The sequence below is a fragment of the Antechinus flavipes genome, chromosome 2, assembly GCF_016432865.1.
Source record: "Antechinus flavipes isolate AdamAnt ecotype Samford, QLD, Australia chromosome 2, AdamAnt_v2, whole genome shotgun sequence".
NCBI lineage: Eukaryota > Metazoa > Chordata > Mammalia > Dasyuromorphia > Dasyuridae > Antechinus > Antechinus flavipes.
In genome coordinates this window covers 327,006,965-327,151,143 of record NC_067399.1, presented here as the reverse complement: position 1 = coordinate 327,151,143, position 144,179 = coordinate 327,006,965, and the positions used below count along the sequence as shown (strand labels likewise).

Sequence of the window (144,179 nt, the reverse complement as noted above, 5' to 3'; positions counted from 1 at the left end):
CCCTTGGCAGCTTCTATATGGATAGAGAGCAGACTCTAAACCCTGAGAAGACTAAAAACAGACTGTCTCTAGGTGAATCCCCAAAGGAGGAGATCATCTGTTCCTTAGCACAGATGAACCTCATAGAAGAAATTAAAAAGGCTCTCACAAGGAAGCTAGAAGAAAAATGGGAAAAGGAGAGGGAGGCTTGGCAAGAGAGGCTGGAGAAGTCATCCCACTCATTTAAAGACAGAGTGGATAAAGAAAAAAAATCCTTGAAAAATAGGATTAGTGAACTGAGAATAGAAAATAGCTCTCTAAAAAACAAAATTGGCGAAATGGAAAAAAAAATTCCATAGAACAAAAGAACTCAATTGGACAATTAGAAAAAGATATTTAAAAAGTGAGTGAAGAAAATACTTCATTGAAAATCAGAATTGAATGACTCGAGGAGACAAGAAGAATCAATCAAGCAAATCCAAAAAAATCAAACAATGGAAAAGAATGTGAAATATTTTCTGGGGAAAACAACAGACCTGGAAAATAGATCCAGGAGAGACAATCTGAGAATCATCGGACTCCCAGAAAAGTATGATGAAAAAAAGAGCCTGGACACTATTTTCCAGGAAATTATCAAAGAGAACTGCCTAGAAGTCATAGAAACAGAGGGTAAAATAGACAGTGAAAGAATTCATCGATCCCCTACAGAAAGGGATCCTAAAATCAAAACACCAAGAAATATAGTGGCCAAATACCAGAACCCTCAGATGAAGGAAAAACTATTGCAAGCAGCTAGAAAAACCCAATTCAAGTATCGAGGAGCCACAATAAGGATCACCCAGGATCTGGCAGCATCCACATTAAAGGATCGAAGGGCCTGGAATATGATATTCCTAAAGGCTAAAGAACTTGGTATGCAACCAAAAATAACTTACCCAGTTAGAATGAGCATCTGTTTCCAAGGAAGAAGATGGACATTCAACGAAGTAAGCGAATTTCACCTATTTTTGATGAAAAAGCCAGAACTTAACAAAAAGTTTAATCTACAAATATAGAACTCAAGAGAAATCTAAAAAGGTAAATATTAATCTTGGGAACTATATTTCTGCTATAAAGATGTATAAAGAATACATGTATACCTTGTTCTAGAAACTAGATGTGGAAAGGACATTGTACCAGAAAAAGGGTAAAGTGGGGGTATTACATCTCATGAAGAAGCAAAGGAAATCTATTATATCTGAGAGAAAGAATGGAGGGGGATGAATATAATGGGTATCTTACTGCCTTCAGAATTGGCTTTAAGAGAAAAATTTTAGACATATTCAATTTATGGTGAAACTTCTCCCCCCTCATTGAAAAGTGAGAAGGGAAAAGTGAAAAAGGAAGGAATAAGCTAAGCGGAAGGGAATATGGAAACTGGGAGGGAAAGGGGTAAGATAGGGAGAGGAACTCTAAGGCCGGGGGGGGGGGATACTAAAAAGGGAGGGCTGTGAGAAGCAAGTGGTGCTCACAAGCTTAATACTGGGAAGGGGGGTAGGGGGAAAAGAAGGGAAAAAAAGCATAAACAGGAGTTAACAAGATAGCAAGTAATACAGAATTGGTCATTTTAACCATATATGTGAATGGGGTAAATTCCCCCATAAAGAGGAAGCTGTTAGCAGAATGGATTAAAAGTCAGAATCCTACAATATGTTGTTTACAGGAAACACACCTGAAGCAGGGAGATACATGCAGTTAAAGGTAAAAGGTTGGAGCAAAATCTACTATGCTTCAGATGAAGTCAAAAAAGCAGGAGTAGCCATCCTGATCTCAGATCAAGCTAAAGCAAAAATTGATCTAATTAAAAGAGATAAAGAAGGAAACTATATCTTGCTAAAGGGTACTAAAAACAATGAAGCAATATCAGTATTAAACATATATGCACCAAGTGGTATAGCATCTAACTTCCTAAAGGAATAGACAGCAAAACTATAATAATGGGAGATCTCAACCTTGCACTCTCAGATTTATATAAATCAAACCACAAAATAAATAAGAAGTCAAAGAGGTAAATAGAATACTAGAAAAGTTAGATATGATAGATCTCTGAAGAAAATGTAATGGAGACAGAAAGGAGTACACTTTATTTTCAGCAGTTCATGGAACCTATACAAAAATTGATCATATATTAGACATAAAAACCTCAAACTCAAATGCAGTAAGACAGAAATAGTAAATGCATCCTTTTCAGACCACGATGCAATGAAAATTACATTCAACAAAAAGCCAGGGAAAGTAGACCAAAAAAATAATTGGAAACTAAATAATCTCATACTAAAGAATGATTGGGTGAAACAGCAAATCATAGACATAATTAATAACTTCACCCAAGAAAACGATAATAATGAGACATCATACCAAAATATATGGGATGCAGCCAAAGCGGTAATAAGGGGAAATTTCATATCTCTAGAGGCCTATTTGTATAAAATAGAGAAAGAGAAGGTCAATGAATTGGGCTTGCAACTAAAAATGCTAGAAAAGAAACAAATTAAAAAACCCCAGTCAAACACTAAACTTGAAATTCTAAAAATAAAAGGAAAGATCAATAAAATTGAAAGAAAAAAACTATTGAATTAATTAATAAAACTAAGAGTTGGTTCTATGAAAAAACCAACAAAATAGACAAACCCTTAGTAAATCTGATTAAAAAAAGGAAAGAGGAAAATCAAATTGTTAGTCTTAAAAATGAAAAGGGAGAACTCGCCACTAACGAAGAGGAAATTAGAACAATAATTAGGAGTTACTTTGCCCAACTTTATGCCAATAAATCAACAACTTAAATGAAATAGAATACCTCCAAAAATATAGCTTGTCCAAACGAACAGAGGAAGAAGTAAATATCCTAAACAGTCCCATTTCAGAAAAAGAAATAGAACAAACTATCAACCAACTCCCTAAGAAAAAAATCCCCAGGACCAGATGGATTTACATGTGAATTCTATCAAACATTTAAAGAACAATTAACTCCAATGCTAAATAAACTATTTGAAAAAATAGGGATTGAAGGAGTCCTACCAAACTCCTTTTATGATACAGACATGGTACTGATACCTAAACCAGGTAGGTTGAAAACAGAGAAAGAAAATTATAGACCAATCTCCCTAATGAATATTGATGCTAAAATCTTAAATAAAATATTAGCAAAAAGATTACAGAAAATCATCCCTGGGATAATACACTATGACCAAGTAGGATTTATACCAGGAATGCAGGGCTGGTTCAATATTAGGAAAACTATTAGCATAATTGACTATATCAATAACCAAACAAACAAAAACCATATGATCATCTCACTAGATGCAGAAAAAGCATTTGTTAAAATCCAACATCCATTCCTAATAAAAACACTTGAGAGCATAGGAATAAATGGACTTTTCCTTAAAATAGTCAGGACCAGATATTTAAAACCATCAATAAGCATCATATGCAATGGGGAAAAACTGGAACCTTTCCCAGTAAGATCTGGAGTGAAGCAAGGTTGTCCACTATCACCATTATTATTCAATATGTATTAGAAACACTAGCCTCTGCAATACGAGGGGAGAAAGAGATTAAAGGAATTAGAGTAGGCAATGAGGAAACTAAACTATCACTCTTTGCAGATGATATGATGGTATACCTAGAGAACCCCAGAGATTTTACTAAAAAGCTATTAGAAATAATTCATAATTTTAGCAAAGTATCAGGATACAAAATAAATCCCCATAAATCCTCAGCATTTTTATACATCACCAACAAAATCCAACAGCAAGAGATACAAAGAGAAATTCCATTCAGAATAACTGTTGATACCATAAAATATTTGGGAATCTATCTACCAAAGGAAACTCAGGAATTATATGAGCAAAATTACAAAAAAGTTTCCACACAAATAAAATCAGACTTAAATAATTGGAAAAATATTACGTGCTCTTGGGTAGGCCGAGCGAATATAATAAAGATGACAATACTCCCTAAACTAATCTATTTATTTAGTGCTATACCAATCAGACTTCCAAGAAAATATTTAATGATCTAGGAAAAATAACAACAAAATTCATATGGAACAATAAAAAGTCGAGAATCTCAAGGGAATTAATGAAAAAAAAATCAAATGAAGGTGGCCTAGCTGTACCTGATCTAAAATTATATTATAAAGCAGCAGTCACCAAAACCATTTGGTATTGGCTAAGAAATAGATTAGTGGATCAGTGGAAAAGGCTAGGTTCACAAGACAGAATAGTCAATTATAGCAATCTAGTGTTTGACAAACCCAAAGCCCCTAACTTCTGGGAAAAGAATTCATTATTTGATAAAAACTGCTGGGATAATTGGAAATTAGTATGGCAGAAATTAGGCATGGACCCATACTTAACACCATATACCAAGATAAGATCAAAATGGGTCTATGACCTAGGCATAAAGAACGAGATTATAAATAAATTAGAGGAACATAGAATAGTTTATCTCTCAGACTTGTGGAGGAGAAAGAAATTTGTGACCAAAGATGAACTAGAGACCATTACTGATCACAAAATAGAAAATTTCGATTACATCAAATTAAAAAGCCTTTGCACAAATAAAACTAATGCAAACAAGATTAGAAGGGAAGCAACAAACTGGGAAAACATTTTCACAGTTAAAGGTTCTGATAAAGGCCTCATTTCCAAAATATATAGAGAACTGACTCAAATTTATAAGAAATCAAGCCATTCTCCAATTGATAAATGGTCAAAGGATATGAACAGACAATTTTCAGAGGATGAAATTGAAACTATTACCACTCATATGAAAGAGTGTTCCAAATCATTATTGATCAGAGAAATGCAAATTAAGACAACTCTGAGATACCACTACACACCTGTCAGATTGGCTAAGATGACAGGAAAAAATAATGATGAATGTTGGAGGGGATGCGGGAAAACTGGGACACTATTGCATTGTTGGTGGAGTTGTGAATGAATCCAACCATTCTGGAGAGCAATCAGGAATTATGCCCAAAAAATTATCAAATTGTGCATACCCTTTGATCCAGCAGTGTTTCTATTGGGCTTATATCCCAAAGAAATACTAAAGAAGGGAAAGGGACCTGTATGTGCCAAAATGTTTGTAGCAGCCCTGTTTGTAGTGGCTAGAAACTGGAAAATGAATGGATGCCCATCAATTGGAGAATGGCTGGGTAAATTATGGTATATGAATGTTATGGAATATTATTGTTCTGTAAGAAATGACCAGCAGGATGAATATAGAGAGGACTGGCGAGACTTACATGAACTGATGCTAAGTGAAATGAGCAGAACCAGGAGATCATTATACATTTCGACAACGATATTGTATGAGGATGTATTCTGATGGAAGTGGATTTCTTTGACAAAGATACCTAACTAAGTTTCAATTGATAAATGATGGACAGAAGCAGCTACACCCAAAGAAAGAACACTAGCAAACGAATGTGAACTATTTGCATTTTTGTTTTTCTTCCTGGGTTATTTTTACCTTCTGAATCCAATTCTCCTTGTGCAACAAGAGAACTGTTCGATTCTGCAAACATATATTGTATCTAAGATATACTGCAACATATCCAACATATATAGGACTGCTTGCCATCTAGGGGAGGGAGTGGAGGGAGGGATGGGAAAAAGCGGAACAGAAGCGAGTGCAAGGAATAATGTTGTAAAAAATTACCCTGGCATGGATTCTGTCAATATAAAGTTATTATAAAATAAAATAAAATATTAAAAAAAAGATTTAAAAAAAAAGAAAGAAAAACTGAGACCAAAGAAGTTAAAGATTTGCCTGAAATCATATGGATGGTAAGTGGCAGAGTCATACAGCCCATTCTTGTATGAAGGCATTAGCCAACAAATTAATAGTTTTCAATATCCAAAAAAGCCTGTTTTTCATTATGTCTGACAAGTTACTGCTGATATGTGTATGTGGACACTATATATATATATTTTTTTTCATCCAAACTCATGATTCCATCAATGTATGTAACTTCTAGTATGGAAATTCCCTCCACTGAGGCACATAAGTATTTTGTCAGTGTTTCCAATTTTAATGATTTTCATGAACCTGAGATAGTCAATGGTTTGCCTAAGTTTACATAGTATGTGTCAGAGATAGAACTTGAACCATGTCTTTGATGTTTAGATTCAGTATGTTTTTTTTTTTAAATAGGGCAGGATTTTTTTTTTTTTTTGGTGCCAATAAATTTTTGTTCTTTAAAATAGCATATTTTAATTTTGATTTCTTGAGAACATAGAGCAATGCTGTATTACTCTGATTGCTTCTCTATAATATTCAAATAATTTTTTTCTAGTTTGTGGCAAGATTTAGTTTTTGTTATTATAATTCTGATATTCTGCATCAATTTTTTGGTGATTTAAGCTCAATTTTCTGTTGATGTTCTTTGTAGTCTATAGAGTTGATTTTTGTCATCTGCTTCCACTATTTTTGTCAATTTTTATGTATGATTTCTTTTAATATATCAAGTTCCTCCAAGTTCAAGGCCTATCCTCTCTCCATTTTCCAAATATGTATTTGTTCTCTGTCTCTGTCTTTCTTTCTCATATATACACACATACATACTCATACATAGGTACACACACATATATATGTAAAGTAAGTACAAAGAAACTTATAATCTGCATTCAAAGTTACTCAGAGACAGAGAAATATGTAATCTGTACATCAACAAAAGAGGGGGAAAAACAATAGATTTTTCACTTTAAAATTTTAAAAATGAGCAAATTGATACTCTAAAAACAAACACAAAGAAAAATATAAAACATAAGGAAAAGTAAAATTAGAACCTTTGGATGATGATAGAGTAAGAAGCTGTATAGGTTAATTTCTCTTTGGACCACAGAAAATAATATTAACAAAAGTCCTTCAATTTCAGAAAACTCATTGATGATGAAAAGATACAATTAAAAAACCCACCATTCAAGCAATAGGCTAAATTAAAAATAAATGAATTAAAAAACAACTCTTGCAGGGAAAAAATACAGAAATTCTAACTATAAAGAAAAAAAATTGAATCTGATTCCAAACTTGAAAAAATTGACAATTTGTTTCTCAAGCCCTCCAGTTGTTAATGCTATTTCCCCTTCTAAATTTTTTTTAAAAAAACATTATACATGTTTTATTTCCCCATTAGAATGTAATATCATTGAAGGAAAAATTGTTTTCCTTTTGTCTTTATATATCTAACACAGAGTATGACATCTGCTGAATCAATAATTGTTGAATTGAATAAGTTCTATTCTACTAAATTTTGGTGATACTTATGAGCTCAAAATTGCCATTTCCATTGTCTGTGATATCCTTTTTTTAAAGGTAAAACTGTTTTTTTTTTAAATAATAGCTTTTTATTTTCAAAATATAAGCAAAGATAATTTTCAACATCCATTCTTGCAAAACCTTTTGTTCTAAAATTTTCTCTTTCCTTTCTCCCTTCCCCTTCTCTAGATGGCAAGTAATCCAATATATGTTAAACGTGTGCAATTCTTCTATACAAATGTCCACATTTATCATTCTTCACAAAACAAACAACCAACAACAAAAAAAGGTGAAAATACTATGTTGTGATCCACATTCAGTCCTCACAGTTCTCTTTCTGGATGCAGATGGCTCTCTTCATCACAAGTCTATTGGAATTGACCTGAATCATCTCATTGTTGAAAAGAGCCATGTCCATCAGAATTGATCATGTGATATCCTTTTTACTCCCACTGCATTTGATAATACCACTATTTGCTTCAGGTAAGCCTTTGGTAAAAGTCACAACTCCAGCTTTTGCCTGTTACTTTTATTTTGTTATTATGTTGTCATTGGACTAATAAAGGACTCTGACTAAGCTGTCCACACATTCATAGTCATTCAGTCTGTTAATCAATAAGCATTTATTAAGTTCTTACTATGTGCCAGGCATTGTGCTTACCATTAGGGTTATAAAGCAAAAACAGTCCCTACCCTCTAGGAGAATACATTGTAAAGGGTTGTGAAAATCCAGTGGCTGCATTGAAAAATATGTATTGTAACAGCAGCAGCAGCAATACATGTCAAACTCATGCTTACAATTTCTTTAAAAAAACTTAATCTCTTTCTATGTAGCACTCTTAAGAAATATCTTAATTTAAGCCTGTTCCATTTACACCAAATTAAGAACATTGCATTTCTAGTAATTGTGGGAATTATTTTTTATCTTTTGCCTCCCACCATGACAAAATGTTGCCTATAGCAAATACTGGGTAATATACCATGGCAATGAAATATACAATAGCAAATTTGCTTTGCTTTATATTCCTTAAGATAATGAAAGAACAACTTCTCTTTTGCAGGGAGATTCTTTTGCATGTGAAAATACCACTTCTGCTTCTATAAAATTTGGATAATGTCAAGGAAAATGATCCACGTATCATTCAAGAAAAAATTTTTTTTCCAGATTTATACAAAAATAGGAACAGACTCTCTCTGAGGATGTCTAAAAGCTGTGTAGCTTTGAAGGTGTGGAACACAGGTCCCAGACATTCTCTGCAAAGTGAAGTAATGTATCCTGTTCTGGTACCCAGCCCATAAAAATACAGAAAAGGAAAAGAGGAAGGAGGGAAACAAGCATTATTAAACAAGCATTGTACTAGTACTTTACAATTGTCTCATTTAATCCTACAACAATCCTGTGAGATACATGCTATTATCATTCTCATTTGACAGTTCAAATCTGGCTCAGACATTTGCTAGCTGTGTGACCCTAGGCAAATCCCTTAACCCTGTTTACCTCAGTTTCCTCATCTGTAAAATGAACTGGAGAAGGAAATGGCAGACCACTCCAGTTTCTTTGCCAAGAAGACCCCAAATAGGATCATGAAGAATCAAAAATGTCTGAACAACAAAGGTTCCTACCTTAGATCATTCCAGTCAGGCACGTGTGCTTCTCCTTCCTCTTCACTGTATATACAAATATTCTCTGCTTGTTCCTGGGGCATCATCTGGAAATTTAACATATCTCAGATATCTTTTGCCCACTTCTGGCTATGTTCATTCTCCCAAGTACCTATTCACTTTGTAGTTTGGTTCTATGAGGGTATTACTAGTTCTTCCCTTAGAGTTAGAAGGGTAAACTCTGAGGGGTTGGAGCATGTCTTTCTAAGCTATATATGGACTATAGTCCATGAGCCTTTAGATAATTATCTATCAACAATTATCAGTTGATATCAGTCATCCAGACAATTACATTTTTAGAAATCAGTATTTACTAACGTAATAAATTAAGAGCAGTAATTATAAACATCCCTTCCAAACGGGCATACTTTCCTAAAGTACCTACAAAGTCTAAAAATTGGGATCAAACTTCAGAGTATTTGAGGGTGGTAATTCATAAGGGAGCAAAAGGGGGTAAGAGTTCTGAAAGTCCGTTTGCTGAAAGTCTTTTTTTTTTTTTTTCCTTTCATCAGACCCTTATGAAGTTTTCCCTATGGATAGTGTCACTTATTTCCTTGTAGGCCACCTCATTTCCTTGAAGTCACCTTCTTCAGAATGTGTAGTTTGTTCTTGGTTTTGGATTTAGACAATGCCAACAGCTGATGCTATTACCATTTTAGGGACAATTCTAGCTCACCAATAAGAAGTAGAAATCCATAAGGTTTCTCTATTCAAAGAGAAGTTCTACACTCCTCTCCAAGTAAGTGCCTCTCAGGGACCTAACTAGAACTGAAGTGTCCTCTAACCCACCAGACTCTTAACACTGGTTCTGAAGTTGTTTGCTTTTTTATAACCCCCAAGGTGTCATAGGGTGTAAATGAATTTATTGTCTTTGATTGATTGATTCAGTAGAGAAAATCTTACCTGATTAAAAAGTATCAGGGGCAGAATATTTTGTAGCTGCTTTAAGGGGAGTGGAGGTGTTGATTGATTGACTCAGTCAATAGTCAACTTATGTAGGACTTATGACTAGGTTGAGTTTCCCCCTGATTAGTTGCTGTCACAAAACCTGGTGACACAGGATTCCATACTATATGGTAGATCTTCTGGAAATATTTCCCTTCCAAAATTTTTACATCCAAGGGTTTTGATAAAAGTCTCATTTCTAAAATATATAGAAAACTGACTCACATTTACAAAAATATGACATTCTCCAACTGATAAATGGTCAAAGGATATGAACAGACAACTTTCAAATGAAGAAATTAAAACCATTTTTAGTCATATGAAAAAATGTTCTAAATAATGATTGATCAGAGAAATGCAAATTAAGACAACTCTTAGGTACCACTACATACCTCTCAGTTTGACTAAGATGACAGGAAAAGATAATGATGAAGATTAGAAGGGATGTGAGAAAACTGGGGCACTAATACATTGTTGATGGAGTTGTGGACTGATTCAACCATTCTGGAGAGCAATATGGAACTATGCCCAAAGGGTTATCAAACTATGCATACCAAGTGCCTCTACTGGGCCTGTATACTAAAGAGATCATAAAAAAGGAAAAGGAACCACATGTGCAGAAATATTTGTGGCAGTCCTTTTTGTAGTGGCAAGAAACTGGAAACTGAATGGATACCCATCAGTTAGAGAATGGTTGAATAAGTTATGGTATATGGATGTTATGGAGTATTATTATTCTGTAAGAAATGATCAACAGTTTGATTTCAAAAAGACCTGAAGAAACTTACATAAACTGATGCTAAGTGAAGTTAGTAGAAGCAAGAGACTATTGTACACAACAACACCAAGATTATACAATGATCAATTCTGATGGACAGGACTGTTCAACAGCAAGGTGATTCAGGATAGTTCCAATGGTCTTATGATAGAGGAAGCCATCTGCACCCAGAGAAAGGGCTGTGGGGACTATGTGGATCATAATATAATATTTTCACTTTTGTTGTTGTTGTTTCTTGCATTTCTTTTCTTTCTTATTTTTTCCCTTTTTGATCTGATTTTTCTTGCACAGCACAATAATTTAGGATATATATATATATAAAAGAATTGCACATGTTTAATATGTATTGGATTGCTTGTCATCTAGGGGAGGGCATAGGGAGAAGGGAGGGAGAAAAAAAATTGAAACACCAAGTTTTGCAAGAGCAAATGTTGACTATTGTTAGGATTCTTACAAGGTGCTAAGTAAGTAGAATTGATGAGATAATGATTCTCTAATTTACATGTATTTAGTACTTACTATAATTCCACAAGAGTCACACCTTTAAGAGAGCATATATATGGAGGAGCTCTCAGGGACAAAAAAACAAGCCCACTAGAAGGTCTCCAGAGGAAGAGACAGATTCATTCCATCTTCCACCTTTGTGCTGGCTGGAGACTGAAGCACAAACCTCTGGATTCAGAGGGAGCTAGAAACAGAAGCTCACTAGAAGCTCTTGGAGGAGGAGACATTCATTCCATCTTCTACCTTTGTGTTGGCTGGAGACATTCAGAGGGAGCTAGAGGCAGAAGCTGGCAGAGGCAAAGGACTATGGCAGGAGCTCTTGGAACCAAGGAGAGAGATAGGCCTTTAAGGAAAACTAGCCGACCCCCAAGTGAAGGAGACAAGACTTTAAAGGAGACAATAAAGGATTTGGACTTTAACTCCTGGCTGCATTTGGGGTGATTACACTGAACTGAAATGAAGGCTGCCTCCTGAAGCCCCCCAAAAAACCTGCTCCCAGAGAACATTATAATTTAGAGAAGAATATTACAGACTATAATATAAAAAGCTTAAAAAAAAAAAGAAATGCCTCCCCAGAACACAGGATATGATACTAGTCAGGAGGTAGAGAAAAAAAATTCTTCCCTACCCTAGCATAATGGTAGAGAAGTCCAAGCCTCAACTGCTATATGAAGCATGGATCTAACTAGTTGGGCTTGTAGTAGAGCTCCCTAATTGTTTCTTTTTTCTTTTTTCCTAACATCAGTGTTATGAACCTTAAAGGTTGTGGACACTGATAATAAGGCAGTCACAAGCAGTTGTAGTAGTAGCAGAATTGGTCTTGTGACAAGCGAAGCATCAAGAAAACACCAGCATTAGAAAGCAAAGCCACCAGAAGCAAGATATTATTTGATGTTTGACTATCTATAGTCAATGCTATAAATGCTAGTACAAATGGGAAATGTGAAACAGCTAGCTATGCTCCAGTGAGACTTAAGTATATAATACTAGTAGTGATATATTACTAAATTCTCTTCTAAACATTCAATAATTCTTTTTTTAAAAGAGAAATTATATTCATGAGTATCCATCTTTATTTCCTTATAGGTTGTTCCTTTGTTCTCTACTTTATTCTTTTTTTTCCCCCTTTCAGTTCCTCCCATCTCCTCCAAGCAGGCTGTAGTTAAGCAAGGATATCTTTATGTCTACATATATAGATATATAAATGCACACATATACACACACATAAACACACAATGCATACATACACTTTCCTTCCCATCTCCCTACACATACACACATATATATATATCTTTTCTTTCCCTGCTAAATCTTTGTTTTAATTCCGCTTCTTAACTTGCCTTGGTATTACTGAACTTTCCCCTACCTATGAATACCTCCCTTGTCTTCTTCCCCGACTCTTTGCTTCCCCATCCAACCATCCCTCCTTCCTTCAGTTTTTGTAGATTTTGGAGCATGTTATTCTTTTCATGGTATATATTTAGTGTTGTCTATTCAACCCATTTCTGATGTGACTAGGTTTTCAGAATTATGAGCCCTCCTTCCCCCTCTAATGTTTCTGTGTCTATTCTTCCTTTGCACCTCATTTGTATAACAATTATACTTTTACTGTATCTCTGCCCCAAGCTTTCATTTGATCCACCCTATTGTTGATATCAATTTTAAACATATGGTATACATTTCCATGTAAAAAGCATAAGTAATTTGTCCATGCTAATTTTTTGAAATTGAACTTTGGTATTAGTTCTTACAGGTTAAATTTTCTATTAAGTTAGGGTTTGCTTGACAGAAAGTCCTGAAACTCTGCATGTACATTGAAGGTCTATTTTTTTTTCTCATTCAATATTCTGGATAATTTTGCTGGAGATGATAACTTTTGTCTGCAGGCCAAGTTCTTTTGATTGTCAGTAGATATGATTCAAGGACCTATGTGATAAATTCTATACAACTCTAATTGTAACTCCAGTATATTTAAATTTCAATTTAATCCAGTGTATTGTTTTATTCTTGTTTCTTGCAAAATTTTCTCTTTGATTTGGGATTTTTAAAATTTGGCAGTAATATTCCCATGTGTTTTCTATAAAGGATCTCTTTGAGATGGTGATCAGTGGATTTCTTCTATTTCTACTTTTCCCTCATGTTCTATCATTGCAGAACAATTTTCTTGGATTATTTCTGGCCTTATTGTTTTTGGTCATAGCTTTTAGATAGTTCAATTATTCTTATATTTTTTCTTCTTGATTTGTTCTCCAGACCTATTGTTTTTCTTATGTTTCACATTCTGTACTATTTTTTTCATTCTTGATAATCTGTTTTGTTATTTCTTGGTCTCCCATAGCTTCATTGGCTTCACCTTGCCCAATTCTAATTTTCAAAGAGTTATTTTCATCTTTGAGATATTGTGTCTCCTTTTTTCATTAGTTAACTTTTATTTTCATAATTTGATTTTCTTGGATGGTTTTTATTTTTTAATTTTTCCTCAGTATTTCTCATTTGATTTTTAAATTCTTTTTTTGAGTTCTTTTATAAATTCTCTCAGGGCAGAGAACCATTTAACATTACTCTTTAGTGTAGTAGAAGCTTAAAAAAAAACTTCAGTGTCCTCCCCTGAAGATGAACTCCAGTCTTTCCTATTCCCATAATAAGTTTCTATAGTTAGGTTATTTCTTCTTTGTCAGTTCATTTTTAAAAAAATGAAAAGTTATTAGTGTAAACATCTCTAAATGTGAGGTGAAAAAATGGTGCTTCTAGCTTCACTTAGTCTTTCTGACCAGAAACCCCAAGAGCTCCCCTGCTCCTGCAAGTGCTGGCAATCAGTAGCATTCCTACTCCACTGCTTCTGCACTCATTAGGCATGCTTCTCTCACAGGACTCTGTCTCTGCAGCACAGCTGTGCCTGACATTCCAAATCAGCCGAGGTTCCCTTAGTCTTCCCATTCTCAGACCCCGATTCCCATATGCTGTTCAAGAGGTGACAGTTTCTGTGATTCCTGCTGAGACTCCAACCAAACCCAGTTAATCCCAGGAGTCTCCACTTGATGTTTCTGTGGAGCTAGACTGAAGGTGTTCACACTTCATATTAATTAATCTTTGGCCTGGGGTCTTTCTTCCAATCTTCTTGGATTGTGTAACAGGACCTCTATTCTTCCTCAAATCTTCATTTTCCACCAATCTATATTCTCCCTGAGGTACAAAATTTTCTGTTTGTGAGAGAAATCTGGAGAGCTTAAAATTTACCAACCTACTCTGCCACCTTCATCCATTCTATAATTCTGTTTTGGAAAAAAACTGTTTCAAACTTGATTCATCACTGTATATTGATTCTTTTTTTTTAAAAAAATTTAATCTCCTCACTAGAGAAAACCTGTGCAGTGGAACCTGTAAACAATTCTAAAATTAGCATAAATAGGAACTTTCTTAGGAAAGAGTAACCATGGTAGAATGAGGTGGAATGACAGATGGAATTTGGCTTCTCATTGTGAAAAGTCAAACAATCCTAGAAAAATAAACTTAATATACAAACATATGATAAGATATAGAGGTAGCCTAAACTTAACTTATGAATTCCAGCAGTGGCTGCCTCTCTATGCTAGATTTATATGTATGTTATGTCATACATATATCATATGTATGATGATAAATAATCATGAATCATAAATAACTCAAGAAGATAAAGTTAAAGAATAGGCTTGTAATTTCATTGGTATGGATAATTCCTACACCAATGAGATTCCCAATGCCACTTTATGTTAGCACTTTCTCTGAAACTTTTGGTCTTAGAAAACTAAGTGACATAGCCAATATATATCAGAATAATGATCCAAATCTTCCTGGTTTGAGACCTGCTCTCTAATCATTAAGATGTCTCCTTCAGCTTAAGAAATTGATAGTTATAGGATGTTAGTGTTGGAAAGGACCCAATAGACTATAAATGAAGGTAAAGACTATGTCATTGTGGGTCTTTATAGACTCAATGGGAGGCCATAGCAGTTGTCTTGACCTATGTCTAGCCATTGGACTTCAATGTCTCTGGAGGAGAAAGTGAAGCTTATGACTTTGCACAGCTTTGCCTCATTCAAATTCAAGTCAAGACATCACCTTCTTGAGTCTTTGGTCCTCTTCCAGAATGAAGAATGAACAATAACAATAATTTATAACTTCAGTGATTGGCACTATGTTTCACCAAGTAGTAGCTTAATAAATGTATATTGAATTGAATTCATTTGAATTAATTATTGCTTAGGTCAATTATCTTACTTCACAGATGAGAAAGCCGATAGGATTACCACCCAGTTTTCCTGAATGCCTTTAAAAAAATAAAATAAACAAAAAAACAAAAACAACACATCAATACATTTAAATATATGTTGCTTATTTTTTTAAAACATGACTTTCACTTTTCAACTTTGTGTTTGCTATTGGATAAAAGGGTAAATTTAACATTACTACTTCCAGTAGTAAGAATACAATTTAATAAATGTTTTGAAGTAGCTACAATTCCATTCTATAGTGATAGACTAAGGTTTCCTTCTGGTATGATTTAGAATACTAGGTGAACAACTACAGTTAAGCCTTAGACTAGAGGTGAACCCAGTCATTATTCTGAAACGGCAACTTTCTAAAAAGGAATGCAATAATATCTGGAGTTAGCAGTCACTGGTTTTGTGCACCCCATAGTGACTGCCAGTCATATTCTGGCTTTTGTCTATTCTTTGTGTAGAGCTTGGACTCAGCTTGAGTCCAAAGAAACAGCAGCCGAGGCTAGAGCCTATCTTTCTGTGTAGAACATAGCGTTTGATGTTTCTGGACATCTTTGGAACACACAACTCCTGCCTTGAATACCTGCTGCCTTACAAGCACTTCTCACATGAAAGTACAGGACTCTTAAACTGTACCTTCCACACACTATCCTACCATTTCTAACACGGAAAGGCTATGTTTTCGAACAGTTGGTTGTCTCGTTGATATTTGAAATGGAGTAAAAAAGCACTGTGGGGTTATAAGGAAAATGGTGATTTCTCTGAGGTGACAACTCGCTGTTTCAGAGTATAGACTCCCCTTGGTTTTCTGCCCTTGTGCTCTCTCTACTATATCTCAAGTTTCTTCTTATTAGTAGTGCAGCCTTTAGTCTAGGTTATTTCTATTTAGACTAGCTAGCTTTTCATGGGTTCACAACTTCTGATCAAAATAAATATTTCAACGACTTTGTTAGGAAGTTGCCAGCATGAATGCATTGGTTAAGCTTTTAACAATCTTCATGCTATGTCATTCACTATAGCCTGCCGGAAAATCTCTTTTATTTTATTTGTTTGTGAGAGTTGTCTAGCTCCCCTTTTCCATAAAGCCAGGAGGCGCATTTAGGCTGTGCACAAAGCTGTAATCCTATGGGCTTTGTTTTGGCCCAAAGACTTTTTGAGAAACTTTGATAATTCCCCAGTTTGCCATTTTTGAAGTTCATGAATAACATAAATATCCACACTTACGTTGTAATTTTTTCACTATTCAGTTTGAGAATTTTCTTAGACCTTTTAAAATATTATATTTTGTATCTCTAGGGAATAACTTAGTTTGATGAGTGTTTCAAGGATAATACATCATCATGAAATAAAGCAAAATTCTTTTACAAGGTCAAATGGTTTTGTCTATTATAATTTGAAATAGATTTGTTAAAAGCAAGAAATTGTGATAGCAAAGCATATACTGACCCATAAAATTTATATATTGATGCTGGCTGAGAAGCTGCTCTAGATTGCATCACTACTTTGTCATGTAATCTTGAGTAATTTGGATATGTTCCCACTTTGCATAAATTTCCAATTTACCATGTGGGAGCTCTGGGTATTTGCTTTCAGTTATATATGACTCATTGCTGAGGGATTCTCATTATTGTTGATGAACAATCTCCTAACGGGCTACTGAAAAGAAAGAGCTCAAAGAACCTTTTAAAAAGAAATCTTTTCCAACTGATTCTCTAGGTGGCAAGAGGTAACTCCAGTGAGGAATGGGAAAGGAAAGAATCTTTTTTTCTCATGTGGCACTGGTTCTGGGGACCATAGCTTTTTCATGAACCAGGGTTCAGAAGCCCATGTTTCTTTTATGTTTCCTTTCCTTCAGTAAGTAACTTTATGATCTTGTAAGTTCTATAACTTCATGAATTGGGCCAGGGGAGCTTTACCAGAGCAATTGTAGCAACTAAAGCAATCGGCTAGTAGGAAGTGATGTGACTGTGAGGGAAAGAAAAACCACCAGAAACCAGTTTTGGATGTTTGAATGAACAGTGCCTGGTAAAATGCAAAATGTCTAATTTGCAGCATTATACAACTATTTTACATTCTGATGAAGATTAAAATGTTAACCTCTCAATTAATTGTAACTATAGGTATAAGTTAATGTTGTTCTACTTATTCTATTAATATGTGCCTCAATCCTTTTAAGTTTAGCATTCCTTTTTCTTTTGAATATAAATAAACTACCTGCCCCCATCCCAAAATTTATATCGTACATTAGATAATTCTTCTACCCCTTTGGGGAGATCTAGAGGAGCCACAATTTCTAGTTAGCCTTGTCTTCAAAATTCTGAGTTGAGTACTTGTTAACCAATTAATGAGTGTTAGAATGTAGATTCTAATCTTCCTCATTTTGGTGCTCTAAATCCAAGGTTCACTGAATCCTTAGAATCTATGGATAGATTGGATCTAAGAGCTTAAATGGGAGGGGGGGATACACTCTCATTTTAATACATTGGTTTCTTCTGCAATTCCATAGATTATCTTTTATGCATTTAAAAAATTATTCTGAGAAGTCCATAGATTTCACCAAGTTGTCAAAAAGTTCAATGATACCAAAAGGTTAAGAACCCCCTCCTCTAATTAGAGAAAAACTCTATTAATAAGGAACCTTTCATAGGATAGGTAAGAACAGAAAGGAGAGGATACCTCAATTCCTATCCTCCCAGTAGTGATTCTTCTATATTAAGTTTGGAATAAAAATTTTAGTAGCATTAAATGAAAGGACTTGTTCTGACTTCTGAAAATTAACTGAGGCTGAAATTAGCAAACTAGAGAAATGGGTTGAAGTACTTATTTCTTGCATACATCCTTGAAGGTACCTTGGTCCAAGAAAATCCACCTCATATCACCCTAACTTTCTTACTCTTCCTACTTTTATTCTTGTCTTGTGTATTTCTCTCAACTTTCCACTTGGGGCTATAGGGTGAGAATTAAAAAGCAGAATTATAACAAAGCTGCCAAATCTTTAGTACAATCCTGTTCTAAGTTTCTAAGTTTCAGGAGTTGTAAAATATTCCTGGGCTGGGCATGATGTTTCACAACATTGATTCTAGGCAGAATTGTGAACTAGGTGAAGTTCATCTTTGATATTCAGAATTCTTCACCTTTAATCTCCTTCTTTTCACTCCTCTCTCCATACCTCCCTGCAGACTTTCTCATCTTCAAGAAGCTTAGTGTTCTCATTTGGTCAATAAATATTTATTAAACACTTATTATGTGCCAGACACTGTGGCACAAAAACCACTTTCTGACTTCAAGTAACACATAATCTAATAGAGATAACAAGCAAATGTGCACAAACAAGATATATATGAAACAATTTTTTAAAAGGAGGCATTAGAATTAAGAGGAGTTGGGAAAGACTTTCTGTAGATGGTATTTTATTTGGGACTTAAAGGAAGCCAGGAGGTAGAGTTGAGGAGGGAGAACATCTCTAGGCAGGGGACAGTCAGAGAAAATGCTCCTCTATGAGAAACAAACAAACAAAAACCTCTCTTTTCAAAATTTTTTTTGGAATATTCTAATAGTCAATTTTAAATAGTTCTAACAGCTTAATGTATTACCTCTCCCTGTTTGTTTTGCATTTAACAGATTGGAGCAGTAAGGGTTTTAATAGTATAATTTCAGGAAGTTGATTAGATGTTCTTTCCCTGATATAGAAAAAGCAATTAGTCACCTAGCTGACCTTAGATCTACTTCTAACCTCATCAAGACTCTATTTCTGATACCACCACTATTCTACTTATTCTAGCTGAGAGATCACAGGATTCTCGCCATAGCTTTTCTAGGTTCTGAGATGTATACTGATAATTAGGATCATAATAACATAGGAGAGGATTTGTATTTGTTTCACTTTGCTAATTAGTACAAAATATGAACAAAAATGTTTTGTTAATGATTTCACTATTGTGCTAATCAAATTACAATATTTAATAATGATTGATTAGATTATGATCATAAAGAAAGTTTAAGGATATACATATAAAATCCAATCATCAAAATTTGCTTTATGTTCTCATGAACAAAACATTTATTTGCTTGTATAAAATCCTTTTTGTTTTTTTGCTAATGGGTTTAATATCTCCTATAGTCTTTGTCTTACATGATCAACTGTGTAAAGAAAATACATAAAGGAAATTAAACATTCACTAAAATTATGAGATTATAAATCTTATTAAGTTTTCTAGACTTTTTAGATCAAAATAAAATTCATTGTTTCAATGTATTTCATTAACATTTTATCATTAAACTTTTAGTAAATAACTTGTAGAAATCATCTGATCCATTCCCCATCTCTCATTTTAAATAAAAGCTACATAGAACAAGATTTCATAATCTTTATCAATTACTTGTTTTGGTGAGCATAAAAATGTTATTGACAAATGGAGGTATCTATAATAATAATTAGTACTGACCATATAGTAGGCATTGTGCTATTATCTCATCAGATTCACATAACAGCCTTGGTAGATAGGTATTATTATTCCCATTTTATAGATGAGAAAACTGAAGTAGAAGTTAAGTGATTTGCCCAGGGTCACACATCTTATAAGTAGCTGAGATCAGCTTTCCATTCAGGTTTTCTGTAGTCTCAATCCATTATTCTATTCACTGTGACCCCTAGTCACTTGTAATTGCCAATTCTGATGGCAATAAGATACACACTATAATCATGCCCTTCCATTCTTTCTCTCAGATATACTAGGTTTCTTTTGCCTGTTCATGAGATGTAGTACCCCCACTTTACCCTTTTTCTGATACAATTTCCTTTCTACCTCTAGTTTCTAGAACAAGGTATATATGTATTCTTTATATATCTTTATAACAGAAATATAGTTCCCAAGATTTCTTTTTACTTTTTAGGTTTCTCTTGAGTTCTATATTTGTAGATTAAACTTTTTGTTAAGTTCTGGTTTTTTCATCAAAAATGGGTGAAATTCGCTTATTTCATTGAATGTCCATCTTCTTCCCTAGAAAACGATGCTCATTTTGGCTAGGTAAGATATTTTTGGTTACATACCAAGTTCTTTAGCCTTTTGGAATATCATATTCCAGGGCCTTCGATCCTTTAATGTGGACGCTGCTAGATCCTGGGTAATCCTTATTGTGGCTCCTCTATATTTGAATTGATTTTTTCTAGCCGCTTGCAGTATTTTTTCCTTTGTCTGATTGTTCTGGTATTTGGCCACTATATTTCTTGGTGTTTTGATTTTAGGATCCCTTTCAGTAAGTGATCGATGAATTCTTTCAATGTCTATTTAACCCTCTGTTTCTATGACTTCTGGGCAGTTCTCTATGATAATTTCCTGAAAAATAGTGTCCAGGCTCTTTTTTTCATCATATTTTTCAGGGAGTCCAATTATTCCCAGATTGTCTCTCCTAGATCTATTTTCCAGGTCTGTTGTTTTCCCAAGAAGGTAATTGACATTTTTTTCCCATTGTTTCTTTTTTCTTTCTTTCTTTCTTTTTTTTTTTTTTTTTGTTTTTGCTTGACTGATTCTTCTTATCTCCTCAAGTCATTCAATTCCATTTGTTCAATTCTGATTTTCAATGAAATATTTTCTTCACTCACTTTTTAAATATCATTTTCTAATCGTCCAATTGCATTTTGAAGTGTGTTGTTTTGTTTTATGGAATTTTTTCCATTTCTCCAATTTTATTTTTTAGAGAGCTATTTTCTTTCTCCAGTTCATTTGTAGTGTTCTCTTCTTTTTTATAATATATGATGGTTCTCTGTGAGCAGGTTTCTTGGGGAGGTTTTCTGGAGGCAGACCTTAGTTTCAGTTCCAAGTAATAATCACTGCAAATGCAGCCAGCTGATAAAATCCAAACATTTATTTTCTCCTTCCAAGTCTTTCTTTCCTTAGGCCTGGAAAGCTTTCTTAGAGGCCTCTCTCCCTCCTTGGTTCCAAGAGCTCTTGCAGCTTGTCTGCCAGCTTCAGCTTCTAGCTCAACTCCAACCCCTGGCAATCTTCCGAACTGACTGAATTCACTGACTCAGCTCCTTCTTATGCTCTCTCAAAGGTTGATTCCTCCAAGAGTGGGATTATGGGAGGTGTGAATTCACAAAGTTACAAAGTTAACTTTGTGTATCTCCCATATGAACACTTGTGAATCTTCCAAACTTGTGAACTAATGTGTGTGAGCTAATGTGTGAACTCTCAAAGGTGCAAATGCAAGCACACAAGCATTGCTTCTATCAATTCCATTGAGTTATCACCTTGTTTCAAGTTCTGGCTCATAACATTTCTCTGTAGGATCAGATCAATCATACTGAACCATGCTAAATTAGATAATTATTGTCTCTATCAATTCTAATGACAACACTTTGTAAGGATTCTAACATTCACTAATTCTATTTTTTCAAGGATTTGATTTTTTTTATCTACTCTGTCTTTAAATGAATGGGATGACTTATCCAGACTCTCTTGCCAAGCCTCCCTTTCCTTTTCTCATTTTTCTTTTAGCACTCTTGTGAGAGCCTTTTTAATTTCTTCTATGAAAGTCAACTGTGTGCTGAGGACCAGATGATATCCTCCTTTGGGGATTCCTCTAGAAACAGTCTCTTTTTAGGCTCCTCAGGGTTTAAAGTCAGCTCTCTATCCATATAGAAGCTAATAGTGATTAAGGTCCGTTTAAATTTTTTGCTCATTTTGTCAGGGAGGAATCAAAGAAGACAAACTAGCAAAAAAAAACAAAAAACAAATGGAATCTTTTTTTGGGGGGGGGGTAGAGGATGGGGGGGGGGCATGCTGGGTGGTGTTACCAAGCTTCCTCTACAGACTAGTGGAGGGAGAGGGGGACAGCATCGGGGCACTAGCGTGCAACACTGTGGGAGTGGGGGTGGCTAGGTCCCAAGAGATCCTAGCTGTTTGGGGTTGTATTCTTCACCCCCTGTGTTTTTAGCTTCTCTGCTGGTCTACTGGCTTGCTGCCAGGGTAAAGTATCCAATACTGTAGTAAAGCTCTCCCTACAGAGATGACTAAGATCACAACCTACCCCACTCCAGTCTGCTCAGTGAGCTGCCTGCCGTGTTCTCGCTGCTGCTGCCTACCATCAGCCTGCGCCCGATCTAAAACCATCCCCATCCTTGAGCAAAAACAGACCTTTCCTGGTGAATTTCAAGGATGTCTTCCCTTGGTAATTATTTGTGGGGTGTTTTTTTTTTTTTTTCAGTCAAGCATTAATTCCGAGACTTGCCATGAAATGAATTCTGAGAGAAAACATGGAGCTTACACAGATGTGTGCCTTCTCTCCACCACCTTGGCCGGAAGTTCCCTAGAAAAGATCTCTTTTATTTTATTTCTGTTGTGCTGGACATTCTTCACAATAGTGGCAAACCTTTTTTTTTTACCAGCATATATCTTTCTTTCTTTCTTTTTTAGTGGTACTTTATTTTTTTTTAATTTTTATTTAATAATTACTTTATATTGACAGAATCCATGCCAGGGTAATTTTTTTACAACATTATCCCTTGCACTCATTTCTGTTCCGATTTTTCCCCCTCCCTCCCTCCACCCCCTCCCCTAGATGGCAAGCAGTCCTATATATGTTGGATATGTTGCAGTATATCCTAGATACAATATGTGTTTGCAGAACCGAACAGTTCTCTTGTTGCATAGGGAGAATTGGATTCAGAAGGTATAAATAACTCAGGAAGAAAAACAAAAATGCAGATAGTTCACATTCGTTTCCCACTGTTCTTTCTTTGGGTGTAGCTGCTTCTGTCCGTCATTTATCAATTGAAACTCAGTTAGGTCTCTTTGTCAAAGAAACCCACTTCCATCAAAATATGTCCTCATACAATATTGTTGTTGAAGTGTATAATGATCTCCTGGTTCTGCTCATTTCACTTAGCATCAGTTCATGTAGGTCTCGCCAGTCCTTTCTGTATTCATCCTGTTGGTCATTTCTTACAGAACAATAATATTCCATAACATTCATATACCACAATTTACCCAGCCATTCTCCAATTGATGGGCATCCATTCATTTTCCAGTTTCTAGCCTCTACAAACAGGGCTGCTACAAACATTTTGGCACATACAGGTCCCTTTCCCTTCTTTAGTATTTCTTTGGGATATAAGCCCAATAGAAACACTGCTGGATCAAAGGGTATGCACAATTTGATAACTTTTGGGGCATAATTCCATATTGCTCTCCAGAATGGTTGGATTCGTTCACAACTCCACCAACAATGCATCAGTGTCCCCGTTTTCCCGCATCCCCTCCAACATTCATCATTATTTTTTCCTGTCATCTTAGCTAATCTGACAGGTGTGTAGTGGTATCTCAGAGTTGTCTTAATTTGCATTTCTCTGATCAATAATGATTTGGAACACTCTTTCATATGAGTGGTAATAGACCTTCCTCCTTTTCATCTTCTGAAAATTGTCTGTTCATATCCTTTGACCATTTATCAATTGGAGAATGGCTTGATTTCTTATAAATTTGAGTCAATTCTCTATATATTTTGGAAATGAGGCCTTTATCAGAACCTTTAACTGTGAAGATGTTTTCCCAGTTTGTTGTTTCCCTTCTAATTTTGTTTGCATTAGTTTTATTTGTACAAAGGCTTTTTAATTTGATGTAATCAAAATTTTCTATTTTGTGATCAGTAATGATCTCTAGTTCATCTTTGGTCACAAATTTCTTTCTCCTCCACAAGTCTGAGAGATAAACTATCCTATGTTCCTCTAATTTATTTATAATCTTGTTCTTTATGCCTAGGTCATGGATCCATTTTGATTTTATCTTGGTATATGGTGTTAAGTGTGGGTCCATGCCTAATTTCTGCCATACTAATTTCCAGTTATCCCAGCAGTTTTTATCAAATAATGAATTCTTATCCCAGAAGTTAGGGGCTTTGGGTTTGTCAAACACTAGATTGCTACAGTTGACTATTCTGTCTTGTGAACCTAACCTTTTCCACTGATCCACTAATCTATTTCTTAGCCAATACCAAATGGTCAGCATATATCTTTCTCTTTATGCTTTGAATGATATGAATAATCATTAGATTGCCCAAAAAAATCACTTTGTTTTTATATTTTTCAGGGAATATTATATGATCTTAACATAGGCATGAGAGATGATTAAAGGAGAATGCTTTGAGATAGCATTTTGCCCTATCAAATAAAATTTTATATTCAATAATTAATAAAGATAGTGATATTAAATATTTACCTCATTGCAAATGACATCTTGCTTAATGCATTATGTCTTAGAATTTTATAAAACCTTACATGAGTTTCACAATCAAATAAAAAGAATTGGCTTAAAATCCATGCTGGAAAAATCAAGTAGTGAATAAAAGGCATCATGTCAGAGACTAGATAAATCATATTCCTGTTATAGTATGCACTATTAAGACTACATGAGAAGTACTATATTGACTTCTGGACATCACATTTTGCAAAGGACAGTGATAAATTGGAGGGCATCCAGAGTTCCTTTGAATCTTGAATTCCTTTGGAAAGAGTGAATGTTGAAAACTATTTTTGTATGTATTTTGAAATTATAAAGCTATTATTTTTTAAAAAGAATTTACTAAAATTAGACCCTCTCCAAACCCCCCAAAACCTTGTGTGCCAATTTTTTCTCCCTGTCTTAACCCCGCCTTCCTCCCTTGTGTGTTAAATGTGCAATTCTTCTAAATGTTTCCACATTTATCATGTTGCACAAGAAATATCAGATCAAAAAGAAAAAGAAGTGAGAAAGAAAAAAAGCAAATAACAGCAGCAAAGGTAAACATACTATATTGTGATCCATATTCAGTCCCCATAGTCCTCTTTCTAGAGGCAGATGTCTCTCTCCATCACAAGTTTATTGGAATTGGCCCGAATCACCTCATTGTTGAAAAGAGATAAGTATATCACAGTTGATCATCACATTATCTTGTTGTTGCTGTGTACAATGTTCTTTTGGTTCTACTCACTTCACTTAACATCAGTAATGTATGTATATACATATATTATGTACATAATTGTATATACATATTTATGTACATAATGTAAATGTCTTTAGGCTTTCTGAAATCATCTTGTTCATGGTTTTTATATAACAATAATATTCCATAACATTCATATATTATAACTTATTCAACCATTCCCCTATTGATGGGCATCCACTACCAATTTCCAGTTCCTTGCTACTACATTCAAAGGGCTGCTACAAACATTTTTGTACATATAGATCCTTTTTCCTTTTTTATGATCTGTTTGGGATACAAACAATAAAGATACTGCTGAATCAAAGGGTATGCACGTCTGACAGTCCTTTGGGCATAGTTCCAAATTGCTTTCCAAAATGGTTTATATATGCTTTTCTAAAATCATTGAGCTCATCATTTCTCACAGCACATTAATTTTCCATCACAATAATATACCACAATTTGTTCAACTGTTTCCCAATTGATGGGCATCCCTGCAATATTCAGTTCTATGCCACCCCAAAAAGAGCTGCTATAAACATTTTAGAACATATGTATTCTTTTCCTTTCCCCTAAATATCTTCAGAAATAAACCAAGTAGTGGTTTTGCTGGGTCAGAGGGGATAAGGAGTTAAAAATTCTTTGAGTATAATTCTAGATTGCTCTTCAAAATGGTTGAATCAAATATGTAAATTTTGATTTGGTCATACTTCAACAACGATACTGTATGAGGATGTATTCTGACAGAAGTGGATTTCTTTGACAAAGAGAAGATCTAACTCAGTTTCAATTGATCAATGATGGACAGAAGCAGCTACACCCAAAGAAAGAACACGGGAAATGAGTGTAAACTGGTTGCATTTTTGTTTTTCTTCCTGGACTGTTTTTGACTTCTGAATCCAATTCTTCCTGTGCAAGAAGAGAACTGTTCAGTTCTGCACACATATATTGTATCTAGGATATACTGTGACATATTTAACATGTATAGGACTGCTTGCCATCTGGGGGAGAGGGTGGAGAGAGGGAGGGAAAAAGTTGGAATAGAAGTAAGTGCAAAGGATAATGTTGTAAAGAAAATTTTTTTCAAAATAAAAAAAAAATTAAAAGGTAAAAAAAAAAAAAAAAAACACCAAAATTTGATTTGATCTCAGAGGTTAGAACTGGGTAGAAATAGAAATGAGGAAAATTTAGGCTTGAGTAAGAAAAAAAAACCCTTTCTTAAATCCTTTCCATCAGTGCCACACTTGTTTGTGTTTTCCCTTGAATTTTTTCTTTTCTACTTTTTTCCAAAAAATGATTCATTGATGCATTCATTTCTTATAGTCCAATAAATCTCATTATATTCATGTGTCACTATTTGTTTAGCCATTCTCCAATAATCAAGGACATACTTTGTTTCTAATTCTTTGTTATCACACACAAAAAAAATGTTGCTACAATTATTTCAGTGTATATAGAGACTTTCTTATCAATTTCATCTTTGAGATATAAGCATAATCATAGAATCTCTGGGTCGTTTTAGTCTTTTTTTCATAATTCCAAATTGCTTTCCAAAATTGTTAGACTGTTGTACAGCTGAACAATGTACAAGTGTGCCTATTTTCCCACAGTTTTTCCAACATTAACTATTTTTTGTTACCTTTTGTAGGGTGTGCAGTATCAATCCCTTATAAAAAAAATTTTTCTATTTGACACTTTCAATTTTTTATTCAAGATGCATAATTTTTCTAATGCAAAAGCTTTTCAGTTTCATATAATCACTTAGCCATTTTATCTTTTATAATTGCCTTTATTCCTTGTTTGGTTAAGAATACATTGTGTGTGTGTGTGTGTGTGTGTGTGTGTGTGTGTGTGTGTGTGTGTGTGTATGTCAAAGACACATGATCTTCTTTTCTAATGTTCTGAGAGTATGATATTAATATCCTATATCCATTTTGATTATTTTATATAACAAAGTATAAATTGTTGGCCTAAGCCTAATTTCTGCAGATTCCTTTCCAGTTTTTCCAGAAGGATTTTTTCCCCAGTAGGTAATTTTTCTAAGTGATGCATATTTTGTGGTTTATTGAACAGTGAACTATTGAATTCCATTTTTCCTCTGATTCTTCCTTTTCTAAAATAGTAACTTAATTTCCATCACTATCAATTGATTTTAATGATTGTTGATTATATAGTTTGAGGTCTGGAAATGCTATTCCCTCTTCATTTTTACCTCTTTTTTTTTTAAAGTATTTCTCTTGATATTCCAGAATTTTTAGTTTGCCAAGTGAATTTTATTATTTTATCAAATATCATATCTCTTTTATAATTCACTTGATATGGCCTTAAAATTGTAAACTATAAAACCTTGATAACATTTTATTATAATGGCATAAGCAAGCCATAAGCACTTCAATTCCTTATAAGCTGTTCTTGATTTTTTAGAGAGCTTTTAGTAATTTAATCTAAAGTAGTATTTTGGTGAAATACCCAAGTATTTTATGCATTTTTAGTTTATTGAATTGGGATTTCCCTTTCCACTATTGCCTCTAAGATTTTGTTATTTTATAATCATGTTCTTGATTTTTATGTGTTTATTATTTTGTGACCTGAAAGTTTTCTGAAACTATTGGCTCAATTAATATATTATAAACCATATCATCAGTAAATAGAAATATTTTTAAACTCTTCTTTACAAATATTTTAGTCTTAGATAATTTTCTCTTTTCTTATTGCTATTGCTAGCATTTCTAGAATTGTATCAATTAATTGTGGGGGGAAAGGAGAGTGAGTTTTGTTGTTTTAGTCCTGTATTTTATTAGAAAGAGTTCTAGTGCATCTCTATTGCATATGATACTTAATTTTGGTTTTAAGATAGATACTTTTTATCATTATACAAATGTGCCTCTGTGCCTATATTTTATAGAGTTCTAGCAATAATGAGTGTTGTAAGGCTTCTTTAGAAATTGAGAGAATTATGTGGATAAGAATATTTTTGTTTCTTATATGCTTGTGTTAATTGTTTTGTAATGTTGAAACATCTTTTTATTCTTCACTTAAATCCAATCTGGTCAGGATGAATGGATGGTTTTCTATGAATTGCTTTAGTCAGTTTGACATTTATTTAAACTTTTTGAATCAATATTAATATTTGATTATAGTTCTTTTTACTTTACCCTTTCTTGGTTTAAGTATGAAAAATATGTTTATCTCATAGAATGATTCATATAGGGTACTTCCCCTCCCCTTCCATTTTTAAAGAAGAATTTGTTTATTATTAGTATTGATTGTTCTTTAAATGTTTGAAAGAATTTTCCTGTTAATCCATCAGAAACAATACTTTTTTTTTCTTTTTCAGTTAGTTCTATTTCTTTTTCAAAGTTTGGATAAAATTGGATTTGATCTTCTGTTAGTTTGTAATTTTATATATTTTAAGATATTCCTCTATTTCTTTTGTCATAAATTTTATTATCATAACTGTATATAGTAGATTTGATAATTTTTTTAGTTTTTTTTAAAATTCATTTTCTGTTTTATTTTGTTTTGCTTTTTTCTTTTAGTCAGGTTTATAAATATTTTTCAGTTTTGTTAACCAGCTTTTAGTTTTGTTGATTATTTATGAAATCTTTTTGGTTTTCAATTTATGTATTTTTTCCCTTTAGTTTTCAATGTTTATTCTTTTGTACTTATTTTAGATTTGATTATTTGTTGGTTGTCTAATTTTAAAAAATACGTATTCAATTAATTAATCCTATCCTTTTCTATTTTTTAGGGAATTGTTTTTTCCCCATAAGGATTACTTTATCTATATCTCAGAAATTTTAGTATACTATTTTGTCATCATTTTTTCACATAATTTGTGTTTCTATGATTTTAGATTCACCTATTATTTTGGTTTCATTCTTGTCTCCATTTGGGTTGGTTTCTTTTATTTTGTCTATAAACTGACTATTATTTTATTGCATTATGATTTGTTATGTTTACTGTTACTGTTTAATGCTTTTTAAATCATATCCAACTCTTTCTGACTCTATTTGGGGTTTTCTTGACAATGATATTGGAGTAGTTTGCTATTTCCTTCTCCAGATCATTTTACAGATAGGCAAATTGAGACTAACAGTATTAGGTGACTTATCCAGGGTCACACAAGTAATAAGAGTCTGAAGATTTGAATTCATGATAATAGGTCATTTTGATTGTAGGCCCAGCAGTGTGCCAGACTCACTTTGCCACCTAGCAATTATGCTTATGATTACTATTCTTTTTACATTTATTTATAATATCTCTGTGCCTTAATTCGCAGTCCATTTTTATAAAAGTTTCATGTAGTACTGAGAAATAGATATATTGTTTTGTTAATCTTATTTAGAAGATATCACAAGTATTTTAGCTCTAGTTTCTCTAGTTTTAAACAATTTTATATTTTCTCTTTTGTTTATATTTTTGCTAAATTTGAACAAATCCAAGAGAAAGCTACTGAAGTCGTCTACTATGGTTGTATTATTCTCTAGGCCTTAATTTAATCCAATTAATTTTTTCCTTTTAACTTCAGATGCTAAGCCATTTGGGGCATTTTTTAATATTGACAATATTTTTTAATGTTTCTTTTTGGCATAATGTAATTTACATCCTTATTTTTGCATTATGAATTTTTATTTTTGCTTTGTTTTTATTCATTTGATTGACATAAAACAAATTTTGTTCCAGCCCATTATTTTAATACTATATATATCTTTGACTTTTAGGTATTTTTCTTGTAAGAAATAGATTGTGGGGTTTTGTTTCCTAATTCAGTTTTGTTATTTTTTGTTTTACTAGATTATTTAATACATTTACATTTAACATTATGAGAGTTAGGCTTATGTTTTCCTTTATTTGCCTCTAATATTACTTTCCACCCAGGATGTAGATTTTTGTTTAACTTCCTCTTTAATGACAATATTTTTACTCCAGTTATTTTTGTTTAATTTATTTTAAGGCAATCCTTTTCCCACAGATTCCCTTTCCCTCACCTGTAATCTACTTCATCTCACTTTCCATATTTTTGGATTTTTATTTCACTTACTCACTTTTTTATTTCTTTCTTTTATGTAGTTACCTAATCCTTCCTTTCTTTTTCACTCAGGTAAGAAGTTAATTAAAATTCCCAATGTAGAAAAGGAAATATAATTATAAAAAGTTTAAAAAGTAGAAAAAACTTTTCTCTGATAGATTCAAAGGATAATTATGCCATACTTTTAAAGAATATCAGGGTCAATATGATACAAATATATTGAAGATAAATTTCTAAAAATAAGAAAGAAAGCACCTTATTAGATTCCTCTTCTGAGGCAAATGTAGCTCTAAAACCTTAATCAGAAAAAGAAGAACAGAAAAATATTGTTAATGAATACTAATTAAATAAAATGTGGTCAAAGACAGTAAAGTCTTTCATCCAGAGAAATCATTCATCATAACAAGTTGGATTTACAACAGGGAAGCAAAGATGATTTGATTCAACTTAAATAAACATACTCCAAACATTTCAAATTATATGGTAATCTTAGTAGATATTAACAAAAAAGGCTTTCAAAAGTACAACATTTATTTATATTAAAGGAAAAACTCACAAATTATAGGAAGAAGGGCAGTATTTAAATATTACTTAAAAAGAAGCCTATTTTAAACCAAAAGCAAACATAACATTTAAGGCTTATACATTAGACACTTTCTCCAAAAATACAAGACTAAAGCAAGAATACTTACTTTTTTCCCATGGAATTTAATAATCCAGCCATCAATAAAGTAGAAAACATAAATTACTTAAAAAAGAACTCCCCCTTACATAAAAATTCTGGGAAAACTAGAAAGCAATCTGGCTAAAATTGGCTTTAGATATATATTTTATACCATATTTCCAATTGATTTGATAAGTGATCTCAGTATTAAAAATCATACCATAAAATTTTTTTGAAGAATAGCAGATTATGTAGCTTTCACAGGTATGAGTTCCCAAAATGACTGTAGTATCCAAAAACTCAGGAAAATCAGAGAAAGTTTAGAGAGCACAGCTGTCCTTTCTCTGACTTTCAGCTTTGACTATCATGAAGGAGTAGGAATTTGGTTTCTGCTAGTGAGGAAAGAGTCCATACCAATAAGTTTTGGGTCTTAGGTTACACACCACACACTCCAATTTTTTTTTTTTAATTGTGGAGCAGGCAATCCACAAGATGAAGTAGAAGCATGGGTTAATCTGCTATAACATCATGTTATGGAGTAAGTAGGAGGAATAAGGAGGGGTGAGGTAGACATGGATATATTATAGAAATAATTTAAATCTCTGAAGATTGACTTTATTGTTATTTAGTGATTATTGGTCATATGCGATTCTTCATGATCCCATATGGGGTTTTTTTGGCAGAGATATTGGAATAGTTTTGCCATTTCCTTCTGGAGCTCATTTTATAGATAAGGAGACTGAGGTAAACTGAGTTAAATGATTGAGACCAGATTGAATTCAGGAAGATGTCTTCTTGACTCCAGGCCCTTCACTATCCACTGTGTTATTTAGCTGCCCCTAAAGATTGAATTAAGCTTCTGAATGACATAAATGGACATAAAGTGTGGCCACGTCAATTATAAATAATGACATTAAGTAATGATTCAGTTAGGGTAAAAATTAGAATGTATTTCTTAATTTTGACAATCCTCACTGATTTCCTTTATTGTTTCTAGTCATCCTTCTTTGCAATTTCAAAAGATGTCTCTTGAAGTAGCTTCTAGATATTACTTGTGTTTAAGAGACAATTTATTATCTTTCTTAGGATTTGAAAATTCAAGATTCAGAATGTTTCCACCCTTTTACTCTCTTTTCATCTCAGGATTCCAACTGTTTAAGTGGATAGTGCTTATTTGTTTTTGAGTTTAGCTAATTTAATCTTAGATAGCTTTTAAATACAGAATACTATAATATTTGCTGCCCTGAACATTTATTTTCACATAACTTTTTTCTGTGAATATCAGTGAACTTGTGCAGGAGAATGATAATTTTATTATTTCAAAATAATGAAATATTTTCTTTCATTTTTAACAGATAATATTGTTTAGTCACTCTAAGATACCAGGAAAAGCTGCAACACTGTTACTTAAAAGTTCTATTAACATTTTATTTTCTCCTTGCTAGAAACATGCCATATTTGCATTTTTGAGCCTGAATAGTTTTAATTCAGGTTTTATTCTATAAGCTCAAGAGGAACATTTACTTTGTTTTCACTGATTAGTTATACAATTATTCCTTTCAGATATTACATGAACCATGAACCATAATATTATATTTCTTGCTAATACATTTTGGCAAAGGTATTTATGTGAAAACGTAATACATAAATGTAATGAATTTCTCAAATGAGTACATTGTTAATATATTGCAATCATAGCTATTAAAATGCTAGTAAAATTCATTAAATTTTTCTTAATTAGCAATGTGACTTTTCTAAAAGAGCTAATGATTGAAAAAATACAGTTAGTAATTCCTATCCTATCAAATTGCTTTTTTAAGGAAATGTACTATTTGAGGAAGGGAAAAAGATTTCAATTTTGATCAATCTGTTAAAATGCTGACTAGTAGAGGATTAAGCATGAGTCTACTAGACTTTGTTTGTTTCTAGTCCTTCATAAAGTAAAAGGTGAATTTGGAATCAAAAGCATTTGAAGAGAAAATACTATCTGCAAGACTCACAAGTTAGGAGCTTAAAAACACAAAAGCACAATTGCTTTTATAAAATTTAATTCAACAACAATATTAAATTGTTTTTAATCTACATCATTTCAATTGTACTTTAAATCTATTAAATAAAAATGTTATTCAATAAAGTAAAAAGAGTTCATTTTCTATTTCTACTTCAATACAATATGTAACAAGTAGCTTTTCCTCCCGGACCTCTGCAGTAAAGGTAGAGGAAAGATCCACTTTTCCCCCAAACCAAAAGAAGAGTTTCTCTTTCTTCAGAAAGAGAATGACCCTAGTCTCTGGTTTGGCTTAACATAAAACATGAACTTGGAAATATTTGTTTGGATAGGGTGAAACTGAAGTAAAATGTTGAATGTCCATGCAGAAGTCCTACAAATTTATTCATATTATAAAGATTAAGTCTCAACTTCCTGGGAGATTAAAAGAGTTGTTATATCCCTGCCTTTGCTTATGTAAATTTTAATTTTTGTCAATATGAACTTTAATTGTACATTTAGGATTTCTTTTGTGTAACACAAATAAATAGTTATCCTATACTAAGTTTACATTATACTCTACTCTCTACATTGAGAAGAACCTGACAAACCTGATCTAAACTTTAAGCAATTTTCCATAAGGCCATAAAAAGACAGAATACTAGAAAAAACAGTCCTGTCCTAATTGACCCTGAATGAAAAGGGAAATCATATATTCCCCAACCCCACTAAACCCAACAACAACATATTTTGTATAATGTTAGAGATTCTACCAACTCCTTTATTTTTCTCTCCAAGGAAAATCTACATGCCATCCTTCTTCCATTTACCACCAACTTCCTTTATTTTTTTGTTTCATTTAAAATGAGAAGATTAATCTGAACATGATTTAGTTTTATTATCTGGCTAATTTGTCCATTAACTGTTGGATAAGAATCTCATATTTAAAATGTCAATAACTATGCATATTGATTATCTAATTCTTAGTATCCTTTCCCTATCACTTTGTCATAAACATTGAAGAATTGGAAAAGGGAGGTCTAGAGGAATGAAGGCTATTTTATTATTTTTGTTTGTTTTAAATTAGGTCATGAGTTTAAAAAGAAAGAAAGAAAGAAACGAGGAAGCTAGTAGTCAATTTCCTGAGAGTGAGCCTCTCTATGCTCGCCTAGTTCAGCATTTGGACAGCAGGCAGTCTGTTTTTGGAACAATATCTGAAACTTTTCCATTATATAGTATAAATTTCAGTTTTTGCACTTCACTGGCATTGTTTTGAAAAACCCAGGGACACCTCAATGCCATGATAAGGAATGGGAAGATTTTGTAAAAGATTCAGAATTTTAAAATCTGTGATGTACATTCCCAATAATGATGCGTGCTAAGAATAATAAAATATATTCTGTCCTATATTGAGTTCTGAGGCATTTAATAGGGTCTTTTAAACAGTTTAATTCTATCTATAATAAATTTATTCATTTTTATTTTGAACTTAATAAATATAAAATAAAATGAGTATTTCTATATACATGGTAGAAAAAGAGGAATGTATATGAAACTGCTGCTCTTTTATTATGTATAGATTGCTTTTCTTCTTAAATTCATAATAAATCCAAACTAACTTTCATACCTTTACTGTTTGTGCTTCTTTCTGGTCTCCTTTCTATTTACTTCTCTCATTTCTTTTGAAAGATGACTCAATAACTTTCTTTTCTTCCCCCCCCTCCCCCGCCACCATACTGTTTCTATCCCTTATCACTTCACATTCTGCCTCCAATAAAAAAAGAAAAAACTAGATCTGTGAAACAGATATACATAGCAAAACAAAACAAATGTTCCCATTGAATATAATGAAAAATCTCTTTCTTCTGTGCCAAGACGTGGATAGCATGAATCATCATCAGTCATAGAGATTATTCTTAAACTTGAATTTAAATTTAAATTAAACTTGAAATTGAATTTCTCCATCCAAATTTCAAAATAACTAGATTAGAATGCTTAAGATAGGTAATTTGTTAAGCTTTTACTATGTGCCAGGGCTGTAAATAAGAGAAACATTCCTTAACTTATAGGAGGTTACATTGTAAAGGGCAAAGACAACATATAAAGGGAAGCTGGAAGAGTCATTGATAGGGAAAGAAGAAAGAGGATTAAAAAAGCCTAAGTGGCTGGTGAAGAGTCACTGTGTGGTTGAAAAACTAATGGAATTTCTCTTATACTGGAAATTCCAGGAGGATATTGAAATAATCCAATAATTGTTGAAATTCTCAATATTGCTGAGTGTGTTGTAACTCTTCCCTCTTCTCCTTTGGGTTTTTGTTGGTAGGAGACTTCATCTCCAGAATCAAATAGAAAGTTCTCTGCATGGCATTCAAAGTTTCTTACAACCTCAAACATTCCTATATTTACTGTTTCTTATACTTTCTTCCCCCAACACATTCTATAATGTAGCTACACTTATAATTACACTGATATGCTAGTACATATAACACTATAAGTTGACTTCATGTCTGTCTCCCACAGTTCTTCTATAACTTTAGAATATTTTTTTACTCTTACCTTCTCCTTTGAGTTTCCCTGACTTCCTCCAAGTTTCATTTCAAAATCTACCTTTTTCAGGGAGCCTTTCCTAGTCCTCCAAACTACTAATATCTCCCTCTCAGAAATTATTTTCTATCTATTCTGTATATATCTTGATTTTAATTAGGTATTTATATATTGTCTTTCCCACTCAAATTGTGATTTTATTGAGGGTAGAGACTGTTATTTGTATCCCCAGCACTTAATACAATGCCTACCACAAAATAAGTGCTTATTAACTGATATCTGAGATCTGGAGAAGATGATTAGTAGAAGGAAGATAAGCTATGTTTTGTTTTTCTATAAGATATGATCATTGAGGGAATTTCTTGGATAATATAAATTCAAGAAAAAATGAAATACCTATTCAGTACTCCCATAGAGTAATGTTTTAAGTATCATTCTTCAGAGAGTGAGACTATTACATCATGCTTTAAATAAATTTTCATTGAATGTATATGTGTCTTTTGAGTTATTTTTGAAGGAAATAAATTGCTATTATATATAGATATAGTTTGTTTAAGGGATTAGTAAGGTAACATGAAGGTTTTTTTGAGATGGGTTATTTTTAGGTAGCAGAAAAGGAGCCTAAAGCCAAAGAAAAAAATTTTTTAAACTAGGAATAAAGAGTATGAGATCACATACATATCTGTTTTTTGTCTTTCTCGATACGACTTCATTATTATCTTTTAGAAAGATAAACCTAAGTGTATGAATGTATATGTAATGGAAGATAATCAGGGGAATGTCTCCCTTACTATCTTCTAAACTCTGGACCATATCTGGAAAGATGTGCTCTGGCTCAATGCTAAAGGACTTTGAATTTGGGATGATAGTTCCTCATGCATTAATACTTTTGAATGACAAAACAATTCTTTTATTCATCCATAATCAAGGTGGAGTGCATAGGCAGAACAACCAGAGACCTCTGATTGCATATGTTCCTTTGTTAGAAGCACTACTCCCTGCCCCATACATACACACCAAAAAGGATCATGGCACATGATTAAGACCAGAGGAAATGACAGGCCAGCAAATTAATCCCAATTACTTATAGCCTTTGATTCCTGAGATCTGGTATCAAGGAAACCTTAGGTGACCTCCTTGAAATCATGGAAACTTTGGGTGATTTTGCCAAGATCAGAGATTTTGGAAGACTTTCTCAGAAATAGAAATAATTTTTGGTAGACTGAGAAAAGCTTAGTTTATTTTGTAGTTACAGTGTTGTTTAAAGAAGTTTTCATCCAAGTTTTGGAGATAACAGGTAGGAAAGACAGAAAGAAGAGAAAAATATCCAAGGAGATGATTTTGAATCAACCTCAACTCTTCACTATACTCCCTAGAATCACGACAAGCAGATATAGCCAACCTCACTCTGAGAGAATGAGTATCGATTGCTTTCTTAAGTAATTCCATTGAAACAGTCAGTCTGCTCCTGGTAGCCCTGAGTCAAAATGAGAAACTTCCTGTGACTTGAAGGTCCTTTCAAAATAAACTGCATAGGATTTCAAAACTCTCCACAAGAAGAGGAAGAAATAACAGCAAAAAAGAAAAAAAAAGTACATTTAATTCATCTATCTAAAGAAAGGTAAAGATCAAGACTCCATATCTTATAGTAGAAAAAAAAAGAAAGCTCATAGCATATAGAAATCACTAGTCCCTTTGTTTGCTATTGCTTACTTTTATATTTGGAACATTGGACCATCTCTAGTTTATGGTCTTTCTAGTTAATAATAGTCTTTATTTAGTAGTGCAATCCTTGGCAGTAGTCATTCTCCTTGGAAAAAAAGCTAATGTAATACTCAGCAGCGGCTGGAAACGATCAATAGGTCATAAATAAACCTACCACCACACAGGAAAGACAATGAGATTATATATACTCCTACCACCTCCAATTACAGTAAGAGCAACAATTATAAGGCTGTACTCCTACAGCCACCCTATGGAGAAAATGAGAGAAAAATGTGCCATTAGCTTAATGAAGAGAGAGCAGCAGAGCGACATACACATTTTCTCACTATTAGTTCCCACAGTGTGCCACCAGCACACAAGGGAAGCAAGAGTTACAGAGTAACAATTAAACTTTCTGACAATTAGCCCCTACAATATAAATTCCTTGAATTCAAAGTGTTCAAAATCCAAAGATTTCAAAGAATCTCATTTATAGTTTCTTACCATTTGCCTATAAAATCCGAGGAAATTCTTTTCTTATGAAATATTGAGGGAGCCACAGTTAATTTTATTTCAATTTTATAGATAATTTATACAACATCTTTATAGGCATATAATGATTGCATGTATCATTTGAATGTCATGGTTAACAAGAGTGATGAAGTACTCTTATATTAAAGTTAAAAACAATTAAAAAATGGAAAAATCTATAGGGTGATATTCATATAACAGCTGAATTGGGGAAGATGTGAATTAATTTGAGTAATTTTGCAGAATTCAGCCTTATTGAAATCTCTGGTATAAAAAGAACATAAATATTAGAAAAATATAGGCAATAGCTGCAGATGTATAAATGACATCATCAATAAAAGACAAGTTAATTGTGAATAATGACAAGGAGGGTGGGATCAGGGAAGGGTGAAATCAATAAATCTAATGGGCAGATAATGAAACATATTTTCTTTTTCTTGGAAGACATGAGGAACTCTTGGAACAAACTGTTGCCAAAAATGGTCAATTTACTGTCAAGGAGGAATTTAGAAAGTTTATAAAATGTTATTCCTCTTCAACTCCAGTCACTACTGAAATCAGTGAAAACTTAAGAATTGAGGAAGGTGTTCCCTGAAGAGAGTAGGAACTCTTACATAATTCCCCCTTCAGCTGAACTTCTTATGTTTCAAAGAGCAAAGAAGTCAAAACTTCCCTCCCCATTTTACACCAGAATTGGAAGGATATGATTGAATTATAAAGGATGAAAAACGATTGATTGATTGTGAGCTAATTAGAAGTGTCAAACAGTGGTTCGCTACTGGAGTATGCCCCTAATCAGATTAAAAGTGTAACCAGGAAATATTTAACAAAATAAATAAACATATAACAGAACATACATAATGTTAACATATGAATTTTTGAATCAACATACAGAATTAAAGATCCTGATATATGCTTAAATGACCCTATTTCTATTTGAATTTGATACCACTGAGCTGCAACATTGGAAGGAATAACAATGTCAATGAGATCCATCAAAAGCAATTCCTAAGTAAATCTTCATTTTTTTCATATTTTTATTAAAGCTTTTTATTTACAAAACATGTGCATGGGTAATTTTTCAACACTGAGTCTTGCAAAGCTGTCTGTTTCAAATTATCCCCTCTTTCCTCCCACCCTCTCCCCTTGGTGGCAGGTAGTCCCATACATGTTAATTATGTTAAAATATATGTTAAATCCAATATACGTATACATATTTATATAGTTATCTTGCTGCACAAGAAAAATGGGATTAAAAAGAAAAAAACTGAAAAAGAAAAAAAAATGCAAACAAACAACAACAAAAAGAGTGAAAATGCTATGTTGTGAACCACACTCAGTTCCCACAGTCCTCTCTCTGGGTGTAGATGTCTCTCTTCATCACTGAACAATTGGAACTGGTTTGAATCCGCTTATTGTTGAAGAGAGCCACATCCATCAGTATTGATCTTCATATGGTCTTGTTGTGCCATGTATAATGATCTTCTGGTTCTGCTCATTTCACTTAGGATCAGTTCCTGTAAGTCTCTTCAGGCCTCTCTGAAATCATCCTGCTGTTCATTTCTAACAAAACAATAATATCCCATAACATTCACATACCATGTTTTCATTCAGCCATTCTTCAACTTATGGGCATACATTTAGTTTCCAGTTTCTTTCCACTACAAAGAGGGCTGCCACAAACATTTTTGCACATATGGGTCCCTATCCCTCCTTTATAATCTCTTTGGAATATAAGCCGAGTAGTAACACTGCTGGGTCAAAAGGTATGCACAGGTTGATAACTTTTTGAATGTAGTACCAAATTGCTCTTCAGAATGGTTGGATGCATTCACAGTTCCACCAATAATGTATCAATATCTCAGTTTTCCCACATCTCCTTCAACATTCCTCATTATCTTTTCCTGTCATCTTAGTCAATCTGATAGGTGTATAGTGATATATCAGAGTTGTATTAATTTGCATTTCTCTGATCAATAGTGGTAAATCTTCATTTTATGATGTCAACACTATAAAGGTTTTCTTTCTGGACTATAAGGTTACTATAGAGTTTTTTTCTGGACTATAAGTTTTCTGACTAGTTTGATCTCCTCTCACTTCCTAGTAGGCTTTTTCCATTTTTTCCCTAATATTTTAATGAGCAGGTTCATGAAGAAGTTTTTTTTAAAGTGTATTCAATTGTGTTAATTTACCAAAACACAGACACTTTTTACAATGGACTTTAGTTGTAACTGAAGGAAAACTATGAAAGGGCTTTTTCAAGAAGTGTTGCTGGGCCAACATCTCACACTATATACCAATATAAGGTCAAAATGTTTACATGATTTACATATGAAAGGTGAAATCATAAGCAAATTAGGAGTGCAAAGAATAGTTACCTTTCAAATGTATGAAAAAGAAGGAATTTATGACTAAACAAGAGAGAGAATATTATGAAATGCAAAATGGTTAATTTTGATTACATTAAATTTAAAAGGTCTTGCATAAATAAAGTCAATGCAACTGCACAAACACACACACACACACACACAGAGAGAGAGAGAGAGAGAGAGAGAGAGAGAGAAAGGAAAAAAAGAGAGGGAAACTGTCAGATTTATAAGAATACAAAGTATTCCCAATTGATAAGTGGTCAAAGGATATGAACAGGGCAGTTTTCAGATGAATAAATTAAAGCTATCTATAATCATACAAAAATGCTCTAAATCACTATTGGTTAGAGAAATAGAAATTAAAACAACTTTGAGGTACCTCTTTACACCTATCAGATTATCTAATATGACAGAAAAGGAAAATGACAAATGCTAGAGAAGGTATGGAAAAATGTGCATTGTTGGGGTGGAGCTATGAATTGATTCAATCACTCTAGAGAACAATTTGGAAATATGCCCAAAAGGCTATAAAGTTGTGCATACCCTTTAATCCAACAATATCACTACTAGCTCTGTATCCCTTTGGGATCTTTAAAAAATGGAAAAGGACCTACATATACAAAAACATTTATAGCAGCTCTTTTTTGTGGTGGCAAAAAATTGGAAATTGAGGGGAAGTCTATCAGTTAGGGAATGGCTAAATAAGTTATGGTATATGAATGTAATGGAATACTATTAATGAGAAATTATGAGCAGGTGGATTTTAGAAAAAATCTAGAAAGACTTATATGAACTGCTGCTAAGAGAAGTGAGAAGAACCAGGAGAACATTGTACGTAGTAACAGCAACATTGTGCAGTGATCAACTATGATAGATAAAGCTATTCTCAGCAATACAATGATCCAAGTCAATTCTAAAAGACTCATGATGGAAAATACTATTCATACCCATAAAGAGAACTGTGGAATCTGCATACTGCTTGAATTATGCTTTTTTTTCACTTTTTGTTATATTTTGTTGTGGCTTTTTTCCTTTTGTTCTGTTTCTTCTTTCACATTATGATTAATGTAGATATATTTATATTATTGCACATGTATAACTGTTATTAGATCACCTGCTGTCTTGGGAAGGGAGGTGAGAGAGAAGGAGGGAGAAAAAATTTGAAACTCAAAATCTTACAGAAGTGAATATTCAAAACTATTTTTACATATAATTGGAAAAATATTAAATGGTATTTATTTTAAAAATAGGAAAAATGTTGCTGGGAAAGTATGTAAACTCTTTGACAGTAGGAACAATGATTTGATTATTTTTCCATCTCCCTCTGCACCTATGATGTGTACATCATAAAATTTTAATGAACAGTTTTTGAATAAATAAACCTTTTTAAATTTTTTAATGTATGGTTCAGTGAATGAATATTTTGCAAATGTGATTGAGATTTAGATTGAGGTCCTACTCTACATTTTGCAGATAAAATAAATCTAAGACCAGAGAAATAAAATCATTTCTCATTGTCACTAAGCAAGCACGTATCTTATGTGATGTCTCCTTAGAGATTCTTCTGTGAAGTTTTGTTATGGATTACAGAAATTATATGGAAATGATGGGTTTTCCTTGCACATATTTGAATTTTGTGGGAAAATTTTTTAAATTGAGTTTCTTTTGAATTGACTCTAATTTATAAGAAATCAAGCCATTCTCCAATTGATAAATGGTCAAAGGATATGAACAGACAATTCTCAGATGAAGATATTGAAACTTTTTCTAGCCATATGAAAAGATGCTCCAAGTCATTATTAATCAGAGAAATGCAAATTAAGAGAACTCTGAGATACCACTACACACCTGTCAGATTGGTTAGAATGATAGGGAAAGATAATACTGAATGTTGGAGGGGATATGGGAAAAGTGGGACACTGATACATTGTTGATGGAATTGTGAATACACCCAGTCAATTTGGAGAGCTATTTGGAACTATGCTTAAAAAGTTATCAAACTGTGCATATCCTTTGATGTAGCAGTGTTATTACTGGGCTTATATCCTAAAGCAATCTTAAAGGAGGGAAAGGGATCTGTATGTTCAAGAATGTTTGTGGTAGCCCTCTTTGTAGTGGCCAGAAACTGGAAACTGAGTGGATGCCCATCAATTAGAGAATGGTTGAATAAATTGTGGTACATGAATGTTATGGAATATTATTGTTCAATAAGAAATGACCAGCAGGATTATTTCAGAAAGGCCTGGAGAGACTTACATGAACTGATGCTGAGTGAAATGAGCAGGACCAGGAAATCATTATATACCTCAACAATGCTACTATATGATAATCAATTCTGATGCACATGGCCCTCTTCAACAATGAGATGAACCAAATCAGTTCCAATAGAGCAGTAATGAATTGAACCAGCTACACCCAGCAAAAGAACTCTGGGAAATGAATATGAAGCACTACATAGAATTCCCTTTTTGTCCGCCTGCATTTTTGATTTCCTTCACAGATTAATTGTACACTATTTCAAAGTCCAATTCTTTTTGTACAGCAAAATAACTGTATGGACATGTATACATATATTGTATTTAACATATACTTTAACATATTTAACATGTATTGGTCAACCTACCATCTTGGGGAGGGGGTGGGGGGAAGGAGGGGAAAAATTGGAACAAAAGGTTTTGCAATTGTCAATGCTGAAAAATTACCCTTGCATATGTCTTGTAAATAAAAAGATATAATAATAAAAAAAAATTGAGTTTCTTTTTTGCTTTCCTATATTCAACTTACATTGCAAAATTACATTGAGGTATTTACAAGGACACAGAATAATTTTTGGAAGTTATGAAAATAGGATAAAATAGGGAGACTATGAGATTTAAAGACAAGCATAGAAAGGGAAGACAAGGGTGCGTCATTTTAAGATCAATATTTTGCTGAGAATCAGCCCTGCAGACAGTTTCTTCCACTCTAATAATCAGTAACTTTATAGGTAAGATATGAAGATAAATTGCTTGAGAATGATAAAATGCTAGAAAACCTTTGCTTTATAAATGTGCACAAATATTTGACAACCTGCAGCTCTTTAAAGAAGGCATATTGATAACAGGTAATTCAAAGATAACATTTTGTATTATGAAATGTCCTCTTGTCTCCTGATCACTCAGTAAAGATGTGATGAAAACGAAAGGTGACCTTTGGTACTAGCAGATATAATTCAGCATTTTCTGGAAGTTACAGGATAAAAGCCAAAACAAGATTATAATTTAAGACATGACTGCCATGTAAAATGGAGAAGTAAATGCCAAACCACTCCAGTGTCTTTGCCAAGAAAACTCCAAATGGCATCACAGAAAGTCTGACAAGACTGAAAAAAAATAACAACTTTAAAACATTTAAAAATTAAATAAGTGCATAAACAATTTTAGGCACATCCAAGTTTTTATTTGGTTACTATTATTCTAATGCTCTAGGCCTCAATAATATTGTATGACAATGAGGAGTTTTACTTTTAATCCAGTTTAGAGATAAGAAATTATTATTATAATTATTATGCTGTTATTATAGGTTAAATTCACATTTAGTTGAGGTTTCTGTGCAATATACAATATTATTTTACCTACTGTGTGTTCAAAGTAGTCTTGTCACAGCAACAGCATGACAACATGAAAAGCCTTATAACAAATAGGTAAAAACATGTCTTTTGTGAATTAAAAGGGGGTAATTATTTCAGCTCACTACATTTGTAGGTGAATAGCTAAAAATCAAAATCAAAATGTTAGAAAATATTGAATACTGATGACAATAACTACAATATTGCATTAAGAATGAAACTCTTGGTTAATAAGACACCTAAAAGCTTCCTTCATATCAGATCCAAATTAAGAATTGGTCTTTATTATTCAACTCTGCCTTAAGTGGTGCCATATTTTGATTTTATACTAAATTATATTGTCATTTGGGGACCAAAACTAGATTAAATATAGTGAAAAAGACTCAAGATATATTATTAATAATTTTTAATATAGTGTAGATAGCAAAATTCAGGTTACTTATCGAAACAGTTTGACATAATGAAATGAATATTGGAATTAAAATAAAAAAAAAACCCAGCCAAAAAGCTCTGCCTTTTTTACTACTTCTATGGCTTTGAGAAAATAGTTTTATATCTCTGGACCATAGCTTTCTTATCTAGGTAATTAGACTACATATCTCTTAAGATTGATTCCAACTCATAATCTACAAACTCACTTTGGCATTTAGTACTGGATAGCCGAATACATGTAGAATGTTGTTGAGATTCCTCTATATGTGTTAAATTGTTGTGCATCTTATACCTAGAGTTACATCCTCAATGTCTAGCCAGGGAAAAAGAAAACATAACAAGAAAATTGTAGGTCAATATCATTAATGAACACTGGCTCAAAAATTTTTTAAAAATTCTATCAAACAGATTACAATGATTTATCCAACAAATCATTCATTATTGTCAAGTGGGATTGAGATTAGGAATACAAGGATGGTTCAAAATGAGGAAAATAATCAGCATAACTACTCATATTAAAGTCTCAAACATCCAAAATCACATGATCATTTCAATAGATACAGAAAAAGCCTGTGAAAAAGTATAATACTATTTTGTATTTAAAAAAAAAACTTACATAATATAGGCATATCTATCTATCTATCTATCTAATTTACCTGAAAGGGAATCCCTTAGATGACAAAGTCATTCTTAAAAATCCTAATAAAGATGGGGAAGAGTCCTTCCTGACACTTCCTGGTAGAATAGGGCAGCCATCTGGAAGCTTCTAAAAGGTCTTTATCCCTAGTGAATGATGACACTACTACTATAACCCTAGTTATAGGATTCCAGGAGGATGAAATTCTTTCTGGTGGACCAGGGAACACTGAGTATGTGCCAATTTAGGGTAAGTCTTGTTATATTCTCTGGCTCTTAAACAAGTTGAATGTAAGACTTTTCAGGTATCTTACTACAATGACCTTGATCCAAAGTGAAGAGCAATAACTATACCAGAAGTAACATCACCTCCATCACAGTCCTGATTTTCCTGACACTGCTTCTTTTATCACTTTATAGAGGGAAAATTTGTTATGAGCAAGCCTTATCATTACTTACCTTCAAAGTGGGAAGGTAGAATCTGGAATTTGTGGTCTTCATTCTCACCATATTTAGTCATTGTGGTATCACTATATTTCTTCAGAAGATTGAAGAAATTAATTTCTCTCTCTTGTCCCCTCCTCTTTATCTTCCAAACTAAGTTCCTTTCTGGATACTGCCTATGCCAGGTTTCTTTTATTCCTGAATTCAAAGCTGTTTCATAATAGTTCTAAAGTAATTTCAGTAATCAAAGATCCTCTAGAAAACTTGTAAGACTTTTCTACCAATGGGGAGGATATTGTGGGAGTCTTTATTCCATATAGGCTAAGCTTTTATAACATTTACTAAGCTACATACCTTGGAATAGTTTTCACCTCAAAATAAAATGAAATTGTTTGGAAATACAATTGGTTCAGGGGACTATAGCTTGAACCATCAATGTAGCTTCTCAATTTCCTAAGCATAAAAAAGCCTAGCTTATAAGGAGAATGGGCTCTTTGGGATAAATGGCCTCCCTATAGCCATATGAATCAATATTTTCTTCATTTGGGGCATGCTGTCATGGCAAATGCAATCATGATGGGATTCATCCATCCAGTATCAATACTGTATCATTGTATAATATCTTCTTTTTGCTGTTAAATGGGACACATATATGTATATGTAAATTGCATTGCATAGCCCAAAATACAAAGCTTTTGATGTTTCTCTGTAACATATAATAAAAGTTTTTAATCTCCTCATACTTGTATTTTGTACAATTTTTTAAATTATAAAGTAGTATTAACCTTAGTTAAATTTTAAAATGTTTACTGATATAATTTTATGGGTTTCGGATAATTTTGTTTCTAATGTGAAATATTCTTTTCCTAATATTGAACTTATATCCTTGAAATAAATTCAGTGTAATTATGATGAAATCTTTCTGGATAAATTCCTGACTCTTCATACCAGATTAGCATAGCTTCATTAATTATATTGTTCAATAGTTCATTGGTCTATCTTTCCTTGCTTTATGTATTAGAACTGAATTTATTTTATCAGAGGAATTCAGATGAATTTTTAAAATTAATTTTTGAAAATAATTTATGTGATATAGATATTAATTAGAATACTTTTTAGTTATACATATAAACTCCTATATGGCCAGCACTATCTTTTTTCTTGCTTTATTTATATCCCCAGGACAGTGTGTGGCATCCAATAAATACCTAATAAATGTTTTTTGAGTTGACTTGATATCATAGAAAAGGGTCATCTTGTATAATACTGTGGTTCTATGGTATTTCCTTCTTTCTAGATGCTTATGGTATTATTTTTTATTTTATTTCATTTTTGTTCAAAATGGGAACTCTAAATTTTGACTATTTCATTCTCAAAGCTTTTCCTGTGTTTTTTTTTTTTAATTGTTGTTGTTGTTGTTGTTTGTTTTTTATAAAGGGGATTGGCGGATTCTTGTTATTTTACTTCATCCTCAAGTTCTAATAAATCAGGGCAAGTTATAATTTTTTGAAATATGGTGTTCTGGATTTTTTTTTTTAAGACCAGATCTCCTTAACTCACCAAGGCTGGAGGTTCAGTGACCATTCATGGGCTCAATTGTAAAACTAATTGGCTTGAAAGCTTTCATCTATTTGATCTATAATTCTGACCTGGGTTTTATCTATTAGTTCTATATTTTGTTCTAATTTATATATTTTTATTCAAATTTTCAAGATTTCTTCTTTTATGATTATATATTTCTTTATTTTTAAATTTTTATTTTTACATATTCAATTCATTTATCTCCTTTTTTCAATATTGTGTTACTATATATTCTCAGGGATAAGATTTTTTTCCTCTGAGGACTGCTTTAGCAGAGACTTAAAAATTTTGGTATGTTGTTTCATCATTATCATTCACATAGCTATTAAATGTTTTTATGATTTGCTCTTTGATCTACTCATTGTCAGAATGCGCTCATAAAATCTCCATTTAGGTTTGTGCCTTTTGTTTGTGCTATCTGTATCAGGTCTTTTTCTTTTTCTTTTAACTACTTCTTGAAGTTATGGTCTGAAATAGACCATAACTTTTGTGGGGGTTCTATTTCATGTTCCATTTCAGAAAACAGCAAAAATTTTTGACTGCTGAATTTTCTGTAGTTTATTTAGTTCTATATTTTTACTTATTGTTGATCTGTTTTGAAAGAAATCTGGAATCTCTTACTATTACTTATAATTTACAAGTTTGTCTAATTTTCCCCTATGAATTTTGATGTCATGCCATTATACATTACACACATATTTTTATATTACATTACATTTACATGAATTATTCATTCATTGAATAGAGTTACTTTAAACACAGAATAATTTCCTTATGTGTTTATTGATATTGGTGATTTTTTTTCTTTGATTGATAGGATAGCATGATTATAACTCCTATTCTTTGAGATTCGTTTTATGTACACAGCAAATTTTGAAGATAAATTTCTGATGAAACTCCCAGTTTTATTTTTTAATATATATGTTTAACCCTTTAATTGTGATCTTCAAAAGTGGACTTTAATATTTTTCATTGATGATCCAAAGCTACTACAATATAGCATGAATATTAATCATTTAAAATTAAAATATAATTTTTTGAACTTTAAAACACTCACTGGAACATATTTTGAAAGAATTAGTTTCCTTGCCTGACATCAATTCAATTAAATTGATAATAGATACTATAATTAGAAGTTCATCTTGTAACTGCTTCCCATATCAGTAGTCAGAATGTTTATATGAAACAGGTTAGTTGCAAAATAATGGAAAGAGACTTATAGAGATTAATTGTGCTATATTAGTAATGTATAGTGATATCAGCATCTGTTTACTGTTCCTATAGATTTTCCTATATACATTTTCATTAACTCCCACTTTCAGCTGAAAAATACCCAATGCATTTTTTAACCTGCCTTGTGTGCATTTTTAGCCATCTCTTAGCCCTCCCTTAATGATGAACTATCAAACTTTTACAAAATCTCTAAATTCACATATTTCTACTTATTAAAGCCTCCTTTCAAATACATTCTGCTAGTCTTTTCTTCAGTCTAGCAATGAACTCCAAATCAAGAGCAGAGGGACTAAAGATATAATTAAAGGTACAGATTGTATTGTAAACCTGGCTTCTCATCCTAACTATTAATTAGCTGGGTGGTAACTCCACTACTGTATACTTAATCATATTCTATCTTATAATTACTGGCATATATAAATTGTTGTTCACTTTGAAGACTTGAACACACAACTTATGACTCTAAGAGTTCTTCCAAATTGGAAGCCACAAGTTGTGTGTTCAAGTCCTCATTCAGCTATTTACTGGGTATGTGACTTTGGCCAAGTTAATCTCTTTGCCTTAGTTTCTTTATCTGCTAAATAAGAATAATGAGACTTGTATCACATACCTGAGGAAGACATTTTATAGAATTTAACATAGAACATAAATATTTTTTTCTTCTACCATAATAAACATTTCCATCTCCAGATCCCCAAATCTAGCATAATACTTTATGTATAGTATGCATTTAATAAATGATAATGGAATTAAACTTGGCCTTTTTAGACTATACTTTCCAAATCTGTAGAATGAAAGGACTGATCTGTGTGACTATGTCTGTTTAACTCAAATATACTATTACATTTGAATGTGTTCTTGAGAAAAGCCTTCCCATGAAACAGAATGATTAAAAAAAATGCTTTCATTTTTTTTTTTTTACTTTGTCATTTTGGACATCTGAAAATCCTTTCCCAGTGAAAAAAGGCTATCATAGAAAGTTATAAAAATGATGGAGCCAATCTAACAACAATGAAGGGTCACTTTAGGTTGGACTAGACATGTGTGATGAAAGGACAATAATAGTATACCTACATAGCTGTTGTATAGTGACCTGAAGTGGGGTAACCAAAAGGAGGCAGGGCAGGAGAAATGCTGTAAGGATTCACTGAAGCATAACCTCAAGCAATGCGGCATAACTGTGGATGTCTGGGAAAGAATGTAGACAACAAACCAGGCAGTTGCAGCCATAATGAACTGAGCCAAGACTTTAGGCTCACAATAAGCCTGAGAGACAGTGTCACAATAGTGCTCTTCAAATAGTACTATAGATGCTAATCAAAGGACACATTTCACATGTGCTGAGTATAGAAAGAAAGCTTGGTCCCACATATACTCGTCATAATCGCTAAAAACTTAACTAGTTTGAAGTGAAACCTCATTCTAAAATATGGAATCTTTTTTTAAAAAATTTAAACTTATTTTAATTTTATTACTTTCAGGTACCGTAGTTAATTAGAATTATTGGTAACAAAACCTTACCTAATACATTTCCTTAGAACTAATTTAAATATATTTGTAATCAATGTCAAATGATTCTAAACTGCTTTTGTGTTCCTTTAAATAATTTAAATATCCTTTCTGCCATTTAAAAAATATTAATATGCTCATCAAACCTAAACTTTATATGTGCTACAAACTTTCTAGCCCTATCACCTATTAGATTATAAATTCTAAATTTGGCAGTAGAAAGTGGGAATGTGTATAGAGATGTACATATCTGCATTTAGATATTCATAGAAATGAGATACAGCACAACATAGAGGACAGGTGCTGACCTAGAAGTCATAAAGACCCAAGTTCAAATATTGCCTTTGACAGTATTGGCTGTGTGACCCTGAGAAAGAAATTAACTTATCAGTTTCCCAGATAATTAATGCAGATCTGCATGTTACCATATACTGACTTAGAAATTACAATAAGCCAAAGTTGTTTTCTTGACAATTTTTTAATATATTCAAACTTTCATAATTGGAGAAAACTAAAACATCTATTTTATTGCCCCCATTTTTGATTCTGTCCCTTCTGTGTCTCTTTCTTTTTGTCTCTCTGTCTCTGTCTTTTTCCTCATTACTCCAAACCATATCACATATCTAGGATCTGGGCTTTTGTTACTTTTCCAGTCAATTTACACTTTATTTCCTTCATATTCTTTATGGTTTAGTCATAATGATTTGCCTGTTTTTCTTTACTTGTGACCTTTTATCTCCCATTTCTTTTGCTCTATCTCATGTCATCAGTGAATGAGAGCCTAGTCATGTATGTCTTGACTGCTTCCGATTCATGCATAAGTTGTGACTCTACTTCTAGGTATGTGTCATGGAGGGTTTTCTCCTACTTCAGAGCACCCACAAGTATCTGCTGTTTTCTGTCAGCTTGCTATATGGGGGGGAGGGCGGGGAGGGGTTGAGGAGATAATCTCTTGCTTCTTCTCTGTGCTTTCAAGTAAGGAGAATTGCTTTGAAAGCAGGAACAGGAGCAGAAGCAGATTCTACTATCATCCACCTGGCTGCCATATGTCTGTGAGCACATGATATTCCTATGTCCTTTGTTCCTCTTGTGCTTATTATTATTTCCTAATCATAGGTGAATGAGAACTTTGAATGGAAGCACTCAATGTGATCAGTGAGACTAGCAAATCTAAACTTTTCCAACCAGAGTCCCAGAGCTGGTAGCAGTGGTAGCCAAATCTACTTTACTCCTAGAAGTGATCTTGATCAAGTGCATCAGTGAATCCACCAGGTAGCTGAGGCAGCTCAGTGAAGGATTCACCCATTGGTTGTACCACACCCAACAGTGAACTTAGTACAGACTTCCAGAAGAAAAGGATTTCCAGAGCCTGAAGTGCCCTCCCTATCCTGAGTGGGGAAAGAGCTATTTTGTATCAACCACTCTGGACTACTTGTGTAGAGAGCAGATAGTGGGAGGATTTCTCTGTATAAAAACTAATTGAAATCAAATGGTCAGTATCAAACTGGGGAGATCTACATTGGCTAATATATATGGAAGGGGAATATACCATATAGGGTTACTACTAGAAACTCTAGCTCTCTAAGATCGGAAGGGTTGGGGAAGTCTACACCTAGAATACTTTCCTCCTCATTTCTGTTTTGGGTTTCCTTGGTTTCCCTTCAAGATTCAGCTCATGTATCACCTTGAGAAGCCTTTCCCCAATCCTTTTCAGCTGCTGTTTTCTCCTTCAAAGTTACTTTGCATTTGTCTAGAATATGTCTATATCTATCTCTTATCTCTTCCATTAAAATTAAAATTTAAGTTTCTGAATTGGAGAGACTGCTTCACTTTTTCTTGTTAGGCTTCTGAGACTATATTTCTCAAATGGATTAATACAAGGATTCCTTAATGATAACAGTTGGCATTTAGATGGTTTTTAGGTTTTCACAACAATGCTTATTGTTGTGCTAAACTTTATTAGGTGCCATTTTTACCCCATTTTATAGCTGAGGAAACTAAGGCAGACAGAGATTAAATGACTTGTTCTGGGCTATTAAGTGTTTGGGGCAGAACTTGAACCCCTTATTTTTTGACTACTGACTCAATTCCTACGTTCTTTATCCATTGTACCTATCTGACTAACTTGCACTTACGTGAACTCCTCAGAACTCTAGGGAGGTAAAATATCACAAAATCTTACAACTACTTCTATTATTTTGGTGCATTTTTGAAGAGAAGTGGATAAACATATTCATAAAGGAGCAGGCAATTTTGCTTTTTATTAGTAAAATAAAATTCTTATATAACTGGATGTATTGACATTTTATGTTTGTCTTATGATAGAACACAAGCCTAGGAATCAAGGGGACCTGAATTCAAATTTAGCCTTTGACACTTAGTAGCTCTGTCACTTAACTTGGTTTGCTTCAGTTTCTTCATCTGTAAAATGAGCTGGAGAAAGAAATGGCAAACCATTCCAGTATCTTTGTTAAGAAAAGCCCAAATGGGGTCATGGGGGGTTAGGTACAACTGAAATGACTCAAATTAGCTTACTGACTTGTTTTGAATCCTGATTCTATCACTTATGTCCCAGGGGACTCTGGTCAGGTCTTTTTGTTTTTCTGGGTCTCAGTTTCTTTATTTGTAAAATGAGGGACTTAGATTAGATAACTTTTTAAGATCCTTTCTGGCTCTAAAATGTGAAGATTTATATCTGTTTCCCCAGATATACTAAGAAATGTACCTGATACCATTTATAAAAGCTATATTTTTATAAACCATCTCTTTACCAGAAATGAATTGAAAGGATTTTTAAGACAATGGTATTCAGTGAATATGCACAAATAGTATGTCCCCAAATTTTGAATGTTACATAATTTCAGATGAAAATTACATAATTTTAATATGTAACTTATCCTGATATTTTGATACATTATGTGATGCATATATTCATAATTATACATAACATATAATATATATTTTAATATAAACTTTGAATTATTCAGTCACAAAATTAACAGATCTTGCTTATTATAAGTAAACACTAACCTCAAAATGCATTAGACTTTGAACAAAGAATTCAAAAAAAAAGGCTGCCTTTATTGAAGAGAAACTGCAATTGTGAAGGACTCCAGACTCTCCCATAGTGTTGCTAACTTAAATATTCCATATAACAAAATTCTATATATTAAATAATATTGGGCCTTGAGCTTACACAAAAAGAAAAATATTAGAATGCAATTAGTTTAGGATCTATAATTTCATATTTGACTAAAATTTTGATTCAATTAAAGTTTTTTAAAAATGGCTTTCCATATGAAATCTCTTTAAGATGATGTTCCTTATAATATAAAATATTCAGTTTTGCTCAATAAATTTATATAGAATTTTATTTACTATTTAAATTTTTTCTTTTGATTTGAAATTATAATCTTCCAACATAGAATAATTTACAAATCTTTAGCAGTCATTTTCATCACTCTCCCTAGAATTGTCTAGCTTATTAAATGCTTTGCAAATGTAACTGTGCTACTCAAATGTTAATTCAATTCAACAAACATTTATTAAGCATCCACAAATGGAAAGGCACTATAAGTAGTCCAGAGGTGCAAGGTAATTAAAAATACATTTTATTAGGACTTGACTTCAACTGCACTAAAGTACTTTCACATCCTTCATCTCAACTTTGCCCCATCTCCCCAAAGAAGTAGCTATATTATCATGTTAGAATGATGAAATGTGCTCTTCAGAGTGACAAGGCAGGTATCATTGCTCCCATTTTACAGATGAAGAGACTACAGCTAACAAGAGTACTGTTCTTTTTATCCTCATAATCATTTTGTGACTTAGGTCCTGTTATTATTTCCATTTTTACAGTTGAAGAAACTGAGATAAAGAGTAGTTTAGCAACTTGCCTAGAGTCACATAGCTAGTTTAAGTGTGTAAGTCTGGTTTTGGATTCATCTGGATAGAAACAAAACAATAGTGAAGTGCTCTTCACAAGTAGACAGAATGTAAAAAGTATACTTACAAAGCATTTGACTCAAGGTAAAGCAGGTCAAGTTTTACTAATCTATTTAGAAAAAAAAAAAGATATATTTTAACTCTTCTGAAATCTCATATATCACTAACCAAAATCAATCAATATACATTAAGCACCAACTGTGTGCCAAAGATTGTGCTATCATTTATTAATGATAAGCTTCAAATTAGCCACAATGGATGAGTGTCTTCCCTGCACCTTTCCACTCCTGAATTTGAGATTGCTATTTGAATTTCTTCCAACAGTAACAGTATTAGGGACATTTATTAAAACCTTTTAAATGATCACACTTATACAAATTTATACAACTGCAGCTAGGCTTCCAAAAGCAGTTTCATGTAATTCTAGGTGTTGAAGAAATTCTTTTGATATGCTATCAGCAGATATTTCTCCATAGTACTGTTAGTACTGTTTGTGTATTTGATACGTATCCACTTTAAGCAAAATATTTTCATCTTAAGTCTGATGTATAATTTTCAATTATTTCCTTTGTATTTCAATTCCCATGAGTTACATAAAGCATTTGAAAGGAATTTTCATTTGAATCTTGTTTTTTTGGAAAAGGTTTTTTAAGCCAAAGAATTTTTCTCTCATTGAAAACACATTTCCAAATACTAAAATCCTTTTAAAATGAAATTTTAAAATGTCTTAATGACTTTAGTTAATAAAAGCAAGAACACATTGAGTTACATTTAGTTTTATAAACCAATGTTGTATATGAGTCATTTTGATCAATGCTACACTGGATTGTAGTCTGAAGAACAGTAAATTCACTTGAGACAGCAGCTAATATTCTTTGAACACTTGAATAAATAGATGTAAATGTTAGCTTTAACGTTCTCTTTGTTAATGTTTTTTTTTTTTCTCCCTGAAACCTCTGACTGAGCAACAGCAAGCTGAATAGCAACATCACAGTGCTGAAAGAATTTTTCAACAGCAATTTGCTTGTTCTAATTTGCTTTTCAAGGTTGGTGATCAGGATCGTTATGGAGCCTGAAAAAAGATCTATTTCTATTAATTTGGTCTAGTAATTTCTCTTATTCTAATCATATTTAGTTTCTTTGGCAATTCTCTTGGAAAAATTAATTGAATTTAAAAATGTGACCAGAAACTCATGTAGTTTCAAATTAAAAACAAAACAAACAAAAAAACACCTCAGAATTAGATACATTGCACCTCAACTACACCTGCCGAGGAAGAAACATTAAAATGAACTGGTATTTCTAAAGACATTTTTGTTGTTTCCTTTGAAAGAGTTTGTCATTATTTGGTCCATACCACAACATTACTTATGCAATCATGATTTTTTTTTTTTAAACAAAAAAGCCGATCAAAGTTTGGTTTTGAACAGAGACAATTCTCATTTTCTTAACTGAGGACTGTATATTCTACAGGGAACAGGACTCAGGACAGTTACTTCATATTCTAGATAAATGTCAAAAAAGCAAATTTTACAAGTATTTTGAAAAGCACTTTAAAACTTAAAATACATATCTTGCAATAACATCCAACTTTTCTTTACATCCTCAATAATATTCAAAATTGCTCAACATTTTCTCTTACATGTGGAAAAATTGTATTTCTTCCCAGATCTGATTTTAAATGATTAATTTTAGTGCAGTTTCCATTGGTTTGCAAAGCTAACTGGTGCTACAATTGTTCTTACTAAATAATATACTAAACCAGAGACACCCACACAGATCCTCACTAAAGCAACAGAGATGTCTATAAATAACCTGGACCAAACCTTCCCCTAAAATGGCAGTGACATACAGTTAAGCAATTATATGGAAATAGAAATGTAGTCCTTATCCTGTCTTCAGTTGTTTTCCTTAAAACCACCAGAGGGCAGAAAAGTACTATGCAGAAAAAAAAGTGTACTCCCCCCAATCCCGCCAAGAATCGTAATATTCTTATTAAGTATATATTATTTTTAATGACTATTATTTAAATTATTTAAACATGTCAAGCATGCCAATTCTCCAGGGGAAACTACATAAAAAGGTTGGATTTCATGCAACTTTTGAAAATGGGTTTGTTTTAAATAGGTCATCCTCTAGAAAATATTCCATGACCTATATATGAAGGAAAATTCATTAAGGGGTCTTCATCTGAAGCACCTCTTCCTTAATCTGTATGTGGATATGCACTGCACATTAAAAAATGGCATAATTCAATCATGTAGATTAGACAGGGCCTACTGGGTTAGCATTTGAAATAGTTAGGCATAAGAGCAATATCATTATAAGTGCAGTAATAACTGAAATACCTCTGGAAGTCTATTTCTCTTGGCTATTGCTACTTACTGCAATTGCTCACAGACATGAAATTAGTGAGTAGAAACAGCTGGTGAACATTTTTAAGCCAAGCTAAAATTGTCAGTTGATTTAATAAAATCCAAATTGTATGACTATAATAATTTGATTAGTAATGGTTTCATTTAAGAAGTTTGAAATCTCAATACGGATTGGCACCCTGGCATTTTTGGCAGTTCAATGAAAGAAATGAAATTTTAAAGTTTAAAATATTTAGTTCCTTTGCTTCTCTGAAATGACATATAATGTAGATAGTTTGTCTCATTCAGGAATGAAGTTTTCTCGATTATTGTAGCTTACTGGCAAATATTGTAGGTATTTTGGGTGTTTTCAAATATACAGCAGTTAGATAATAATCATTTTATAATTTAAATTCATGAATACATTCTTGAAAACATTTCTTTAAAAAAATCTTTTTTACAGATACATGCAATTATGTATACTAACAGGTTTTCTAAACCTTGAATTCTATGTCATTCAAATGATTCGTTTTCAGGGTGTATATAGCCATGCTAGTTTATTAATTAATTATTAGAGATGAATTGGGAAAATTCAATCAATTTGCAAAGTGAAAATATGCGATAATGAAGACACTATCTTTTGACTTTCTTTGCATCCCTATACCATTAGTAAAGTGCTTGCAGTATTTAGTAAATGCTTGACTTACTGGAAAAACACATACACAAAATAATTGCATTTCTAAATATACTATATAGCAAACTAGTTAAATAACATTGATAAATGATGATGAAGCATTTAAAGTTTGAATGTAATATGATTAGGAATCATTAGTCAATATTTAGGCCTTAAAATTCACTTTTTAGTAATAAAAAAAATTAATGCTTAAAAAGTTCAATACTCTAAAAAGGAATTTAACTAGAGTTAGGATAATTTGTTATTTTTTTGAAAAGGCTTTCTCTGAAAAGTGAGAATTTCATATTGTAAATAATAAAGTTGGTTTATTTTTTTAGGGAAAAATGAAATGGTTTTATAGAAAATTCTTCCAATATTTTGGAATATAAAATAATTCAGAATATATAGGAACAAAGTTTGAGAGGCCAAATTAAACATCAAAGGCGAGAACTAGGTTTTAGAGAAAACTAAAGAAAAGAATTTGTGGAACAGTTGAATTTTTAGAGGCATTTTGGTAATGGTGCATTTTTCTTTCTAAAATTTATGCCTTGCTTCTATGTTCAATTTATGTAATCATTCTTGATAATAGACATGTAGTATGCTGGGGAAGACTTCCCCTTTCTTCTCCCACAAGATAAAATAAACATTAAGGCAGGCAATTTCAAACTATAAACATTTCTTTCCAAGCAATATCTTCCAACATACCACGTGTTACAATCTGGAAGAAAAGACATGATGCAATTTCTCTAAACAGAAGCATTTTCCTCATCTAACGTAACAGTTCCTTTGATTCTTCAGTGTTTCCACTCTTCATATGAATTTGTGAAAATATTTTAAATTGTATTTGGAACATCTTTAAAAAAAAAAAAAAAAACATACTTCCAGCAAAGAAAAATGTTTATTCCATTGAGTAAGAAATAAACTTCATTTGGTATTCAATTGACTTTCCAACTTAGTAGACAGGACTTTACAACTTCAAATACGGAAAATAAATTGCATTCTTGGCCCTTGCTTTAAAAGGTTATGAAGAATAAACGCACACCCTGGTAGTGTTCTAGTGATCTCCCTAATCTCAGTTGCACTTTGTCAGAATGAGGTAACTGGTAGTTAAGTGAAATACCCTAGATCAAAGGGGGATTAATCACCAACTGAATCCTTGCTGAATAAACCTGTCATTCAAGAAAATTATTTCCACTGAACTTAGCAGAGGATTGAAGGTATTTGCATAACAGGGACCACGTACTTCAGCCAGGTTAAAAGGTTCAGAATTCATCCCATGTTTAGCTTTTTGCCTCCTTTTCCTTTCAGCAACCCTGTACAATGGTTTCTAATCTGATAATACAGCTAACTATCTAAATGATGTCAGAACAGGAAAGTATTGCAAAGTTTGGATGAGGGATGGATCAATTTCACTTTCAGTAGTAACTGCTAAATCTGATTTGTTGGAATTTAAGATGTAATCCTTAAAAAAGTCCCTTAAACCTGAGGACTGTTTATTAACACCCCCTTTTTGACCTTTGTCTTAGAAACAACTGTTGTGTTCTGGCAGCCGTCCTTGCAGCTCTTCATAATCATTCTACTTATCTACCTTACCCCTAAAAGGTGAGGTTGTATGGATGTCTCTAAAGTGCTTTGAAGTCTTTAATTAAAAAAAAAAAATAGAAGTTATAAACTTTGCTTTGAAATTTTAATATTACTTGATAACATAAGAAACCACAACCATTATAAATGGGTTTGAAATTTTAAATCTATGTGGCATCTCTAAGAAGAGCTAGAAATAATTCTCGCAAGGCTCTTTAATAATGCTGTTTACAACAGGTGAAGAAGACATTTACATCAGATATTGAAAAACCAAAAGATACTTGAGTTGATACAATCATTAGCCCAAGGTTAAAGCATTAAAAAAAAATTTTTTTTTTTTTGAGATTATAAAGACAAGTTAAACTATCAGTGTCATAAGTATTTTTTTCTAACGGTCACTTTCTAAAAGTTTTATACCTTCCTTACCTGTTAGGTATCCTGAAAAAGCTAACTATATAGCAGACATCAAATTTCATAATCATATTTTGACACTTAAAGTAATTTTGTTACTTTTGCATCTAGACTGGGTCCAATATGATTCAGTCTTTCATTGAACTTGTATTCATTGGAAATCCAAAGCATCTTTCAAGTTTAAAAAAAATGCAGAGAATAGTTATCAAAGAAAATGAATAAAATCCATATTGAGATAATTTTTTAGAAAATGATTGAAGTTTTAACCCAAGAAAGGACTCTTAGAGCGTCTTATAGCTTAGAATAAGAACATGTCAATCACGATTAAGCTTCTAGAATCGGAATCCCTTTGAAATGCAGCTGTTTCTTCTTTAATTGTGGAAGGGACTCTAAAGAAAAGAAAGGTCCAGCCTTAAAGATGAGTAAGGAATACAAAATAGCTCAGGATTAGTTGTGGAGTTCAAAGGTCGCTAATTACACTAAGGAGTTCCCAGACACAGGGAAAACATTAAACAGGTTACCTACAAAATGGGAAATAGACTTTGTCTTCAGAAATTATCCTGAAGTGACAAGTTTCTAGACAAAATCAAACGTATCACAGTGAACTCAGCTGATCTCAATGGAATGAAAATAGGAACTGGTTTTAGTTCTGTAATGTTCTGAAAGATAATTGATGGTATCACATTTCCTTCCTCACATTATTTCACATTCTTTATATTTCCTTCAGGTCTCTAGAATTGGTTTCAAACCAAAAAAAACATGGTTTTTATTTAAAGTTTTCTAAAAAAGAGATTGATTGCATAAAAATTTCCTGCTAACCAATATGAATCTCATACTTAACTTGTAGTACTTTGCTAAACTAATACAAAATTAGGTAAAAACTATTGTCTTCCAGATAGTTTAATTTTTGATGTTGACACTCAGCTAATGGTACTTTGCAGATTATCTAAACAATGATATCCTCCTACAATATAAAAGAGTTCAAACTTATTGAATGGAAAATGTTGCTTTTTAATAATAAGATAGAATAAGTGACAATAATGAAGAAATGGTTATTTCATGTTCTAATGTTCCAGGCTACCCTTAAGCCATTGCTCTTGTTTGAAAGAGCTAGTAGATTTATGCAATATTTTTTTCTTATTAGAATTTTCAAAAACCAAAGTATCATAATATATTTGACATTAGTATTTACTTTCTAAAACAAAAATCATATTTTTGACATTTAAGTTTTGAAAAGACAAACATAAAAATACTTAAAATTAAGAGATTTCAACTAAAATCTTACTTAAATTAAGACATAAACATGTAAAAATACTTAAGATTTCAACTAGATTCTTACTTAAAGAAGCAAGAATGAATGGATTCTGAAAAAAAGACATGGAAATCAGAGAAAAAGAAATAAAAACAATATACTGTATGTAATTGAAATGTTAAAAAAATATTTTCTATACCACGTATGGTTTTAACTTTTTCATATGAATGCATTTATAACTGAATCCTTGAATGTAATTTAAAAAAAAAAAGAAAAGAAGAAAGACATACATTCAAATTTATCTTTTAAAAAATAAGACAAAAGCAGATTATCAAGCCCTTTTTAAAAGGTGGGCTTTTATTGCCCTTTAATATACTCAATGTCATTCTAAAGAAAAACTTCATCAGCAAAGATGGATGAGTACACTTAAAAAGTAGTCATAGAAAACAAAAACAAACATCTTTAATTGAATTATGCAGTTTCATATAAGTAGGAAAGTTTTGACATATCAACAATTTCACATTAAAACAATTCTGTCCTTTTATGACTACATTTCCAAGGGAGCCATTGTTCTTGATGTAGCTACTACTAATTTCAGCTAACATTTACTGAGAGGCTCATCCTGTGCAAAGTACTGTGCAAGGTACACAGTCTTTAAAAATCACTATTATAGCCTCTAAAGTTCAAATTCCTCATTTTACAAAGGAAAAAACTGAGGCCCAGAAAGCTTGCTTAAGTAGCAGTATTGGAATTTGTGCCCTGGTTTTCTGGCTTCAAATCTTAGGCTCTTTTCATTAAACCATATTCTTTTCCATTGTGGACTTTAGCTTGTGCAAGGAAAAAGGCAACAGAGTAGAAAATCAGCTTTTAAAATGTTTTCTTTTAAAACACTTAAGACTAAACACATTGCCATTTTAAAAAAGAAATCTATCCATGATTCATTTCCATTGAGGAGAAATGTACATATTAAAAAGTAAATGATAGTAATTTTATTTTAACTATGTTAATATCATTTAAATTTTCTTTTTAAATATCAGAAAGTTATAGAAATAATGATCTATATGCTACTGGTGCAGGGGCTTTGGAATTCCAGATGTAGTAATCAGATGAAATCAATTCCCGGCCTAAAAAGGAAACAAGAAACATGTTATACATTCTTTAATAGCACAAATTCTTTTATGAAGTTGACTGTGAAAATGATACCAATACCATTTGAAAATAATTTCAACAAAATTCATACATACATACATATATATATATCTTACTGATGTTATTTATCAATATGTTAATATGCCATCAACCATCATAATACTCTAGAAGTGGTAAAAATTTTAATATTCACTGATTAATCTGCTTATTTTTAGCTTATAAGGTATTATTCAAATATTCCTTACACTTGCTATGCCAAATCCTGCCATTTTCCTTAGCATGTATATTCTACTTCTAACCTCTCACCCTCATAGAAAAATCCTTACTTATACTTGTATCAGTTTTCATTTTTACTACTGCAACTTCATAATTAGTATCCCTTATTCTGAGCTTGATGCCTTCTCTTTCACTTAAAATATCCCAGCTAAAATAATCTTCTGATTACTTGTTACAAAGTTATTCTCACAGGAACTTTTGCTAGTCCCCTAAAAAAAATTAAATTTCATCCTTTCTACATTTGCAAAATTCAATTTTGCAACTTTTCTTAGGCAAGTATAATTAACATTTTTCTTCATTCCTTGTAACTAAAGAATACCATAGTAGTAGGATTACTGCTCGCCTAACTATATTGTAACTTTTAAATATTCTAATATGGTTATAGCCCATAATGGTCAAAGAATGAGTAATAATTGTTACTGTTATGGCAACTATTTAGAAACTAATTATGGAAGGAAACTGGTTTGTATATGATGGTCCTTTTTAAAAACTGGTTCCATTTACTTTAATATTATGACAGGGTTGTGCTAAATTGGTCACTTATTATCAAGACATATGTCTGAAAACTATTTTTCAATCTATTTTAATTATTTAAGTTAGTGAATACTTAAAATGTTTTAGACATGGAGTCAATTAGGCCCAATTCATCATCAAGTATTATACAATCTTTAATGCTGTTTGTCAACTACCACCAGTGCCTTCCAAAATAGTTTTCCTTAGTATCTATGACTTATCTCTAACAACAAAAAATTCAGCACACTTAGTGATCAACTTTCTCTGAAGCCAATCAAAAACCAATTATTTATTAAAGGTTTACTATATGTGCTGGCTCTACAAAGATTAAAGTTAAACAATTCACTTCATTTTGCTACATGCCTACTATATGCCAGGCACTGGGCATACAAAAAGAGTCAAAAAGCAGTCTCTGCCCTCAAGGAGCTTCCAATCTAATGGAGATGGCAAGATGTACATATATGAAATATGTACAAATGAATTAAAGATAACTTTGGAGAGGGAAGCATAAGCAGCACGGGGGATTAGGAAAGGCTTAGAGGTGGCACTTAAACTGTACCTTGAAGCAAATCAGAGATGTTAGAGATGGAAGTACATCTTTAAGAAAAGATGAATAATACAGAAAGAAAGCAAAACCAGCCAACTAAAAGAGACTGATTCACTTTTGTTCATGCAGTGCCCAATTTTCTGTTATCATCATTATACAGTTTTTTTTTTTTTGCAATTTTGTAATTCCTGATCCAAGAATCTTTTATACCTCTCAAGTTATGATTTTATTCCCTCTGTTTCTCCTTTTTCCTGTTACTTCAGGATTTCTATCTACCAATTTAAAAAAAAAAAATTAAAAAAAATTATTTTCTTTCAAGATGTATAAATTACATATATTTTAACTGAATTTCCAGTAACTATTTTATTCTATCATTTCAATATTTAACCTATATATCATTTAAAACTTGTTGTAAAGTTGTTTTGTGATTATAAAACATATATCTGCATTTAATATTTGCCAGCTATGTAGGTATTCAATAAATATTAATTAGCAAAAATATTTTCTTAAAGGCAAAAAACCATTTGTTATTAAAGTAGCAATTATTTGTAAACAAAAAAAAAATTCTGTTTACTATTTACTAAGAAGAAAAAAAATTTAATTTTTGACCCAGCTGAACCTATCATGGCTTTTTCCCTTTTACATATCCAGTTTCGGTGGGTTGCTTTGTAAACTTCAAGAAGGCAGAGATCATCAGAATGTGATGGGCTAGATAAGAACAGAAGTGTACTTGTAAGGTACTCCAAACTTATCTATATTTAATATACTGGGATCATACCACAACACGTGAAGTCTTATTCTACATTAAATTTTTGTTATACTTCCTTCAGTTCAGTTTAAAACTAGGGAACTTACATGTGGTGATTTTAGGTTTTCCTGATGCAAACACTTGAACTGAATGCTGATCTGCATAACACCCAGTGAGTGTGTAATCTGGAATCCTAAAATAAAGCTGGAGAAAACAAAAATCCAGGTCATTCGTTTAGAATATAATATCATATAGTTTCTTTGCTCACAACTACAGTGGGTTTACTTCATATGTTTCAAAACATAAAAATCAGAAACATGAAAACCAGGAAATAATGTAAATATTTTTGATTAGTGTAAGTAGGATAATATATATTTCTAATGATTCCTAAAGTGTAAGAAGTAGAAATGTATAGTTGAGAAAAGAAGTGGCTGGTCATGTAGTGAAAACAAAATACATAATTATATATATGTTTATTGTATGTATGTATAAAAATATAATTTTAAGTCTTTTACAAAAATTATCTCATTCGATCTTCACAACAATCTTGTGCTTTTATTATCCCTATTTTACACTTGAGAGAACTAAGAGACTGTTACTTATCTAGGGTCACACAGTTACAAAATGTCTGAGGTCATTTTTGAACACAGATCTTTCTAACTCCATGCCAGTAGTATATCCAAATTTCCACCAATTGCGTCTTAACAGACTATCATTTAGTACTAGACTCATATTCATAGCTTTATCAGTTAGTAAAGATTGATTAGACCTTTGCTTTTCAAAGGAACAGCTTTTGAAGATACAAGGTCACTTCAATGTCTTGATGGAATGTCAGCAAGCATTTATTAATCACTTAATAAATACTAGGCACTCTGCTGTGTGTACAAAGAAAGGCAAAGAGTTCCTAACCTCAAGGACCTTACAATGCAATGATAGAAAAAACATGTAAATATGTATGTGTGAGTGCACGTGTACACTTATGTGTCACATATAAGATATATACAAAATATGTCAAAGGAAGACAGATGAGAGGAAAGCAGATTTATTAAATGACTAAATTTTTTAATGATTTATCATTGCAAAAATTATCATTTATCATACTAAATTAAAGGGAGGACATCATGTAAAGCTATTTGCTGCCAAACTGCAAAAATGTCTTTTTATTGGTTTATTGTTGATGCTGTTCAGTTGTTTGGACTACTTTGCCATTTCCTTCTCCAGATCATTTTACAGATGAGAAAATGAGGCAAATAGAGTTAAGTTAGTTGTCCAAAGTTACATAGCTAATAAGTGTTCGAGGCCAGGTTTTCCTTACTTCAGGCCTAACACTCTATCTACTGTGCCACTTAGCTGCTTTTTATAGTTGGTAGGAATTATATTAATACATTTGGGAATGTTTGTCTCTAAATTTTGTATCTGAACTATGTTTGGTATCCCCCTAGGACAATTCCTCTAGTGGTTTCTAAGGTGTATAGAACTGTTTGCACCTAAACTGCACAGTTATCCTATTTTTTGTCTCCTTTTAGAATGAAAAATTCTTTTTTATATTGGATTGCTAGTATCTTATACCCCCCATCCATCTGTATAATCTCCATAGCTAATTGTGCTGCCTAAAAATCTCTTTGTTTTTAATTTTTTAGCTTTTTCTTTTATGCCTTACTTGTTCAGAAGAAAGGTTTTTTTAATGTAGTTTACTCATACAAATACATTCAATAACTTACTTTTACATAAGTTGTACCTCCAATGCAAATAGTGTCAACTGGTTGCTTTTGATGACCCATAGCATTGAAGTTTACTGTTCCAGAAAGACTAATTTCCAGTGATTTGGGGAATTTTTGCCCTGAAAATAGAAATATCGTTAACCAATCATTCCAAATTAACAGACACCTGTAATAGAAAAAAAGAGGGAAAAGAAACTCACCTATAATCCAGACTAATAGGCTTTTCTCTCGTAATACTTCTACCTGGCCAAAACTGGCCTTGTATTCCAAATGGGTGATTGGACCTCTGAAAAAAACAAATTTTAGCACCAGCCCTGAAGTCAGGAGGACCTGAGTTCAAATCTGGTCTCAGACAGTTGCTACTTCTTACTGTGTAACCCTGGGCAAGTCACTTCATCTCAATTTACCTCAGCAAAACAACAACAAAAAGACTCCACAAATTTTAAAAAAATATTCAAAATAAGCAAAAAAAAGAAATCCTAATACTTAATACAAGGACAACACAAACTCCTATTTCTAAATTGGCTTCTATTATAATCTGGTTTTTGAATTAGAGGCCCTCATTTTGAATTCTAGTTCACACATTACCTCTGTGACACTGGGAAGTTTATTTAATATTTGATTTCTTCATCTGTAAAATGATGGTGTCAGAGGAGATGACCATGATCTTATGGGTAGATATTTGAGTTCTAATGATGATTTCTAGACGGCTATATCATGTTTAGCTTGTTGAAATAACTAAAATATCCAAAATCTCCCAAATATTTCATACATTCTTTAATTTATTTTAAGAACAACTGGAAAACCAAATAAATGTATGCAGAAATGATCAGAAAAACACATATGGGAAATGAAAAAAACTATGATCTATTTAGTTAGGTCATTTTGAGAGGAACTATGTTTCAAAATAATGTAAAAATAGAAAATGGTAAGGAAGTAACCTTGAAACCTAATCAGCTTAATTCACCAGATGGTTAGTTGACAGCAAGGCTAGACATGTATATAAGGATATAGAGTAATTACTGGAGGAGAGAGCACTCTCTGGAAACAAGCGTCTGTTATGGCTTATATTTATTACTGGTTGGCACTCACTATTAGGAAAAATAGTAAAGCTAAAAAATGTGACTTTGTGCTGTTTTTCATTTTAATCAGTGACTTAGAAAAAATATACTTGTATTTCTATCAAATTTGAAGATCAAAACCGGTAGTGAGAGGTAATATAAAATCCAAAAGGACCTAAAGTTTAGAATAATGAACTGATTCTAATAAGATGACATTCAATAGAGATAAATATAAAGTCTTGCATTTTGAGTACAAAAGTTAAAACTGTACAAGTGTCAGATGTGTAAGACATGATTATAGAACAGTCGTTCTGAAAAAGATCTGAGTTGCTTAGTGGACTCAAGTTAATATAGTCAGTGTGAGACACACCTGTTAAAAAAGCTAATATTGCTGGCAGCATTAAGATGGGATGTGGGATATGGGAGTCCTACTGTACTCTGACCTTGTCAGATCTCAACTGCAGTATGGATTAATTTTGGGGAGCTACACTTTATAAGGGCATTGATAGACTGGAGAGCATCCAAAGGAAAGTAGTCAGGATGGCGAAAGGCCTTGAATCCATTACATTAAGGTATTAGGGATGTTTTACCAGAGGAAAAGACGACATGGCAGGATCTAACAGCTCTCTTCAAGGACTTTAAGGACTATCCTGTGAAGGAGGAATTTGACTTGTTCTTTTTGTCCCTAGAGGATAGAACTGGGAGCAGGGGTAGAGTTGCAAAAAGGAAAAACTTCCTATAAATTAGGTGTCTAACAGTGGGATGGGCAACTTGGATAAGTAATGGCGATAGTGGTGGGTTCCCCTTCTTTGGGGGTGTTCAGAGACTGAATAAATATTTGTTGAGTATATTATAGTAGGAACTACTTCTGGGTATGGTTTTATTTAGATAGTTTGCTAGGGTCACTTCCAACTGTCATAGTCTGTGATTTTATAATTACAGCTTAAGAACTAACATCATTAGATTAACTTGAAAATCCTTACTTGCCTAAACAAATATTCTTTAAAGACAATATTGCTAGGAGTCTACCTACCAAGACAAAGTCAGGAAGCATATGAACACAATTACAAAACATTTTTCACATAAATAAAGTTAGATCTAAACAAATGGAAAAATATCAAGTACTCATGGGTAGACTAAAATAATATAATAAAAATGACAATTCTATCTAAATTGGTCTATTTGTTCAGTGTCAAACTAATCAAAGTGCCAAGAAATTACTTTATAGAGTGAGGAAAAAATAATAACAAAACTCATCTGGAAGAACAAAAGGCCAAGAATTTCAAAGGAATTAATGGGGAAAAAAATATAAAGGAAAGTGGCCTACCTCTACCAGACCTAAGACTATTTTATAAATTGGTAATCATCAAAACCATTTGGTACTGGAAAAGAATTAGAGTAGTAGATCACTGGAATAGATTAGGTTCACAAGACATAATAGTCAATGACTATAGTAATCTAAGGTTTAATAAACCCAAAGACCCCCAGCTTCTGGGATAAGAATTCACGATTTGACAAACTTCTGCGAAAACTAGGAAAAAATATGGCAGAAACTAGGCCCTAACCAACATCTAACACCCTATACCAAACTAAGGTCAAAATTGGTTCAGGAGTTAGATGTAAAAGATGATACTATAATCAAATTAAGAGAACAAGCAATAGTTTATCTCTTAGATCTGTGGAGAAGGGAGGAATTTTATATCCAAAGAACTAGAGAATATTATAAAAGACAGAATGGAAAAATTTGATTACATTAAATTAAAAAGTTCTTATACAAACAAAATCAATGCAGCCAAGATTAGACAGGAAGCAGAAAGCTGGGAAAAAAATTTTATATCCAGTGTTTCTGATATAGGCCTCACTTCTAAAATATATAAAGAATTGACTCAATTCATAATACAAGTCATTCCCTAATTGATAAATGTTCACAAAGAATATAAATAGACAATTTTTATATGAAGAAATTAAAGCCATTTTTGGTCACATGAAAAAATGCCCTAAATCACTACTGATTAGAGAAAGGCAAAATAAGACTTTAAGGTACCACTTCACACCTCTCATATTGGCTAAGATGATAGGAAAGGGTAAAGATAAATGTTGGAGGGAATATGGGAAAACTGGAACACTAATACTTTGTTGGTGGAGTTGTGAACTGATCCAACCATTCTGAAGAGCAATTTGGAACTATGCCTAAAGGGCTATCAAACTGTGTATACATTTTGATCCAACAGTGTCTCTACTGGATTTGTATCCCAAAAAGATCACAAAAAAGGAGAAAGGACCCACATGTGCAAAAATGTATGTAGCAGCCCTTTTTATAGTGGCAGGAATTGGAAATTGAATGCCCATCAGCTGGGGAACAGCTGAATAAGTTAGGGCATATTAATGTAATGGAGTATTATTGCTCTATAAGTAATGATCAGCAGGATGATTTCAGAAAGCCTACAGAGGCTTATATGAACTGACGCTAAGTGAAATGAGTAGATCCAAAAGAACATTACACACAGCAACAAGATTATGTGATGATCAACTCTGATTGGACTTGGCTCTTTTCAACAATGAGGTGATTCAAGGCAATTCCAATAGATGTGATGGAAAAGCCATCTGCATCCAGAGAGAGAACTATTTTATTGTTTTTTTCTGTCATGCTTTTTTTTCCCTTTGATCTTATTTTTCTTGAGCAGCAAGATGAATATGGAAATATGTTTAAAAGAATTACACATGTTTAAACTATATTGAATTGCTTCTTGTCTAGAGGAGGAGAAGAAAAGGGAGAGAGAAAATTTGGAACACAAGGTTTTGCAAAGGTAAATGTTGAAAACATTTTTTATATATTTGGAAAAATGGTATGGTGCTAGATGATGAAAAACATCTTTTTCTTGGTGTTACTAAAAGAAATTAGCACAAGGAGGAGAGAATAATTATTTTTTAAAAAGAGAATATTGCAAAAATGGAGAAATCTTGTCACTAAACTAATATTACCTGTTATAAAAAGGTATATGAGCTTCACAGTACTCAAAATAATTTTTCACACTTTCGTGAAGTTTTAAATGGATGGTTATTTTTAATTGTGAATCTTCTTCCTTCAGTTGATAAAATCCCAAAATTGGTGGGACAGGAACCTAAGAATAAACATGTTAAAAATTAATAATTTTCACCGACTACATGTAAAATAGTCATTGATAAACCAACCCCTTAGTTACAGTATTGTTATATATACAATATATATTATAACTATATATAGTTACAGTTATGTTTATGGTTGTCCTTTGTTCTTAAAGAGAACCAAAATGACATCACTATATTGGAGTACAGCATGTCCAATCGTGGTTTATCAGATGAATATGAGGTAAAAACAAGTTCAACAAAAATAATTCATATGAACATTTGGAGGGGAGATGTCTCTAAATGTGCACATCTCATATTTCTTGAGTTACTGCAATTCTGCTTTGCTCATAAAGTATAACACCTTCTTTGATGGGAGAACGCCATGCTAGGCAGTCCTTTGTCAGCTTCTCCCACATCAAATAACTGATTCTCAAATCTTCAGAGAGATCCTGAGAGTGTTCTTGTAAGCACCTTCTTTGCATGAATTCTCTGTAAAACAGTCTTTTAGCAAAGATATATTTGGCATTTGAACAATATGGCCAGCCTATCAATTTCATTCTCTGCAGAAAAATTTGAATTCTTGGCAGATAGAAACTAGGTGTCCAGTATTTTATCTTGCCAGGTGATTTTTCAAAATCTTTCTAACAATTCAAATGAAAGTAATCCAATTTGTTGTCCAAGTGTCAAAGGCATACAACCATGAGGTCAGCAAAATAGCTCTGCTGATCTTCAGTATGGTGGGCAGTCTAATAACTCTTCTCTGCCATACTTTTCTTTGGAACCTCTTGAACAATGAGCTTGCTCTGGCAATGCAAGACTCAACCTTACCATCTATATGAACATCCCTGAAAAGCATACATCCAAGTATCTACAATACTCAAAATTTCTTTATTTGCTGAAACTGATGGTTCTGTATAAGGATAGTATGGTGCCGCATGGTGGAAAACATATTTTTCTTGGGAGTTGCTAGGCTAAATTAGCACAAAGAGGAGAGAATAAATCCAGCATCATCTCAGCTTCAGATGTTGGTTGCACTGAGTGCACAATCACCTGTGCACAAAATAGTATGTACCAATTCTTCTTCCACTTTAGTCTTGGCTGGAGGTTTTTTAAATTTAAATGATTTTATATCAGTATAATAGCTGTGTTCATTCTCGCTGAAGGAGTTGAATATAGCTATGATACTAATGAACTGGGTATTTACTCTGAGTTTTTTCATTAGATTTGTTTAAAAGTATCTTCTCCTATCCCCAGTACCTAGCACAGTATTTTATCCAGTATATTTGTTAATACACTTCTGGTGCCAAGATGGGAGGAGTGAGGAAGGAACCCTCTGAAGCTCTTCAAAATTCCCATCTAAACAACTAGAAAAACTGTCTTCGTTCTGTCCTTAGGGCTGGCCAACAGCAGTACCCTCTAGACCCAGCAGAGATCTTGCTTCCATAGCAACTAAACAGCAAGACCTCCCTTCTTCCCCTCCCCTGGCAAATCAGTAATAAAATTTCTCTCTAAGGTCCATGCACAAAGAGTCCCTGTTTCCATAGTAACCCAATAGCAGGGTCCCACCTCTGGGGGAGATTCTGAAAATCATCTGGTAAGATAAAATGTTGGACACCTAGTTTCTGTCTCCAATTGCCAAGAATTCAAATTTTTCCGCAGAGAATGAATGGGGGTAAACTCCATACCCAGGGGAAGCCAACAGGGAAACCCAACCTCAAACTGCTAAGCCCTGAAGCTTAAGTAAAAGCCAGCAGTAAGACCCAGAGTCCCAACACAAAAAATCTGGGACAGTGCAGCCCCAGAGGCCAACTCTCACATAAAAACACTAAGGCCAACAGACCTGGAGACTAGATCAGAAAGAGGAAACGTAAGAATAATTGGGCTACTTGAAAGCAATGATTAAAAAAAAATCTTGTTATAATAATGCAATAATTAACAAAAGAAAATTATCCTGAAGTTTCAGAACTAAAGGGGAAAGTACAAATAGAAAAAAATAAAAAATTCATGACCACCTGAAAAAGATTTCACAAGGAAAACTAATAGCAACATAATTGGCAAATTCCCAAAGCCTCAAATCAAGGAGAAAATTTTATAAGCAACAAGAACAAAACAATTCAATATGGTGTAGCTATAATTAGAATCACACAAGACCTAGTAGTAGCAATATTAAAAGACCACAAGTTTTTGAACACTACATATTTATTGAAGAAAAAAGCATTAGGGTTGTGGATAAAAATATATCCAGTAAAATTAATCATAATCTTTTAAAAAAAAGTTGCTAAAATCGGAACAGAAACGAGTGTCAATATAATGTAATTATTAAATAAAAAATTAAAAAAAAAAAAAAAAAGTTGCTAGACTTCCAGGATTTTCATTGCAAAAAAAAACCCTGAACTTAGTAGAAAATGTGATATATAAGATCCAAGAGAAGTATAAGTAAATATCAAAGACTAATTTCAAGAAATTCAATAAGGACAAATTGTGTATGTTTTCTATGATTATCATTAGTAATTGGATAGTTCAAAAGAAATAGCTGTGTATGATTCTAAAAAGTCGGAGCAATGTTCTAAATGATGCAATTCTAAAAAGCAAAATCATGTAGGAAAAGATAATTATATTATATAAATGAAGTACAAGAACAAGACTTAGCAAAGAAGAATTAGATGTGGGAGGAAGGCTAATAGTTCTGGAATCTTAATCCCACTGGGAAGAGGGAAAAATCCATATAGTTCTAGAAGGGCATAAAAGTATAAATTTGTAAAGAAATAAGAGGAGCAGGGAATAGGAATGGGGGATGCAGAAGGTATGTAGATGAATATAAAAGGATATGGTGTACAGATTAATAAGAATGGGATAAAGAAGGAGGGAAAAGGAGAGGAAGACAATAAGGGAAAGATTCTTTCGGGGGGGAGGCTGTAGGTTAAGTAATAGCAAGGCAAGGAAGGTAACAGGTAAAACAAAAGTAAGGGATAGGAAATAAGAGATATAAACATAATAATGATTAAGAGTAGAACTAATTAAGAAAAAAAATTAGGGCTAGTAATCATTGATCTCAGATAAAGTTAAAGCCAAAATGATTTAATCAAAAAAAGAAAAATAGGAAACTCATATGAGCCAGCCATATTAATCAATATTGTTTTAGACTATTTAATAAAACTAGATAGTACAAGGTTGGAATATTGCTGTGGTAAAGGAAATGATGTATTGGTGGATTTAGAAAAATAGGGAAAAGACCTGGATTTATGAAAAATTATGTTATGTACCTTCACAGGAATACAGGAGAAACAAGTATGGTATTGCATTACAAAGATGCATATAAAGATACGTGTGTGTGTGTGTGTGTGTGTGTGTGTGTGTGTGTGTGTGTATGTATGTATGTAATTATAGATACATATGTATATGTATGAATGTGTATATGTGTAAGTATATATAACCATATCCACACTTAATTGTAGCCTTCTTGGGGAAAGTAGATGGGAGGAAAGGGAAGGGGAAAAAAAAGAAAATCTACAAGGAAGCAAAGAAAAAGTGGATAGCTCTAAACATAAATTTAGAAAAGGACAAATAGTATGAAATTAGCTACATGTGAAACCTCAAGAGAAAAATGTAATTTGGTTTCTGATCTAAAAAGAATTCCTAGAAGAATTTAAAAAGGATTTTTGAAAGCAAATTAGTGAAGTAGAATAAAAACTGGGAAAAGGAAATGTATGTAATGCAAGAAAATTTTGAAAAAAGAGTCAATAGCTTAGGAAAGGATATACAAAGATATACCAAGGGGAAAAAAAACTCCTTAAAAAATTGAACTGACCAAATGGAAAAAGAAGTATAAAAGCTTAGTGAAAAGGTCATACATATTTAATTCCTTCAAAATTAAAATTGAATAAGTGGGGGCAGAGCCAAGATGGCAGAGTAAAGGCAGGGACTCATCTGAGCTCTCCTCTAAACCCCACCCAAAAACCTTTAAATAATTACTTTAAATAAATGCTAGAGTGGTAGAACTCACAAAGATGGAGCAAAACAATTTTCCAGCCCTATACAACATAGAAGATTGACAGGAAGGTTTGGGATACCAGGAGAAAGGAGGGCATGCAATCCAGTGCTGGCAGACCAGGCCCTAGTAAATCAAGGAGGAGGCCTCGGGGCAACTGAAGCAGTGGCAGTAAGGGTGATTTCCAGATCTCTGAGCCCACAGATGCCAAAGACAACTTAGAAAGTCAGTAGGAAAGGTCTGTTTCCCTGGAATGAGAGTGGAGCACAATCTAGGGCAAGCTGTGCCAGTGTAGCCTAGGGCCCCGCAAACCAGGAGTAAGCATTAGGAGTCAGTGAAACAGCAGAAATAGCAGCTGCTTTTGGAGCTCTCAGTTTCAGGCAAGGTCAAAAAAATTGTTCAGAGGAAGATTATAGGGGTCTCTTTGCTAGCTAAGGCAGAATTCTGTTGCTTTGCTCATAGTTGTATTGAGGGTGAAGTCCCAGAGTGAGGAGCACTAGCCCATACCAGAGTTTGCAGCTACAGAGGAGTGTGGACCCTCCTAATACTGAATCCTTTCATGTTCTACTGTGCGTATGATTTTTTTCCTTTTTCTGTTTTTTTTTTCCCCCCTCCTATTTTGTATTGAAGTCTTAAATAAATATTTTAAAAAAGAAAACAGATCCAGGACAGATAATTTAAAAATCAATGGACTACTTGACAATAAATTTGACAATATAAATTAAGTAGATGAATATCTACAAAAATATAAATTACCCAAATTAATAGAAGAAATAAAATACTTAAATAACTCAACCTTAGAAAAAGAAATTGAACAAGTCATCAATGAACTTCCTAAGGAAAAATCTCCTGAATCAGATGAGATTCACAAGTGAATTCTACCAAACATTTAAAGAACAATTAATCCCCAAACTATATAAACTATTTGGAAAAATAGGCAAAGAAGGGATCCTACCAAATTCCTTTTAGGATACAAATATGGTGTTGATGCTCAAAAGAAGAGTCAAATGAGAAATAAAATTATAGGCCAATTTTCCTAATAAATACCAAGATAACAATTTTAAATTAAATAGTAGCAAAAAGATTACAGCAATGTATCAAAAGAATCAGGTAGAATTTATACCAGAAATGCAAGACTGGTTCACTATTAGGAAAACTATCAGTAAAATATAATTGACCACATCAATATGATTTATCTCAAGAGACAGGAAAAACTTTGACAAAATACTGCACCCATTCCTATTAAAAACACTAGGGAGCATAGGAATAAATGAAGCTTATTTTAAAATGACAAGTATTATTTACCTAAAACTACTAGCAAGTATTACCTAAAACTACTAGCAAGTATTATCTGTAATGATTAGCTAGAAACGTTCCCAATTCAATCGGGGGGAAGCAAGGATGACCATTATCACCTCTATTATGTTACACTGTACTAGTTATAGCAATTGTTAGCTATAGTAATAAAAGACAAAAAAATTTTTTTAATTATTATAAGCAGCGAGGAAACAAAATGATCACTCTCTAGATGATATATTACATTTGAAAATCAACTAAAAAACATACTTAAATTTTTAACTATGTTAGCAAAGTTGCAGGAAAAAAAATAAACCCAAATATCAGCATTTTTTTATATTACCAACAAAGGTCTATAGCAAGAGATAGAGAAATTCCATTTAAAATAAATGAAGACAATATAAAATATTTGGGAGTCTACCTTCCAAGACAAACTCAGGAACTATATGAACACAATTATAACATACTTTTAACACAAAGTCAGATCTAAAATAATTGGAAAAATATGAATTGTTCATGGGTAGGCTGAATCAATATAATAACAAAGAGAATTCAATCGAAATTAATCTATTTATTCAGTAATAACTATCAAAAAAAAGACAAAATGCATCTTGAAGATGCAATATCAAAAATATTCTTGGCTCAAGGGAATTCATGGCAAAAAAAAAATATGAAAGAAAGTAGTCTAGCCATACTAGATCTCAAATTGTATTATAAAGCGGTAATTATCGTTTTGATAATTAGCTACATGTGAAACCTCAAGAGAAAAATATAATTTGGTTTCTGATCTAAAAAGAATTCCTAGTGGTGGATAAGTGTAATGATTAGATACAAATTATGTTATAGCAATTGACCATAATAATTTAGCATTTGATAAACCTATGTTCCAAGCTTTTGGAACTAAAACTCATTATTTGACAAAAACTTGCTGGAAAAACTGGAAAACAAAACAACAGAAAATAGCTATAGACTAACATCTCACACCATATACCAAGATGAACTCAAAACATGTAGATGTTATATACATAAAAAGTGGTATCATAAGAAAATTAAGAGAGCATGGAATAGTTTACCTGTCAGATTTACAGTTAAGGAAAGAAGTCACGACCAAAGAAGATATAGAGGGCATTACAAAATATAAAATAAATAATTTTGATTTTATAAATTAAAAATGTTTTGCACAAAAAAAAAAAAACCCAATGGGGGAAAATAACTATAAAGAAAGCATAAATTGGGGGAAAAAAGTTTTTACAATAAGTATCTCTGATAAAAGCTTCATTTCCCAAATACATAGAAAACTGAGTCAAATTTATAAAAAAACAAGTCATTCCCAAATGATAATATGTGAAATGATATGAACAGACAGTTTTCAGGTGAAGAAATCAAAACTATCTTTACTCATTAAAAAATGCACTAAATCACTATTGATCAGAAAAATGCAGAGTAAATGCAGAGTAAAGTAACTCTAAGGTACCAATACATACTTATAAGTGTGACTAACATGACAAAAGAAAAATGTTAGAGGAGATATGGGAAAACTGGGATGCTAAGCATTATTGGTGGAGTTATTAACTGATCCAATCATTCTAAAGAACAATTTGGAACTATGCCCAAAGGGCTATAAAAGTCTACATGCCCTTTGATATAGCAACATCACTGAATCTGTATCCCAAAGACATCCCCAGAAAAGGAAAAGGACCTATCTGAACAAAAATATTTATAGCAGCTCTTTTTGTGGTAGTTAAAAATTGGAAATTAAATGGATGCCCATCAATTAGGGAATAGCTAAACAAGTTGTGGCATATGAATTTAATGGAATGTTGTTGTGCTATAAATAATGACATACAGTACTGTGAAAAAACAATAAACATTTATGTTCCCATAGTGCAGGAAAACTGTAACAGGGAAACTTCTGAAACCAGTGGACACTAGTTAAAAATGGACAGAATTAGTTGTGTAGTTAAAAAAAAAAAAAAAAGCTGAAGACAGGGCAAAGATCACAGCTTAGCCAGAATATGCATGCTTAACTGTTTCATAAATATTAACTTTTCCTCAGGAGGAGCTAAGGTTCATTCTAATAGTCATATAATGTAGCAGGAAGGGGGACATATTAAGGAATGTATGTTGTACAAGTATCAAGAAAATAGGTTATCTTCATCATCCAAAGACACAGGGGAGATGAGGGAAGGACTTTGTGGCCAGGATAAGGGATAAAAGGCTGCACTCTGACTTCTGTAAGATATGTGTGAGCTTATTTTAAGTTCCACAATCACTGCCCACAAGAACATATTAAAAGTTTAAACTGCTTCACACATCCTGAGTTTGTTCATTTACTGCACCCTTATGTGGGGTTCAGAATTTTGTTTCCAATAGGATAATTTCAGAAAACCCTGAAAAGACTTACATAAACTGATACATAGGGAAGTGAGGAAAACATTATACTTAGCAACAGCAATATTCTCTCTCGGGCATACAATAATCTAAGACAATCCCAACGGACTAAGGAGAAACATACCATCTGCCTCCTGAAAAAGAACTGACATTGATTGAATATAGATAGAAGCAAGCTGTTTTTCACTTTCTTTCATTTTGTTTTCTTTTATTCTAGTCTTCTAGTACCAAATGATTAACATGGAAATGCTTTTACATAATTGCATATATATAATCTATATCTGATTATTTACCATGTCAGGGAGAAGGGAGAGTGGGGAAGAATAGAATTTGGAACTCAAAACTTTAAATTGGAAAAAAATAAAATATATTAAGAAAAAATGACAAAAAGAATATTTTAAAAATGTATTTCTACTAATCTTTCCTGAAAAATCTCTCATCTGTTATGACCATAAGATGATACTGCTTAGGGACAGCAAGATAATATAGGAGCAGGAATCAAGCAAAGCAGCTCACATAGTCTCCAAAAAGAGGATCATGAAGAAAATAATATAACTTTTATAATGTATATGTATATATTTGCATACTTTTTAATCTGGGGGCATATTTTACAACAGAGATATCAAACTCTGCCAAACTCCTGTGACTTGAACTAAAGTACAATGTAATTCATAAATGTTTAACTAAATAAGAATACAATAAAACATAGAAACAGTTACTGTTTATCTGACATTTTAAGTCAACATACATCCCAAATAAATCTATTTAATAATATAGTAGAACATATTTAATATATTGTATAGTTAATTATTATATTAACGTTATGCAATATAGTACAACACATTTAACATGTAAGTATAGTAATACATCCATGTTATTTAAAAATAAATATAAAAATATATTGGAGGCCTATATTCAAAATTTTCTTTATTGATAAGGTTGAGTAAGAGGCCATTGTTCTAAACAATGTAAAAAAGATAAGTGAGGTGATCTTAAGCTAGAGAATTTAATGTTGTGAAAATTTACTGAAATCAGAAGAACTCGCAATGAAATTTTAAATCTTCACTTTGACTCATAGATCCTATGAAATCTTATGAAAATTCTGCTCTGAAACAAGTATGCATTGTTTACTTATTTACAATAACTATAAATTATACAGATTAGTTATTTTAAAAAATCAGGCCTTTGATTCTACCCGTGTAGATAACTCCCTTTATCTAGGTAGATTGCCACAGCTCTTCAAGAATTTCCTGGAGCACTGAGAAATTAAATAATTGGTCCAGGGTTATGTAAACTGTATCACAGGCAGGACTTAACCCTGGGCCTTCCTGGCTCTGAGACCAATTCTCTTACCACTAAGCCATATTTTATACACAAACATGCAAAGGTAGACACATACATATTTTACCTGAGATGTATAGTAGCATAAGTGGAATGACTCTAAAGGAGGAGTGAATGGAAATTTGTAAGGCCCACTAAATGCAGAATCATCCATTATATCAACGCTGCTGGAAGTAAGAACAGCAGAATCAAGGGAAGTCACACAAGGATGTACCAGAATATCTTGAAGTGGAGATCCATTGGTGGGGAGATTCAAACTGACCGTAACATTTGGCATGACTCCTTCCAAATCACACTTAAAAACAAACAAACAAGATTATTAAAAACAAGATCCTAAGATGATAATAACAATAATAACAGACACTTAAATAACATTTTAGTATTTGCAATGTACTTTAATGCTTTATATATATTTTACATACTATCTCATTTGAGCCTCACAATAGCTCTCTTACGTAGATTTTACGGGCACTATCCCCACTGCACACATGAGAAAACAAAGGTTCAAGTGTCAAGAGTAGAACTCAAATCCAGGTCTCCTGATCTCCCAATTCTAGTAATTTAGACTTTTATATGAAATCTTTCCAGATGGACTGGAGTAGAGTTATTTGCTTTTCTTTGCTTTATTGAGTATAAGCATGGAACTTCAATGACTACTTTATCTGATATCAATTCATATTATATCACACTGCTTTTGCCCCTAAGACGTATTTATCCTTAACATATAAATATTTAAAAATTTTAATCTACTATCTAAATACCCTGAATAATGAATGGGTGTTCACATCAATGTGTTTATTTTAGGGCATAAATACTTAGCAGGCAGAAAACAGTTCTATGAACAATTTTCTCTGCATCAAGCATAAAAAGGTCCTTCATAAGTGCATTCTAATAATTATAATGTATTTATAAATGAATGTAAATTTGAGGTGGGCTTGTATAAAAGAATGAAAATGTGTTTCTTCCCCTGAGGAAAGAGCTACAACTTTACTGGTTTAGGAAACTCCAAAATAAGTAGGCACCTTCTTAGAATTTTAATGTCCTAGAAAATTGCAGAGGGAGGGCATCACAGGTTGGGGGGCTTGGTCAAATTCACATTTTTAATTATGTTAGAAGTAGAACTGGGTTCCAGTTTTTCCTGGCACTGAAACTGGCTATTATATATCACTGCTTCCTTTTCTCTTCCTTAATATATCCTAATTTCTTAGCAACCAAGTGCCAGTAATTTGCTACACTTAAAAAAAAAGAAAGAGGGGAACATTAAGTCCATATGCATATAATTCAATTCATGTTCTTAGTAATGGAAAAAAAAATAGCAATATTGTTTCCTGGTATAACTCATTGTTATTATCTTAGCTGCTATGTTCACTTTGATGACTAAATCATTAGTAACTTAAAACAAAGCAATACATTTCAGAAAAATAGTATAGCATAATTGACAAAAGGGTCAATCTTGGAGTTTGTTAGAATTCAGATCTGATCCCAACACATACTAGATGTCCAAACACAGGCTTCACCTCTCATGTTCCAAACAATCTTTTAAAACTATACAATGCAAAAGATTTGCCAATCTTCATAGGTAGAGGAAACTTCTGTCCTCTGCACATATTCCTTCTATGCCAAAAAAGAAGCAGCTAAGAGGGAATTACACTTTGTAAGATATAAGTCTATCTTATTAAAAAAACTCTCTCCCTCTTCCTCTTCTCCCCTATCTCCACCCCTTCCTCCACACACACACAATACAAAGTCATCAGTATTTAGAATTAAGGAAAGGACCTCTAACTCTCTAACTATGATAGGACTAAATCTTTGCTTCCAAATCTTGTGGTATTTTAACCAGTACTCTATCACAGTCAAAATATAAATTATATGAGAACAAAACATTTGCTTTACACAAAATTTCAAAATAAGATTCCTTTAAATAGCAAAGTCTTTTATATCAGGACTTCTTAAACTTTTTCCACTTGTGCCCCTTTTTGCCTGAACATTTTTTACCTGACTTCTATGGGTAGATAAAATAATTTTACAAATCAAATATCTATTACAAATATTAAATCATAATTTAGTGACCTCCACATTCAGTTATGAGTCCCCATATGGGGCTGGCTGCATGCCACAGTTTAAGAAGCTGGACTTTAGTGACTCAGAAATGTCTAAAGACCATAGCATTACATCTTATATTAATATGCTGTCAACATATTTAGTTAACTATATATTATCAAAATATGTTAAATATCAATGCCTAGGTTTAAAGCATAAAGACTGAGATGAGAATGAAACAATCTAAAAAAAAGATCATCATTGTCTTTTCATAATTTTTAACTTTAAATTGGACTCCAGGATTACTTAAAAACAAGAAAAAATAGGAAAAAAAAGGCTTTTTAATGATTTTAGCTACCAATTTGGAGACTATTTGGTTTTACCTTCTAGAAAATCTATTGGCAAATTGGTGGGACATGTAACAGACTCACTAAGGTTAAAGATGGATTTTAAATAGGATTTTAGAGAACACTTAATCCAAAGCCCTTATTTTTATAGGAGAAACTCAGGAAGAAATCAAATCATCCTTCATTAATAATAACATTAATAGTTCACACCACTTGGACATTTTTGGGCTATCCCAAAGATAAAATTTAAGTTGCAGTACCAAAAAAAAAAAAACTTTCATTTTTCTCAATATATGTAAAATAGATCCATTGAACATGCACTAGAGTCTCACCTTACAGGTTATAGTTCCATAGACTTGCCACATGTCTGCTACATCCCGCTTATCATATTGCATGGATTTAACTTTTTCAGTGACAGAAACAGTAACTTGTGGCTTTCCTTTGTAACTACCAGCTTTCCATGCTGGTTGTTTGGGGATTTGATTTACTGAAAGATTACTAAAATTATCTAATAAAAAGTTGGCATCCAACAAAGTGCCAAATGGACAAATATGTAAGAGCAGATCAGGTAGTTGGCTCACTTTGGTACTCAGATCAGCTTCAGTCTTGGGCCCAGAGTCAAAAAAATCAATCATCCCAAAAAGTAGATCAAAGGCTTGTGAGATTCCACTAATGCTAATGAGTGGTGGATGAGTAGACAAAGCTTGCTCAACTAGTGGAATACTAACATAAATCAAGCCATTTTTTTGAAGGGCAAGAACAGGCCACAGTTCTCTTCCTCCTACGGGAAGTCCATAGACTGAAGCTTTGCTGATTCGTGAACAGCTATCACGGCTCTCCACAAAGTCCTTATCATCGTCCAATAACCTGAGTTCAAAAAGCAGAGCTTTACAGAAGGGCTCATCTTCTGGTACAGGCACATAACTTGATCCATTGAATGTTTTAGCTCGTTTTTCAACAGTGGGATACCTTCTGCATCAAGGAGAGAAAAGCTTGTGTTATTCCTGATTCACAGTCAAAATAGAAGTAACAGAAAAAAATATTGTTAACTTCATAATACGTTCTTTATCACTCCTTTATGTTTTATTTATCCTTTCATAAGATGTCATTTTATACTGAAAAGTTGAACAAGTATGTTTTCATTATGATAGTTTTATTGTTGTAGAAATGGAAGAGATGTGACCCAATTCTACATTGGAAGCTCAAACTTTTTAATCCAATGGGTAGATTTAAAGTTGAAGATTCAGCATATTACTGTTACTTACAAAGCTAACAAGCTCACATTTTTCCTGTCTCTGTCTCTCTGATTCTCTAGTCCAAAAGAACATAGCTTAGCAGTAAAAAGATAAAATTTAAAAAATTCTTTATGACTTATATACCTTATATGTAATATCAGACATATCAGTAATATATTCTTTTGGGAGTATATAAGACACTTTTACTTGACTTTTACATATCCTAAAATATTGTATATTCTTAGTTTTAGAAGTTCTCTGCTACTATCTATGGGAGTATAGACCAATCCCAAATACTGTAATCATTAACTAGCTGAAAGTCTTTAGGTAAGAGTTTTAATTTCTACTAGCCTCAGTTTCTTTACCTAGAAAATAAATAGGTTGAATTAGGAGTTCTCAAATATCCTTTTTCAGTTCTAAAATTCTATGACAATATGGGGTAAATCAGACTCCTTGAGGGCAGGGGCTGTTACCACTCTTTTTATTCCCAGGACTTAGCAGAGTGCTTAGCATATAGCATTTAATAATGCTGAGTGACAAATCAAATCACTTCTAGGTCCAATTTAGCCATTTGGGGTAGATTCTAGGATATAGATTGGAATAGGATGCAAAGAAACCTTTAAGATAACTTTTCCAACATCTTCAGAATAAGCTCAGAACAAAATGGAGTTATAATCAAAAACACAGAATTTGAAACTCATCTTTTGATTTTAAAAACAAGTTGTTTTCATTCTACAAGATTTAAATAGATTCAAGGAGAATGGGGCTCCTATGGGACAGATATGACCCAGGACAAATTGTGATTTCTTGTTGTTCAGTAAAGTCCAACTGTTTATGACTCTCTTTGGGATTTTCTTGGCAAAGATACTGGAGTGATTTGCCATTTCCTTTTTCGGCTAATTTTACGGATGTAGCAACTCAAGTAAATAGGACTAAGTATCATGTCAAGAATCACAAAACTGTTAATTATCAGAGGTCAAAGTTGACATCAGAAAAATGAGTTTCTCTGACTCTAGATCTGGTACTCTATAAGTGGCATAGTCGCCACTTAGCTTCCCCAACCTTGACTTATATACATCTAAGGCTTTAAAAGGCACTAAATCAGCTTTTTGCTATATGAAAGGTAGTTTGCTAGATTAAGAATCATGTCTCATATATTTTAACATGTTTAACATATATATTAGATTACTTACCATCTACGAGAGGGAGTGGGGAGAAGGAGGAGAAAATTTGGAACCCAAGATTTTATAAGGGTCAATGCTAAAAAATTATCCATGCATATGTTTTGAAAATAAAAACCTTTAAAAAAAGAAAGAAAGAAAGAATCCTGTTTCGTTAAATTCTACCAGTCACTGGTTAACGTTCAATATAAATTTGATAAGAAGAACTCATCCAATGACATGGATTTCTTTTTTGAATTACTACAGTAAAAACAATAAAGACTTTTTAAAAATCCTATTTACTAAAATGAATTATGTAAATTTCTCCTTTTCATAATACCACAGACTTTGAACTAGAAGAAAACTTAGTGATCAAAGTTTGACTCTCTTTTACGGATGAGGAAATGAGGAATATAAAGTATAAATAACTAGTCTAAAATCACAGAAGTAGTAAATGGCAGAACTGGAATTTGAATTCAGGTCCTGATTCTAAATTACCTTATTAAACAACTTTATTAAAAACCTAAAAACTAAACCTGTCTAGAGTGTAAAATTAATAAAGAAAAAAATAACTTAAGGAACTTTAAAAAAAAGTTTTTTATTTTTAAAATATATGCAAAGATAGTTTTCAAAATTCACCCTTGCAAAACCTTGTGTTCCAAATTTTTTTCCCCTCCCTTCCCCCATTCTCTCCCCTAGACTGCAAATAATTCAATATATGCAATTTTTCTTATGCATATTTTCACATTTATCATCCTGGACAAGAAAAATCAGATTAAAAAAGAAAAAAAAAAGAAAGAAAACAAAAAGCAAGCAAACAGCAAAAAAGGTGAAAATACTATGTTGTAATCCACATTCAGTCTCCATTCCTCTTTCTGGATGAAGAGGCTCTTTCCATTACAAGTCTGTTAGAATTGGCCTAAATCACCTCATTGTTGAAAAGAGCCATATTAAGAGAATTTTTTTTTTTTATATCAAATATCAGGCACTTTCCTTTCTGCATTGCCAATCTGTTTTATTTCACAATCTCCTCTTAGAATCCTTTTCTTAAGACACAGCTCAAGTGGAATCTTCCTTAAAATTTTTTCGGTTGTTCTCCCCAACTACTATTGCTCTCCTTAAGCCTATCTGTATTTATTTTATATTTACTTATAAATGTATTTCATTGTTAAGACTATAAACGCTTTTGATTGGTTATTTTAATACTTTGTTATAAATATAGTTCCAGTGCCTAGCACAGGGTTTGACTAATTAAAGGTCCTTAACAAATGCTTGGTGATTCTTGATCAACCTTCAATTTCTTCTTCAGGATTGCTAGTTTGTCATGGTTTGCTCTTAAATAACTAAGGACAAAATTAATTAGTTTTTCACTGAGGAAAAAATAGAAATATTCATCATACCAAATATTCATTTCATTATCTTGAATTTCCCAGCTATTTCCATTTTTTCACATGCCTAATTCCAAAAGTACAATATTTCAATTTCCATCTCTTAATAGCATATGCCACAGGCACAGATAAGACCGATCACCTAAGCAGTTGGTACTCCTACTGGAGAAATGAATTGATTTGTTCAAGGTCTTACAAGGTTGGTGGTAAATCAGCAAAACTGACATCTGAACGCAGGGCACGATCCTCGTTTCATTATTTTCTCTACTCAATCGTCAAAACATAAACCAAACATCTAATTATCCAGTCAAGCAAAAATATTTGCAATGTGCGAGCTAAGTGCGCAAACAACCCTTTCTGAAGGTTACAAGGAAGAGAGCAGCTGATTCTCACCTGCTCAAGAACAAAACGAGTATTAATCAGCATTTTCTTAAGCAATCACGATCCCGCGGGTGTGCACTCATATTTACCTGGAGAATCTCACGGTCCCACTATGCGGGGTTCCTGGTTCGTGGCTCACCAGCCAAATCGCCCGCTGGGCCATGATTGGGCACTAACAGACCAAGTCATAGCCAGTCTCGATTACTGCCAAAAGAAAACACGAGTGCAGGCTACCCAAAATTGGGGTTGGGGGGATCCCCACTGAGGCCCTGAAGGGTCTCTTCAGGAGTTGCGGGTGGCCCCTTGCCACCTATGGCTCTGGCTCATGGAAGAAGTAGAATTCCTCTACTTTACTGTTGCTCAAGCTGGTACGACCGCATCGGTCAATACATGTCACATCCGCAGAGAAGAAGGAATGACAGGCCCCAAAGAAAGCTCCCAGCAAAAAGCAATCAGCCGGGATCCCCGGTGAGAATTCTAGCTACCGACCTCTCTCCTTCTTCCTCCCCGCTCCACTTCCGGGATGGTGGCCCAGAAGGCTCACAACTAACCAGTTTCAAACACGCCGCTAGATGATCTCTTCTAGTTTTCACTTCGCCTTCCGCCCCTTCCCACCTCCCGCCCCAGAAGAGCCCTGCCTGGGCCCTGTCGGGCGCAGCTCCATTTCCGGCGTGCGGAGGCGGTGACAGGCTGAGCGGCGCAGGCGGCGCAGGGAGGTGGCCGCTGAGAGGCGTTAGCGGTTCCGCTTTATGGCCGCTCTCCCGCCCTGCTGGGCCGGCTGGGGCAGTGGCTGTGCCGGAGGTGGCAGACTCGCTGGAGGGCTGTGCGGAGTGCCGGGGAAGCTCAGCATGTGAAGTGGGAGACCATCCCGTAGGGAAAAACAAAAAGGAGATCCTCCTGCGCGGCGAAAGCCAGGCGGACCGTCCGTCGGCATGGCTACGACGGCGGAGCTTTTCGAGGTGGGTTTTCTGCTCCTGAAGCTGGTAAGGAGTCGGGAGACAACTCCGGCCCCTCCCCAGCTGCCTGTTCCTACCTTGAGGTAGGGGGTGGGGAAAGCACCTGCGAGAAGAAGCTGGGGGAGGGGATGTCCGGGGAAGCAAGAAATGGGGGAGGGGTGTCTTTGGGACTGTGGAGGGTGGCGAGGGGATGAGTCCCTGAGTGGAAGGAAGCCACATTTTCTTTGGGAGAGCTAGATCAACTCTTCGTAACTTCTTAAGACCGCTGTGAAATATGGTAGGCTAACCTCCTGATCTGGAGCCTGGAGGAAAATGGTAAGGTCTGACAACGATACAGGAAGGAAGGGAAAATGACAACGAACTTTTAAGTTGGGGAAACCACCGAACTTGTTTGTAGAACACCTGAATGCAATGAATGCTCTTTGGCGAACCATCCGAGATTTAAGTGATCCCCTGGCAGTTTGATTCCGAGTTGGAATTCATCTCTTTGTATTGTACATTTGGGGCTATAATTGATCATTTTAGTTGTAGAAGAAGCTGTTTTTATCATCTCTGTGGAAATTTTATCTTTGGGAAAGGCCTCATCGTCCATTAAATTAGAGAGAAGTGGAAATCTGGTAACTTCTTGGTGTTTTAAGGATCCTAAAGGATCATAATAATGATAACGATTAAAAAATAGTTGTTAACATTTACATAGTGTTCTGTGCTTTAAACCATTTACAATATCAAATTATTTTGCCAAACAGCCAGATGCCACTTGATATGGCACTGGAAGAACCTTGTAGTCATGCTAATTAAGTTATTTATTTTAACTAAACACATTCTTGAAAAGGAGAAAGTATTTACAAGGTTATTTAAGGTGCCTAGTTTCAGCATGCCAAACTTTGTGATAGTCAACAAATCAGAACAATGCAAGATAGCATTTGGCTGATAACTATTGTACTTGGAGTTGACAATTCCTGTTAAATTTATACTTGGAAATTGACAATTACTGAATCTTGGTATTTCTGTTATAGTTTAAAATTGATATTTATATTATCTACAAATACTTAGTCAAGTGAATCTTCCTGATTTCATTGAAAATATGTTTTGTTTTTTGTTTGTTTTCTTGTTTTTTCCCCGTAAAAATAATTGTCTCTTTTGTCTTGGAACTTGTCATTTGAGACATATATGATTCTATCTGATATTATCCAGTGATAATAGCAGTAGGATACTTGTATTAGGCCAAAGAAGATTTCATTTTATTGTGGTGTTCTCTTCTTTTCTAAAATATGTGATGGATCTCTCTGGGAGCAGGTTTCTTGGGGAGGGTCTCTGGAGGCAGCCTTAGTTTCAGTTCAAAGTAATAATCATCTCAAATGCAGCCAGGGATTAAGGTACAATCTTTTATTGTCTCTTCCAAAATGTTAGTTTTCTTAGTGGCCTATCTCCCTCCTTGGTTCCAAGAGCTCTTGCAGCTTGTCTTTTAGCCTCTAGCCCTAGCTTTAGCCAGCTTCTGCCTCTAGCTCAACTCCGACTCATGGCTTCTCAATCTCCAGCTGATGCACCCCTCTCAATCTTTTCAGCTGAACTCTCCTGACTGAGCTCAGCTGTTTTTTATCCTCTTTAGAGGTGTAAACTCAAAGGTTGACTCTTCTCTGAGTGGGATTATAGGAGGTGTGAATTTGGGAGATTTCAGGGTTCAATATGAGATATCCAAACTTGTGAACTAATGTGAGAGCTAATGTGTGAACTCTCAAAGGTGTTAACTTAAGCATTGTTTCTATCAATATTAGTGATTTAACACCTTGTAAGGATTTGCTCTAATGTGTGAACCAGTAAGCATTGTTTGTATCAACTGTAATGAGTTAACACTAGGATTCTAACACTTTATTATTATTTTCTTTATATTAGCCTTCAGCTTCATCAATTTAAACACTTTTACAGTCATTTTTAATATTAATACTTGACCATGAAGAATTATTTTAGTAATTCAATGTTGGAAACTCTTTATACCAATAAAAAAATCAAAACAGTTTTTCATTGCCAAAGTAAAATTTTTATTTATTTAGGAAACTAAAACTTACTCTATATTCTCTTTTCTCAGGGGAACTTAAAACTTTTTATCAATATATTCTTTTCTCTTATCATCAGCAACAAGCATTTCACTCTTGTAGTCCAGAATTATGAAATTCCTCTGGTCGTAATTCCATTTTACTATAGGCTCCAGTCATTCTTCTCATTGCTCTCTTAGTATAACAACTATGTGACCTCACTTTTCTTCCCTCAGAATCTGTACCCTTTCATTAACTAGTACAATTTTGCGTTGTCCTCCTGAATCTATTGCTTCATCATTCTCCTGTTGCCACTTCTTTTCCAAACACTAATTTAGACTTCCCAGAAAAGATTAAGTTAATTACTTGCAAGCTGCCTTGTATTTCCAATTCCAACTTCAAATAACCCAACACCATTCCCTATCCTAGCTTCATTTGCTCTGTAACGTGGCCCTTATGGCTAATAACAATCTCTACTTGTAGCCCTTCATTCTCTACTTTCTATTTTTTCTTGCAAATTAGCCCTTGCTCTCTTCCTTCATATTACAGTCAACCTTTCCTAAAATCTCACCACTTCTCAGTCTCACCTCATTCATTGGTTCTTTTTGTACTGCCTTAAAAACAAGATGTAGCTCTTTGCGTTCAATACCCTCATCCTTTCAAAAATCTTTCCTTGACTCAGGTGTCCTCTATAGATTTCTTGTTTCCTTTCAGAGTCAATTCTTAGGAAAAAACCATCTGTTATTCTAGAAACAGTTGTTTCTGCTTTCTTTCTTCCTACTAATTTCTCAATCATAAAGTTGCATTCTTCCGAGGTTTTAATTGATTTTTTAAATTGGTAAATCTAGTAGCCTTTGCTTTGTTTTCCATTTTCTTCTCCATATTCTTTTTTCCCCCTAATTCTTCATGACACTGCTCTTCTGATTCTCTTATGTCTCACTCTTTGTTAGTGTCTTTTGAAATAACATCCCCATGTGGAGTCTATATAGACAAAAGCTCTGCTCTAAACTTTCTTTTGGTGACCTCATTAACTCTCAGAAATTCAGTAATCATCTATGACTTAAATCTATCTGAACTGTCTCCTGAGTTTAAATTTTACATCTCTAATTGCTAAATATTTATACTAAGATATCCTATATAAATCTCTATTTTCTAAAACAACCTATTAACTTTTTCCATAAAACGCCATATCCTAAGGGTACCACCATTTTTTCCAGTCACCCAGACTTAGAGTCAGAGAGTCATATTTAATACTTGGCATTCATTAATTCATGCCAGTTAATTACTAAGTCTTGCCAATTCTGTATCCATTATATTTTTTACATCTCTTCCTATCTCTTCCCTCATATTAATCATCTTAGTCCAGAATCTTCTCATCTGGAGTATTGCTACATTACTTTTCTAATTGGTTACCCTATTTTCAGTGTCCCCCTCTGCATTTTATCTGCTTTACATCTGCCAAATAGTCTTTTTTTACATTAGCTTTTTATTTTCAAAATACATGCAAAGATATTTTTCAACATTCATCCTTACAAAACCTTGTGTTCCCAATTTTTCTCCTTTCTTTCCCCCCATTTCCCTCTCCTAGATAGCAAGTAATCTAATATAGGTTAAACATTGCAGTTCTTCTCCACATATTTCCATATTTAAAATGAAAAAAAAAAAAAGCGAACAACAACAAAAAAGATGAAAATACTATGTTGTGATCCATATTCTGTCACCACAGTTCTTTTTTTTGGATATAGATGACTCTCCATCACAAGTTTATTGCAATTGGCCTGAATTACCTTACAGATGAAAAGAGCCAGGTCCATCAGAGTTGATCACAAAAGGCCTGTACTCCAGGCCTTTCTGAAATCATCCTGCTGATCATTTCTTATAGAACAATAATATTCCCTTACCTTCATATGCCACAATTTATTTAGCTATTCCCCAGCTGATGGGCATCCATTCTGTTTCCAGGTTCTTGCCACAACAAAAAGGGCTGCCATAAACATTTTTGCACATGTGGTTCCCTTTCCCTCTTTTATGATCTCTTTAGGATCCAAGCTCAATAGAAACACTGCTGGATCAAAGGGTATACACAGTTTGATAGCCCCTTGGGCATAGTTCCAAATTGCTCTCCAGAATGGTTGGATCAGTTTACAACTCCACTAATGTTGTATTAGATGTATTAGTGTCTTTGTTTTCCTACATCCCCTCCAACGTTTGTCCTTGTCTTTTCCTGTCATCTTAGCCAATCTGAGAGGTATATAGTGGTACCTCAGAGTTGTCTTAATTTGCAGTTCTCTAGTTAATAGTGATTTAGAACATTTTTTCATATGACTAGAAATCTGCCAAATAATCTTTTTTTTTTTTTAAGTTTTATTTATTTATTTATTTTTAAAATAACTTTTTATTGACAGAACCCATGCCAGGGTAATTTTTTACAGCATTATCCCTTGCACTTACTTCTATTCCAATTTTTCCCCTCCCCCAGATGGCAAGCAGTCCTATATATGTTAAATAGGTTACAGTATATCCTAAATACAACATATGTGTGCAGAACCGAACAGTTCTCTTGTTGCACAGGAAGAATTGGATTCAGAAGGTATAAATAACCCGGGAAGAAAAACAAAAATGCAAGCAGTTTACATTCATTTCCCAGTGTTCTTTCTTTGGGTATAGCTGCTTCTGTCCATCCTTGATCAATTGAAACTGAGTTAGATCTCTTTGTCGAAGAAATCCACTTCCGTCAGAATACATCCTCATACAGCGTCATTGTTAAGGTATATAATGATCTCCTGGTTCTGCTCATTTCACTTAGCTTCAGTTCGTGTAAGTCTCGCCAGTCCTCTCTGTATTCATCCTGCTGGTCATTTCTTACAGAACAATAATAGTCCATAACATTCATAGACCACAATTTATTCAACCATTCTCCAATTGATGGACATCCATTCATTTTTCAGCTTCTAGCCACTACAAAAGGGCTGCCACAAACATTTTTCTGCCAAATAATCTTGATTGTGCCACTACTCTTTTTAAGATGCTTCTATCTTTTCATTGCTTTTAGGATAAAATAAAGCTCTTGAATTTAAAAGCTTTTCATACAGCTGATCTTGCCAGACTGATTGTATAGCACCCTCCATAAGGTTCTAAGCATTGGGAATGCAAATAAGAAAAAAAAAAGACTTTTGCTTTGAAGAAGCTTATAATCTATCAAAGAGACTATCCAAAAAAAGATTGCTGAAAAGGGTGGGTGGGAACATGGGAGGGAGGATGTAATTGTTTGCCAATGGGGCATCTAATCTAAGAAGTACAGCTGTTAGGAAATGGGGAGTTGGCTGGTCTGTGAGCCCTCTTTAAATGAAGGTTTAGAAGATATTCTTCGCTTCCCCCTCCAGTTCTCTAATAGTATGGAGAATGTTCAAAAGAGGTGTGAAAACCAAAGGTGATACATTCTGTAAGGGTGATGAATTTAAGGTTCTTGGATTTGGGAGCAAAGTAGAGACAGTTGACATTTAACCTTGAGACTGAGACCAATGATAGGATCAGCAGCGTTTGTGTTTCTAGCCTCTTGGAGCCATAGGTAAGAGTTTTTATAATAGTCCAAATGAGAAAGAAGGATTTGAACTAGGATGGTCCTTCTGTGAGTAAAGAGAAGGGTATCTCTTGGCAACTATTTAGATACATAATGTGAGAGAGGAGGAAGAATTAAGAATAATGCTAGGGTTTTTGAATTATTTCCTATTTTCCCCCATAATTCTTCCAGGCATCAAAAATTTGTTTTTTTCTTTTGAGGCCATCATCTTTTTTGCTACAGTGGTAGTGCTTTAGATGCAAGGAAGGTGCTAATTATGAGAGGGCATATGGGAATAGAATTCTCTTTCAAACTGATTGACTATGAGCGTGAAATAAGTAAGAAGCTGAAGATATTGTTCATAGACATCTGAAGTTTGAGTAAGGAACAGAATAAGTAGGAGAAAGTATGAATTCTGTTGTGTGTTATTAAGTTTGAAATGTTGATGAGATGTTTAGATAGTTGTAAATGTAAAATGGGGTTTCAGAATTGAAATAAAGATGATAGGGGTAATGTGTGTGTATGTAGGGGGCATGCATAGATATAAAAAAAGAGGGAGAGGTGAGATTTATCTGCATAGAGATGATAATTCCACCTATGGGAACAGATGAGCTGAAGAGAGAACATCTATTAAAAGAAAACTGTCTATTAAAAGTGCTTTGGGAAGGAACAACCCTATTGTGAGAAATGGATGATGGTTCAAAAAAGGAGACTGAAGTTAGCTAGAACTAAGAGAAGTGTAATGTCATAGTGACCACAAGAAAGAATATGCAAGAAAAGGAATGGTTAAGGATGTTAACCCATGAAAAGATCAGCGAGGGTGATAATTGCAAAAGGCCATCAGATTTAGTAATTGAAGAGGTCATTGAGCACCAAGGAGAGGGCAGTTTGAGTAGAATAGTGTCACAAGCCTGATTACATTGTAAAGTGGATGAATATAGTAGTGAGTTAGTAAATAGAAATGATATTTTCTAGGATTTTTTTTTCTTTTGGTAGAAAGAAGAACAATAGTGTGAATCAGTGTTGTTAGTCAAATGATTTCTTTTAAAGCCTTTTGGAATCATAGGTATGTTTATAGAGAGCAAGAGAGATAAGAAGAGACTGAAGTGAGAGAAGGAAGGATATAGGGCAAGTGTTTGGTGTACCCAGGAGAGATGTATCAAGGACATCAGCAGAGTCATTGGCTTTGGCAAGAAAGAGTGCCTTTTTTTTTTTTTTTTTTTTTTTTTTTAGTAGCCTAGAGCAAAGGAGGGAAGGGAAAAGCAGGTGTGGAATGCAGCTGAAGATGGATAGGAAAGCAGCTTATTTGCTAAAGAAGAAAGATGGGAGCAACATTGGGGACTTGAAGAAATTAAAGGTTTCGATATCAATTTCCCATCTGTAAAATGATTGAGTTAGAATCCCTTACAATGATAAGATTCTGTACAAATATTCTGATACACTTGGTGTGACATAACAAAGTACACAACAAACTGCTTTTTGGCCTTTGGTCCCTCATTCATTTGTCCAGATATTAGTCAACAAATGTTTATTAGTCCACTATATGCTAGACTCTAAAGATGAACATGGAATAGTCCCTGTGCTCAAGGAGGTATCACTGTTACTAGAAGAAACAGTGTGCACATAATTAAATTTATACAAAACACACAAAGCATATACATTAAACATTAAAGTAGTATATGTAAACTAATCCACGAATTGTTTCATCAGTTTTTAAAAGCCACAAAGATTTGGCTTGAATGGTATTTGATGGTATTCAAGATTACAGCACATTGTGATTCTGAAATCCATAAAATCAAGATTTGTAATTTTAGCTGCCAGTCCTAGAAGGACCTTATGGCTAGGGATTGCATATTCTCTGTTTTTGTGTCCCACACACATTTAAATTTCATCGTTTCCTTAAGTATTGAATTTCTTATTTGCTAATAAAGTAATGGAGCTGTCATTGCTTGTAGTGCTGAACTTCAGTCAGGAAACTAGCCTTAGATCTCCCTTCTATCACTTTATAGCTTTGTGACTATGGCCAAGCCAGTTAAGCTGTAAAATGGGGGTAATAACTCTTGTAACTATTTCACAACACTGTATGTAAAGTGCTTTATGTTTCAGTGTTGTTTAGAAATTTTTATTATTTTTCCTATACATCTGTTTGATGCTATTCCTCCTTCTTCCAAAGATCTCATTTTTGTGACTATTGTAATTCAGTTGAGTCACTTTTATTTAAAATAGTTTGGGAATTTCTTTTCTATAAATTTTCTTCAGAGCCAGTTTTCCATCCATCTTTAGATCCTGTTTCCATGACTTTGCAGTCACAAAGTGCCCAACCTTAATTCCCATTTTCTTCTTTCACTTCCCCTCTCCAATTGGTACATTTAATTTTACCCCATCAGTGTTATGGTACATGTCTTGAGACAGTAATTGAAAGAACACTTAGAGGGGGTATAAGAAACAAAACATTTTATCTTTTATTTTTTTTTATCTTTTATTTTATTTTATTTAATAATAACAGAATCCATGCCAGGGTAATTTTTTTACAACATTATCCCTTGCACTTGCTTCTCTTCCGATTTTTTCCCACCCTCCCTCCGCCCCCTCCCCTAGATGGCAAGCAGTCCTATATATGTTGCAGTATATCCTAGATACAACATATGTTTGCAGAACCAAACAGTTCTCTTGTTGCACAGGGAGAATTAGATTCAGAAGGTAAAAATAACCCGGGAAGAAAAACAAAAATGCAAATAGTTCACATTCGTTTCCCCAGTGTTCTTTCTTTGGGTGTAGCTGCTTCTGTCCATCATTTATCAATTGAAACTCAGGTCTCTTTGTCAAAGAAATCCACTTCCATCAGAATACATCCTCATACAATATCGCTGTCGAAGTGTATAATGATCTCCTGGTTCTTCTCATTTCACTTAGCATCAGTTCATGTAAGTCTTTCCAAGCCTCTCTGTATTCATCCTGCTGGTCATTTCTTACAGAACAATAATATTCCATAACATACATATACCACAATTTACCCAGCCATTCTCCAATTGATGGGCATCCATTCAATTTCCAGTTTCTAGCCACTACAAACAGGGCTGCCACAAACATTTTGGCACATACAGGTCCCTTTCCCTTCTTTAGTATCTCTTTGGGGTATAAGCCTAGTAGTAACATCTTTTAAAAAATAATAGCTTTTTATTTTCAAAATATATGCAAAGATAGTTTTCAACATTTACTCTTTTTTTTTTAATTTTTATTTAATAATTACTTTATATTGACAGAATCCATGCCAGGGTAATTTTTTTACAACATTATCCCTTGCACTCGTTTCTGTTCCGATTTTTCCCCTCCCTCCTTCCACCCCCTCCCCTAGATGGCAAGCAGTCCTATATATGTTAGATATCAACATTTACTCTTGCAGAACCTTGTGCTCCAAATTTTTCTCCCTCTCTCCTTCCCTCTTCCCTCTATAGCAAGTAATCCATTATATGTTAACCATGTGCAAATCTTCTATGCATATTTCCACATTTATCATTGCATAAGAAAAATCAGATCAAAAAAGAAAGAAAAAAGAAAACAAAAAGCAAGCAAACAATAAAAAAGGTGAAAATACTGTGGAATGGGTCCTCATAGTCCTCTTTTTGGATGCTTTCTTCATCACACGTCTTGAAATTGGCCAGAATTACTTCATTGTTAAAAAAAAAGATAAATACTACACATTGTTTTCAAAAGCTACTCTGCTTTTCTTTGCTTCTTTCTGAGTTTTCTTTTGTTGTCTGCTATGTGCTTTTTAAAAATCCTTTCTTCCCTTCCTCAGCCTAGAAAAGGTCACCATCAGACATAGATATATATATATATGTAATGCCGGAGAAACTGAGGCAAGATAGAGATTAGAGAATATTTAATAATTTATTAAATGGGAGAGATTTACTGGGACCAAATGGATCCATGGTTTGGTCCCAGGGCTGAATGAGACTATCGTCTCCAAGAATCCATCCAGTAATGTGAGTTCTCAGTGACCTGTATACACATGGCTCAGACTCAGGGGGTATACTGAGGCAGGAGTGGAGTCAGAGCACTGAGAGCGGGAACAGGACTCTGATAGGATGGGATGACATAATAGGGGGAGGCACCCTGGATATGCAGAGAGGCATCTTGATAAGATGGTATCTAACTTTACAATAGCGTGGGATGAGGAAAGGCATTCTGATATTCTAAAACATAAAATCTTTCATCCTTATCAAATATTCTGATTAAGAGGGAGGGGAGGTTTTGCAGGACTGAGGTTTGAGAAGCAGAGAAACTGAGTCAAGACTGGGTTAGGATAATTAGGGAAACTGAGAACTATGGCATAACACATATAAATATATATATGAAAAACCATAGTATACACATTCCTCTTTATCAAGTTTTTCTCTTATTAATTTGAGTGTTATTTTGTATTAATTTGAGTGTTTATTATGCTCATAATAACTTAGTCATTCACAGTTGGTCTTGGAATAATATTGCTGTTACGTTACTAATATGCAACATTCTCTTGGTTCTGTTCATTTTCCTATAAATCATGCATTTTTTTTTAAACCAACAGCTCATCATTTTTTATAAAACAGTAGCATTTCATCATAGTCATGTGCTGTATATATAGTTCTTTTCCTTTTTCCCTGATCACCTTAGAAGAAAGACCTAATAGTGTTTTTGAGGGGTCAAAGAGTACAACTCTTTGGACATAATTCCAGGTTTCTCTCCAAAATGATTGGATCAGTGTACAGTTCCACCACCAGTGTATTAGTATCCCAATTTTTTCACATCTATAAAGTTAATTTTTCAAATTATTATTATTTTTTAAATTTTGAATTCTCAGTTCTCTGTTTCCCTTCTCCCCTCTCTAGGGCAGTAAGCAATTTGCTGTACATATACAATTATGTAGAAGTATTTCCGTGTCAGTTCTGCTGTGAAAGAAAATATGAAACAAACAACAACCCTCCCCCCCCAAAAAAAAAAAAAAAAAACCCACACAAAAAGGAAAAGTAGCTTGCTTTGATTTGCATTCAGATTTCTTCAATTATTCTTCTGGATTTGGATAATACCTTGCATCATGAATCCATATAACAGAGTTGTTAACAATAGTAACAGAATTGTTACAAACCTACACCACAACTTGTTCAGCTAATACCCAAATTAATAGACATTCCCTTAGTTTGCAACTCTGTGACTACCAAAAGATTTGCCTCAAAGCATCTTTCTTAAATGCAGGTCTGACCTTGTGACAGATCCTGATATATAATAAGCACTTAAATGCTTTTATTCTTTATTCATGTCATTCTTTCCACTCACCTCCCAAAACAAACAAAACAAACCAACAACAAAAACGAAAACTACAGTGGTTCTCTCTAAGATCCAATATAAAATCTGATATTAAAAGTTCTTCAGAACCTAATTGCTTCCTACTCTTCCAGTCTTCTTTCACTCCCTATCCCTACCATAATAGCCAGATTGACCTTGTTGTTTCTCACATACTATATACTCCATCATATGCCTCTGTTTTTTCATTGATTATTTCTTGTGTCTGCAATGTTTTCCATTATTACCAATTGGAGACATTTTATTTTGTTTTCCTATTGTTACTAATAAGAAATGGTAAAAAAAAATAATAATAATAAATCTCTAAAACCTATGTGCTTATTGTAGTAACAGAAAAAGCTGCTAAGATATGTGCTGAACTTTAATAAGCCAAGGGAAAGAAAAATCCTAGTTGGAAGCACAGTAGGTTGTAGCATTAAGAAGGGAACTAGATAGGCTGATTTTTTTGAGACCAAAGAAAAGAAGGGGGGATGAATAGGAAGCTACCTGAGACCAAGAATTGTTACCTACTATTTATGTTTATTTGAGAGATTTCTACTCTTACTTTCCTCAAATGTGCCTCAAACCATAAAGAGTGATCCCCAGTAGATGGGGGCTCTATTCCCAATGCCAGGGAAAAGGAAGGAAAAGGGAAGGGCATAATCTTATTTCAGGGAGAATGTAATTGGAACTCTTTATGATATGTTTCCTTGAAAACTTTAACTTGAATTAACTTACATTAACTTTTCTACTAAAGCTCATAGTGAGCTGAGAATAATGATGCATGTTAAGGAGAGTGAAAAGGATTATTTTGGTTATTGGGCAAGAAGGAATAGTATCATATTTAAGAAACGTGGTAATTTGGTTTTTGTGGGCTGATCTGATGACTTAAAACTACTATTTATAGCATGAATTTTAAATGGCAAGGGGAAATTAGAGGGGGAGAAGCTACCTACATACAACTAACAAATGAGATACCATGAGATTAGCAAATACATAGGGAGATCACTAGAGCACTGATAATTTACCAAGAACTCTTATTTTAAAAGTTTTTTATTACCTCCCTATTTAAATTTAAATACCTCCCTATTTAAATAAATAAATAAATTATTGGTAATAAAACTTATGGTCCCAGATATCTATATATAAATGCATAAAATATAGGTAATAAGGTGAACTTGATCATCACATAAGAACTGTAATTCAGGCCACTAATCATGAGATCAGATAAAAAATGATTCCTGGTTAAACTATGGGAATGATTGGTTATTTCATATTCAGAAGGAACAGATGTAATACAAGGGGCAGTATGATTACCTATCAAGAACTAGTGCTTAGGTGAAGAAATCTGGGAACAAAGGTAGAGAATATGTGAAGATTATTGCAGAACAAAAAAAGTGATAATATGGGAAGAGCTTATACATCAATCACCCAGTTAAAAAAGTTTTAAAACATATATGATGAGTATAGGAAATTGATCATATTTTTGGTATAGAGAGTGGTTATAAAGGACTTTAGCCATTTGAACCTGGCACAGGGTAGGCACTTAGCAAAAATGTATTGATAAATTAATATCTTGAAACTTTCGGTTAAAAAGTAAGAGCAATTGATGTATTCTTAATTTCATTTCAGTTTATTATTGTGCATTTGTTAAGCACCCACGATGTGTTATGCACTATATTTAGTCCTAGAGGTTATAAATAAACAAAAAGATGAAACAGTCCCTGCCCTTAAAGTGTTTATCATTTTACTGATTTACTGCCACAATAATTTCATTTATCAAAAAGTACAAGAAAATGACATGAGGAACTGCTATTCTGAACTTATTTGTGACCATTAAGAAGAAACTGATTGTCAAAATAGAAATGATAGAAATATTGGAAGGACTTGACTATTAGAAGAATTAAAGTAACAGATAAGTAGATTAAAGTTAGGCATGATTTAATGCATATTTTAAATTTGAGAACTGCATATTTTAAACATTTTATAAAAGGTGTAGTTAAGATCTCACAGACAAAAATTATACAAAAGAATATAGTTGTTATTTGTTTTGAGGGAGTTTTGAAAAAAAAAAAGGTATTAAAAATAGACCAATAATGTCAGTAAAAATTTGAAAAAGAAAAAATAATTTTCCCTAAGAAAGTTAAAACTTGGTTAAGTTGAAGTTTTTCTATATTTGTCATAGAGGTTGACCCTTGTCCTACGTTACCACAGCCCTAATTTCCATTCAACCTTGTAATAATTTCTGTTCCTTAGTTGCTGCTTAAACATCAGGCATAGAGAACTCCTTCTGAAATTATCTTAGTTAGGGTTCAGCTAAAAGCACAGCAAATCACACCAACATGGGAGAGGATTTGTTTGTAAATTTAAAAGGTTAAGTGAAATGTTCAGATCTGTCATAAACAAAGAAAAGCTTGTCAGATAATGACAATTTTTGAAAAATTGTGATAATTTTTGTCAAAAAAGCCAGTTGATTGGAGAATAAGTGAACAAATTGTGGTATATGGTAATGGAATATAATTATGTCAGACTAGCGTTTATCAAACTTTTTGGTTTTAGGACTCTTTTATACTCTTAATTATTGAGCCCTCTCCTCTTAGAAATTTTGTTTAATTGGCTTATGTCTATATTTATTGTATTAGAAATTAAATGTTTTAATGTCATTATGAAAATAACTTCTCTGGACAACACGAAAAATCATCGTGAATAGATGAGATGCCATAGTACTAGAGATGGGCTAATGTCCCAGTTTTTTAAAAGGAGAATTTTAATATTATAGATTAATGAACTTATTTTTTGACAAAATTTAGAATATTATTAAAGGGATGATTTCTGAACATTTAGGGAAGGTGATCAAGAAGGCTCAGTTTATCAAATAGGTCATGCCAAATTTCATTTTTTTAAAAAAGATATTCTACTGGTCCATTGGGGGATGTGTATAATAAACATACTCTATACTCTTATAATTAGTATGCTGGGATTTCAGGATTTTTTTGGGAGGGGGGCTCTAATTAAATTCTTGTGACCAGGATGGAGAGATGAGCTGTTGTTCTCATTCACATTTTTATCATTATTCCTAACTACAGTACCTTAAATTAAGAAAAAGGAGTTTCTGTTATCCTCAAATCATAAAGTTAATTATTATTGTGCATCAAATTAAAAAAAATTTTATATAATATATATAATATATAATATATATTTTATATTATATATATATATATATTAAAGGTCTACATTGAGATTTTTTTCTGGATTTTTAGGAACTCTTAAAAAATTGAGATATAGTTACTCTTTTAGACTTATTGAGATTATAGTTTTTGTTATCTAAATAGCAATCCAATATTCAAAAAAAGGCAATGCTTTTCAAAGATTCAAGTTTTTCTTTTAAAAAGGACATATTTAATCTTTCTTAGTGTTCAGATCATGGGATTTTTAAATTTTTCTTATATTACTTTGCTGTATTTGGAAGTGATAGGAAACCTTGAGAGACTTATCAATACTTGAGAAGTTGATTTTTAATAATTTAAATTTAATATTTTATTAATCTTGCTATTCTCCAAAATTCTTTGTATCTTTGTCAAGAAAACCCCAAATGGGGTCATGGGAGAATGGAACATGACTGAAATGACTAGATACCTCCTAATCCTACTAGTTACTTCCTAATCCTATCAACTATCAAAAGCTGATACATAATGTCATCTAGGTGGTGTAGTGAATAGATTGTAGAACCTAGAGTCAGGAAAGTCTGAGTTTAAATATGGCTTCAGACACTTATTATGTATAACTTTGGGCACGTCACTTCACCTTAATTGCCTTAATTTCCTCATCTGGAAAATTAGTTCAAGAAGGAAATGGCAAATCACTTCGTTATCTTTGCCAAAAAAAAAAATCTCAAATTAGGTCATGATGAGTCCGGCATGATTGAAATAACTCGACAAACACCAATACTGACAAGATCCTTAGGTCTTTCACATGGATTACTCTCTGATCACATTTTATCACATTAATCTTACATTAATACACCATAGTCTGGTAGGAAAAGCACTGAATTTGGAGTCAGAGGACCTGGATAAAAAGTCCTGTATTTGCCACTTACTAGCTATGTAACCTTCAGCATATCAATTTACCTCTCTGAGCCTTGTTTCTTTATCTTTAAATGAGGATAATTACATACTTACTGTGAGAAAATTGCTGTGTATACCTTGAATTGTTATGCAAATGTGGTTTGCTATTATTTTGTGAGTTATTTTTGAAACAGAGGTCAGGATCATAAAAGTTAGAGCTAGAAAGGAAATTCGATAATATCTACTCCAGTGTATTTATTTTATAGTTGAGGAAACTGAGGCCTGTTTAGTTTAAATGATTTGCTCCAAGTTATAATCTAATAATAATAAAGCTGGTAAATCCAGGCCCTCTGACTTCAAATATAATACTCTTTCCACTAAATCATCATACTGGATAAAGATTGAACAGCATTATGTAATAAAATAATTTTAAAATGAGCCTACACAGAACTTGGCATTGAGTCTATTTTAACCAGATATCCCAGCAGCATTTAAAAATGAAAACAGGAGACAGGACAAGAAAATGAAATACGTCGGTACAAATTTTTTTTTTAATATTGTTTTTATTTATAATGAAAGAGGAACTGCAAATGGGTAGGAACAAGAATAGTGTATGAATGTACACACACACATACATATATATATATATATATATATATATATACACATACATACATACACAGTGGTATAGAAATGTGCTTACATGTTGGTACTGTTGTTCTAAAAAATGTATAGAAGCAGAGGTTGAGTGTGTTGCCTTAGGCTGATAAAATACTTCACAAATGTTCATTCCAAAAGTTATATATTTGATTAAAATAAATGTAATTAATAGGTATATACATTGTGTTGAGATACTGTATTTTAATAGCAAGTTTTTCCAAAATTTGTTTTAAATATTTGGTAATTTAATTGCAGTGCGTTCCTTTTACTACTTTTTAATCTCTCAAAATCCAACTCTTAAGACCCTATTAGTAGTATAATTACTCTCTTTGGATTGGTATCATAGAATATTTATTTTATAAATTAGGAGCCTTTTGTGGCAGATGAGTACATTGAACGTCTGGTATGGAGAACTCCGGGAGGAGGCTCTCGAGGAGGACCTGAAGCTTTTGATCCCAAAAGGTGAAGTGAAAATTTCCCCATCACTTACATCTTTTAATGTGACTACATTTTTGCTTTTGAAATAAAGGAAGTAATTATATGCAGTTAGTCTCAAATTTTTATCTGATCTTATTTTACCAGTTATGAACAAAATCTGTAGTGAATTTCAGAAATGAGATATTTTCTTTTTTAGATGGTCAAGTGTTTTTGAATTTGTATAATGACTTCATTTTGAAAACTTTAATTTGGTTTACTGTTACAATTGTTTAAGGAGAACTTATAAGTTATGCTGTAAGATATTGCCTCTCTAAAACAAATATATTTCATTTGTTTTAAGTACAATCAATTTAAATAATGTGAACAAAATTGAACATTGAAAATTGTACAAGTAATCAAGAATTAATATATGTTGGGCTTTGGAATGCATTATATGATTTGCAACATATTTTGTCTGCTTGGTGATTTTCCTTAGACTTACATTAAAATTATTTTGTAGTTCAGTGGTGCATAGCTCATGACAGGGAGTTGAGTCCAGAGTAAAATTTTCAGCATGATTTAGCCACAGAACAATAATTTTCATTACAACAACTGAGAAATATATTTCTGAAATAATGTCTATGTATAGACATTATTTCAGACATATATTCACATATTTCAAGTTTTAAGTCCTGATCAAGGTCAGAAAGTATGAAATAGTGGGAAGATTTAAATACTATTGTTAAACAACAAGGAGTTCCAAAAAAGACTGTAGAGAAATAATCATCTCTTTCCTGTGGAGTTTTTTATTTAGACTTAGATTACTTATGTGAATTGATTTATTAGTAGATTCTGTTTGGGCATAAACATTCTGTTTTTGTACTTTATAATTTTATAATAATTTCATTTTAACAGATTGTTAGAAGAATTTGTAAACCATATTCAAGAACTTCAAATAATGGATGAAAGGATTCAGAGAAGGGTAGAAAAACTTGAACAGCAGTGTCAAAAAGAAGCCAAGGAATTTGCTAAGAAAGTGCAAGAACTCCAGAAAAGCAATCAGGTAAAAATTAGGCTAATGCAAGAACTCCAGAAAAGCAATCAGGTAAAAATTAGGCTAACTCATCCAAAAATTAAAGAAATATACATGTATATCATCTTTAACTTATTTTTTTCTTAAGTTCAGTTTTAAAAAAACTAATAAAATAAAAAAAAATGATTATTTGTTTAAGGATAGTTTCTGCTGGTGGAAAAAAAAGTTAATGATCTAAAATTGCCAACTTGGAATCATTTACTCTTTGTTGTGTTTAATAGTGAGTGTTGGTACCAAATCAGACTACATTTTCCTAACTTAGGAAGCTGGATAATTCTTGTTTTGTCCAGAATTTTTAGGAAGACTTAGTAAAATGGCATTTCTTAACCAGACCCAAGACTTTAGATGGCCTTGTAGTTGACCTTTCTTGCTTTGGGGGTCTCCTGGATCACCTTTTCCCTTAAAGCAAACTTAGTCTGGGAAATAAATTTACAAGGAATGTATGTGTCCCAATAAAAGATATGTTCCTTTTCATCTTTTCACACCTAATAAATTTCTGTCTAAAGTTTAAGTAATATATATTTGGAAAGTTTTTTCCCCCTTAGCGATAGTCTAATCAGCATAATTTAGAACATAATCAAACCCTTGTATTATCGTCAGGCTAGAAAAGACCTCACAGAACAATTTCATAACTTATCTGGACCTAGCTTAATCTTTGAGATTTTAGAGTGGGGCATATCCTTTAGCTTTGGGGCCCCAGTTGTGTCTTAAATTTGTTGCAACCTCTTCTTAAATATTATTGAAAAAATATTAATCTTATATATTTAGATTTTAAAAGTTCATTACTTGAGTTTTTCTACTAAACTCTCACATAGCTTTGCTAAAATCATGGGATAAATATTTAGTCTACCTAAAATAGTGCCCCAAACTTCCAAAGCTGTGCTATTTGCGCTAATTAAAGCAGGTCTGTGTCCTTATGTTACAAAGCCTGTGTATCTAGTCTTCTTTGCTTTCCCCAGAACCTGGATTTTGCTGTGCTGTTTCCCTTAACATTGCTTCATTGAGAAACTGAGATAGAGTAGAAATGGTATTGGAGTCATGGGAGATCTAAATATATATCCTGCTTTTTGTGTTTAACATGTGTGATTATAGTTGAGTGCCTTAACTTTCTAGAGTTTAATTCCTTCTCTCAGTGTGATCAGCCTGGCTTGATTCAGGTTAGCCTGGTAGCATAGATTAGGATTTGAAATGAAATAAATACTTTTAAAACATCTAACAGTTAGCAAAAGGTTTATTTAATCAGAGCAGGGAAAGAATATTCAGTAAAGGTACAGCACTGATTCAGTTGACTCTAACTGCTGCTCTCACTGGTTTGCTCAATAGGAGTCTCAAGTTGGGAGTAGCTGTTGATTCTTTTTGTCTGACTTTTCTGCACCTGGACCACTAGAAAACTCCATAAGCAATCTGAGCCTCAGACTCTTTAGCCAATAGCTTCAATAATCTGTAGGGAGAAACTAACTTAGTTTGTGTGGACTAAAGCTTGGGGTATTGCTTCTATCATCCCTCTCTATAGAGAATAATTATACCTGTAGTACTTAACTTATATAAATGTTATAAAATATTTTCTAAAACTTAAAACCCATTTTAATATTAGCTATTAATGTATTCTTTTCTTTTTTGATGAAAATTGGTAATCATGTTTTTCTCATCTTTTTTGATGATTTTCCATTAAAAACAGTCCTGGAACAAGTCACTGTCCCCGTGCTAGTCTTTTAATTTTGTTATTATCATATATCTTATCTTTTTTTCAATATAGTTCAAATAAAAATAGCCTCAGAACAAATTGTTAACTTGATAATATTCTTTTATATAAAGACTTACATAACACTTTTATATAAGATACACACACACACACACACACACACACACACACACACATACACATACACATGCACACATACACACAAGAGGACAGTAATTTTGTACCAAGGATGCATTTTATTTTAATTTAATAATTAATGTACCTTAATTTTTAATTTAATTATTAATGTATTAATCTAAATTTTAATTAATGGATTTTAATTTTATTCAACTATATAAAAGCAGATATTTTAACTACCTGTGCAATGATCTGCAGAACTTTTCATGTTCAAATGAGAGAAACTCTCCTGTTTGGATCCAAGGCTAACTCTTAAGTTAAAAGGAGTTCAATGAGTTAGAAATAAAAGTGTAACTCTCACCCCTTTCTCGTTTATGTAGATTTCTCTCTCTGCCTACTTTCTTCTTCTTTCTCTATTTTAAGATCGTTAAAACATAACAGAAGTACTCCCAAGCCTTTTGACTAATTAAATTCTCTCTCATGTGTTTTGAAGGGACACATGTAAGCTGTTTTATCTATTTTTCAATTCTAAAGATTACTCACTCATTTACCTTTTTGTGTTTCTCTTGACTCCTGTGTTTGCATTTCAGAGTTCCTATACATTAGAGTTCCTATAGATTAGGAATGCTTGGACGTCTTCTGTTTCATTAAAAAATCAAATTTTCTCCTTGTAGGGTTATGCTCAGTTTTTGCTGGATAGATTATTCTTGGTTGCTTTGAGGATTATCATATTCTAAGCTCTTTCTCTTTTATGGTGATGACTTCAGAGATATGTGTGATACTTACTGCAGTTCCTTTAGTACTTGAATTCTTTCTTTCTAACTATTTAATTTAAAAATTCTGAGCTTTGGCTATAATGTTCCTATGAGTTTTCATTTTGAAGTTTTTAGAGGTGAGTGGAAGATTCTTTTCATGTCTCTTCTGCTCTCTGGTTCTAAGAGTTCTAGGAAGTTTTCATTTATGATATCTTAATATATGATACTAGGCTCTTTATTTATTTTTTTGCCCTAGCTTTCAGTTAGTCTCTTATCTTAAATTATTTCTTTTCAATCTCTTTTTGAAGTCACTCATTTTTGCTGTGAGATACCTTATTTTTCTATTTTTTTTCCAGTCTCTACTTTGTTTTTAACATTTTTTCATTGTTTTGTGACATAATTGGATTTTATTTCATTTATTTTAATTATTCAGGACAGTTTGCTACTGGATTCAGCCATTATGTGCTATAGGTTCTAATTTGAGATTTTAAACCTGGTGATGGCTTTAATGATTCCTTTAGACAAGAGACCTTAACTGAGATCCTGCTCTACCCATGGAATTCAAGTCGTACAACTGCTGCTTGCTTCTGAATTTATGCCATTCATGGTTCACAGTTTAGGTACCACAATTCATCCTGTCCTCGACTGCCACCTCTAAGCACAGGTCCCTTCCTCAGCCCTGGATCTATAACTTAAAACTTGGTAGGGAACAACAGAATATTCATTTGGCATTTATTCCTATACCTCGACAGATCAGGCCTCTCTGTGCTCAATCTGGGGCCTCTTATTGCCTAGTGTGCTACCTTTCCTTTCTGGTCATTCCTGGCTAGACCCTGTCCATGATTCTCTTTGTCTCCTTATGCTGACCTGTGCTAGAAAAATGACTCACTGTGATATTTGTTTTCAATTTCCTAGTCAGAACTTGGTCTAATGCATTTTCCTTGTCTGTTTGGAGGCACTTGAGGGGAGTTCTGCTATGTTTCTTTTTTGATACCTCATCATCTTGCCTTCTGACTTTGGGTTATTTTTAATATAGAATACTTGAAACATTGTTTTGTTTTTTTAATTGTCTAATTGTTTAATAATAACTTCTTTTTTTTTTCTTTTACCCATTTTTTATAGGTTGCCTTCCAACATTTCCAAGAATTAGATGAGCATATCAGCTATGTAGCAACTAAGGTCTGTCACCTTGGTGACCAGCTGGAGGGGGTAAACACACCACGGCAACGGGCTGTGGAGGCTCAGAAACTGATGAAATACTTTAATGAGTTTCTAGATGGAGAATTGAAGTCTGATGTTTTTAAAAATTCTGAAAAGGTAAGAGCTGTCAGCAGGATAAAAGCAGTTTATTAAACAGCACTGCCCTAATTACAACTTATTGTGACTCTACATGGTGAGTTACCAGAGTGACTGTCTTATGAAAAGTTTTGTTTGGAAGTATAAATCAACACTTGACTGTAGATAGCATTTATATTCACTAATTCTTAATGGGGTAGTATTGACATTTTTCATTTGAAAATTATATGAGATTTTAGAATTGCTAATGTAATCAGTTTTAGAATATAGTTCTTTCCTGTAAACTTCTTCCATAATGCATCTATATTTGGAATATGGTCTCCTGGAGAAATGTGGAGGAAAAGGTGATGAGCTAAAAAACGTCTATGTATTATAAACTGATATACTTTAGGGATCTGGTCCAAGATACTTAGTTTTCTTATGAAAATATCTTTTAAAGAATTAAAAATAGAGAGTTTAGACCCTGAAACAATGAAAAATCTGAATGAACTATTTCATGTTAATTCCTTTCATAGCCCTAGTCACTTAATCCTGATCTAAGTGTACATTTTGCTCTGCAGTCTTGAAAAGAAGGTAAATTTAGCTCACTTTTTTTCCTTCTAATAGCTTTTCTCTGTCATCATTCTTCTTGATTTTGTAGCATTTGGCGCTACTCTTTTCTTATCGGGGTTTTCCTTTCTCCACTCTCTATTGGCTCTCCTCTGATTGTTTCTTTCAGTTTCCTTTGCTGAATCTTCATTCACATCCACTAAGTATAGGTATTGACTCCTAGGCTCTCTCCTAGAACCTCTTGTTTTCTCCCTATGCTCTCTCAATATCAGTAGCTCTTCAAGGTTCAATTATCTTCTCCATACAGATGATTGACAGATCTCTCTCTACATCCAGAGCTAATCTCTCACTGAATCTTTATTCCTGCACTACTGACAGCCTGTTGAACATTTCAAACTTGATATTTCTTAGGTGTCTAAATCTCTACATGCCCAAAGCAGAACTCATCCTAAGCTCACCCTACTTTAGAACTTGGGTTTTGTCAGTGGCTCCATCATCTTTCCAGTTACTCCAGTACATAACTTTAGTATCATCTTACTCATTCTTACTCCTTTGATATATCCAGTCATTTGCCAAAATCTTGCTATTTATTTCTCTGTAGTATCTCTTTTATTTTTCATTTTCTTTCCATCTTCATAACTACCACTCTAGTTCAGGTCCTCATCATCTCTTTTGGATCATAATAATTGCCATCTACATGTAGTAAGTATCTGACTCAAATCACTCTCTGCTTCTTCCATAGAGCTGCCGAAGTGATTTTTCCTAAAGAATGGGTCTCATCATGTCTCTCTCCCTGCCACGCCCCAGCTCCCCGTCTTCTCAACACACAGTCTAAAATTCAGTGACTCCGTTACCTTTGGAATTAAATTTGTACTCTTGGTATTTAAAATTCTTTATGATTCTATCTTTTATCTTTTATTTCTAATCATTTAATACATTATGCTCCTCCACGCTGACCATTCTGGACTATTTGCTGTTCATTGTGTATTATACTCCATCTCCATTCTCTTTACTTTTGCACTAGCTGGTCTGGATTGCTCTCCTGATCACTAATTTGTGAAATTCCTGGTTTCCCTTTAAGATTTAGCTCAAGCACCAATTCTACCACTCACTGTATTTGGTCTCCTAATGCCTATTAGCCATTTACTTTGTATTTATCTTACATATTTTCATTTATACTCATTAGAAGGTAAGTTCTTTTAGGATAGGTTCTGTTTTTCTTTTTTCTTTTATTCTAAGCAATCAGCAGTTTCTGGCACATAGTAAATGCTTAATAAATGCTTACTGAAAGAAATTGATTCACTTAATTACTTTGTGCCTCAAAACAACAGGAGGTTATACAGAATTATTAAACTGATTTGCCTTTTTTCCCCTTTTGCTTACTTATTTTTGATCCCAGTCCCAATTCTCTTTTTCTATTCCTTTATTTCATTTTTATCACTTATTATTTATACCTCTTTTGTCTCCCTTACCTTCCAACTTTAGACTGCCAGTGGCTAATTGTGTAGGTTGTTTCTAATTCAGATTGTATCATAATCAGTTATGTTCAAGAGTTCACATAGTAGGTTGCCACATACCAGCTAACTTTTCAGCTGTGTTATTTCCTAGCCTGTGTAGCTGTTACCTCTTAAAAAAAGAGGAAAGAAAAAAAAATAGCTGAAGATGCTGAGATAAGTATAGTTAATATTAGAGAAAACAAAAGGGACAGTTAGGTAACTGCTAACATTATTTCACTTTTTATTTTACTCCTTAACAATTTCTGCCTTTTCAGTCTTATTTTTTCTTGAGCCACTAACTCAAATTAAACTTAGTCTGACTACTTCTCTTTCTGTTAAAATAAAAATATATAAATCCATCTGCGGGGGAGGGAGGGAGGTAGGTCTATTATATTTTGTGGTGAGTTTATTGGTATGAATTTGTTTTTTATTTAGATGATAAGATGTGATCAGAGTGAAGTGCGTAACCATCACCATGTTTTATGTTTCTTTGTATGTTGCACATGTGTAGATTTGAGGTAGCATCTTTGCTGTATAGTGTAACAGAACATAGATTTGGATTCAGAAAACCTGTGTTCAAATTTCGGGCCTGCTTTTTGATACCTTTATGAGCTTCAGGCAAATAAATTATCCTTTCTGTGTCTTAATTTTCAAATCTTTGAAATGAAGCTGTTAGTCTAGATTAGAGCTCTAGAGTCAAAAGGGAACTCAAAGGCCATCTAGTCTGGCCCTCCCTCCCCCAGTTTACAAAAGCAGTGTTGGTGCCATGGCACAGTTATGATTTGCTTAAGGTCACAGGCATAGCAGACATCTGAGGTAAGGTTTGAACTCTGTCCTGTCACTGTTCTTTTTAGTCTGATACAAAACTTCATAGCTACATTGCAGCTCTAAGTCTGTGATCTTTTTGACTTTATAAATTCCAGTGCTTTATACTTTAAAGCAATAGTTAGCCAACAGAACTTAAGTAAAAACAAGCACAGCTTATTACTTTGCAAGATTCAGCAAGCATACATTGAAAGCAATATGTTTGCTGATATTTAATATTTAGAGTACTTATCCCTTAAATTATAACAAACCGTTAGGTTGATGACAATAATGTCAACACAAAAATAAACTAATATGTGGTTAGTTATACATATTAACCGTTCACATTCAGCTTTAGATAAATTGTGTCAGTAAATGCTGGGTGATAAATTTTGCTTTTAGTAGCAAGATAAAATAACCAGTTAGAATTTTTAGGAGTGAAGTCAGTCAGTGCCAATGTTTGTAGTAATCCATCACTGTGCTGGTCTTGTGAAGAAAACAAGTAATAATGATTCTCAACAGTGTGTTAAAGAATGGTTAACTATGTTGGAGCTAAGTCGTACTTCCATGAGCAGTGTAAGCATAACTGTTGTTGCTTGTATCTTGTTGTCTATAGTGTCAGGCCCTACATTTGGCATTTCTGGTTGCTTATTAGACGCCATACATTTATTCAGTAAAATTCTTAGTTCTCCACAAATGTCAGAAACAAATATTTAAAAAAAAAAAAAAGAAAAGCAACACAGCCATTAGTAGAACTATGTAATTTCTTAAAGTCATACTTTTAACATGTTTATTATATGCTAAAATATGCTAGGTGGCACAATGGCTAGTACCAAGCTGAAATCAGGAAGCTTGAGTTCAAATTCAGTCTCAAACACTTACTAGCTATGTGACCCAGAGCAAATCACTTACCCCTGTTTATCTCACTTTCTTCATCTGTAAAATGAACTACAAAATGAAATGGCAAATCACTCCAATACTTTTGCCAAGAAATCCTGAATGCTATCATGAAGAATCAGACACAAATGAAATAACTGAGCAACAACAAAATAAGTTCATAGTATTAATTGAAAACATAAAAATGAACACGATCTACTTCTTTTACTATCATATGTTATATGACATTATGAGCAAAATCTATCTATTCCTAGATTATTATTTTAGACTCTTTGTCTAAATTTTGTTAAAAAATTTGAATAAATGCATACATTTCTTTACCATATTTTGTCAGCAATTTTATGTTGAAATCTGTAATTTTTTTCCTTAATAGACACTACATTACACATTTAACAAATTGTAAGACATAGTTATATCTTATTTGAACAGTTTAGATTGAAATTGGATATGCCAACCATGTATCACCAGAAATATTTTCATAAAGCCTATTTATCCCGAAGAGATTCATAAACTGAGAATGAACCTGCATTCTTTGAGTGCACTTATTTTTGAGTAAATGCCTCCTATTTCTATGAGATAAACTACATTGTAGTGAAAAATCTATTAAAGCACACAATTGAAATAATTTCCAAAACAGAGAACTGTAAATGCTTCTTCCTTCCACTCTATCATCCCCCGATTATTACCTCTCGTCACTTATATCTAATAAAGTATCTGCAGATAAGCCTCTTTGTCCAACTTCTCAAAATCTTGGTTCATTATATTTTTGTGGGTTTTTATTATTTATGTTAGGACAGTTGTTATGAGTTATAAATGTGACCATTTGGCCCATTCTAAAAATTACTTTTAAAAATCTAATCTAAAACCTTAGGCAGGTAGATTGTTTAATTGGTGGAAGAACAAATGAAACCTGTAGGGCAAGAGGTTCTTACTCTTTTTGTGGTGGCAATCTGTTGGCAATCTGGTGAAGTCTGTGAACTCCTCATAATAATACTTTTAAATGTATAAAATAAAATACACAGGGTTATCAGGGTAACCCAGTTATAGTGAAATACAGTTATCATAATATTAAAAATTTCTTTACTAAATTTAGTATCGTGAAGGGTTTTTGTTTTGATTGAACTAGTTACTAGCTTTAATATTTTTAATGTCTAAACTCATAGAGGAAAAATGAATCAGATTTTTAGTGCTTCCATTTTGCATAGGACTTAAACATTGAGATCTAGCTTTTCTTTTGTTTGGTATTTTTTAGATAATCTTTTGTTAATTTTTAAAATATCAACTTGAAATTTTCAATTCACTTATGTATGTTCATTTTTCTTTCACCATGAAGTTATTGGTTAAAATTTTATTCTGTGAGATAGATTTATCAGTTCTTTTAGTCTTCATTCTCAATTACTTAAAATTTTGTTAGGACATTTATGTGTACTTTCATTTTAAACTGTCAGAATTTGTCAGCATGTATGGGAGAGAATACTAAAGAGAGATTCAAACTAAAACCAGGAATTATTCTTGACTTTTACTGTCTGACTACAGATTTTCTGCCATGCCTGAACTATAGAAACTGTGACCAACAGTTATTGAGCTCTTAAATTTAAATTTTTACAGTAAGATTCATTTATAACATGTAATTTTTTTTTACTTTAGTCTCTGTAGTTTTTTTTTTTTTGAGTTATATTCTCTGTTCCCTTTGCAAATACACATTCTTTCCCACACACACCCTATTCCTGTGATAAAATCTTTACTAATGTTATGAAAAAGGTACTTCCTGTAGAATTAGCCTTATTTCTGTGAATTTAATAGAAATGAGGATAAATCCTCAGAATTCTCACAAAAGATACCTGCTTCTCTTTGTATTATTTACTAAAATATGACCTATAGAAGATAAATCTGATAATTACATTTATGATACATCACATAAATCTTACCTCAGTCATATAAGTTCTTTTTACTGCCATTCTCCTTCATTTTCATTCCTGTCTCCCATCTCTTTTCTCATTTCTTCTTCCAACTTGTATAAAGTATACTGACCAGCTTATAGATTTCTTCTACTCTTCTCTAGCTTCAGATTCTGTAAGGGCTAATTCAAATGTCTTGGGCTTATCTTCACTTTGGAAACCCAAGGAAAACCAAAGCTTTTGCCAAATAACCAGCAAAGATTCAAGCTTGGAATGGTGAAACTCTGTTGTATGTGTGTATACATAGTTGTAAGCTTGAACTGTAAATATTTGGCTGCCTACAAGGCTTTTATATGTTGCATTTTGAAAATAATTATAAAGGCATTTTTGTAGAATGGGATTGTATAATGCAAATAGGTAAATTTTTGTTGAAATACATGAATTTTTGTGTTTTTTTTAACTCCCCTCTCCCTCCCCCCCCCCCCCCCCAGATAAAGGAGGCAGCTGACATTATTCAAAAGTTACACCTAATTGCCCAGGAGTTACCTTTTGATAGGTAAGTTTATTTGTCAGAATCCTAATATGGATGTAAGAATTTTTATTATAAACTATAATTTTTCCTATGTGATTAATTTTTTTTAAACTGATTTAAAGAAGGTTAGTTACGTGGCCCAGTGGATAGAGCACCAGCCCTGATGTTAGGATGACCTGGGTTCCAATCTGGCCTCAGACACTTAACACTTCCTAACAGTGTGACCCTAGTCATTAAGTCACTTAATCACAATTGCCTGGGGTTGGGGGGAAAGGAGGAGAAACTTATTTAAGAAATAGATTGTAAGATTTCTTATGAACTTATAAACTGATTTTAAAAAAAACTGATTTAAGTAATAGATTTTAAGATTTCTTATGAATTTATAAAATTATGTAAGTTTTTTTTTAAATCCTCTAGAATATTTGAAAGATAAATTTGATCAAAATTTAAGTGTTAATTATAGTTGGGGATTTTCTAGATCTTTTGATCCTCAATCTTTCTAATTTTATCTTTTTTGATACAAAAGATATGTAACACACCTTTCTGTAGCATATATGTAACACAGAAAGAACTTGTCAGTCAATTTTTTAACAAAATGAGGTAGTTAAAATGAGGACTCATTTCTTCAGTGCTATAATTGAGAATTGAATGTAATTCCAATGTTATAAAATGTTAATTTTCCCAGTCTTAACTTTTGCTGATGCATTAATATTTATCTTTTTTGGTTTATTTTATAGATTTTCTGAAGTAAAATCAAAAATAGCAAGTAAGTGAAAATCATTGTTTTTTTTACTTCAAAGCATAGAATTTTAGACCTTTGAAGAGCCATTACAGATCATCTAATCCAGCTCCCTTCAGTGAGCTGAATTAGTTAGATCTTCACTGATTGGCATAATTTAAATCCTGGTCTCTTGACTCCCAGGCTAGTACTCTTTCCTCTTTCATGCTGTTTATCATAGCAAATTAAAGTATTTTGAAAGTTCTAACTCAGTATATTCCTGAGGCTAATTGGCTTCTGATGCTTGATTTTGAGAAATTGAGAGCAAATCCTGGATTTCCAGGATAGCATGTGTTAATGCATTGTTATAATGAGTGGCTGTTTGATCATAAAAGAACAACGAAACTACATGCTTGCTCCTAGACTGGAAATGACTGAGAGACAATCCTAATAATCAGGTTCTATTTTTGATAGTATTGTATCTTGGATCAGTCTTGTGCCAAGTGTTATCAAGTTAGTTTAGCTAGACTTAATTTAACTTCAAGAATATTATTTACCAAATGTTACCATATGATTGACTCTGAATTAATTATAATAATATAATAAGTTTGATTTCATTAGTGCCTTTCCTAAAATGCAATACTCAGACCTGAATATCATATTGTAGAAGTGACATAGTATCTTTCTGGTTATTATCTTTCTGGCAGTGTAATTTAAGATTGCATTATATATTTTGGCTTTGACATTGAAAAATTTCTTGTTGAAAAAAAAATTGATCTTTAAGTTCCCTAAATTTTTTTGAAAAATTTTAAATAAACATCAGAGCATATCTTTTCCCATCACATATAAATGCAGTTTTTTTTTCTTTTAACTTAGGTATCGTACTTTTTCATTTATTTCTATTAAATTTCATATAGTGTGGAGTCAGAATCAAATGAGACCTGTGTTTAAATCCTGCCTCTTCTTTCTTAGCTATGTAGTCATAGACTACATAGCATTAAGTCATCTTAATGTCTCTGAGTCTCAATTTTTCCTATGAAACAATGATACTACTTTTTATAATTGCCTCATAGGGTCATGACATATATCAAGTGAAATAATAAATATAAATTATTTTGTAAACCATAAAGTGCCATTTAATCATTAGTTTGGTTTAGAGCAGTTAGAAAGAAGGGAACAAGAATTTATAAAGCATCTACTTTGTGTCTCACAATGTGTTTTACAAATATTGTTTAATCTAATCCTCACTATAATTCTGTAAGATAGGAGCTTTTATAATCCCTATTTTACACTGTAGGAAATTTGAGTCAGAGATAAAGAAGTGTGCAAGGAGCATATATCTAGTAAACATCTGAGCAATATATGAACTTAAGTCTTTTTGCCTTCTATACTTCACTACTAGGTGTCTCCTTTAGTCCATCTTTCTAGCACATTAGGTTGCCTTCTAGCTTTGTGTTATCCACAGATTTGATAAACTTGTGTACCTTCATCTAAAAATGTTGAAAAGAATACAGTCAAAAGGAGAGCATTCTGTGAGTTCAGTAGAGGTCTTTTTCCAGGTAAACTTTAAATTAACAGCCATTTTTGAAGAGTCATTTGTTATGTGCAAAGCATTATGTTTACACCTCTCAACACAGTCTCTGATTTTGAGGGGTATGTAGCAGTGGTGCTTGTGGTGATGACATGTGCTGAAATAATTAATATTATTATTAACTTATAATAAGTCAAAGGTGAGGTCTAAGCAAATTGCTATGGGAGATTTGGGAATGGACCAAGGAAAGTGAAGATGAGGAAGGAAGCTAAGTATGAAAATAAAGGAACACATGAGTATAGGTAGAAAATTGTAGAGCTGTTGTGTTTCACTGGCAAATACTATAGGGTTGGTAAAATCAACTGGAGCCATTAAGTTGAAAAGGTCTTGAGTGATAGGATTAGAAGTTTGTATCTTACTTTGCAGTGACTATTAGAGCATAGGTATGGTTTGCAAAGGATTGCCCATTCCTTATATTTGTATGTCCAGCACTTGCTGTATCATCTAGCACACAGGAGACATTTTAAATCAACGTTTGTTAAAACTGACCATTCTAGGGGCAGTTGGTGGCTCAGTGGATAGAGCACTAGCCCTGAAGTCAGGAGGACCTGCATTCAAATGTGGCCTCAGACACTTTAAACCTTTCTAACTGTGTGATCCTGGGCAAGTCAGTTAGCCCCAATTGCCTCAGCAAAAAACAAAACAAAACAAAAAAAAACCTGACCATTCTTGTAGCCAGCTGAACGTTTTTGAATAGAAGAATGAAGTATTCAACACACTTTAGGAGTATTATTCAGGCAGTGGTATGAAAGATAAATTGGTGGAGAGACTAGTGGGAAGATCAGTGAGGAGATTATTGAGATAGTCTAGGTGAGAAGAGATTAGGCTGGTTTTAGTGTTAATGGAAAGTAAGGTGCTAGAGATTATTATGAGGTAGAATCAATTAGGATTTGCTACTTGATTAGATGTAGGGAATGAATAGGAGAGAAGGGGCAAAGATAATACTGAGATTAAAGATTTCACATTATCAATTGAAATAGGTGACTAGAAAGAAAGGCAAGTTTTGCAGGAAAAGTAGTGATTTCACTTTGGGGCTTCTTGAAATTAAAATTCTTGTGGGACATTCAGATGAAGAATTGAGGGTCAGGAAAATGAGACAGGAAAAGAGTATTCTGAAGCCAGAGGAGGAAATATAATTAAATGTTTCCTTTTCATTCTCATTTATTTTTATCCAAATCTTTCTGTAAATTCCCTACAAATTATGCTGGACACCTTTTTCACATTATGGTTCCAGGGGCTCCATGTGGATGCTCTGTCAATTATTTTACACTCTCCCTACAAAATTGGCCCAACTCCTCTCTGATGATATCCTTAATTCTTTTTTTTTTTTTTTTTCGGTTCTTCATTGGTAATATGCCTACAGGCTCCTACTATGTGCTAACCCAATGCTTTTTGGATGCCTTTAGTTCTTCAGAAAGTGTAGCTGTGTGGCTTTGCAGATATTCAAGTGGATCTGTGCTCTCCTTTACTTGGAAGTTCCTTCCAGTAATGTAGTCACATTCTATAGGATTTTGGTCCATGTTTTCCCCAGAAGTTTGCCTGATGGCTACCCAACATTTTGAAGGTTTTCCTTATTTTTTTAATCACCTGTTGAAGGGAACCAGATGAGTGCTCTGGCTACTCACCTATCATTCTTTACTCTTGTCACATGACCAACCCCTCTTTTCTTCTTGTCATAAAGTTTTTTGACAATTTCCTTTACTCCCATTCCTCTTCCAAGTTCTTCATTAGTTATATGCTGCTGCCTGTCCTCTCCCAAAATGCATTTCTCTATTGCTTTTTCTATGATACTCATTTTTTTGTTTTTTTGGAAACATGGTATTACACAAAGCAACACTGAAAAAACATATTAGTACTGAAAAGATGGGCTTTTGCTTTCATGGAAATCTTGGGGTCAGTAAAGAACTTTCCATATTTTGGATAGCACATATTTTGGGTAGCATTCCTTCCATCTTGTCCATGGCCAGCTCTATTTTGTCTCAAATATATATATACTGTTAGAGTCTGTATGGCATCTATCGAAATACTTGTTGAAATCTAGACGGCAAATATACTTCATCTATTTAGTCATTCCTGTGTGGATGGACAGGCCGAATTCTTTGAATAATTATGTATCTCTTGTTCCAGGGCTTAAAGTCAACAATGTTAAACACAGACAGTAGCATCTATAGGTTCTCATTTTTTTTTTTTTGATTTGGACTTTATGCTGGTTCTTCTCCCGCAAACCCCTTTGACAAGTATGCTTCCTGATTTATGTCTTTATAGACATTTATCAGCAAACCATAGAAAAATAGTTATTGCTACTGTTAAAATTTTCAGTTATCTTTTGTGATTTTAATATATTCTTTTGTTAGAAGAGGGCCTTTAAATTGGTGTTTTGTTTTATTGAATAAGTTACTTTTTTTGTATCACCAAACAAAAAACCTAATGGATTTCTCTGGTCTTTACAATTTTCAGACTGTTGAATGACTATAAAGACTTGGTCTGCTATAGAATATCATTCAGGAAAAAATGACTTGTTCCTTTCTTTATACCTCTCATCACATATTGATGCACGTGTAGATTTTTTTTTTAAATCCAGACTAGTGATTTAATATGCTTACTTTTTCAGGGGTCCATTCCCTGTTAGCCGAATATGTTTTATTATCTCCATTCTGAAGATTATTCTCCTTTGTAAAGAACACAGCTAAAATTGGAGTTGGTTCCTTCCCACAATTATCCATTACAGTTTTGTATACACTGCAAGCAAGGGTGCTATCATCCTTTTTTGATCTTGCTCTTAATTCCAACATGACCAAAACAAACAAACACAAAATCCTCTTTTTCCATAGCTTTTATTGCCAGTCTCAGCTTCTCTGACTCTTTTGTTACAGAACTATAATACTTTTTTGTATTCATTCTCAGTTACTTGCCCTGAATTCTGTCATTTGTTCATTTTCTTTCTGAGTCTGAGCTTGTTCATTAACTCTCTTGCAACATTTGTGTCTTTAAACAACTTTCCTCTTTTTTTCCCTTCCTAATTTTTTATTTTGTTCTTTGATTTTCATTTTAGATGACTTCTCAGTGTTCTTGTGCGACTTTCCCTTTTATTTAAAATGTGAGGCCATTCAGCTCAACCTTGGATCACTTTAAAAATTACCTTGCTAGACTGTATATCTGATCATGCATATCTGGTGTCCCTTACTTACCTGTAACAACTCTGTATTAATGTGGTCCACAACTGGCAAATTCCTGTCATTTCCATGTCTCCAAGCAATACATCCTCGTGCAGTAGTTTTATTTGTTGCTTTCTGTTCCTTTGGAAATACTAAATTTCATAAAGCCAATCAAGAATTTGTTAGATGTTCTACTTTTAGCAGAAAGGGATGCCTCATAGATATCCAGTTTTTTCAACACAATCATTTCAACAAACATTTATGCAGTTTCTGTTAGCTTTTAAATTTGCTTCTGAAATTTTTAGTTAGGTGGTTTGTAGTCTGTAATAGTTATTACCACAATATTACTTCTATTTTTCCCTTTTTTCATCTTCATTTAAAAACTCTCTACTGGCTTCCTTCCTCAGGTTTCCTATATTTAAATAGGTTGGAATAATTTTATGTACAATTCCACTTTGCCTCCTTTTTATTTAATCTTTTTTGGTTGAACAGTATAAGCCTGAACTGCTATATTCTAGTCATGAAAGAAAAATCAATTATATATATATACTTTGGGGATTTGCCTCCTTGTTATAAAAGGTTTTCAACATTTTTTGTTTATTTCTCATGTGCTGAAAATTGTCATATTACTATGAAGGCAGGACTATTCTTTCTCCTTCTTTTCCTGGTTGTGGTATCTTATAAATTAATGAATATTTGTATTTTATTTGTCCTCTTCTGTCTTCTTTTACCTGCCATGCAACTATATCTAGGTATTTTACTTCTTCTTCTTCCCTTTTCTAGTTTTAAAGAAAACCTTTTTGATCAGCTCTGTTAGTGTTCAGACCAATATACCATTTTCTTCTTGTTTCAGACAGAAGGCCTCTATCTCTCATTCCTTTTCTCTCTCTCTCTTTGTCCTCTTTCTGTCAAGGTTATATTAAACCCTCTTGCCATGGGTTTATCATGTAGAATTAATGCAGGAGGAGCATGAATAAGAGGGGTGCAATTATTATTCTTTGTGTTATTATGTTTTACTTCAATTGATTTGAGGAAAATTACTGACTTTAAAATGTCAATGGTAGACACACTCATTTTACACAGCTCTTATTTCATATACCCCATACTTCTTTTTCTATTCTCCAATTTTTGTGGTATTTATTAAAATAGGGATATATCTGTCTTCACTATTACTCTTAAGAAGTTCATATACTTAAATATTTGCACATGACTTAGTTAAGAAAAGCTGAATTTTTTTTTTCCCTATTTAGGTAAGTACCATGATTTAGAATGTCAGCTTATTCAGGAGTTTACCAATGCTCAAAAAAGGGGTGAAATCTCCAGAATGAGAGAAGTGGCAGCAGTTTTACTTCACTTTAAGGTAAATATTTAAATTAAAACAACAACAACAAAACCTTTTATTGTTGCAAGTTTAAGACCAAAAACTGGAACTTCTGAAGTCTTTCATTTCTTTTAATCATAAAACATTTCTTTTTCATATGCTGTAAATGCTTCAGAATTATCATTTCAAATTCTTAGTGATTTGAGAAGTTTAAGAATGAACATGTGGATAGAAATCATGTTCCCAAATGTTAGGGCCTAAATTTTAAGACCAGTTTCTTTATAATAAATTAGCAAATAGAACCTAATGTTTTGAAATTTAGAAAAGAAAAGAAAGAGGTACCAAGCGTGCATATCATCAACCCAGTCTTCCTCTCCTTTTTTTGCGTTGGTATTCTTGTTTGGTGGGTAGATTTGAAAGGCTAGTTTTGGATTGATTTTTGTAAAATGTTGGAATATTTAGGGTTAATGAGTACCAGGGACATAGTTTTATAATAGAGCCATTTCCTGTACAAAATTTTATGTAAATTTTATAAAAATTCATCTTGCTCAGATATCATAATTTCTGTAATTTTTTTTTTCCTTAGGGTTATTCTCACTGTGTTGATGTATATATAAAGCAATGTCAAGAGGTAATATAGGGATTTTTAAATTTTTATTTTGTACTATTATATATAAATTGGTGCTCTTCAAAGATATGTAAAACTTATTGATTTGCTCTACTTTTTAGAATGCTAATTTGAGAAGTGATATATTTGAAGATACAGCAATACTCTGCCAACGTGTAAATAAGCAAGTTGGAGATATATTTAGTAGTCCAGAAACAGTACTGGCCAAACTTATACAAAATGTGTTTGAAATCAAATTACAGGTAATGTTTTTTTTTTTTTTTTAACACTCATAAGCTAAATAGTCTTTTAACTATTATGTGTATTATGAGGGGAAATATTCTCTGATTCAAAATATTGTAACTTAGAAATGTTAAGCATACTAGAGATCAGTCTCAAATCTAGTCACCTCCTATTTAATTAGAAAAAAAAAGCCCACAATCATTCTACTATAAAAGTACACTGTCACTAAAAAATATTCATTGAATTGTTTTCTAGTAGTGAATATGGATTGTTGTTTTACTTTCGTAGCCAGTATTGGCTCTATGAGAAGCGGGAAACTGGAATTGTAATATGGTTCTAGCTAAGAGGAAAGGAAAAAAATTGGAATCCAAAATCTTAAAAAATCAGTGTTGGAAACTGTTTTTGTGTGTATATGGAAAAATAAAATACGATTGATTTCTATGTGTATAATTTTTTTTCTAGAGTTTTGTGAAAGACCAGTTAGAAGAATGTAGGAAGTCTGATGCAGAACAGTATCTTAAAAATCTGTATGATCTTTATACAAGGTATATATGTATATATATATATATATATATATAATCTCTAGACTGTTTTATAATGTAAAAGGATTGTGGGTATTGTCATGAGGGCAATCCATGGAAATTTGATTTAAGTAAATTGAGAGGTAGCAGTGTTATTTGCTATTTTTAAAAGCAGTTGATAGTAATATTAAAGGTGCTTGGGGGAAGAGAGCTTATTATTATTCATATTCATATAAAATATGAGATTTTATCCCCTAATTTATGTGGAAGATGCTTTAAGCCTTTTAAAAAACACTTAGCTATATGTCTTTGAAAAGTATGTTGTGAATTAGAATCTTTAAAGTTGAATAAGTGTCATTTATGGTAAAGGACAGTCTTAGGATTGGTTACAAAAAAATCTCTCCTCTTTTATTATTAGGGTCATTCATGATGAGTAAAGCTTTGTTTAGAATACTTCTTAAATATTTTCTTTTCATGAAAATTCCCTGTATGGAAGGCAGTAACTTTGTTCAGAAATTCTGTATTCATTATTAACTGTAATTTCTACAATAAACAGAAAAATGCCCATTCACGAGATGGATCAAATAGGAAGAAGAGAAAACACTCTAAGAGGCAATTAGAGGAAGGCTGAAAAAAGAAAGCAGGGGGAGAATCCCTAAGCAGCATGATTGGAGTCTTTTTAGTATTTGTCCTGGGTGTCATAATATATGGAACAACTAAGTGATATCTATCATCCTCCTCCTTATTCTGAGTCCCTTTTAGTGCAATTTCTGGCTTTCTAATTTTATTTTTAGAGATCCGTAACAATTGCTAGTGGCAAATTATATTTGATAGTCCATCCTACCTCTAGAGCAACCCCTTCCATATTACCCAATCTATGCCATCCAGCTCTAAGAAGTGGTAGTTTGAAATAATTATCAAAATTAGTTGTAGAAATATACATACTAAATATAGATACTCCTTACTTTGGCTACTATATCCAAACATACATTAATCTTTTTTTCCTTCCTCCCTCTATGAAAAGAACTACCAATCTTTCCAGCAAGTTGATGGAGTTTAACTTAGGTACTGATAAACAGACTTTCTTGTCTAAGCTTATCAAATGCATTTTCATTTCCTATTTGGAGAACTATATTGAGGTGGAGATTGGTTATTTGAAAAGCAGAAGTGCTATGATCCTACAACGTTATTATGATTCAAAAAATCATCAAAAGAGATCCATTGGCACAGGAGGGTAAGTTTCAAAATGAATTTTATACAAGCAAAGAGAATTTTGGGGGGAATTGAGGCTATAATTTTTATTAGTTTACAATTTTTCTGGTGAAAAAAATTGTCAGTGCAAGTTGACCCTTCTTTCTGCAACTTATGGTATTACACAATTGCCCAGGACATTGAAAAGTTAAGTGATTTGCCCAGAGTCATATAGCCAGTAAGTATCTAATGCAAGACTTGATCCCAGATCTTTCTGACATTAAAGGTACCTCTCTATTTTACTCTGTTGGCCTTTCAACTTATATTTGAGCAAAAACAGGTTTCTAAATAATATTAATTCATTGAAAACATGTGGAAAAGAATTTTTTTAAAACAGCAATTTGGATATCCTAGTCAGCTAATAAAATCTTTTGAAATGTAATATTTGCATTCCTAGATGACAGTCATCTCCTGATAGTGAATTTTCTGATAATGAGCTTTATTAAATATAAGTAGATTAGTTCTAAGATTATAGATGCCAGGTCCTTGTTAGACTTATTACTAAAGAGCCTTTTCTGCCATAGTTTGTACTGACCTAGAGATTTTTGGCTTTTCAGTCATTTCTCCAGTTCATGATGAGGCATCAAACAGGAATGATCAGTGCACAGCCATAAACATAATGAATGCATAATTAATGTATGTTGAATTGAATTAATCTTCAGAAATTTCTTATGCCAAATGTGGTCTTCATGTTGATAAAATTTGTAATAATATTTGGGCATAAAATTGCTGTGTAAATATAATAGCTACTATAGTAGACCTGCAGTCTACTAGATTATTATAGATTATCATAGAAATCTATAATAGATTTCTGCTAGATTATTATAGAAAAATGGTTTTGTATAAACTTTAGAATTACAGCATGACTAACTTATCTGACAGTCTATTCTACCTGAAAAATAACTGAAATCCAGGAGAAAAAAGCAAAAAAAAAAAAAAAAAAAAAAAAAAGACTTTGATTATGCAAACTAGTTGTTGTTAGAGCTTATATCGTTTATTCATAAAAGAAACTCTTATTCAGTAGCTTTTAATTTTACTACTCTTTATGCAATATATTTAATAAAATTGATCATCTTGCTTCCCAACACATAATAGATTAGAAATAAGTATATCTTAGAAATGTGTATTCATCAGGAGATGGTATAAATAGGGACATTGACAATAAGAATAAAGGACCACTGATACTTTGAAACAGAAAATTTAGAAGAAATATAAAATGAAGACATGCGGCGATGAGGCTTTTCTTTTTCTCAGTAGCCCCTAAGGCATCATTGTATCACTGTCATAATCAAGAGATAAGGATAAATTGTGACTAAAATATAAGATTGATAAATAGATAGATAGATGTGATAATAATATATAAGAAAACAGAAAGTTTAACACATTTTTTAGAAAGGTCTGAATAGTCAAATATAATGTGTTTATATATTGTAATTATATATATAGTCAAACAAATATAATAGTCAAAATAAGTTAAATAAGGATGTAAAACACTGTTGGCTGGAAATATGCTTATATAGAGTAGCTCATTCCCCAGAGATGCTTAATTATTAATATGGTATATAGTTATAATACCAGAATTTTAGAATGGAAGGGATCTTAAAAGAACACCTTTTTACATACTTTTAAATTACAGATAAGGAAATGAAACTAATCATGCAACTACTTCCTAGAAGAATCAGAAGTAGAGTCTAAGGCTGTTCACTCCCATCATACTTACTTCATAGCATATTAATTATAATTTTAAATTTAAAATCTATGTTTAATGGAAATATTTTTATTTTATATGGAATTCTAGTATTCAAGATCTGAAAGAGAGAATCAGGCTACGGACCAATTTGCCACTTGGGCCCAGTATTGATACACATGGTGAAACCTTCCTTTCCCAAGAAGTGGTAGTTAATCTTTTACAGGAAACTAAGCAAGCCTTTGAAAGATGTCATAGGGTAAGAATTATTGCAGATTAATTTTGTATATATTATATTTATACTTCAATGGTTCCTTTAAGCTCCTTGGTATGGGTACTTGCTCCTTTGATATAGCCATTTGCACCTTCTCACTTTGTACAAGTCTTTCACAGGTTCTTCTATAAATACTGAATCTTTAATGATCTAGTCTACATTCTGAAGACCTTCTTTTATAGGTCATTTAACATTGATTCCATAGATGCCATTGCAGCTCTAGAGCTGTATTTGTAATTTTTTCATTCTTTACAATTACATACTTCCTTGATATATTCAAGCTACTTCTTGTGCCCTAATCATTTGTTATATCCTATATAACCCACTGACGGTGTATTTCTCTCCACTTCCTTTTATGTCACTCATAATTTTCTTTGCAATCAGAGATACAGAAGATCACATAAGTAGCTCTGTTCTCAAATACAGAAAAAATGTTTCCTTTAATCCTGAAGACAAATTGTAACATTATTTTAGAGAATAACATTAATGGTAAATGCTTTAGGATTTTACATTATAGGACATTTCTTACAAAATTTTAACTGAAACTTTTAAAACTGAAACATTTAAAAAATATCTTTCCTTAATGCTTTGGCACATAATAAAAACTTACACACACACACACGTGTGCGCGCGCACATTTGTGTCTAATGCTAGGATGGGAGGGGATGAGGAAGAGACAGGAGAAAATAAAGGAAAAAGTTCCATGATAATTGTATCATATATTTAAAAGGAATAGCAAGTCATACATAATACATTTGCAGTTCCATGTACAATTTTTTTTCCTGTTCTGCTCTGTTATGGAAATGCTTATGTTTTTCTTAAGCACAGAAAATGACAATTTAAAAAAATTAATAAATGTTTCAATTAAATGTGAAATTAAGATGTGAATAAAGTACATAAAAGACCTTTAATTTTGGTTGGATTCAAGGACATGGAATACTGAAGTATTTTCATCTTTTTTTGATAATGGCCTTCTCTCTCTTCCTCACATGTAACATCCCATGTCCCACCTCTGCTTTTTTCATTGGCTCTCCATTCTGTCCAAAGTGAGATCTCTCCTTATCTCATTTTCATAGAGTCTCTGTCTTTAATATGAAACTTAGGCACCATCCTTGATGTGGAACTTTTTTTACTTTTCCCCTGAATTGCTAGTGACTTTTCCCTCCCCAAATAGCATGTATTTAAGTACTTTGTATATATTTCTACTTAATCATTTTATATTTATTCTGTTTGTTTATATGTCTACGTCTTGCCTCCATTAAATATATAAGCCTTTTATGAGTAGGGAATGTTTTTTTTCTTCTATTTTCCACTGTTTAACATAGCATTTTTGCATATGATAGGTGCTTAGTAAATGTGTTGATTGATATATAAGTCATAGGCATCTAATTTTGGATTAACATTCATATTCTATAAAGACAGAGGCTAAAAATCTTAAGATAAACCTAGACCTTTTTGTCAAATCCCCAAATTCTGATATATATATATATATATGTATGTATTATATATACATATGTTTTTTTTTGTTTGTTTTCAAAAGCTTTCTGACCCATCTGATTTGCCAAGGAATGCCTTTAGAATTTTTACTGTTCTTGTGGAATTTTTGTGTATTGAGCATATTGATTATGCCTTGGAAACAGGACTTGCTGGTAAGTACAATATCTTCTCTTAATATATGCATATTAGTGGATAAAGTATTAAAAATACTAGACATTTCTGTATATAGAATCCATATTTTTAGAATTAAATGATGCAGTATACTGAAATCTGTTTTTAAGAAATAAAATCAAAACTTCATAATTTTAAAAATCATTAGTGTAAGATTAATTTGAAATGTCTTGTTATAAAATGATTATGAGCTTAATATTAATTTCTGTATTATCTTTAAAAGGTGATTTACTATTTATTTCTTAATACTGTTTATTGATCAACTGACTAATCAGATAAATTCATCATGGTTCAAGATATTAATTTATTTTAATAGCTGATTTTAATATACATTCACTTACATTTTAGGAATTCCTTCTTCAGATTCTAAAAATGCAAATCTCTACTTTTTGGATGTTGTGCAACAAGCCAATACTATTTTTCACCTTTTTGACAAGCAATTTAATGATCACCTTATGCCACTGATAAGGTCAGTCAAATCTTTTAATTCATGTTAGTGATGGTCTACTCTGATGGGTTGAATATTTTTACACAGATAAGGTGGCTGGCTAGCTCTCCATCTTGATCTTGTGAATATAGATCTATTTGCTCAGTTATAGTTTCATAGCTAAGCTACTCCATATTGTCACATCTTATCATCAGCTTCCTAAACAAATGTTTCCTACTGAGTGACCAGAAGGAATTTCAAAATCACTGTATCTAAAACAAAATTCATTTCTTCTGAAACCTACCTCTCTTCCTAATTTTATTGTTTCCATCAAGGCTACCACATTTGTTACCACATATACAATCCTATCCTCGCATACTAGACAAAAAGTCTTAGTGAAGTTTTAAACTACTAAACCTTAAAATTTTTGCTAAGACTTTTAGGAGAACCTTTATGCCCTATATTTAACCATTTCAACTATACACTATTCTCTACTCTTGAATTATTCATTCCCTTATTCTATTGTTCTTCACTTGCCAAAACTAAGCCTTGGATTACTCCTGCCATCTGCTGCCGATTGGAGCTGGAAAAAGTAAAATGCTTTTGATTGAGTTCATAATTTATATGTTAACTATCTTTACCTGGCCCTCATGGCAGCAGAGGAATCCTTTTATTCCTCCCTGATTAATAACTCATCACTCTTCCCAGGAGTCTTTTAAACCTCTTCTCCTCAAGTCTTCTTCAACTTCCCTTTTCCCACCTTCTTAACTAAGGACTCTCACTACTTCACTGAGAATATCTAGGCCATTTACTCTGAATTCCCTCTTCTCCCCTTCTCTTCATCTCAAAATAAAATTTCCCCTATTCTTTATGTCCCATAGATTCTGATAATGGCACGGCCCTTCTCTTTGCCAAGATCAGTCTCTCTGAATGTTCTTGATAACATCTCCTCCAGCAAATTGCCTCTTAAGCATCTTGTTTTTTCTCTACCCTAGATCTAGCTCTTGTCACCTCTTATATAGACTGTTATAAGAACCTCCTAATTGTTCTGTATGCCACAAAGAACCATAATCCACATAGCTAACATATTAATATATCTAAAATATGAGCTTGGCTGTATGACTCTCTATTGTTGCTGTGATCAAATACAAACTCTATTTTTGGCATTTAGAGCCCTTTATAATTCTTTTCTATTCGAATATAAAAATATTCTAATTTATCTTTCTAAGCTTATATATGACTTCCCTTCACCTACTCTGTAGGCTAGCCAAACTGGCCTATTTGCCATTCCTCATAAATATGATGGGTCTCTCTTTGTCATTCTTTTATATAGTCTGCTCCCTTCCTTCTTCCTCTACCAGCCTTCCCTATATTTGCAGTGACCTTATTTCTTCTGTTCGTTCCCTTTCATCAAGGTGTTCCCTTATCTCCTCTAGCTCTTCTCTCTTCCCTCTCCTAAAATTACCTCATGTTTACTTTGTATCTATTTATATGTTTGTTGTTTTCCCCTGTGGATTGTAAATTCTTTTAGGTAGGGATTTTTATATGCTTGGTTTTGTATCCTTAAGTGCTTAGCACATGGTGACCACTTGATAAATATTTATTCATTGGTTTTTCTTGAGATATTTTAGCTGAAAGGCATTGTACTTTAGGAAAGAATGTACTACATATATTATATCTAGGATATACTATAACATATTTAACATGTATAAGACTGCCTGCCATCTAGGGGAGGGAGTGGAGAGAGGGAAGGGAAAAGTCAGAATAGAAGTGAGTGCAAGGGATAATGTTGTAAAAAATTATCCATGCATATGTTCTGTCAATAAAAAGTTATAATATAAAATATATGTATATATTTCAACAATTAAAAAAAAAAAAAGAGGGAGAATATGCTGTTCTTAGAAGAACTGGGTTTAAGTTCTAGCTCTGCCACCTTAGTATTTGTGATTATGAGGAAGTTATTTACAATCTTTAAACTTCACATCTAAAATTGTAATAATTCTACCAGACATATCCCACCAGGATGTTACAAAGATCAGATAAGTTCCCTTTCTTCTCCTGCTTCTTGTTTTTCCTCTTTTCATCTCTTCTCTGTCTCCCTCCTCCCTACCCATACAATTTGTAGTGAATTCCTGTTCATTAATTCGTGTATCTATCTTTTCTTTGTTACCATTGTCACAAACCTAATTCATTCCCCTCATTCCCTGTTAACTGGATTATTGTAATAATGACCTAACTGCTATCTCCATCTTCAGGATTTGCCATCATTCTTCCTCTTCTAATCAGTTTAAATTTTCCAGTGTAAAACTCTACTTACATCATTTCATTACTCAAAAATTTTTAGTTTTTCACATAGTTTAATAAATAAAAGCTCTATATGATGTTTCCAAGCTACCTTAACAGTCTTCTTTCATGCTTTGCTGTTTTGTATACTCAGATTTATACAAAAACTATAGTGTTTTAAGAAGGAGGAAGGAAAAAAAACCTCTGCTTTTCATGAACCATACTACATTAGATTGAAAAAAACCTGGCAGTTTGTGTGAGGTGATCTAGTCCAGTTCTAGATTTATCAAAATCCTATTCAGTCCTTTGATTTCTAGCCCAGATACCACCTTATTATGGTGCTTTCCTTAATACCTCCACCAGTGAAAGAGCTAGCCCTCCTCGATATTGTTAGAGTACATAATTTGTCCAATGAGTAGATTTTTAAATGCAACATTTATGACAGCCTTTGTTTAATGTTTTAGATCATTCCAGTGTCACAAAATATCTACCATCCCCATGTGTCTCTCTATTGATACAACAAAGATTGGGGAGGAGGTTGTACTATTGCTTTTGATTTGGTACTAAAAAGAACGTTGATTTTTCAATTATGTTTTATCAGAGCATCATATATTCATATAATTATCAAAGTATAAATATTTTATGAGAAGTGGTATATTGTGAGAGACTAGTTCAGTTAATATCTCATTGTTAATATCTTGTCCATTGATAATTTCAAGATCACATTCTAAAAAGTATAGTATCAATATCTTAGTTTTATTTAAATTAAGGATTCCTTTTGATTTTTGAATAATATAATACAATTTTTTGTTTTAATTCTCTTTGGAGAATTCTGGTAATTTAAAAATTATTTTGATAATGAATCTGTAATCTTATTTTTGTAGGTCAGTATAGATGTTAATTCTCTCCAATAATAGAAATCATAATCCTTGTGTGTGTTTCTCGTCCATTCTTTCCTGTGGTCTCCAAAAATTCTATCCCATGGAATTTAACAAGTGACATAGAAGCTCCCCTACCCCCCCTCCCCCCAGCCTTTTTGACATTGCACAGATACTATTATAGCATTACAAGCTAATCAGAGGATGCTATATATTATATTACTGGCTCTTTTATTTTCCCTGTCATACATTTCTCTGATGATACTATCATTTCTCTTGCTCATTTCTATGTTTAGATTGTTTCACCTTGCCTGTACCTACCATATACCAATCCGTTGGCTTTTGAATGATTGTACTTTTAATTTTGCATGTCACTTGAGTGATACTTTATTGAAAATTAAATCTTTTTATATTCATTTACTGTTTTTGAGTTGCATAGAGCCTTGCACATAGACATAGTCTGTCTATAAATGTGATAATTTGTTGAATGGAAAAGAATATTCCTTGTCTTTACTTACTGCTTGGGTACTTAGATGCAAGACTAGACTATTTTTAAAAAAGCAAGATTTTAGATTTTTCAAATAAGTAACAACATTATATTTTTTCCTTAAATATTTAACAGCTCTTCTCCTAAATTATCTGAATGCCTCCAGAAGAAAAAAGATATAATTGAACAAATGGAGATGAAACTAGATACTGGTATTGATAGGCAAGTTGCATTGACAATATTTTTACTCTTGAATTGTTGTGTTGTTATTTGCATATGGTGTGTTTGTTTTTAATTTTGGAAAATTGTTGAGAATTCATTTTTAACACAGTTTGAAATTGAAAGCTCTTTATCTTTTACTTCCTAGCAAAAGATTCCTCTCTCTTCCAAAAAAAAAAAAAAAAAAAACCTCCTCTACAACATTTTTTAAAAGATTTAATTTGAAGTTTAAATTTCTAGAATTTATATATATGTATTTATGTATATAGATATATACATATTTTGAGCAAGCAGTAAAATTAATTCCTTAAAAGTATCTTGCGTATAGGATGATTGGGAGGGGCAGGAGAGAAGAGAACAAAAGTAAGTTCCAAACTAAATTTTGGACTTCTGGTCTCTTTTATACTACATAAAATTTAGCATTAAAAAAAAAGAAAGAAAGAAAGAAAAAAGGAAATATATTTAGGACAAATAGACCATATTAGTTGGACAGAATTTTGGCTTAGAAGAACCTTTATTAAAAATATTGTTCTGTCTACTGTTTTTAAAATGGGCTATGCCAAGAAAAACTATACATTGTAAACCCTTCCAGTTTTGAGTTATCCTCCCTGATAAATTTGTTCTATACTATAATTATATATACATATAACCACTATAAACATATATACCATATAAGTTTATATTAAAGCCTTCATGTGTAACAAGCAACTGAAGTCCTTTCTTCTTCTGACAATTTTTCCTATATGTGTTAAAAAAAAAAAAAAAAAAAAAGTCAAGCCACTTCCTAACCATCTTTCTCTATAAATAATCCTACTTCCTTATAGGCTTTCTCTATAGGTATTGTTTCCAATATGTTAATTGATCTGTTTGCTTATATGCTCTTTTATGCTTGTAATTTCCCTTTTTTTTTTTTTTTGGTGCCATTTCATTTAAATACTAAAATACCTAAGCTGCTATCTGTCTGCTAAGTGTATCTGCTCCAAGTGGTGGTTAGTGTGATGAAATGATTTGAAACTATGTCATATTCAGGATCGATGTCTTTTAGTCAGTGTCCCTTCTAAAATGTTACTCTCATAATCTCGCAAAGAATATCACTTGGAAGTCATTTTTTATTAGTGCAGCCTGTGTCACTTTGTTGATATTGAGCTCATCATATGCATAGTGCTATTGATTTGCCAGATTTTCTTTTCTGCCTTATCTTCTGTCTCCCAAATAAATATTCTTTTATCAAAAAGTAACATATTGCTTTATAATGCCATCATTTTAATTGCCTAAAAACTTTATACTCAGTACCATCACTCTTGTTTGTATCACTTCACGTGTGCCTTCTCAACGGAAAATGAGGTGGGAAGGGATGGAGACAATCTGGAACTCAAAAGTTTTTAAAACAAATGTAAAAAACTGTTTTACAATATCAGTACTTTCTGCCTGCCCCATCTGTGTTTAATACTTGAAATATATCACTCACAAAATTTAAAAATTTAGTCTAGTCTGTCTTCCTTTTAAGAAGAAACTGGGACCCAGATAAGTTATGTGATTTACTCAAGGTCACTTATTAGTGATAGAGCCAGAACTAGATCCTGGTTTTTATATGTTCTTTCCACTGATCTGTGCTGCTCATGATGCATTTTTTTTCCCCTTACCACTTTCACTTCATGTTTTATTGTTACAGTTAAATTTTGATCAGCCAGAATCCTTATTAATTGAATTTGGTTTTATCACTTCACTAAGAGGTGAGAAATAAATCACAGGAAATCAAAGAGATTTAATTATTGTACAGCTACCAAATTGTACTTCTTATTCAGACAAAATAGTAGACATTTTAGAATGATTTTATCAGCAAAAATTGACTCAAAAATATTTTCTTTTCATGAATATAAGTGAACAAGGGCAGAGAAGTTCTAACTTTGAAAGAGAGGGAATGAATTGTTCCCTATTTAGTGAATTTAGAAGTGTTTTAATTCTTTCTGCTTAATTCTTTTCACTTCTATAGTGATGGTTTTCTGAATTATATGATAGTTGTCTTGAAATACTGTGCAAATGATGATTTCTTCTCTGTTCTAAGGCAAGCAAATAATAAAGCAGATCTAGTTTAACATTGTGGAATTATATAATTCAAAGTAAAAATAATTTTAACATTGTAAGGAACTTTAATAATTAAAAATTCAAGCATATTTGTTTTTTCAACTTTGAAGGACATTGAATTGTATGGTTGGACAGATGAAGCATATCTTGACTGCAGAACAAAAGAAGACCGACTTTAAACCAGAAGATGAAAATAATGTTCTGATTCAGTACACTAATGTGAGTGATATTAACTATAGTTTTGTTAATAATTATAGATGCTTTAACATACTTTTGACAGAACTTTAAGATACTTTTGAAAGGTAATATATATTTCTTTAAATATCATTATGCTGTAAAATTTTTCTTTTATTAGAAATTAGAGGCAGTTTTTTAATTGATCTGATAGATATTTCCATGTTATAATTGTACAAAATTTTTTCAGGCATGTGTTAAAGTCTGTGGTTATGTTAGGAAGCAAGTGGAAAAGATAAGAAATTCCATGGATGGAAAAAATGTAGACACAGTTTTGATGGAATTTGGAGTACGTTTTCATCGACTTATTTATGAACATCTTCAGCAATATTCCTATAGTTGTATGGGTGGCATGTTAGCAATTTGTGATGTGGCTGAATACAGGAAATGTGCCAAAGACTTCAAGGTAAGCAAGCTACTAAACATTTTAAACATTTTCTTAAAATGTATCAGCCCAACAAAATTTTTATTATTTTCTCTTTTATTTTCTCTGATCATTATAATGCGTATTATTAGATGAATTTCATTACAGTGGGTTTCATAGTCTTAAAGAAGCAGAGTGTCAGTATTTTGATATTTTCTGAATGTTTTGTTTGGATATTTAATTTCATTTAGGCCTAGCCTTTTTTTCAGGTCTTGTAGCCCATATTGATAAGTATGACTGGCATATAATGTGTATTATGCATCAGGAAAAAATCCATAATTTAATTATTTTTTTTTTCTCTTTTTTTTTCCATATTTCTTAATTTCTGTAGTCAGTTTTAAAATCATTTTCTTATGAAGTTTTCAACTAAATTTTTTCATTTCATATTTACCTTTAGACAGTAAAAGTATACATTAATCATAACTAACCCTATTACAGTAAAAATATTTCTTTGAATGATTTTGATATTGTGTTTGCAAATAAATCAAAATTTATTTTAAAATCTTTGTGTTTTTAAGCTTGAGTTGCTTTTAATATTGTAATTTGCCACAAACAAACAAAACCATTTCTTCTGAGGGGTAAATAATTAAAAATAGTTTTTCAGTCTTCTCATCAAACTAGTGTTTATCTATTTAATAATTTTTTTCCTTCTCTCAATTCAGATTCCACTGGTATTACAGCTTTTTGATACCCTGCATGCACTTTGCAATCTTCTGGTAGTAGCCCCAGATAATTTAAAGCAGGTCTGCTCTGGAGAACAACTTGCAAATCTGGACAAGAACATACTTCACTCCTTTGTGCAACTGCGGGCTGACTATCGATCTGCCCGCCTGGCTCGGCATTTCAGCTGAGGTTGAATTTGAAAAAGAAACTTAATGTACTTTGCCCAAGCCTTGATTTTTAGAAAGCACAGAGGATTCCTTACTGAATAGCCACATTTTTACAGGAAAATGACTTTTCAGAACAATATGGCAGCCATATTTAAACTTGAGATTTTAATAGGGGAAATGGAGACATAGTCACATTTTGCAATTTTTTTCTCCTAATGATTTCAGCCAAACCTTGTATTGTAAATTTCTTGTCACTGTTTTCACCATGCAAGGTATTTATGTGGGAAAGTAAACAAGACATTACTTTGTTTATCTTTGTTTATTATCAGATTTCATTTGTGACTTTAACTGATGTTTTAGCACAGGTTTAAAGCTGATTCCAAAATACATTTGTTCATCAGTTTTAATGATTTTTTTCACATTCACCAATCATTAATCAAATTCTTTTAGTTGTTCCTAAGTAACACTCCATCATCTAACATGTTATCCTATTTTTTAAATTTCTGCAATTTTTCTGAGATATAACACTAATCTACAAACATGTAATAAACTAAATTGGTGAAGCTGTTTTATATAGATATTAGTCAGGGACCTTCAACAGTGTATTTGCTTTTGGCTTAACTCAAGAAGATTTATAATATCTTGTTTGGTACATAAATCTTAAAATATGTCCTATCAAGAACTATATATAGCCATCCCATTTTAGATTTTGTTACTCTAACATATAAAGTAGGATGTATCTTTATAGAAAGGACTACTTTTTTATTTTAAAATTATAAGGGAAATAAAAGGATGAGATCAAATTTAAAGACATGAAAATGTTGATTTTTAGGAGCAGTGCTGTTTTAAAGATTCCTATCTTTAAAAAATGAATATTCAAAAAGTCTGCCTTCCACTTTAAGTTGAATTGGAGGTTGATAGCCAACTAATCTTTAAGACAGATTTATTACCAAGACTGGTGGCCCAGATTCTACAACTTCTGCCTCTCTCCTTCCTTACGATATTTCTGTAATGGATTCCCATTTTAGGCAAATGATTGAGTCAACCTAATGTAGTGATAGTAGATTAAAATGCTTAGGATCACTTTGCCACCCAAGTGGAAATTTAGAGTGTAACTGAGCAAGTTCTCTGCTTAATTAAACAGTAAGAAAACATTCTGTATCACCTACTTTTTTTTTTTTAACTAATCTCTATTTTCTGTTCCTAGTCTCTTTTCTAGAACACCTTCAACTTACACTAATGTCCTTTAAAACACACACACATGTGCACGCTTCTACTTTCCATTTTCAGAAATTGGTTATCTTTTGAAAAATCTTTTATTAACAATTACTTGTCCTCACCCAGATTCTTGAAAATCTCTAAACCTTGGGGATAGATATAATGCGAGTCACTATTGGCTGGATTTTCTTCATTTTATTCTTAGCACAGTATTATCAAGGTAAGCAAGGGAAATTTAAAGTAAGCCACATTTTGTGAAAGCATTCTAGGAAACTGACAGCATTAAACAGCTGTATAGTTCTGTTTCTTGGTGAAGACAAAACCACAGCAAGTTTTGAATAATAGAAAAAGGTACATTTATGTACTATTGCCATTTTAGAAAGCTTTGATATGAATTCAAATGATACCTCTGTTACTTAAAGCCAACAATTTTAAAGCATTGGCTTTAGTGGCCACTTAAAAACTTTGTATACTGTGTCAATTTGTAAACACTTCAATTATTAAATAAAACATTAGATGTCATTTTAAGACTTCAAATCATAGATGTGCTTCAAAATTTGTGTGTTTGAGTTCATTTTAAAGATGTAAAATATATACTTGTTTAAATATTTTGTTAGCCATATTTTCCATGTTTGAGTTCTGTGCAATATTTTCATTATGTCCATTACGAAGATAGTGACAGAAAAACCCACAGTACTTAAAATTTAGACATGTAAACATCCTTGTTCAATAAACAAAATTCCCTAAACTTGTTTTTTTATTTCATTTTTTTCTTTTTTCAAATATTTTCACATTGCAATTGGTAAATTACTTATATGAAAGAAAATTTTAAAATACTTTTTTCCTTTAGGTTTCATAGCTTAAATTTTTCTCTTAACATTAACTTTCATCTAAAAGTTGGGTTTCAGACATATTCCAGGCTTTGAAAATTAACTGTCCAAATGTCATCTCTTAAAAAAGAAAAATAAATTTATCCATATTATCCAAACAATATGTGTTCGTTAACCAAATAAAATGTAAGACAATTTTTGTGTTATTTTACACCATCACAACAAAATGAAATTTGGGAAAGAATGTATACATTTAATTTAAAAAATAGTTCATTTTTTTTGGATAATGAAATTTTAAGCTAAAAATATCCATTTGGTTAAGAACTGTGACCAAAATTTTAGTAAGGTATATCTGTATGCATATGTAGTCTTAATTACATTAAAATTAAGCAAATAAATTGTTAAAAAGCTTAAAAATTAAAATGTCACATTTTTCAAATGTTTCAAGTAAAGCAATAGAAAATATGGAGAACAACATTAGTTTCCAAAGAAAGTCTCTAATTTGTGTAATGAAGACAACCACATTGAATGATTGTTTCATAAAGAAGAATCATAAAATCATAATCATAAAATAATAAATTATCAGAATAATAAAATAATAAATTAGACCTTAAAATTACCTGATTCTTTTAGACACCACTTCTAAATAGGTGTTTGAACCATTTAGAACATATGGTGTGTCTCTCCTTAAAAATTTCCAAAGATGGAATTACCAGGATTTTGTTTCATACTATATAGTAAAAAATATTTTAGCTTTTGCTGTCTTTTCTGACAAATTATAAATGGTAAAAAAAAAAAAAAAAAAAAAAAAGTAAGATCTACTGGAAAGTTAACAAATTTGCTCTTTACTTTCAACCAGTCCCATTATCTTTGCTATTTTTCTTTTCACCTAAATTATTTCTCCACTTGATGCACAAATATGTTAATTAGAAGGTTGAAAGTAGAACTATGTACCTTATTTTTGTATCTACACAGTTGAAAGTACATTCATACCTATAATACTTAAAGTGGAATTTAGGAGAATGAGTCTTAACCCAAACGTGAATTATCAAAAGCCTTTCAACATAACAGTGTTGCACTTTTGAGGCAATGTCAAAGTAAACCATATGAGTGTTACTACAAGGTTCCAGTGTATAATCCTTTGCTTTGAGTTCATATTTGGGACCTCTAATTTTTTTTGACTGTCCATTGTTTTTATTGTTGTTTACTTATATACTGTTAGAAATCATACCTTCCAAATGCAATAGCATTTTCTCTCTCTCTTTCCTCTCTCTCTCTCTCTCTCTCTCTCTCTCTCTTTTTTCTCTCTCTCTTTGTTTTTCTCTCTTTCATGTATAAAAACTTTCTGGTTTTTATTTTATCATAATAATGCTTCCTACAGTATTTGTACCACTTTCATCTATCTGAAAAGACTGGTCAGATAGGTACTTTGGAAGGATAGTTCTTATTTAAGTAAATGCAACTGAGTCTGAAACTTTTAAGTGGCAAGTTCAGGTTGGTCCAGAGTGAAGGCATGTACAGTTCAGTTATACAATACTTTAAAGTTTCATTACTGAATCAGCTGTTTACAACAATGAGTTTTCTTTTTTTTAGTATTTACTATTGCTTTTCCTTTATTTCCTCTCAGATTTGAGTTCTGAATTTGATGTTTAAGTTCTGTGAATAATCCTGTGACATAATTTCTTCATTTCCTAGTGTGTATGATTAAGAATTGTTTATCCATATAGCACATTTCCACCATATTTTTCATAATGGGGCATAAGTACAGTATAAAGGATTTCAAAGGTCCATGTTCTGAAGCATGGATCTCTTTTACATTATGTCTGATAAGTAGTTATTCAATATGTAATTGAACTCTTCCAGTGATGGTGAACTCACTATTAACCAAGGCAACCCATCACACTTTTGAACACAAATGAGTGTTTGGTAGTTTTTTTCCTTATATTGAATTGAAATCTACCTCCTTGTTAGCTTTTACTTGCTGGGATTAGTTACTCTTTGGTTAAGTAATACATGTATAATCCTTCACTTGGATTGACTTTCAAATATTTGATGCTAATAGTCAAGCACTTCACCTTCCAACTCTTTTCCCAGCTTAAACATCCTTATTTCTTTCAACAATTCCTTGTGATGCATGATTTCATTTCCCTTTATTTTGTTGGACCACCTCTGGACACATTCCATATATCTTTCCTTTTTTTTCCCCATTGATCTTAGTTTATTTTAAACACATTCCTATTTCTATTTTGTTTTTAAAATTAGCTTCATTTACATACATATCTCTCTCCTCCTCTTCTCTGTAGCTGAGCTTTTTATTTTTTAACTAGAATTGTCATTTTTATTATGTTAGCTTAGCCTAACCTAACCTATATGCAATTGATATTTTTCCAGTTGTTTAGAGCTAACTTTATTTGTGTAAAAGTGTTTTGTAATTGTGTTCATATAATTCCTGGATTGGTTTGAAAGGTAGACTCCCAAATATTTTATATTGTCTACAATTATTTTATTATTTTAATAAGCTTTTTTATTTTTTAAAATGTATGCATAGTTTTCAACATTCACCTTTGGAAAACCTTGTGTTCTAAATTTTTTTCTTCTCTCCACCCTCTCCCTTAGATAGCAAGTAATCCAATATATGTTAAATAATTGCAGTTCTTTTTTACATATTTATACAATTATCTTGCAGCACAAGAAAAATCAGATCAAAAAGGAAAAAAAAGAGAGAAAATGCAAGCAAACAATAAAAAGAGTACAGATACTATGTTATGATCCACACAGAATTGATCATCATATAATGTTATTGCTGTGTGCAATGTTATCTTGGTTCTGCTCACTTCACTTAACATCAGTTCATATAAGTCTCTCAGGCCTCTCTGAAATTATCCTGCAGATCAGTAATATTCCATTACATCCATATGCCATTAACTTATTCAGCCATTCTCCAATTGATGGAAATTCATTCAGTTTCCAGTTCCTTGCAAAAAGGGCTGCTATAGACATTTTTGCATATGTAGGTTCTTTTCCCTTTCTTGTGATCTCTTTGGGATACAGATCCAGGAGAGACACTGCTCTATCAAAAGGTATGCACAGTTCGATAGCTTTTGGGCATAGTTCCAAATTGTTCTCCAGAATGGTTGGATCAGTTCATAGCTCCACCAACAATGTATCAGTGTTTCAGTTTTCCCACATCCCCTCCAACATTTGTCATCTTTTCCTGTCATCTTAGTCAATCTGAGAGGTGTGAAATGGTACCTCCAAGTTGTCTTAAAATTTGCATTTCTCTGATCAATAGTGATTTAGAGCATTTTTTTTCCCACGACTAGAAATGGCTTTAATTTCTTTATCTGAAAATTGTTCAAATATTTGGAGAATGGTATAGCCAAATTTCTTAAACAGTGGTTCATGATTCTGTGGGGGGTTTTAAAACTGAAAGTGGAAGTTGTCAAATTATGATTATTTTTATCAGTCGATATATGATTTTTTTTACCTATTTTACATACCTGTATACCCGGGGTCTTATAAAAATTTTTCAAGCGAAAAGGAGTTGCAAGTAGAAAAAAGTTGAAGAAGCCTTTTTCTATAGAATACCATCCTTTCTAATAGAAATGAAGAAAAAGGGAAATGGGTGGAGAAAGTCAATTTAGCAAAACTAATCCATACTTAACCATACCTTTCTGAAGTGTGATATCCAAACATTAATATGTTTGTGGTTTCACTTTAGCAGAATACAACAGAGCTACTACCTCCTTGTATTTGGGGACAGCAAGGTGGCACAGTGGTTAGTGCTGGGCTAGGAGTCAGGAGAACTTGAGTTCAAATCCAGCCTTAAACTAGTTTTGGGACCCAATCAAGTCACAATCTTATTTGCCTCAGTTTTCCTTATCTGTAAAATAAAAGGGAAAAAGAAATAGCAAACTACTCCAAGGAAATGCCCAAAAAGGGGTGTCAGGGTTAGAGTATGATGGAACTCAATAACAAAACCCTGGTACTGTATCAACTTCTTTGGTTATCATCTCATAGTATTGGCCCAGTTGCAGATTCAGTAACACCTTTTATGTCTTTTCTATATGAATCATATTTAGTCATTCTATACTTATACAATTGATTTTTTTTTTAGTTCAGTTCAACAATAATCAGCAAATTTAAGTCCTTATACTTCTCCCTGTTGAATTTTGTTTATTAAGATTTGTTCATCATTGCAGCCTATTGAGTTTTTTTGGGAGAGTGAAGGGAAGGGGAGACTGATTCTGTCATCCATTATTATTCCTCTCCCAGCTTTGACTTAGAGTGTAACTTTTCATGTAGAAATACTGTGTACCATTACTTCTTGCATAGTAAACTTCCACTTGGAGAATGCAAGGAAACTAATTTTTCCATACACAGTAAAGGATTGAATCCCTATATTTATCAAATAAAGAAAATGTTCCCTTATGTGACGTGCTCTATTAGCAACAGGTAGAAATAGAATTGAATTTGGAGTTGGATCTATGTTCAAGTTCTGACCTCTACTTATTTTTTTAATCACTTAGGTTGTAAAATGAGATTCCTACTACAGTACTTACCTCATATATGAATTGTGAAGAAAGCATTATATAAATGAAAGTTATTGTATAGGGGCTGGGACTGTTGCTAAAATGTAAGACAAAAACCCATTTTGAAAATGTGAAGGAAGATGTGTGTGTGAACAAAAAAGTTCATTTTAGGACCTTTAAAAACTGTTCTTGCTTAAATTTTGTTACTTATTCAAAACATAAGCTGGGAGAATCAGGTTTTGGGGACAGAAAGAATCAAATTGAAAGTATTCATAAATCAATTTGTTTACATAGTAAGTTGATGACTGTCATGCAAAATATTTTTCTTTTTTACATTATTTTATCATTGCATGAAGGCATCAATTATCCTTAGCTCTTATAACAATAATTTTATTTAATATAGAATTCCTTAAAATTATCTGGAAAGGCTTTGTCAAATGCATTTCAAAGGTTCTGTAGTCTATCCAAAGTCAATTCAAGTATGAATATATAACATACTCAAACTAGCAAACAACTTCACAAGAAAAGCACTTATTCAGAAAGCATGATATGGATGAGGCAGCAATGATGCATTACAAATATATAATTATTTGCACTAATATTTGAGCAGGTAGAATGGATTAGTACTTGGTCAACATTACACTGATTATAATGTATTTTTCTATATTAATATGTACTGTGTAACATGTATTAAATTGTCAATTCATTTCAGCTAAGATAGTAATATTTATCTGTTTTATAGACAGTATCTAATTGAGCTAGTTTTAATTCAAAAGTTTTAGAATAGAAATTCTGACAATCACTAGATGATAGAATTATCAATAATTGACTTAGGTGGGACTACTCAAGGAGGGGAAAACCTCCATTTTGGTCCTAAAATGTTGTGCTCCATTACCCAAGTGGCTGGCTGCTTTATCCTTTCCCCAGTCTGTCTTCTCATATTTCCCCTTTGCTGCTCATATCCTTTCCCATTCAACCCCAACTCTAATTCTACCCTTACCTCTAACCCCTTGACCATCCTATTAACACAAGACCCAGGTCTCAAGTGCCAAATTTACCTGAGAATAGCATGATCAAGCTATTATTAGCTGGTAAATAGTCTTAGCCCTCCCCAGGCGATTTGCATTTTAATTGGGCACTCTTCAAAACCAACTTACTTTATTTAACTTGAAGAAAAGAATCTCTAAAAATGGAATAAAAGGCCACATTACAGACCAATTGGGAAGAGGTTGGGGACTTAAGTGGGAGAAAGATTGCCCAATAAATTCATATTCAGTAAGCAATTATCAAATCCATCTGTGGATAAGCAGTCCATCGTTTGTTGAGAATAATCTTTTTTATTGTTGTTGCTATTTCTTTAAAATAGGTGGACCATCAGAGACATTTGTTTTTATAGTGCCTGAAGTAGATGGACAGATAATGTGACTTCTTGAGTGGACACCATTTGCATGCTTTACATAACATTTAGAATTAGATAATGTGAGTTAGAATTCATGGGATATGGAAGACAGTACCTATATTAAGTGAAATATTAAAGATAGGGTAATTAATAATTCTAAAACTGCACAATTGTAAATTCTGATACATATCCCAATTTGGGCCACCAGGAGGAGAATTTATTTGTATTCAATAAATACTAAGTGTGTACTATATTTTTATGATAATGTTTTAAGTTTTAATTTGAAGTCTTTTTAAAGTTTCTTTTAAATTAAAAAACCCTTGAAGCATGGCATTCTTTACAGTTACATCATTACCTTAAAAGGAAATGTAAGTACATATTTGATTCTATACCAAGGAAAAACCATCATCAAAATAATTATAGACAATAATATAAATAATACAAAATAATAAAATAATATTTTAGGTTCATTGTGTGCCATCTCTTGTTGGTGTCTTGATTTTCCTCCAGAAATTAATTTCCTTTTTTTTTTTTTTTTTTTTTTTTGTTTTTGTTTTTGGTGGGAACCAGTGGTGGTAGTAATCAAGTAATAGCCTGAACATTCAACACAAATTATGATAGTCTTTAGACATCTACCCATGCATATATACAACCTAGCAACCAAGAATGATAGCAGGATAATATACTTAACTCCAAGTGAATTCAGTGTTTTGGATCAAATATTTCCAAAATTAATATTACAATAAAAACTAAGCACAGTTAAAAAAAAAAAAAGACTTTTTTTCCTGAGAACACTTAAAATTTATAGATGTTTTAAGATGAAAGCTAACTACTGAACTAGAAAACTAGGAAGACCATCCAAATGATGCTTCTGGTATTAGGTGATTTATATTTGAGTTACAGGACTTGCTTCCAGTCCTTCCAGGAGAACTTTCCCCACAATATTGTTATGAGAATCTAAAAAGTTAGCAAAAATACTTTAAGAACATCAACATTCTATATATATGATGATTCCTTACTTGGCCACTTTTACCCATATGTTCTTATTCCCAAAATTCATTTTAAAAATATTTATGAAGATTATGAATGAATATTATGGACTTAGTGGATGGCATGGGACATAGCATCAAGAAAATCTGGTTTCAAATGCTAGGTGTTTGACCCTGGGCTGGTAATTTCAATTGTCTGAGTTTCAGTTTCACTATCTAGAAAATGGCAATCTGAAGCACTTGTAGTATTTGTCTTCAATGCTGAGGCTCAAATGAGATAATGTAAATAAATTTTTGCAGACATTAACACACATATGTGTCAGTTATTATTCATTAATTTAATATTTATATTCTGCTGGATTTTAGTGTGTTAAAGAATGAACTTTTGGTCTTTTCAGTATTTGGCTCAACGTTCTTTGTCAATTTGTATGACTTACTTATTCTGTGATTGGGAAGAAATTTACTTCATCTTTGAGCCTCATTTTTCTCATCTGTGAATGAAGAGGTTGGAACAGACTCTCTTGAAAGTTCCTTTCAACATTCTAGAATGCTATGATGTGGAATATAAGTAAACATATTGGGGAAAACATGTTTTTGATAAGAGCTCATAGTACTATCAGATGAGCACAAGAAAACAGAATGACATCTGAGGTTCTGAATCACCTGAGAACTATTGTGCTACCCTATGTTACTCGCAGAATGAGGAAAGTGAGTAAAAATGTTCCTTACAAAAACACAATTTGGGAGGCAGCTGGATGGTGCAATGGATAGAGTACTGCTCTTGGAGTCAGAAGGATCTGAGTTTAAATCTGTCCTCAGACACTTAAATTAGCTCTGTGACTCTGGGCAAGTCACTTAGCCCCAATTGCCTCGCTCTCTTTTGCCCCCCCTCAAAAAAATAAAACTGTACTCTTCAAAAACACAATTTCAGAGAAATTGAAAATGACTTCTTCTGTACCTAACTATTCTTAGGATATTGTACCAAGAAAAGCCCCCCCAAGATGTCTTATTGGGTGAGCACACACATGCATGTATGTGTGTATATATACATACAAATGTGTATATGTGTGAGTACATACACATATATACATGAGGCTATATACAGATATATATATATACACACATATGCATGTGTATATGACTATATGCATTGTGTGTCCATGTGTATGTATACTGTTACCAATAATAGTTACTAGGAGCAATGACATATTGTGGCATATATGCTTTTCTTCTCTACCTTGAGTTCATTTAAAATTCAATGTCAATTTATAGAAGGCTTCTTTTGGAGAGAGCACAGACCACCCTGCTGCTCTTCATCTTCAGTACTCTGATGGATCTGTGAGTTCAGGTGAGTGGATATCCCACCACCCAGGCAAGATTACTTTCTTCTCTATCCTTTAATGGATTATCTTGGTTGGGAAAAAAAAAAAAAAAAAACTCGGTGAGCCTTCTAATGACAAGCTTCTTTGACCTTGGTCTAGTCTTCATTTCTTCTGTTAGAGGGACCATCCCACAGGTTTTACCATTGAGAATCTGTAGTCATTTTATGATAAAGCATTAGAATGGTCAAAGAAGGCTTATAAAAGA

General features: G+C 32.7%; 2 protein-coding genes across 6 annotated transcripts; one reads left to right on the top strand and one right to left on the bottom strand.

Annotated features, from left to right (window-relative positions):
* Nucleotides 1–59,616: 59,616 nt before the first annotated feature.
* On the bottom strand, nucleotides 59,617–85,160 carry AP5M1 (adaptor related protein complex 5 subunit mu 1). 5 transcript variants are annotated; one of them, XM_051977727.1, is made up of 8 exons: nucleotides 84,661–85,092; nucleotides 80,740–81,379; nucleotides 78,088–78,315; nucleotides 68,879–69,018; nucleotides 65,036–65,121; nucleotides 64,836–64,954; nucleotides 63,222–63,318; nucleotides 59,617–61,005 (listed from the first exon to the last, which is right to left on the bottom strand). In XM_051977727.1, exons 1-8 carry the CDS (start codon nucleotides 84,732–84,734, stop codon nucleotides 60,923–60,925), a joined length of 1,467 nt encoding a protein of 488 aa, XP_051833687.1. In that variant the 5' UTR covers nucleotides 84,735–85,092; the 3' UTR covers nucleotides 59,617–60,922. The 5 variants fall into 5 exon arrangements, with proteins under 5 accessions (XP_051833687.1, XP_051833685.1, XP_051833689.1 ...); XM_051977725.1 differs by having other exon boundaries at nucleotides 64,836–65,121; nucleotides 84,661–85,093; XM_051977726.1 differs by lacking the exon at nucleotides 59,617–61,005 and adding an exon at nucleotides 61,012–62,638 and having other exon boundaries at nucleotides 64,836–65,121; nucleotides 84,661–85,123.
* A 103-nt stretch (nucleotides 85,161–85,263) lies between these two features.
* On the top strand, nucleotides 85,264–135,590 carry EXOC5 (exocyst complex component 5). Its single transcript, XM_051977724.1, has 18 exons — nucleotides 85,264–85,530; nucleotides 101,533–101,627; nucleotides 102,498–102,645; nucleotides 106,372–106,566; nucleotides 112,681–112,745; nucleotides 113,459–113,487; nucleotides 119,436–119,545; nucleotides 120,093–120,137; nucleotides 120,236–120,376; nucleotides 120,819–120,901; nucleotides 121,902–122,111; nucleotides 123,927–124,074; nucleotides 125,630–125,738; nucleotides 126,106–126,226; nucleotides 129,968–130,054; nucleotides 132,247–132,355; nucleotides 132,561–132,776; nucleotides 133,457–135,590. Exons 1-18 carry the CDS (start codon nucleotides 85,504–85,506, stop codon nucleotides 133,643–133,645), a joined length of 2,127 nt encoding a protein of 708 aa, XP_051833684.1. The 5' UTR covers nucleotides 85,264–85,503; the 3' UTR covers nucleotides 133,646–135,590.
* Nucleotides 135,591–144,179: the final 8,589 nt, after the last annotated feature.

What these genes read in the sequence shown, in the direction of transcription:
- AP5M1 (XM_051977725.1), bottom strand. Translation starts at nt 84,734, where the DNA reads ATGGCCCAGCGGGCGATTTGGCTGGTGAGCCACGAACCAGGAACCCCG. An exon ending in ATGGAACTATAACCTGTAAG is followed by an intron (nt 78,316 to 80,739) that starts GTGAGACTCTAG and finishes TTTGTTTTTAAG; the next exon opens with TGTGATTTGGAAGGAGTCAT. An exon ending in AAAACCTAAAATCACCACAT is followed by an intron (nt 61,006 to 63,221) that starts GTAAGTTCCCTA and finishes TTTCCTTTTTAG; the next exon opens with GCCGGGAATTGATTTCATCT.
- EXOC5 (XM_051977724.1), top strand. Translation starts at nt 85,504, where the DNA reads ATGGCTACGACGGCGGAGCTTTTCGAG. An exon ending in CGACGGCGGAGCTTTTCGAG is followed by an intron (nt 85,531 to 101,532) that starts GTGGGTTTTCTG and finishes TTTATAAATTAG; the next exon opens with GAGCCTTTTGTGGCAGATGA. An exon ending in GAAGCTTTTGATCCCAAAAG is followed by an intron (nt 101,628 to 102,497) that starts GTGAAGTGAAAA and finishes TCATTTTAACAG; the next exon opens with ATTGTTAGAAGAATTTGTAA.